The sequence below is a fragment of the Geotrypetes seraphini genome, chromosome 4, assembly GCF_902459505.1.
Source record: "Geotrypetes seraphini chromosome 4, aGeoSer1.1, whole genome shotgun sequence".
NCBI lineage: Eukaryota > Metazoa > Chordata > Amphibia > Gymnophiona > Dermophiidae > Geotrypetes > Geotrypetes seraphini.
In genome coordinates this window covers 305,905,555-306,049,733 of record NC_047087.1, presented here as the reverse complement: position 1 = coordinate 306,049,733, position 144,179 = coordinate 305,905,555, and the positions used below count along the sequence as shown (strand labels likewise).

General features: G+C 44.2%; 2 protein-coding genes across 2 annotated transcripts in view; both read right to left on the bottom strand.

The window, feature by feature from the left end:
* ADRA2A (adrenoceptor alpha 2A) overlaps window positions 1–477 on the bottom strand; it is a 2,259-nt gene extending 1,782 nt beyond the window's left edge. Inside the window, exon 1 of the mRNA XM_033940188.1 lies at window positions 1–477. This exon is cut by the window's left edge and continues 1,782 nt beyond it. The gene's annotated coding sequence lies outside the window, so the exon portion shown is untranslated.
* A 76,308-nt stretch (window positions 478–76,785) lies between these two features.
* On the bottom strand, window positions 76,786–134,444 carry LOC117359634 (leucine-rich repeat protein SHOC-2). The gene is made up of 8 exons (XM_033942799.1): window positions 133,520–134,444; window positions 122,398–122,535; window positions 114,115–114,245; window positions 102,220–102,408; window positions 95,187–95,309; window positions 93,359–93,496; window positions 81,289–81,406; window positions 76,786–80,818 (listed from the first exon to the last, which is right to left on the bottom strand). The coding sequence occupies exons 1-8, from the start codon at window positions 134,322–134,324 to the stop codon at window positions 80,610–80,612; spliced, it is 1,851 nt and encodes a 616-aa protein (XP_033798690.1). The 5' UTR covers window positions 134,325–134,444; the 3' UTR covers window positions 76,786–80,609.
* Between the last annotated feature and the right edge of the window lie 9,735 nt (window positions 134,445–144,179).

The following is a 144,179-nucleotide window of genomic DNA, read 5'->3' as shown; positions in this document are numbered from 1 at the left end:
TGCCACAAGCCGCTGTGGGCCAGGAAGGTCAGATCAGTTGCCACCAGGTGGACAAAGGAGCCCTGCAAGGGGCATGGGAAGAAGTCCCTTTGAGCCTGCTTGCTTGAGGTTTTTCCAACTAGAATGAAAAGTTCATCCTCTTACCTTTGAAGATGATCAAAAAGCAACATCCCAAAGCTGTCCATGTTTATCCCCCTAAGGTGCCCGTATGATGGAGGGGGGGGAGGGGTTGGGACTCCTTTTTGCTCTTGGCCACCAACAAATCCGACAGGTCGCCCCTTGCAGCAGCCGGAGTGAAAACGCAACGAGCAGTCTCTGCAAACCTTTCCAGCGGTCTCTTTCCCTCCTACGAGACTCTCAGCCCCAGGTAAGTTGGGGGGGGGGGGGTGGAGGAGGGGCGCTTCTGTTGGGTTTTTGGGGCGAGTTGCAAAGCAGCGGCGCTCGCCCGGGGAAGAGCCTCCTCCGCTCGGCGCCGGAGCCGCAGCCACTGGCCGGGCTCCGTGCTGTGGTCTCGGCTTTTATAGCCCCGGGATCGAAGCCGACGTCGCAGCGTCAGCCCCCACGTGGGAAAGTGTCACACCCACCCCCCCACCCCCTTCCAAGGCGGGCTGCACATCTCCTCCCCCCCCCCCCCCCGGGAGATCGGGAAGAAAAAGCGCCCCCCACACCCCCCTTTTCCGTGCACTCCTGGGGACCCGAGAGCCCACCTGCCCAAAGTCCGGCTTTTACTAGCCACCTCGAGTCCCTGCGGTGACGAAAGGCGGATCCGGCGGATCTCCGCCGCGCGTCCTTAAAACAGCTGCTCACCTCGGGACCCCCCGCCGCGGCCGCTCGCTTTTTTTTTTTTTTAAGGTCGTGCGCTTTAGTTCCGCGGGATCCGTGACGCCCCCTCCAAGCGGAAGGCATTTGGGGCCCCGGGGTGTAGAGAAGCCGGGGGGGGGGGGGAGACGGCGGGTAACGAATGCAGAGAAGAAACAAGTCCAAAACGCGGACCCCCTTTTAAAAAAAAAAGCCCAAAGAAAGCGGCCGTGGGATCCTCGTGTTTTTTGAACTTCCGTGGACCTCTCTTGATCTCGCTCACTCCACGGATCCTGCTTTTTTTTTTTTTTTTCGGGGGGGGGCTGTACATATGATACGTGGGATGAGCGAGATCCGTGAGGCCCACGGGAGTTCAAGAAAACGAGGATCCCTGGGGACCCCACGGCACGGCCGCTCGCTTTTTTTGTAAGACCCTGAAGAGATCCACGAAATCCTGTGATTCACTATTTATTTATTTATTTATATACCACTATAGCCTAAGTCGGGGGTCTCAAAGTCCCTCCTCGAGGGCCGCAATCCAGTTGGGTTTTCAGGATTTCTCCAATGAATATGTATGAAATCTATTTGCATGCACTGCTTTCATTGTATGCTAATAGATCTCAAGCATATTCATTGGGGAAATCCTGAAAACCCGACTGGATTGCGGCCCTCGAGGAGGGACTTTGACACCCCTGGCCTAAGTGGTTTATATTCAGGTACTTAAGTATTTTTTCCTGTCTGTCCCAGTCAGCTCATATCTCAGGGGTAGGGAACTCCAGTCCTCTAGAGCCGTATTCCAGTCGGGTTTTCAGGATTTCCCCAATGAATCTGCATGAGATCTATTTGCATGCACTGCTTTCAATGCATAGTCATTGGGGAAATCCTGAAAACCTGACTGGAATAGGGCTCTGAGGACTGGAGTTCCCTACCCCTGATTTCTTCTAATGTACCTGGGGCAATGACTTTGCCTAGAGCAGGGGTAGGGAACTCCGATCTTCGAGAGCCGTATTCCAGTCAGGTTTTCAGGATTTCCCCAATGAATCTGCATGAGATCTATTTGCATGCACTGCTTTCAATGCATAGTCATTGAAATCCTGAAAACCCGACTGGAATAGGGCTCTCGAGGACTGGAGTTCCCTACCCCTGATTTCTATCTAATGTACCTGGGGCAATGACTTTGCCTAGAGCAGGGGTAGGGAACTCCGGTCCTCTAGAGCCCTATTCCAGTCGGGTTTTCAGGATTTTGCCAATGAATATGCATTGAAAGCAGTGCATGCAAATAGATCTTATGTATATTCTTTGGGGAAATCCTGAAAACCTGACTGGAATGTGGCTCTCGGGGACTGGAGTTCCCTACCCCTGGCCTAGAGTCACCAGGAGCCGTGTGGGAGTTGAACCCACAACCTTAGGGTAGCTCCAACCTCTGCACCACACGCTCCCCGGCATTGGGGCATAACAACTGCACCGAGAGAAGCCTGGCATGGAGGAAGATGGCACCTAATGCAAGCGAGTGCATGTTGGGGGAATGAAGGTGATCAGAAGGGAACCGAGGAGCCTTTTTTTTTTTTGGTAGGGGGGTGCTAGACCAAACGAAAAAAAATGGCATCTCCTTGAATGCAGTCAAGGAGTCTGCTAGATATTTGGAATTGGGGGGGGGGTGTTCAAGCACCCACAGAGCTGGGTGACCCTAAAACCAAGCAGGGTCAGCCACAGAGCCTTGTTTGCTGCCCCGAGAATAGAAGAGCAAAGTCCGACACCTTTCTTTTTCCCCTCCCCAGGAGGGGCTGATCAGGGTGGACGTTTTCCACCAAGTAAACTGTTCCTTCGACTGTTAGGTGTTGGGAGGAATTTAGCCTGATAGAAACCGCTGCAGAGTGTGAAAACCAGAAGCTGATATTAACCAGGTAAGCCTTGGAAAGTGCTTTTGTGTAAAGCCTAAATCCAGGCTTAGGGGACAGAAGACGGGATGAATTGTTAAACTTAGGCTGAGTAATGATCTCTCAACATCACACCTGCTCTGACTTCGGGTTTTTTTTTTTTTTTGGGGGGGGGCGCAGATCGCTTTCCTTGGGGCTCGGGAGATGCGGGGGAAGGGAGGGAGCGGGCAATAATTCGACTCCTTTGGAGCCTAAAACTTCGTTCTGGAAAAGACTCGTCTGAAAGCGGCCTCTAGTAGCGCCGAGGACAGAGCGAGGCCGCAGCGACACCTACTGGCCGCAGGGGAACACGGCACCTCCAACTCGCCCGAGCAACCGGGCTGGCAAGGAGCGGATATGTTTGCTGAAGACACTGATTTCCATTTCTTGTTACTCCCGGCCTCAGATTTTGATGTCTTTAATGCCATTAAAAAAAAAAAAAAAAAAAAAGTATATCAGCCTCAGTTATTAATTGTTTCCGTCAATGCTTGAATAAAAAGAAAGTTGGAAGACCTGCCAAACCCTTGGTGTGGATCAACCACAGGTAGTCTTCAGGCGTCCAGCTAGGCCAGCTGTGCCCGGTCGAGTTTTTTCCCCACTTACTATAATAATCAACAAAGCAGAATCAAAAGACTCACAGAGGGCTCGATTTTATAACAGGAGAGTAAAAAAAAAAAAAAAACCCACCTACCCCCGGCTCTGTTTTCTACTGCTGTAGGAATTGTTTGCCTGCTCTGAACTTTTTTTTTAATTTTTATTGATTTTTACCCATTTTGCATTTCCTTTTTGCTTCATATTTAAGAAGTAAAAATAAAGGAAACTGCCGATTAAATAAAGCAATTTTCTTTTAGCATATTTACCTGTCAATATTCAGCCTGCAGAGGTCAGGGTTTATTTTATATGCTGGCCAATGCAGGCTGACATAGACCCAGATGGGCCATGCCAGGCCTTATTCAGCCATCAGCACTGCATATCTGAGTCTTCATCAGCTGTCTCCAGTACAGCTGATATTCAGAGCCAGTGACCCAGACTGCTACCTGGGCAAGCTGGGGCTGTAGCTTTATAGGAGCTAGCCTGCCCAGAGAATTATGCAGGCAATGACTGATCCCTTTAAGCCAGTGGTCTCCAACTCAGACCCTTTGCAGGGTCACATTTTGGATTTGTAGGTACTTGGAGGACCGCAGAAAAAATAGTTAATGTCTTATTAACGAAATGACAATTTTGCATGAGGTAAAACTGTTGTAGTTTATAAATCGTGTCCCCCCCCCCTTCTTTGCAGCGTCCTCCGGCTTCCCCCCCTGGCCTCCCGCTCTTACCTTCAGATAATTACCGCAGCCTACAGCGAGGATCACCGGTGTTGTAGCATTCCTTGCAGGCTGCCATTGGCCTCTGCAGCACGTTCCATCTGCCGCTGTCCCGCCCCTCCTCTGACGTAAGGGGCAGGATCGTGGCAGAGGGAACGTGCTGCTGAGGACGATGACAGCCTGCATGGATTGCTACAGCACCGGCAATCCTCTCTGCAGGCTGCGGTAATTATCTGAAGGTAAGAGCGGGAGGCCAGGGGGGGGAAGCCAGAGGACGCTGCAAAGAGCGGACAGTACTAGTACAGACCGCGGGCTGCAAAATAGTACCTGGCGGGCCGCATGTGGACCCCGGGTCGCGACTTTGAAACCACTGCTTTAAGCTGAGCTGAGTCCTCCACTTACAATATTGCCGGCAGGGGGGCGCTGTTTCGCATTTTCTAATCTAATCTGATTCTTAGTCTTATTACAGAATCATCTCCTAAAAATAGGAGCCCGGTTCGGTTTACATAATTAGATCACAAAGAAAGACCCATTAACATTCATTGGAGCTACAGTATAGCCTAAAAAGCAATAAAACATAATGGTTTTTAAGGTTTTGTGAAAGATCTGAAGAGATAAACAGGATCTAATAGAAAAGGCCAGACAAGCTCTACAGCAGTATTTCTCAACCTGTGGTACGTGTACCCTAGGGCAGTGGTTCCCAACCCTGTCCTGGAGGAACACCAGGCCAATTGGGTTTTCAGGCTAGCCCTAATGAATATACATGAAGCAAATTTGCATGCCTATCACTTCCATCATATGCAAATCTCTCTCATGCATATTCATTAGGGCTAGCCTGAAAACCCGATTGGCCTGGTGTTCCTCCAGGACAGGGTTGGGAATCACTGCCCTAGGGAATACGCGGATCAGGGGTGCGCGGGATGATTGCCGATTCCTCCCTGCCCGCCGCCACCACTGCCTGCACCGCCACCCGCCAGCTCCATTTAATTATCCCCCGCCGCAACTCTGGGAAGGGAAGGGCCAGGCATGTGCAGGGATTGCATGCCACCAGCCCACAAGCCTTCCCCCTGATGTCAATTCTGAGGTCAGAGAGAAGGTTCCAGGCCAGCCAGGGACCGGTAGGGGGGGAGGGGAGGATTTGGGGTGGGTTCGTAGGGCAGTTTTATACACAATATACAAGTTATAATATAATAGAAATTATACAACTTACCCTAATGCAGAATCAGTGTGAGCCCTGAGCTTGCAGAACCCCGATGACTCCGCCAACCCATCCCCCCTGTGCAGCACCTTTCCATCTCTCCCTCCCGTCCCCCACATGCAGCAGAACCCTTCCGACCCTCCCACCACGAGACTGACATGCCTCCGTTCGAAACAGTGGTGGCGGCAGCAGCATTGAACAGGCTGCTTCGCTGCCTTTCCCCGCCGGGGCCTTCCCTCTGCCGCTGTGTCATTGATGATGTCATCAGTGATGCAGTGGCAGAGGGAAAACCCTGTCGGGGAAGGCAGCAAAGGAGCCTGTTCAGTGCTGCTGCCGCTGCTGTTTCGAACGGAGGCATGTCAGCCTGACAGTGGGAGGGTCGGCGGGGTTCTGTTGAGTTAGAATACACGTGTGTAACCAGCTCATCGGGCCACGGACCAGCGGCAAATTTTTGCAGACTGGCAGTTACTTATTCTTTTTAAAAAAAAAATTCTTTATTGATTTTCAAACTACAAATGCGCAATAAATGATTCAGTGGGCAGACTTGATGGGCTATAGCCCTTTTCTGCCATCATCTTTCTATGTTTCTATGTTTCTATTCACATTTTTGTACATTATATAATAAGCGCAACAAACTTACAAATATTACTGCACAAAGAAATTTCCTGGATCATAAAATCCCCGGATCAATTCCAATTCCACTCCCCCCCCCCCCCTCCCCAGGTTTGACTTATTCTTGCTGTACATAGCCTTGAATGAATTCCTTCAGAAAGGCAGTAACTAAAAAATCCTAATCCATAAATAAAATGAGAATAAACCAATGTGCATTTTATCCATCCCTATACAAAGTCTAATTACACGGTGGGCTAGACCCTAGAGCAGGGGTAGGGAACTCCGGTCCTCGAGAGCCGTAATCCAGTTGGGTTTTCAGGATTTCCCCAATGAATATGCATTGAAAGCAGGGCATGCAAATAGATCTCATGCAGATTCATTGGGGAAATCCTGAAAACCCGATCAAGGACCGGAGTTCCCTACCCCTGCCCTAGAGTCACAAAGTTGCAATAACTGAAAGCTATTAACTTTTAGGTAGATTCTAATCCAGAATTAAGTTATAGATGCAAACAGACCATCTGCATTTACAGTATAACTCTATTCATTTCACCCAGGCTATCATTGAAACATTAGTCTCATAACTGAGCTAATTACCCAGTTCTTCAACTGACCACCTCCTCTGTTCTATCCAAGTGCAGAGGTTGTAAAATCCTCACTGGAGCTGACTAATCCACCAGCAAATCATACAATGTTGATGAGTGTGGATTAGCTCATATTTCAGGCCAGAGCAGTATCTGCGGCTCCATGCAGCTTACTCTTTAAAGTGTCAAGATCATTTAATTTTGCTTTTCTGGGTAGGGATCCTGTGTTTATCTCACGCATGTTTTAATTCAGTCACTGCTCTTGTTCCCACCCATCTGGTAGGGATTCCAGGCATTCACCATCTTCTCTGTAAAAGCTACTACCAGTATGGAAAGGCAGTGGGGACTTTTATACTTCCTTTTTGCTGCTTTGGCATTTCAAAGCAGTGGGCATTGGAGGATTAAGTGACTTGCCCAGGGTCACAAGGGGCAGCACCAGGATTTGATCTCACAACCTCTGGGTGCAGAGGCAGCAGCTCTACCAGTGAGCCACACCTTCAGTCTGTCTAGTATGGTAATTCTTATGTGAGCTGAGTATAGGACAACCAAGCCATTGTGACATCATTGTTGAGGCTGGCTCTTAGGCATTGGTGGACTGAGGCATTATGACATCACAATCTCAGCTCTGGAATGTTGTGCGCTTTGGGTTTCTACCAGGTACTTGTGACCTGGGTTGACTACTGTTGGAAAGAGGATACTGGGCTTGATGGACCTTCGGTCTGTCCCAGTATGCTCTTATGTTAGCCAAGTTTAGGACAATCAAGGTTGGCTCATAGGCATTGGTGGAATGAGGCATTATGACATCACAATCTCAGCTCTGGAATGTTGCTACTCTTTGGGTTTCTGCCTATTACTTGTGACCTGGGTTGGCCACTGTTGGAAACAGGATACTGGGCTTGATGGACCTTTTTGGTCTGTCCCAGTATGGCAACTCATATGTTCTTATGTGAGCCAAGTCTAGGACAGTCAAGCCATTGTGACATCACTGATGAGGTCGGCTCTTAGGCATTGGTGGAATGAGGCATTATGACATCACAATCTCAGCTCTGGAATGTTGCTGCTCTTTGGGTTTCTGCCAGGTACTTGGGACCTGGGTTGGCACTGGGCTTGATGAAAGGGAATGCTGCCTTTTTGTGGCTTTGGCATTTCAAGGTGGTGGGCACTGGAAGATTAAGTGACTTGTCCAGGGTCACAAGGAGCAGCACTGGGATTTAATCTCACAACCTCTGGGTGCAGAGACAGCAGCTCTTCCTTCTGTAGTGCTACCAGACGTACTGTAGAATCACAAAGACAGTCTGATGCATTTAAACGGAATTCATGCACATGCATTGGGGGGAGGGGTTCTCAGAACAGGTTTGGTAAGTTCTAATAATTTGCTGCTATCTTGTGGCCTAAAACAAGTTTATTTTAATTGCTCCAAAGATGGCATTAGATTGTACATAGATTTTCTTTTGTTGAAAAGCAAACATTTTCTATGCCAAGGATATTCAGAAACAGTTTGATGTGGAAAGTCGACAAAAATGCTTCAGTCCAGAGGCAAGTAACATTGTGATATCAGAGCCCACACAAGCAACACTGTGGTTTGGCAGGTGGCACATGTTTGCATCTGCCGTCCAATGAAACCAGCAAAGCATGACTGCTCTGTGTGCACAACATTTTGAGCCTAAAGAGACAAACAATATGATACAGCTTGAGGGCCACTGGCTTCTTTCCATGTGTCATGAAAGTGTTAGATCGAAAAGAGCTTGCTTTCTGCACTGCCACCGATAAAAGGCCTCCTGAGATCACCAAGCCTCGGTGGGCAAGTAAAAACTGCCAGAAGGCAACCTTTAAAATCACCCAGTGTGCGACATTCTAAGATTTCTCTTTAGATCTGATTCATTTGGAAACTTGTCTTCAAGGGAAATTCATTTAGAGCTGGTTAGTTTTGATTGATTTCATTGATTAATGCTTCTCGTTAGTATTTTGCAGATTGTGAGGGGTTATAAAAGTTTGTATTGGCTTCCAATAGAAGCGAGAGTGCACTTCAAATTCTACTGCTTACTTTACAAGGCTCTCAACGGAGAAAGCCCAACTTACTGGAGTAACCGACTAAATCAATCCTCCTCAATCAGACACAGAAGATCCCACTCACTATTCACTCACCCATCATCCAAAGATGTCAAACGAAAAAACTTTATGACAACCTAATAGCCTCCAAAGCAGCTAAGTTGGACAAACAACTCACCACTCTGTTATCTTCATCCACAGATTACGAAGCCTTCAAGAAAGAAATTAAAACCATACTCTTCAAAAAAACGTTCAACCTATCCAGCACAACATCCAACACTCTATAAACCCTGGTGTCAGGTCAAAAGCGCGCCGGGACAAAGGCGTGCCCAGATAATTGAGCGCAGCGCGGGGGCGCGCGCCGCACAAAATTACTGTTTTTAGGGCTCCGACGGGGGGTGTGTGGGGGGGGAACTCCCCAACTTTACTTAATAGAGATCGCGCCGCGTTGTGGGGGGTTTGGGGGGTTCTAACCCCCCACATTTTACTGAAAACTTCACTTTTTCCCTGTTTTTAGGGAAAAAGTTAAGTTTACAGTAAAATGTGGACGGTTACAACCCCCCAAACCCCCTATAACGCCGGCGCAATCTCTATTAAGTAAAGTTGGGGAGTTCCCCCCCCCACGGTCCCCCCGTCGGAGCCCTAAAAACAATAATTTGGGGGGCTCCCCAACAAACCACCCGTCGGATCCCCTAAAAACTGTAATTTTCATCGGTGCACGCCTCCGTCTTGCGCTCAGTTGTCGGCGCGCACCTTTGTCTTTCGCGGGGTTCTCTATGAACCATAAACCCTTAGTACTCTCTAATTTTTCTAGTTACCAAACATTATCTAAAACCCATAATTCTCCCTTAAAATTTTATCTCATCGTTTAATCTATTACTTCAAAGTTGAAATGTAATTCTTGTTTTAGTTTGGATGTAATCCGCCTTGAACCGCAAGGTAATGGCGGAATAGAAATCACTAATGTAATGTAACTAAAGACTGATTTTTATTTTTTTTTTACTTTCATTTTTGATCCTTGGGTCTAGTAATTGATGTTTATTAATTTCTTTTCTTTGGAATTTGGTTTTATAAAGTAAGATTTTTTAAAAAAAGATTTCCATAAAAACTAAAGGCACCCAGGCCCGGATTCGCAAGACTTCACGTTGCCTTTAACGCGGTCGCTGATCCGGTTCCAGCCGGTTTAGCGTGCATGTATGGTAGCGGAGGATTCTCAAAATGGCTTACCGTGGTCTTTTCCAAGCTTCCTAGCAAGTCTCCGATTCTGCCATGCTAATGGGCTCATCAATATTTAAATGAACACTCCGGAGTGATTCTCCAAGCGCGGCATCGGCTTTTGGTGAGCAAAAGTCAGCGACTGGTCCAGGGCTGCCGGTACTGTGCCAGCACTGTGAAAAGTGCATCTCTGGCGTGTGTTTTGACTGTGGCTAATGAAACATAATTAAAATTACATGATTTAATCGTCCTATTCCAAGAGGCCTAAAAGGCTTTCTTCAAAGAACAATCTTATCAGGTTTGAAAGTCATACTTTATCTTTTTAATGTGGAGAAATGTAAAGTTATGCACATAGGGAAAGGGAACCTGATGTACAACTACATGATGGGGGGGATGACATTGGGAAAAGGCAATCTAGAAAAGGACTTGGGGGTTTTGGTGGATAAAACAATGAAACCGGCAGCACAATGCGCAGCGGCCTCAAAAAAGGCGAACAGAATGTTGGGCATTATCAAAAAAGGTATCACTACCAGAACCAAGGAAGTTATCCTCCCGCTGTACAGGGCAATGGTGCGACCGCATCTGGAGTACTGCGTCCAGTACTGGTCGCCGTACCTAAAGAAAGATATGGCGATACTCGAGAGGGTCCAGAGAAGAGCGACAAAAATGATAAAGGGCATGGAAAACCTCTCGTATGCTGAGAGGCTGGAGAAGTTGGGGCTCTTTTCCCTGGAAAAGAGGAGACTTAGAGGGGATATGATAGAAACTTATAAGATCATGAAGGGTATAGTGAAGGTAGAGAGAGACAGATTCTTCAGACTGGCGGGGGCAACAAGAACTAGAGGACACTCAAAAAAATTGAAGGGAGATAGGTTTAGAACAAATGCTAGGAAGTTCTTCTTTACCCAGAGGGTGGTGGACACCTGGAATGCGCTTCCAGAGGGGGTGGTTGAGCAGAGTACGGTTTTGGGTTTCAAAAAGGGATTGGACGAATTCCTAAGGGGTAAGGGAATCCAGGGGTACAATTAGAGGGTTACTATACAAGACAAAATGCTCTTGAGTAATAGATCACTACAGGTCATTGACCTGGGGGGCCGCCGCGGGAGCGGACTGCTGGGCATGATGGACCTATGGTCTGACTCGGCAGAGGCCATGCTTATGTGCTTATGTGCTTTGGATTGGACCTTTAAGACCAACATATACTCATCGGCGTTCTAGAATGTTACACATTTTAACAATGGAAAATATGCAATTATCAGAATGGGAGGCTAGACAGGAAAGACAATTTTTTTTACTATTTGGCAACCTTATTTGGATACATTAACATCACATATTCGCAGCCGTATATTATTTAACTAGTGTTTAAGCCCATTACATTAACGGATGCTAGAATATATGCCTGTCTGTCTTTCTTTATTTATGTCTCATTCCCTGCTCCTGTCTCTTTCTTCCTTTCTTTCTGTCTCTCTCCCTCCTGCTATTTTTCTCTCTCTCTCTCCCTGGCACCCTTTGTCTGTCTGTCTGTCTCTCTGGTCCCCTGTCTGTCTTTATTTCTGTCTGTCTCTCTCCCTGGCCTCCTTTGTCTGTCTGTATTTCTTTCTGTCTCTCCTCCCCCCCCCCCCACTTTCCTTTGCAGAAGCAGCAGTGTATTTCCCTTCCCCTCCAGGTCCCTGTGAAGTAGTAGCAGCATTTCCCTCTCCCCCCACTCCCTTCTACTCCCCCCCCCCCACTTTCCTTTGCAGAAGCAGCAGCATAATTTCCCTTCCCCTCCAGGTCCCTGTGAAGCAATTCCCTTCTCTTACCGTGAGCTGTCCTGCTCCGTTCGGCCCCTCCCTTCTCTTAATGCGATCTGGCCTGCTCCGTTCGGCCCCTCCCCCTTCCCTTCCCGCGGGCTGGCCTGCTGCGGCCGAAGGTTTTTGTTTCAAGTTTTTTTGGGGGTTCAAAATATTTTTATTGATTTCATAGATATAAAATAGACAACAAAAGGCTTCTAAGAAAGCCCAACAAGAAAAACGAAGTGACAGCTCCTTTTCAGTACATCATATCATAATAAGATATTATATCGGTATTAAACATAGAAACAGCAAATAATAATAATACAGCAAATACTAATACAGTCTTCTGGCCAGAATACATTATGAGATAGATAGGGTGGCTGGGCCATGAATTATGTATAGTACCAAAATGTAGGCGAGTATATAAGCCATAGAGATACAAAAGCTTAGTAAAATCCGGTATTATAATTGTGGAGAGGGTCACATTGATTCCTAAGATTCATCAGATAAGAGACACCAATGAAAAGTGCCAAAGAGTAAAACAAATAGGTGAGTGATGTTATATCGATAAATAGTCTCATAAGTATTAGTTCAAAGGTCTTGAGTAAAACGGTCCATTAGAATCGACCATGTTTTATCATAAGTGGATAGTGATTTAGAGCGTTCTGCCATATGCCTCTCATATTTAGCATGGAGGCAGACAGAATTCCACCAATGAGTGAGGCTGAGGTTAGAAAAGTCTTTCCAATTTTGTAAAATTAATTGAAGAGCTATAAATAACAAAAGGGTCAGAAGGCGATCATGATACAAAGATAAAAGGTGAGGACAGTGCCGAGGATCCCAGAAGTAAGACATCTAATGTGAAGGGGTCATTAATACTAAAAAGTTTGGTAATCACATTCCAGATAGAGGACCATAAAAATCTGTATATGGGGACAATCGAATAACATATGTCGTAGGGAGCCTTCGGAGGATTTACAGGTCCAACAGGAGCCATCCGTGGATCTCTTAATTTTGGCTGTTTTGGACAGAGTCCAGAAGGCTCGATGATATAGAAAAATCGCAGATTGTCTATGGGAGGCCGAGTGGAGCGATTTAAAAATCCTGATCCACAGTTCCTTCCACATACGATCAGTTAATGGAGATTGTAATACCATATCCCACTTAGTCAGGGAAGCTGGGATTGCAGAGAAACATTTTGAATGTATATATTTATACCAGTTAGATGATTGACCTTGGGATGCAGAGAAGGAAAGAACCATAGAGTGTAGGTCTGAAGTGGTATGAAGAGATGTTGGAGAAGGATTCCTCGCAGAAAGGCAATGGTGGAGTTGGATCCAATTGAAATATTGAGAAGGAGGGATGTTAAATTTGGCCATGATATCCAAAAAAGTGATCCATTTGTCATTAGTCAAAAGATGAGAAATATGCCAAATTCCTCGCTGTTGCCAAGTTTTCCAAACTATCACCTCGTTGCCTATCCTGAGTTTGGGGTTATGCCAGATTGGTGCAGATACTGAATCAGTCAGTTTCTTGTTTGAAAGGGAGTCAATATGATTGAACGCCTGCCAAGTACTTAACAAAATCGGGTTTTGTTTTGCCATTTGGGAAAGAGGAATGGGAGGAGCATGATGCAATCTATAAGAATCAATCAAAGAGAACTCCAAAGGTAACCACATAGGAGTTACACGCATAGACTCAACATTTAGCCATAAGGAGCCCTGAGACATCAAAAATGCATAGTGATATTCGCGAAAGCTAGGAAAATTGACTCCTCCCTGCTCCTTAGAACATTTCAATTTACGGAGTGCAATCCGAGGCTGCTTATCTTGCCATAAAAAGGAAGTAAGTAAGTGTTCAATGCGAGAATAGATTGAGTGGGGGAAGAGAAAGGGGAGCATACTAAGGATGTAATTGATTTTCGGAGTGATCATCATTACATTACATTAGAGATTTCTATTCCGCCTGTGCCTTGCGGTTCTAAGCGGATTACAAAATTGGGTGAAAACTGGACATTTCCAGGGAGTTTGCATATCAGATATATAACATATACATAACAATTTTACATAACAATAGCAATACATACAACTTAGGAAGATTATTACATAACGTTGAGGGACGGAATATTCTGGTTACAGATGGAGGTTGTGGTTATGGACATGGTGATAAGGGAAGCAATATTCTGATCCCGGGTGGAGGTTGTATTTTTAGGTTTCTGAGTATGATTTTGGGGAAGGTTTGAAGAATTTGGCTAGGGGATACTATAGGGGTGGTGTTTATGAAGGGGTATGCGTGTGCGTGTAGGTTAGAATGATGGAAGGTGTTTTTTGAATAGAAGAGTTTTGATTTCTTTTCGGAAAAGTTTGATGTCTGTTGTTTTGGTCAGCAGTTTGGAGACGGTTGGGTCAATTTTCGCAGCCTGTGTCGCTAGAAGGTTGTCGTAAAGTTTCTTGCGTCGAGTACCATTGAGAGGTGGGTGTATGAATAGGCTTTGAGTTGTCCTTGTTCTGTGTGTGAGGTTGCGGTATAGACGGTTGTTAAGGTAACTTGGTGCATCTCCATGGGTTACTTTGAAAAGTAGACAGTAGAATTTGAATTGTGATCTTGCTTTTATTGGAAGCCAGTGAGAGTCTAAGTATGCATTAGTGATGTGGTCAAATTTACTAAGAGAGTAGATGAGTCTGAGGGCTGTGTTCTGAACGGCCTGAAGTTGTTTTATCATGCTGTTTGGGCATGATAAGTAGAGGCTGTTGCAGTAGTCTACAATGCTAAGCACCAGGGATTGGACGATGATTCTGTATTGATCTTTGTTGAAGAATTTTCTGATTTTTCTTAGGTTTCGCATGGTGAAGAAAGCTTTTTGGATGATTTTGTGGATTTGTGTCTGCATGGTGCAGCGTCTGTCTAGTTGTATTCCCAGAATTTTGAGGGTGCTCTGTACTGGATATTTGATTGCGTTAACTTCCAGTTCTGTAAAGGATGGTAATTTTTCCTTCTCTAATAGTAGGAATTTAGTTTTGTCCGCGTTTAGCTTCAACTTATGGTTAGTCATCCAGTTTTCTACTGTTACCAGTGTTGTTGTCAGGCGTTCTGTGGAGCTGGATCATGTGTATTGTAGATAGTCTACCCCACCAGGAGAGATTAAGGGGGGACCATCTGGAAATGCAATCCTCCCTCTCCTGCAAAGGACTCAAAATCTGTGACACAGGATGGCCCTGAGTTTCAAGTTTTAAAAGTGCCGGCAGCGGCTCCTCTCACACATTTCAAATACAAACAAAATAGTAAAAAAATCATTTAAAATACAAGAAGAAAAACAAAATTTACAGAGTTAAAATATAATAAACATTATCACTAAAAGCAAATATACCCAATTCCCTCCCCTTTTTTCCTCATTTTAGAACTGTAGTTACATATCCTATATAATAAAAGGTTAGCGGCGCATGCGCTTTTAAAAAAGCGTGAATACTGCCGCTGTGGTGTGTGATCCGTGGCCGTGTTCCATTTTAGAATCCGGCCAATGATCACTCTGGCCACTCCCCTCCTCCCGCCCTCACTCACCCTGGAAGCCAGGCAAGCTCTCTCCCTGCCCGCGTCCTCGGCAGGGAACACACCTCGGCCCTCACTCGCCGCTGCCGCTGCCGCCGCTACTGCTGATCCTCCTGTAAAGAGCAGCCTGCGATGGTGGCCAGCTTTAGCGTCCTTGCCGCCCCGATTGGTGCTGGTGGCGGCCAGGAGGGCTTCGTGGAGCGCTGCCGCACACTAACACCTTCACAGTCTCCCGAGCCGCGTCCTCGCCACCCCGATTGCCGGCGTTCAGTCTTCATGCTTCCGCGACGCAGGCGGGGATCAGAAAGGGTAAGGGAGCCGAGTCAGCGGGAGTTGGGCTGGTAGGGAAGAGAAGCGGTCTGCCTCGGGTTTTTCAAGGCCTGGCTTCTTCGGGCAGCAGCAGCGTTTACAATTCGCTGATGTTTCCGGCTTCAGGCCTTCCTCTCTGGCGGGTCCTGCCTACTTTCTGTTTCAGGAAGGCGACCTGACAGAGAGGAAGACCTGAAGCCGGCAACAGCAATGAATTATGAATGCTGCTGCTGCCCTATGAAGTTCAAGGAGGAAAGGGAGCAGAGGGGGAGAGAATGGCTTGGAGGGAAGAAGAGATGGCAGGGCATGGAGGGAAGGAGGAATGTATGCCAGACCAAGGGAAAAGGAAGAGGGAAAGGAAGGAGGAGATGCCATATGGAAAAGAGAGAGAGAGGGTGGACACTGGATAGAAAGAGAAGAGAGGGCAGTGAATGGAAGGGGCAAGACAGAGGGTGAACAGTAGATAGAAGGGGTAGAGAGAGGGAAACAGACACTGAATGGAAGTCTGAGGGACAGGGGGAGCAGACGTTGGAAGGAAGTGGGGAGGAGAAAGAAAAAAAGGGCACATGCAGGATTGAGGGAAGAGGATAGAGTTAGAAATAAAGATAGACAGACAGGGGGCCAGGGAGAGACAGACAGAAAGAATGACAGACAGACAGCATCCAAGGAGAGAGAGACAAATAAAAAAAACAAACCAGACAGACATGTACTCTAGCACCCGTTAATGTAACGGGCTTAAACACTAGTTATATATTAACTCTGTAAATTTTGTTTTTCTTCTTGTATTTTAAATGATTTTTTTACTATTTTGTTTGTATTTGAAATGTAATAAATATGATTTACATTAAAATTACATGATTTACAAAAATGATAATCTTTCTTTGGGGGGGGGGGGGCGCATGTATTGTAGGTGTGTCGTGTGTTTCCTGACGTGGTGCATGATAGAATCACAGTCTGGGGATATAACACAGCAATTACAAAAGAACAGAGGCTGATTTCTCAACGAGATTTAAACCACGAGATAGACTGGCTTATGCTGCAGGGGAGGAGGAGGGGCTTGCTGCTAGTGTAGTGGGATTGGATGATTTATCACCATAGATAAGACTGATGCCCCCATTGGTCAATTTGATTTATGACGGCATTCAGAGGTTAGCGCCATTTATGCGGCAGAAACTGAAGTGCTCGCCGGTGGTCTCCGCTTGGATTTTGCAAAAGTTGATCATTCTTTTTCAATGTATTACAGTATATAGAATTGTGTTTTATCTGTTTTACTTCATAAGTTTATTTCAGCCCTTAGTTTTGTGATGTGTTTTGTGCAGTATACAGAACCTTAGAGAAAATTCTCCCCATCCCCCCTCCTGATGAAGCCAAAGGGAAACTCGGCTGGAGTTGAGGAGCATCGGCCTTCTTACTTGAGAATTACTGTTTAGAATGATTATTTTCTCTGTTGAGGAAGATACATTTTTATTGATTATTTTATTTTACATTACATTACATAAGTGATTTCTATTCTGCCATTACCTTGTGGTTCAAGGTGGATTACATCCAAACTAAAACAAAATTACATTCAAAATTTGAAGGAATAGAATAAGCGATGACATAGAATTTTTAAGGTAATATATATTGGGTAAAGAATTACCAAAGGGAAGTGGAGGTCTTTAGGAGATAAGAATAGGGTGAAATTATGGGTTTTAGATAACGTTTGGTAGATAAAAGAGCATTAGAGAGATCTAAGGGTAAATAGAGTGTTGGATATTGGGTTGGGATTGGTTGTGCTGGATAGGTTTTATGTGTTTTTTGAAGAGTATGGTTTTAATGTCTCTCCTGAAGGCTTTGTAGTCTGTAGTTGAAGATAACAGAGTGGTGATATGTCTGTCCAGTTTGGCTGCTTTGGAGGCTATTAGGTTATCATAAAGTTTTTTTCGTTTGACATCTTTGGATGATGGGTGAGTGAATAGTGAGTGGGATCTTCTGTGTCTGGTTGAGGAGGATTAATTTAGTCGGTTATTCCAGTAGGTTGGGCTTTCTCCGTTGAGAGCTTTGTAAAGTAAGCAGTAGAATTTGAAGTGCACTCTCGCTTCTATTGGAAGCCAGTGCGAGTCATGGTATGCCTCTGTGATACGTTCATATTTTTTTAGGAAATAGACAAGTCTCAGGGCTGTATTCTGTATTGTCTGCAATTGCTTCATCATGGTCGCAGGACAAGGTAGGTATAGTATGTTGCAGTAGTCTGTTTTGTTTTGAATTTTGGACACAAGGGGTCTGGTTAGGCCGTGAAGGGTTGTCAGCCTGGTGGCATCAGGACTGACATATGTCGTTGGAGACGGTGGATTGCTCCAATTTGATGGAACAGCAGCTTGATCACCAAGGACAAATTCTTCAGCAAAAGATAAGTGCTACTTTATTGCCAGTCTAAATATTAATGGTAGAGGAAATTAGGGAGCAACTTTGCTGCAATACTGCAGCAGGCAGGTGGTGTAATTTGTTGCACGTGAAGGAACCTTGGTAATGCCGCGACAGTTCCCTGTCATAACAGTGTCTGTACTAGTTTAATCCTCTCATCGCCTATAGTTGTTTATGGGAAGAAGTTATATTAAATAAGAATCCTGAATTATTATTAGGAGTTTTATACAGGAGTGCAGATGCATAAGTTTTTATCCCTATATTTGAATCCGTCATAATAAAATTTGACATTAAAAACAAATTACAAGATGTACATGAATTATAGTAGTTTGGGGGGAGAAAAGGCATGTCTTGTGCGTGCTTGTTGAAAGCTGACATTACATTAGAGAATGACATGGGGAAAAAAATCTGTCCCCCATCCCCTTCACCGCCCCGTCACCGTCCCCGCAACATCCATACAAGCCTCAGTACTGTAATATTTAGCTTATTCCTTCCTTATAAATCAAAGTTCTGGCTGCTGAACTGGAGAAAGAGATGTTCAGCTGGCAGGGCTTTGTTTGTAAATTTTTATCAACACAACTAATATACTACTTTATCCTGAAGCAAAAAAAGAAAAGGAAATAGAAATTTTTTTTTCTACCTTTGTTGTCTGATTTCTGCTTTCCTCATCTTCTCATTCAATTCCTTCCATCCATTGTCTCTCTTCTCTCTGCGTCTTCCATTTGCTCTGTTGCTCTGCCTCTCCCTTTCTCCCCCCCCCCTACAAATTGGTCTGGCACCCATCTTCTTCCCTCTGCTCCCCCCATAGTCTGGTATCTCTGGCTTCTTCCCTGCCAGCATCTTCTCCCCACTCTCTCTTCCCCATTTTCCTTCAGCATCTTCTCTCCACTCTCTCTTCCCCATTTCCCTTCAGCATCTCCTGCCTCTCTGTTCCCCATGTCCTTTCAGCGTCTTCTCCCCACTCTGTTTTACCCATTTCCCTTCAGCGTCTGTTCCTCTCCAACCCACCTTTCTTCCCTGCCTCTTACCTTCATGGCACTTTCACACACACTCCCCCTCCCGCAGCGAGAACACCTCTTAGCCGTTTCCGCCATGCACCTGCACACCCCCCTCCCTTCCGGACAACAGGCCCAGTCCGACAACTGTGCCGACAAACCTCCCTGCCCTTTACCTTCGTGGCCGGCGATGTCTAAACTGCCTTCTTACAGCAACCAGAGTGTTGAAGTTGCATAAGGCTGCCGGAAAGGTCGTCTCTGATGCAACTTCCGGTTGTGTCAGAGATGACCTTTACAGCAGCCACACGCAGCTTCAACGCTCCGGCTGCTGTAACAAGGCAGTTTAGACATCGCCGGCCACGAAGGTAAAGGGCAGGGAGGGAGTAGGGAGATGTTTAAACTTGGCAGCGGCAGTAAGGAGGGAGGGAGGGAGCGCGATAGGTGACCGCGCGCTTTCCCTCCCTTAACTGCGGGGACAAGGCCATTCAACGCTCCATGGGGCGGTGAATGGCCTTGTCCCCGTAGCCACGGTGAACACAGATTTTTTTCCTCACCATTTTAACGGGTTAGGGTTAACAGACACCGTGTCATTGTCTACGTTATACCTCCCCTCCCTACCCTTCATCCAATATCTCTGGCACGTCTATGATTGACACACCACCCCTTATATCCACCCATACCATCCTTGGGCACAGCTATATGGCATCGTAGCATATTCTGCATGTGTGCCGATTGCTATCACCAGCGACTCATCTCCTGTAAAATTTAGCGAACCTTCATTACTCTCTGCTAACCTCATTTGCACACACGGTGCTTTGAGAATGACTCGCCTTTTTGAAATCGCTACAATAACATCTGCGACAGCGACCCGTCGTTTTTTTAGAATCTAGCCCCCAGTGTCCTATGGGAGTTTTATTAAGTCCTAAACTGTAACAGGGAATGCATAAGTGATCCATTGTTCTCCATCTCCAAAGGAGAAGGGCAGCAAAGGGGGAATTTAAGGCGAATATTAGAAAGAACTTTCTACCTATGAGCTCAATAAAACACTGGAACAAACTCCCTGGGGAGGTTTTCGAGAACAGCACAGGTGATTTTTGTCTGGTAAGATAAAAAGTAAATGGAAGCCGAAAGGGAGACGGGCCAGAGGTCTCTTCCAGCTTCAACTGTAATTACAAAACTCAGGGCTGTACAAAGCAAGCTTCAAGTGGGAAGGTGGCACTCGGAACGTAAAATGCCAATCATCACTGTTTAATGTCAGCACATTTTCCACATCCTTCATTACACGATTCAGTGTTTAGAAAAGAAGGAGAGATAAGATTGTGTGGGGCGGAAGCGATGTGGGGGATCACGGTGAAGGATGCCCTCGTGTAATAGTTGAGCAAGAAGCATCCGTGTGGTTGCCAGGCTCACCTAGGTAACATTTGCATGTCATCATGCAGCTGGCATTGCACACGGATCTGGTCAGATTGTGGCGTCTGTTGAAGCTGGTGGGATACCTTCTCAGCACTGTGCAATTTACTTAAGAACTAAGTGTTCTCAAAGCAAGAATCTTATCTACTGGAACAGCCTCTTGAGTAATGGTTATTAAGCAGAGCAATTACTAAGCACAATCGCAGTCACTTGCGGTGATACAGATTAGCTAGAGAGACATGTCAGGAAGACCTAGGTTGCCTTCGATTCTATTAGCAAACACCTCAGAATTCAATGAGTCTCCAATTTAAATATAATTTCCACTGGAATTACACAAATAATTGTGTTTGGATAATAGAGGCAGTCTATAGATCTTTCCTGAACAATGTGACGGCAATAAATGAAGGAGCCACGGCCAAAAGCGGTTTCAAAAGATTCAGAAATAAAGGAATGGTATAAATCAGCCGGTAGATGAACAAAGACTTATCACGCAGTCCAATGTTTAAATAACTGTTATTTGCCAAAAGCATCTTTGGGCTTGTGCCAGGACAAGCTTCAGGGGTGAGCCAGTGAGACACTGGCTAAGAGCAGCAAAGCCCCCGCCTCACCCTTCATAGCAGCAGGAGCTTGTACCTTCAGATCCATCACTCTACCCTTCTACAACCAGCTGCTGCTGGCAGCACCATGGATGTTTTGAGATGCAAGAACAGACACACAATTATTTCAAACAAAAGGAAGGCCCTTTTTTATATGTTTCAAAACTGCTGCAGGGCAGAGTACTGGGAGCAAAATAATAAGTTTCTTCCATTTTGTCCAGGATAAAACAAGAGGTGATGCTGGGGCTGGAAGATGACTGATGCTGAAACTGGAAGGTGGCTGACACTGGGAAAGGGAATAATAATAACTAGTGTTTAAGCCCTTTACAATAACGGGTGCTAGAATAGATGTTTAGACTTTTAGCACAATGGGGCGCTGAGGCATTGCTTTCTTTCTTTCTTTCTCTCTCCCTGCCCCATCTCTCCCTGGCCCCCTGTCTGTCTTTCTTTCTTTCTGTCTCCCTCCATGCCCCCTGTTTTTCTGTGTGTCTGTCTTTCTTTCTCTCTCTCTCTCTCCTTGGCCCCCTTTCTGTCTGTTTGTCTTTCTTTCTCTCTCCATGCCCCCCTGTCTTTCTGTTGTCTGTCTTTCTTTCTGTCTCTTTCCTTGGCCCCCTTTCTGTCTGTCTATCTTTCTTTCTCTCTCCCAGCCAGCTTTCTGTCTTTCTTTCTTTCTGTCTCTCTCCATGCCCCCCTGTCTTTCTGTGTGTCTGTCTTTTTCTCTCTCCTTTGCCCCCTTTCTGTCTTTCTTTCTTGTTCTCTCCCTGCCTGCTGTCTGTCTTTCTTTCTGTCTCTCTCTCCCTGCCCGCTGTCTGTCTTTCTTTCTCTCTGTCTCTCTCAGGCATGATGTCCGATTGTAGCACTCCTCCCTTTTACCTCCGGCTCCTTGGCTTCCCAGCGAACCCAGTCACAATGCCGAAGAGCCACAGTCATGTTCCCCCACGCCCAGCGGCTACCCTCGGGCTGGGGAAACCCCGCTAGTCCCTGTCTGTGTGACTGGCAGCAGTGCCTTGACCCCTGGACATTTGCCGTTCGTCGAGGCACAGGCTGGCTGGGGTGTGGGAAGGGGGAAGCCATTGCCGCATATGCGAATGACAGAGGATGGAGGCTGATGGAGAAACCGCTGCAGGCTCCTACTGTGCATGCGGCGGCACGGAGCACAGATGCACGGAGTTTCAACTGTGCATGTGTGCTAAGGGTCTTATTATAGCAGATAATAATAACTTTATTCTTTTATACCGCCATCACCAGCAGTTCTAGGCGGTTTACACAGAAGAGAAACTGGACAATCAGCGAGAGTACAATCACACAGTGAATACACTAATTACAATCTTAAAAGACTCCTAATTTAGGTAATGAATTTGTCAAACAAAGTGGTCTTAACTAATTTTCGAAAAGAACAATAAGACAAAGCTTGATGGATACATTCACCTAACCAAGATTGCAGTTTACCTGCTTGAAACGCCAATGTCCTGTCTAAAGAATTCTTATATCGGCAAGCTTTTACCTTGGGATAGGTAAATAAATGAAATCTTCTAGTTTCCCTCAAAGGTCTGTATAATTCAAGGGGGGGGGGGAGATAAATTGGTATGGGGTTAATATTGGGGCTTGCAATGGAAAAGGAGTGGGGTTGTAGATCAGAGAAAGGAGTTGATTCTGGTCGATGCTGCAGAGGCGGGGCTGATGCTGGTGATGTAGGGGAATGAGAAGGGAAAGGAGGACCGTTATAGGTGAAAGCAAGGGCACATATAGAAAAGCTAAAGAGGGAGAGTCAGAGGGGTGGATGCTGGGGTGAGGAAAAGGAAAGGCGTGGCCAGTAAGTACTGAAAAGCGAAAAAGATGGGTAGATGCTAGGAAGGGGGGGGAGGAAGGTATAGGGAGAAGGCAGGGACAGTGTCTGGTGAGGAAGTGGGAGAAAGAGCTAAGGTGGCAGGTACTGCACGAGCGGTTGCTAGTGAGTGGGCTTTCAGACTCAGGCAGACATTCTAGGATTGGGTGGAAATCAAGAAGAAGACACACTCTAAGATTGGCTGGGTTTTGGAGTATAAGGGGGGACTTAGGGCTTGGGTGGATATGTCATTGAGGATTTTGTGAATGGGTAGAGCAGAAGAGTTATGGCACAAGAATTAGGTGAAAAGATAGTGGGGACTAAGAAATTGAGCAGAAACTAGGAGGACAGCAGAGTCTAGGTGATTGGATGGGAATATAATCTAATCTTTTATTTGTGTGTCGCGCATACCTATCCAGGCTCAAGGTGACATCAAGAGAGGAAGGAATAGGAGGAGAGGGGAGGGGGAGGTAGGAGGGGTGAGAAGGGGAGAGGGAAGTAGAAGAAGGGAGAAATGGGGAGAGCGGAAGAGAGGGAGATTATGTATCGAAGAGATGGGTTTTCAGTTTCTTCCGGAAGATGGTGTAGCTAGGTTCTGTGGGTCTGTGAGGCATAGTACAGAAAGATAGGAAAGGAGAAGTTTGAAAAGCATGGAGAATTTGGGGATAGTTTGGGACACAGTTGAAAAAAAACCCCTAGAAGGCTATGGGGGAGGGTGAGAGATAAATGAAGGGATCAGGTCTTTGGAGGAAGTGAGAGAGAATGGAATGGGGAAGGTAAAAGGGGAAATGAGCCTTAAGAAAGGGATTGGAGGTGGAGAAGGAATGAGTGACAGAGCAGGAGCTTTGGTTGATGAAGGGATGAGAGGCAAAGGAAGGTAGATGAGGCTGGGGAGGGGCTGATTACAGAGATGGGGGTTGGGTTAAAAAAAAGTAAGAAATGGGAAGTTGGTAAGTAGATAAAAAAAGAAAAGAGGGTGACTGAGGACTGGAGGGGAGAAGGAGAAATAAAGTCTAGGGGAGGGAGAGAGTGAGGTACAGTGGTTAAAAGCTACAGCCTCAGCACCCTGAGGTTGTGGGTTCAAACCCACACTGCTCCTAGTGACCCTGGGCAAGTCACTTAATCCCCCTCCACCCATTGCCCTCGATATATTAGATAGACTGTGAGCCCACCAGAACAGACAGGGAAAATGCCTGAGTACCTGAATAAATTCATGTAAACCATTCTGAGCTTCCCTCGGAGAACAGTATACAAAATTGAATAAATAAATAGTGTGAAAAGTTTCAGCCTCTGTTAACCAGAGCTGCTATTGTGACATCATAATGCCTCATTCCACCAATGCCTAAGAGCCAACCTCATCAGTGATGTCACAATGGCTTTTGTCATATACTTGGCTCCCTTTTACTACATTTTGATTTCTAGAGTGGCGCAGTGGTTAAAGCTACAGCCTCAGCACCCTCAGGTTGTGGGTTCAAACCCTCGCTGCTCCTAGTGACCCTGGGGAAGTCACTTAATCCCCCCATTGCTCTTGGTACATTAAATAGATTGGGAGACCACTGGGACACAGAGGTTAAATGCTTGAATACCTGAATAAATTTGTGTAAACTATTCTGAGCACCCTTGGGAGAACAGCAGCCGCGCATGCGCACTCAGACCCGCGTGATCTGTAATCCCTAATCTGTGAGATGTAGGTCCGTGGCATTGCAGGAGTGCGCATGCGCGCTTAGGGTTCTTTCTTCTTCGTCGTCGTCTTCGCCCCTCCCCCCCAATCCCCGTTGAGCCTCCCCCCCCCCCCCCCCCCCGATTTTCTCTTCTCGCGGTCTGGCCGGCTCCCTTAGTCCCTTGCCGCCGCCGCCGCCACCACCACCACCACCACCACCCCCTTCCCTTCACTTCCCGCGGTCGACAAACCTCTTGGCTCCAGCAGCGGCCGCAGCACTGTAAACACGCTGCTTGGCGGCCTCTGCTGCCTTGATTTGCTCTTCCATGTCCCTGATGACATCATCAGTGACGCGGCAGAGCAAATCGGGGTAGTAGAGGCCGCGAAGCAGTGTGTTTACAGTGCTGCGGCCGCTGCTGGAGCCAAGAGGTTTGTCGACCGTGGGAAGGGGGTGGCGGCGGCAAGGGACTAGGGGAACTGGCCAGACCGCGGGGATGGCGCGCATCTTCAAAAAAGTGTAGGCGGGAGCCGACTGAAGGAGTTTCAGCTCAGGAACGGCTGGAGGGTGCTGCAGGTGGCCCATGCAGGTAAACATTCTCACAGGAGGGGAAAGGGGGCTGCTTCGGGGGGAGGGGTGTGCTGGGAGGCAGATCGTTTTGCTTGGGGGGGGAAGACAGAAGGGGGTCACGGAGAGACAGGGAGGAACTGGAGCGGGAGAGGGAAAGGGGCCTGCTTTGGGGGAGGGGTGTGCTTGGAGGCAGACAGCTTTGCTTGGGGGGAAGACAGAAGGGGGCCATGGAGAGACAGGGAGGAACTGGAGCGGGAGAGGGAAAGGGGCCTGCTTTGGGGGAGGGGTGTGCTGGGAGGTAGATAGCTTTGCTTGGGGGGGGGAAACAAAATGGGGGGCCACGGAGAGACAGTCAGGGAGGAATTGGAGGGGTAGAGGGACGACTCCGCCCACTTTCCACCACCGGTAGCATTGACTACAAATTTACCTGCTTTGCGGCGCACGCCATACTGTCTTGCACTCCGCTGCTTGTTGGCTTACCTCACCTCTTACTAACAGCCATTTTTAATCACTGTTCTAGTTTCAATTTTACTTTTAACTGTGTTTAATTTAATTTTAACTTTAGTTATCGTTTTACCTGTTTTAATCAGTAAGTATTATTTTATCTATCTTATTAGTCAATATTTCATATGCTACGTCTGTTATATTTGTTCATTCTTTCTACCCCTCTTATCATTTATCTAATCTTTAGTTTGCTTTTCTCCTAATGTATGTCCATTTTGATTTTGACAGGCTCTCCTTCTCCCCAAAGGGATTGCCGCCGCACAGCAGCGGCGCCGACGACTCCGCCCACTTTCCACCACCGGTAGCGTTGACTACAAATTTACCTGCTTTGCGGCACACGCCATCCTGCTCCTTTATGCGCTCCTTCATGCAGCTACTTCAAACTCTTGTTCATACTTTTGTTCCTTTTTTCCCATTACACAGTATTCCTTCCATCAAAACCTCTCATATCTCATTATTTCAAGTCAGAATCTCTCTCTTTATATACATCCTCCTCACTCTCTTTTCTGTACCTCAAACATCTATCCACTCTAATTCATTAACACCCCGATATTCCTACCCTAAAATAATGGCCTCCATTCCCACTATATGGGGCCGTAGACCTCTAAAACCTCCCCCTAGCTCGACTGAAATCCAGACAAGAAACTATATCACTGTTCCAATTTCCCCTTCCCCCAGCTTTCATTCCACTTCACATTACTTCCCCTCCAAATTAAATATAGGTCTGGTAAACGTACGATCCATCAAAAATAAACACCACCTAATACATGACACCATTATTCAATACAATTTTCATATCCTATGGCCTCACAGAAATTTGGCTGACTCAGGGAAAGGAGGCCTATCTAACCCAAGCCTGTCCTACTAACTTCAAGGCAATTTTCCAACCCCGTCCGAACAAAAAGGGAGGAGGAATTGCTGTTATTTTTCACACCTCTATTCCTCTCCAGCCCAACACCTCCAACTCCCATTCAGACGCTCCAGTAGAATCCCTTCAATTCACCATAAAACACTCCCCCTCTCTCAATTTCCTTCTTATTTATCTTCCCCCACCAGTAACCAAAACCTCGCTTTCTACCCTTATCTCCACTATTTCAGACTTTAATATTTCTTATCCTGACTCTATCATCCTTGGCGATTTTAATATCCACTTCAACATCCCCGACCACCCAAACACCTCAGAACTCCTTATCATTATCCCCTCTCATCTCAATGCCTACCCATTCTGCTGGTAACACCATTGACATGATTTTCTGCCCAACTTCTGTCTGCCACCTCTTTCAAAACTTTCAATCTCATTCTCTGCCTTGGACAGATCACACTTTAATTAACTGGCAATTGGACCTCCCTGATCTCTCTCACTATACCCAACAAAAAAAAAAATCACTATATCACTCGGAACATTAATAAAATAACTCTTCCCTCTATCCAAAACTCCTTCAATTTAAACCTCAACGACTTTTCCTCACTTCCTATTGACAAACAGTTCTCTCTCTGGGAAACCTCTACAAAATCTCTAATGGACTCCCTGGCACCTCAACAAGAAATAAAAACTCATCTCAAATCAGACTCAAAAAAACAACAACCCTGGTATAACAATAAACTTGCCCTTCTTCGTCGACAACTTCGATCTGTCGAACATAAATGGGTCAAAACACGCCACAATAACTTTCTCATTCTATTCAAGGAAAAAGCCTCTCATTATAAAACTGCCATACAACAAACCAAGAAAGAATACTATTCTAAACTTATCTCCTCCACCCGTAATTCTTCAGCTCTTTTCAATTTAGTTCAATCTCTCTCTAAATACTATAAAAAAAAATCCACACTCTTAACTACACAACCATCTGCCAATGAGCTGGCACTTTTCTTTGATACAAAAATCAAAAACATTAGATCATATCTAGGACCTTCCTCTTCTGCTTCTCTTTCCCACACATCCGATGAATCTTCCCATCTCTCATTCAGCACCTGTTCAAATTTCAAAATGCCCTCTCTAGCTAATCTTCTCATTATTTTACAATCCTTAAATACCTCCAACAATCTCATGGAGAGTATTCCCCCTCCACTCCTTAAAAAATGATTTTCCTTTTTCGGCCCATTCATTTGGGAAATGGTTTCTAAGTCTCTTTCTGACCACCTAGTACCTACTGCTTGGAAAACAGCACTCGTTATCCCAAAATTGAAACAGCACAACTTAGACCCTTCTCAGCCAGCAAATTACCGCCCTATTGCTAACCTACCCTTAATCTCTAAACTAACGGAAAAAAATCATTCACACTCAACTTACAGAATTTATTGAAAACACCCATGCCCTTCATCCATGCCAAACAGGTTTTCGTTCTTCACATTCTACTGAACTGTCACTGCTAGGCCTTACTTCAACTATTCATTACTATCATGAACACCAAAAATCGGTTCTTCTTATTTCCCTTGACCTGTCCGCAGCCTTCGACACTATTGACCACTCTCTTCTTATTAATCGACTTAAAGACTGCGGTATTACAGGTCCGGCTCTTCAATGGTTCATTTCATACTTTAATGAACGTAGCTTTAAAGTTCAGGTAAAGAATGAAACCTCTCAATCTATAGCACCAACTTATGGTGTTCCACAAGGATCTATTCTCTCTCCACTACTTTTCAACATCTTTCTGTCTCCTCTTCTTACGCTAGCACAATCTATTGGTTTCACAATCTTCGCCTATGCTGATGACATACAACTACTCCACCCAATTAACATCTCAAATTCTTCAGATATAACAGACATAAACAATAAACTGGATACTGTAAATGACTGGCTCTATACAAATAAACTCTCTCTTAACATTGATAAATCTTGTGCTCTTCTACTCCCAATCCAAAACAGTGAATCTTTATCTGGCAAAATTTCTATCAAATCCACTCCTCTACAAATGGAATCAAAAATAAAATTATTAGGAATCATCATCGATGAGGATGTTACATTCCATGAACAAATCAGTTCAGTAGTAAGAATCTGATTTTTCAAACTTCGTCTTATCCGTTCATTAACTTCAATCCTAGGGATAGAGGCAATCACAATTCTGGTTCACTCTCTTGTTATCTCTCACTTAGACTACTGCAATTCTCTTTATAACGGCCTCCCACAAAAAGAAACCCGCCGTTTACAATTAATACAAAATACAGCAATAAAACTCATTTACAAAATAGGCAAATATGATCATGTTACCCCGCTTCCGAAAGAGGCACATTGGTTGCCCATCATACATCGTATAACCTATAAAATCATTTTGCTCACCTTCAAAATAAAACTCTCACACCAGCCTCTATATCTTGATAAGGTCATCATCCCCCAATGTTCTTCACGTACTTTGAGGTCAACAGACCAAAAACTTCTACGAATTCCTTCGTAAAAGAGTTCTATTATACCCGGAAAATAAATTTTACAGTAGTCGCCTCAACGTTATGGAATGCCCTACCACAACAACTTAGAGAAGAACATCATCTAGATAAATTTAAGACTAACTTGAAGACGTTCTTATTTCGTGACGCTTTCGCCTGTCCTTAAAGCTACCTTCCTTTTCTTTTCTTCTTTTTCTCTACTTCCATTCTCAGGTTTTTTGTTTTTTTGTTTTCTTTCTTTCTTTCTTTCTTTTTTTATTTATTTTTTTTTTTTTCTGCTTTTCTTTTTCTTCTCTCCTTCACTCCGCTGGTTCCAATTTATTTAACCAACCGCTTTAAAAAAGCGACCCTATCCAATATGTTTTTCCCCATTCCCACTTTCTCCCTCTCTCCTCCAAAACATGTAACTTTCCCCCTCCTTTCCCTCTTATCCTCACTTTCATGTTAGTCAAGTTGTGTTTTTGATGTTCACCCATCTGCTTTTTATATTTATGATTCTTTTCTCTTTCTATAATTTTATTGTAAACCGGCCAGATACCTGTTGATGGTCGGTATATTAAAAAGTTAATAAACTTGAAACTTGAAACTTGTCTGCTCTGGGGGAGGGGTGTGCTGGGAGGCAGACAGCTTTGCTTGGGGGGGAGACAAAATGGGGAGCCACGGAGAGACAGTCAGGGAGGAATTGAAGGGGTAGAGGGAAAGGGGTCTGCTTTGGGGGAGGGGTGTGCTGGGAGGCAGACAGCTTTGCTTGGGAGGGGAGATAGAAGGGGGGCCACGGAGACACTGTCAGGGAGGAATTGGAGGGGTAGAGGGAAAGGAGGCTGCTTCGGGGGGAGGGGTGTGCTGGGAGGCAGATCGTTTTGCTTAGAGGGGGAAGACAGAAGGGGAGCCACGGAGAGACAGTTAGGGAGGAACTATAGGGGGAGAAGGAAAGGGGGCTGCTTTCTAGCACCCATTAATGTAACGGGCTTAAACACTAGTGAATAAATAAAAACACAGGAGAAATGAAGAAAAAGATGAAACAGAGGGATTTGTGAGAGACAAATGTAGGGAATGAACATAAATAGGTAGGGGAGCATGAAGAAACAGAAAATGGAACTAAGATCCTGGAAGAGGACATGAGAAACCCAGGAAAAGGAAGCGGTAAAGAGAGACCAGGACCAATCCATTGGGAGAAATGAAATATTCAAACAGCAACATTATTCTCCGTTTTTAAAGAGTGAAATATGTCAACTTTGAAGTGTGCATTTATTGGTATTCTGTTTAGTATAGGAGGAAATTAATTTCGCTCTTTCTTTCGTCAGTGCATTTAAGCTACTTAAATATTTAAACATCGCCATCATATCTCCCCTCTCCCACCTTTCCTACAAAGTATGCATATAGAGATCTTGAAGTCTGTCCAGTCATTTTTGTAGCCTTCCTCTAGACCTACTTCATCCTGTGGATATCTTTTTGAAGGTGGGTCTCCAGAATTGTACACAATATTCTAAATGAGGTCTTGCCGGAGTCTTATACAGGGGCATCAATAGCTCCTCCTTCCTACCGGCCATTCCTCTCTCCCTATACACCCAAGCATCTTTCTAGTTTTCATAGTTGCCTTTTCTACCTGTTTGGCCACCTGCAGATCAGCACATACAATCGCACAAAAGTTCTTTATTTATTTATTCAATTTTCAGTCTCCCGAAGAGGCTCAGAACAGTTTGTGTGACTTCATTCAGGTACTGAAGCTTTTTTTCCCTGTCTGTCCTGGCAGGCTCACAATCTGCCTAATGTACCTGGGGCAATAGGGGGATTTAAGGGCTAGATTCACTAAGCAAACCAATCGTATACTGATCGGTTTGCGAGCCCTTTGCGACCCGATTTCCCTCCAACCCGATTCACTAACCTGTGTACCGATCCGATTCCGATCCGTGCATGCAAATGAGGGAAATGGCATGCAAAGGAGGCAGGGACGTGATTCACAAGGCAAAAATCTTGAACACCGACTGGGATGGCTGATCAAACAGAAGCGACTATTGGGGACCAGTCGCTCACCTCCTTTCCAACTGTCCTGCCAGCCCTGAAATAAACCCGCTTTCTGCCTCTGCTCTCTGCCTCCCCCCGACTCTCCTGCTCTCAGCCCCCGACTTTCCAGCTGATCTCCTGCCCTGTTTAGCCCCCGACTCGCCTGCCCTTTCCCGCAGTGTGAGCTTGTGGTTTTAACTCACGGGTTTAAAGCGATTTAAAACCACAGGCTTGCAAAGTAGAAAAAAAACCGTTAAAAAGTTAAAAAAAAAAAAAAAAAAAAAAAGCTCCGCCGGGCACGAAGGGCTTGCAAAAAACGCTGAGAGCATGCGCAGACTATCTACAGGCAAGGAAGATGGTCTGCGCATGCGTCAGGATTGCACATTAGCGATCCGTGCAGTCAGAGGGGGGGGGGGGGTGTTCCTCCGATTGCTCGCATTTTCATTTTTTGGTTTGGTGAACTGGTCGGGCCTGCACGGATTGGCCATGGAGAGTCAGGTGTGTGAATCTAGCCCAAAGTGACTTGGCCAGGGTCACACTGAGCAGTATGGGTTTGAACCCACAACCTCAGGGTGCTGAGGCTGTAGCTTTAACCACTGCACCACTCTAGAAATCAATATGTAGCAAAAGGGAGCCAAGTCTAGGACAATCAAGCCATTGTGACATCACTGATGAGGTTGGCTCTTATTGGTGGAATGAGGCATTATGATGTCACAATACCAGCTCTGGTTATCAGAAGCTGAAACTTTTCCCACTACTGTATTTATTTATTAAATTTTCTATAACGTTCTCTCAGGGGAGCTGAGAACACTTTACATGAATTTTATTCAGGTACTCAAGCATTTTTCCCTGTCTGTCCCAGTGGGTTCGCAATCTATCTAATGTACCTGGGGCACTGGGGGGATTAAGTGTCTTGCCCAAGGTCCCAAGGAGCAGTGTGAGTTTGAACTCACAACCTCAGTTGAGACTGTAGCTTTAACCACTGCGCCACACTCCCCTTTCTGGTGTGGAACAATCCTTAAGAGTATGAGTCCATGACATATGTTCTGCTCCTACCTCAAACTGGCCCCAAGATAGAGATGCAAATGCAAAACATTGCCTCAGGGTGTCATAACCTTTAGAGTCAACCCTGCCTTGTGCAAAAAGATAAAAATAAAAATCTCCATGTCTGATATATCTAAAAGCCCCAACTCAGCCTGTGTTTTATAATCAGGGAAGCTCTGGTAAGGACACTCTTCCCTATCCTCTGCCCAGTTTTACCAAAAAATGTAAGTCACCCAGGACAAATGAGAGGTCAAGGGCAAATATTTTGGGAACAGATCCCACTGCCTAAAGAACTAGAACTTCTAAAAAGTGAAATTTATAATAGAATTTTTTTAAAAATTGTAACTTTGATTGTATTAAACTTTTTATTTTTCTCTCAATGGCCCCTTGAAAAGCAGAAACAAAAAATCCCAGAGGGCTTGAACCTCTGGGAAACATCTGGACCCAACCCGGTCCGTGTTTCGACAGTGTAGTCTTCCGCAGGAGCAGGGCTGTGGAGTCGGAGTCGAGGAGTCGGAGTTGGAGGAAATTTCGGGTACCTGGAGTCGGAGTCGGAGGAAATTTCGGGTACCTGGAGTCGGAGGAAATTTCGGGTACCTGGAGTCGGAGGAAATTTCGGGTACCTGGAGTCGGAGTCGGAGGAAATTTCGGGTACCTGGAGTCGGAGTCGGAGTCAGAGGAAATTTCGGGTACCTGGAGTCGGAGTCGGAGGAAATTTCGGGTACCTGGAGTTGGAGGAAATTTCGGGTACCTGGAGTCGGAGGAAATTTCGGGTACCTGGAGTCGGAGTCGGAGGAAATTTCGGGTACCTGGAGTTGGAGGAAATTTCGGGTACCTGGAGTCGGAGGAAATTTCGGGTACCTGGAGTCGGAGTCGGAGGAAATTTCGGGTACCTGGAGTCGGAGTCGGAGGAAATTTCGGGTACCTGGAGTCGGAGTCGGAGGAAATTTCGGGTACCTGGAGTCGGAGGAAATTTCGGGTACCTGGAGTCGGAGTCGGAGGAAATTTCGGGTACCTGGAGTCGGAGTCGGAACATTTATCTACCGACTCCACAGCCCTGCGCAGGAGTCCTATGAATAACATATATACATTTTTTTAATGTGTAATTAGGGAAGGAGAAATAGTAAATAAAATAATAAAGATTGTATGGAACTTTGTACCGAATGGTGATTGGTGCCATATGTAAAATGAAAAGAAAGTGAGAATGATGCCATAGGTTATGATACCAGAGACAATAAGAACATAAGAATTGCCGCTGCTGGGTCAGACCAGTGGTCCATCGTGCCCAGGAGTCCGCTCACGCGGCGGCTCTTAGGTCAAGGACCAGTGCTCTAAATGAGTCCAGCCTCACCTGCGTACGTTCCAGTTTAGCAGGAACTTGTCCAACTTTGTCTTGAATCCCTGGAGGGTGTTTTCTCCTATGACAGCCTCCGGAAGAGCGTTCCAGTTTTCCACCACTCTCTGGGTGAAGAAGAACTTCCTTATGTTTGTACGGAATCTATCCCCTTTTAACTTTAGAGAGTATCCTCTCATTCTCTCTACCTTGGAGAGGGTGAACAACCTGTCTTTACCAACTAACTCTATTCCCTTCAGTACCTTGAATGTTTCGATCATGTCCCCTTTCAGTCTCATCTTTTCAAGGGAGAAGAGGCCCAGCTTCTCCAATCTCTCACTGTATGGCAACTCCTCCATCCCTTTAACCATTTTAGTCGCTCTTTTCTGGACCCTTTCGAGTAGTACTATGTTCTTTTTCATGTACGGCGACCAGTGCTGGATGCAGTGTTCCAGGTGAGGGCATACATACCATAAGAAAAAATCCTCCCCCCAAATTTTTTTTAAAGAAAAATATATTTTCAAAAGAAGAATATATATGTATGCAAACTCCAACAAATAAATCGATCGCCTATACAGGAGCTAAATGTGAGTTTAGAACATGCACAGGGTACGCATGAAAATAGTACAGACAGAAGGATGAAAAAGAAAATTTAGGAACTCCTCACAGGATGACAGGAAGATCTGGGAAACTAATTACATACCCTATGTAGTCCTAAATGCAGGCATGTGGATTAAATGATGAACTATAAAAAACATGAAAAAGGAGATGGTCCCCATGTTGTAAGAATATGCGTATAAATTAAGAGCAATAAGAAAATTGACCGTGGCCCCTCCACAAAGGGTAATATCGAAGAAACAAAAAATCATGGAGAGTCGATGTCCAAGATGATGGCTTTATTCAAACAAACAAATAAATAAACAATCCACATAAAAAACGAACATTTCCAGCCCCTCCTGGCCAGGCTAAATGCTTCTTTTTCTAATCCTAATGACAATGAGCGTCTGATTCTTGTTTTTAATAAATTTCTTGTCTGTCCCCCTTCTTTTACTGCTGCTTCCGGCGCTAAAACCCTCGCTGTGCGTTAGTAAATGAGTGGGGATGGGGGGAGGGAGTGTTGCTGCCATCATTCTGACATTTTGACTTTATCGACTTGCCAAATACGTCTGTGGAGTAGGTTTCCGAAGAGGTTTGTCCACAGGCGAAAAGAAACCTCTAGAAAATGCCCTTTTGTTCCACTTCTGCAAGGACAAATTCTAAGATTGTTGCCAGTAGGCATGTCCCCCTGCCCCCCCCCCCCCCAAGTACTTGAACCATGCTCCATTGACTTTTCTGTTTCCCCCCCTAATTCTTTCACTGGTTATGCAAATTCATTTTAACAAAATGATTTTTAGGGGAGCCTACTGAGACCCCAAAAAGATGGGCAGATGGTTTTATACCAGTAAGTAGAGAGAAAAAGTACGTACATCACAAATGTGAAAATAGAATCTGATTATATGGCTATATTTACATACCAAAACGGGGCAATTTTGCGCCAGTAGTAGTATAAGTGGCTCGTAAGCTGATTCTGGCCTTGAGCTGAAGTAACCTGGATGCTTTCGTATATTCAGAGATTTACAAAGGTGTTAAAAATGGCTTTATTTGTAGAGGCCTTTTCTTGAAAGCTGCTCACTTTAATAATCCTGTTGGAGAGGTGTTTTTTTTTTAAAGAAAATATTCATTGTATTGTTTATAAAAACTGTGTATGTATCTTGTGAACTGCTTAGGTTTAAGCAGGGTATACGTTTTTATAAATAATCAAACATTTAAGCCCGGATTCTCTACACGGTACCGTGATCGTCAGCTGCCCTCAAAGGCGGCGCCAATCGCGCGTTAAATCGCATGACAGTGCCGTTTATGGCATCGCAGCCATGTCACAGAAAGACGCTGACAATATAGACCAGGGCTTTCGAGGCCCGCATTTCCGGCGCCTATCTGTGATGAGAATCGTGACTAAAGAACATAAGAAGTTGCCTCCACCGGGATCAGACCAGAGGTCCATCGCACCCAGCGGTCCGCACCCGCAGCGGCCCATCAGGTCCATGACCTGTCAAGTGTTCCCTGCCCTAAAAAAACCTATCCTTACTTCTATCTGTATCCCTCAATCCCCTTTTCCTTCAAGAATTTATCCAAACCTTCTTTGAATCCCTGTAGTGTCTTCTGCCCCACCACTACCTCCGGGAGTGCGTTCCATGTGTCCACCACTCTCAGAGGAGCCTATCGACGCCGAAGGGTACTTCCGGTGTTAACCACGGCTATTTTACCCTTAGACGCTGGTAGGTACCTCCGAAGCGGCGGTTCCAGCACCATTTGTGGAGGCACCATCTTTTTTTAATGGCATTTTAATGGCTTCCTCTATAATATTGCCTAAATCCAACCTCTCCTCTCTGAGCAGACTCACAAAACCCTTATCCACGCTCTCATCGCCTCTCACTTAGACTAAAGCAACGTACTTCTCTCAGGTCTTCTGCTCAACCCCTTCAATTCGTTCAAAATTCTGCTGCCCGACTCATTTTCCGCGAGAGCCGCCATACTCACATTACCCCTCACCTAAAATTGCGCCATTGGCTCCCTATTCATTTCCGAAGACAGTCAAAACGCCTCTTACAAATCTGCTGTCCCTCAATATCTCTCCTCACTTATCTCCCCCTATGCTTCCCCCCCCCTTCCCCGTGAACTCTGTTCATCGGGTAAGTCCCTCTTATCTGTATCCTTCTCCACCACCAACTCCAGACTCCGTCCCTTCTTTCTTGCCACGCCGTATGCCTAGAACAGGCTGCCAGAGTCAATATGTCATGCTCCGTCTCTAGCAGCATTCAAATCCAAGCTAAAAGGCCATTTTTTTTTAATGCTGTTTTCAACTCTTAACTCCCACCCACCATCAGATATCTATACTCATTGCATCATTCCTCCTACCTAAAACTCCCCAACCCCGAGATGTTCTGTCTGTCTGTCCAAATTAGATTGTAAGCTCTTCTGAGCAGGGACCGTCTATTGAATGTTAAGTGTACAGTGCTGCGTATGCCTTTCAGTGCTATAGAAATGATAAATAGTTGTGGTAGCAGTAGAGGGGGTAATCTGGTTAACCATGCAAAAGTGATTTAAACAGCCAGCAGCCACCCCTGGACATTTAAATCACCTCTGTTTTTGCACCAATCTTCCACGTTTTGGCAGTTTAGGAAAGGGGTGAAAACTGTGTTGTTTGAGTGCTTTTTTGGGTGTGAGCTCTGTGACAGCTTGAGCGACGGTATTTTGTTTTGTTGGGGTTTTTTTTTAATGCTGTTTTTGTTTTGCTGTATTAGAATTGTATGTATTATTTATTGCTACGTTGTATGTGATTTTTGTTCCCTGCTTAGATTTCTGGAGAGGCGGGTTATAAATAATTTTAAATAAAATAAATAAACACCACAAGTGTGTGTAAAATACGTCTCCGGAGGCTGAAAGTTTGGCTAGGATTTTGATGCCTAAATGGCACGGCAATTTGCTCAGGAAAGGGCGGAGGAAGAGAACACGGATTAGGGCTACTATGCTCATCATTGAATTATACCAACACGAAACTAGAGAATGACACGGTGACATAATTCATCACCGTCCCCGTCCCCGCGGATAACCGCGGGAAACAATATTATGTCATTCTTACGTGTCTATCTCAACCTCAGTCCTTCTACACCAACATTCTTCAATGCAAGGCTTAAGGGTCTGTGGTTCAGCCCATTCATACTCTTGATTCTTCCCTCTCTCCTTGAATAATGACATCGAGATAGTTTCCAGCGGTTATCCATGGGGACGGGAACGGTGATGAATTTTGTCACCGTGTCATTTTCTACCGAAACGAAGGAGAGAAAACTGAGGAGCTTTACCAGTGGTCCCACGTACTTGGCCCTCCTGACTTGCAGCTTAATTCAGTGCCCTATCTGCTCCTGGGCAAACTGACTACTTACCTTTTGCCTGGCTGGGTCTAACGCTCCCTCCCTATCCCAGTGCCTACAGAGCCCAAAATTCACTTTCATGGCTTCTCAAATAAACCCTTCTCTGAAAAGATAACAAATACCAACCCTAACCCCAGCCAGGTTTCAGCTTTTCAACCCTCGCAATGTGTACCTAGAATTAAAGGTCAACAAACAAGTGAGAGGTAAGACCTTTTTATTGGATTAAAGCCGCTTGTGACAAGCTTTTGAGAGTTACGCACTTCGCCTAATAAAAAGGGTCTCAGCATCAGCTGGATCGCTGACCTTTGTATCTAGGTATCTGGCGCAACAATCAACCGCTTTACTGAACAACCTGGAAGCAGACACCGTTTTGCTCTACTCCTCTGGTTAATTGAAATGTAGCATCCTACAAGACGATTATCACAGCTTCCCCCACGTCTTTAAGAGCCACCAGGGTGCTCAAAGCTGCACACGCACACACAGCAGATGAAGACTGAATGGTCTGCCCTAGAAAGCTTGCTAAACCTATGAAGAGGATAGCAAAGAGGGGAAAAAAAAGATTCGCAGGGAAGCTGACTTACTGAATGCAAAAGTACGATCAGTGGCTAGCGGGGCCGGTGCAAGGATATTAGGCATCCTCATTCAATCATACAAAGAAGGGTAAATATGATCAATTACTGATATTCAATTCATTAAAATGCTACACCAAGAATTCCATGACATAAAATGAATTAAATGTTGAATTTATTGATTTCTTTAATTCAATTCGTATCCTAAAAACTAACAAAACTTATTTCATCTACATTTAAAATCTACAATAACATATAACGCAAAGTGCTACTAATATCAAAATCATAGGCTGGGAAAAGCTACAGGTACTATCTGAAGCAGGGGTCTCAAAGTCCATTCCTTGAGGGCCGCAATCCAGTCGGGTTTTCAGGATTTCCCCAATGAATATGCATGAGATCTGTGTGCAGGCACTGCTTTCAATGCATAGTCATTGGGGAAATCCTGAAAACCCGACTGGATTGCGGCCCTCAAGGAATGGACTTTGAGATCCCTGATCTAAAGCTTTTAAATAGAATCCATCAATTAATCTTCAGGGTTAGGCGAACCTCGAACCTCCCAACTCTCAAATAAAAATAAGCAATGTAATTGATTCCTCCAATGCCAAAAACTTGGAGATTCTTTCTGCAACCCAAATTGCATAATACATTTATGCCCAATCATACAGGCTTTCTGAAATAAAAGACATTTTAGTTGGCCAAAAACCCCACAAGCTGATGCTTTACCAAAAATTATTCCCTTAGGACAACCCACTATCGAATTACCCCATAAAAAACCCCAAAATATGGAGGTTTGGGATCCTTATATTCAGAATCTTTCACCAAAAATACGAAGTTTGGTTATCAATGATTTATTATGAAAATTAGGTTTAATAATTACATTCCAGTTATTTATTTTAATTCGTTATTTTTGTCAACTTTCATCCAGGGTGAAGGATTTCATTTAGGGGAAGATAGTGGGTAGGGGATGGAATTAAGGGGGGTGTAGATAAGATTGAATTAATTCATATGGAAATTAAATTTGAAAGAATGATTTAAATTTGTATGAAATATTATTGTAATTCTTATTGTATTGAATGTATTTTTGTATTATCCTATTGTACTGATTATTTGATTCTTTCAATAAAAATTGTTATACATAATCTTCAGGGTTCTTAATGGTGTTAAGTTTTGAAGCCATTCAGGCTCAATAAAGCTCACTTAACTTTGCACTTTGAATTATATGTTATTGTAGATTTAAATGTAGATGAAATAAATCTTGTTAGGTTTTAGGATATGAGTTGAATTAAAGAAATCAATAAATTAAACATTTAATTAATTTTATGTCATGGTATTCTTGGTATAGCATCCTCATTTAATCCTCAGTCTTAGCTGCCCCTCCATCCCCCCCCCCCCCCCAACACTACCCTTCCTTTAATAATCTGGGTATATAAACTATTTAACAATTGCATATCCTCCTGGAAAAGTAAAAGCACCTGATAGGGTTTCTGTGGCTGGTTCTCAGCCTACTGCTTTGGTCACTAGGTTACTCTTGCACTCTGCATCACTTTGATAACTCTTCTATGGTTAGGGTTACCATATCGGAAGAAAAAAAAAAAAAGCCCTGGCTGCATGGCCCTGCCCTGTTCTGCCCCAGCCCCACCGAGTACCACCCAAACCCCGCCCTGATCTGATCCCTGCCCCATCCCCATACAGCCTCATCTCTTCTTTCCCACAGGCTCTGGAGAAGGTGGGAAGAATACTAGGATCCAAGTTACATACGAACGGTTTATTAAACAGAACCCGTTCTTAACCCGGGCACCGACTGTAAAATCTTGAGGTCTTTGCAGCGCTTCTCTCCATATATATTGGTAATCGCTGCTCTGTCAGTAACTTTTAAGCATCTATAGCAGTTCTTAGGGTTGTTGCTTTTGTTATAGAATACTTGCACAGGTCCCATTTATACCTCTGGCTTTAGGCAGGAGCATGTGCTCTTCAAATGGTTTCTGCACTTTCTTATTTTCATGGGAAATGATTGGGGTGGGGAGAAGAGGTAAAAGGCGTGTCTTCGAATGTCATGTGACTAGTCTGTCAGGCAAGCCGGCTCACCTTGCAGGAAGTGATGTAGTTTGCTTTTGAGATATTTATTAAAGAGTGGTTAAAAAAAAATAAAAGTGCGGTTTCACCAGAAGAAAGCTCGGACGTAGGTTCTTAAATCCACATACTCCAGAAGAGACCACACTGGGCCCCCTGAAGAAGACTATTAGGTGGTAACATGGACCGTGATGTGTCCTCTTCACAAGTTTAAGTTGTGGATGTCTTTTGTTTCTTTGGATACCAATAAAGTCTACGTCAGTAACATCGGTTTTTCTTTTGTTTTGGATTCTTCGTTCTCCCCAGGGAAGATATAATTTCCAGATGAGATTAAGATCTGCTATTGGATCAAACTTCCCAAAACAAGCGCTGTGAGAGGCACGTCCTGTAGGCAGTCAGCCGGCACCTCTCCTCCTCCCTGGCATCCCGCAGCACACCTGAAATCTCAGGACGCACACAGTTTGCAAAACACTGCCTTAGACTTTACAGCATATTCAAGATGGTCTAACAGGACACAGAGTGACTACCAGTTCAGCAGGTAGTGTAGATTAGAGGATGACATGATGGCTAGCTGCTGGAAGCCGCGGGTAACCCGCCAAAATGGGGGGGGGGAAAAGAAAGTGCTCACTGCGGGTACGGGGATAAGGCCATCCACCGCCCCGTGGAGCGGTGAATGACCTTGGTCTCTGCAGTTAAGGGAGGGAATGCGAGCGGTCACCGATCACATGCAGCCCCCTCCCTCCTTCCTACCTACCGATCGCCGCCGCATCTATTTCTCTCCCTTTCCCTTACCTTCGTGGCGCATTTTAATTTAGTTTGTTTAAGCAGCCCAAGCCTGAAGTTGCATGTGTCTGCGGAAGCTTCTCCTCTGATGCAACTTCCGGTTCCGTCAGAGGAGAAGCTTTCGCAGACGCACACAACTTCAGGTTTGGGCTGCTTGAACAAATAAAATTAAAACGTGCCACGAAGGTAAGGGGTAGGGAGGGAGATGCACAGACCGCGAGAGGGGTGTTGAGGGGGGAGGTGGAGAGAGGGAAGGGGGTGGAAAAGAACAGATGCTGAAGAGGGGAGGAGGGGGAGTGGAAAGGAACAGACGCTGAAGGAAATGGGGAACAGAGAGGGGGAGAAGATGCTGAAAGAAAATGGGGAACAGATAGTGGGTAGAAGACGCTGAAGGGAAATGGAGAACAGAGTGGGGAGAAGACATTGAAGGGAAATGGGGAACAGATAGTGGGTAGAAGATGCTGGAAAGGAAGAAGACAGAGATGCCAGACTATGGGAGGAGTGGAGGGAAGAAGAGGATGCCATACCAATGAGAGGGGGGAGAGGCACAGTAACAGAGCAAATGGAAGAGGCAGAGAGAAGGCAGACAGGGGATGGAAGGAATTGAATGAGGAGAAGATGAGGAAAGCAGAAGGGAAGAAGACAGAGAAGCCAGACTATGGAGGGAGTGGAGGGAAGAAGATGGGTGTCAGACCAATGGGGGGGGGGGAGGCACAATAACAGAGCAAATGGAAGAGGCAGAGAGAAGGCAGACAGTGGATGGAAGGAATTGAATGAGAAGATGAGGAAAGCAGAAACCAGACATCAAAGGTAGAAAAAAAAATTATATTTATTTTCTTTTTCTTTAGGATAAAGTAGTATATTAGTTGTGTTGATAAAATTTATAATCAAAGCCCTGCCAGCTGAACTTCTCTTTCTCTAGTTCAGCAGCCAGAACTTTGATTTATAAAATGACAATTGTACATAATGTTGTTTCTTTTTATACTTTAAGAAAATAAGTTCAGTATAAAACTATTCAAGGCTTGTGTAAATGGATGGGGACTGAGCTCGCGGGGACGGGGACAAATTTTTTCCCCCTGTCATTCTCTAGTGTAGATCAAAGGAGAATTATGATTGAATACTGTCAAAGGGAGTATTAGGGCTGTAAATATTTAAGGAGAACCCTGGTGATGGATGTGGTTACTGATTAACTTACTGTCCTTTAGCTCAATAAGGCACAGAGCTTATAATCCTGGTCTGAATGAAAAGCAGGTCATTTCTAAAGGCTTTCTCCAGTTATCATGACTAACCAACACCAAGGGGCAGTGGCGTACCGCGGGGGGGGCGGGGGGGGCGGGCCGCCCCGGGTACCAGCCCTAAGGGGGTGTTCCCGGCCTTGCCGTTCAGTCCCCCGCCACCCCCGAAGGACCGCTCGCCCCCCTGGCCTCCCCGCACCACCTATGAACAGCCGCAGCAGGATCGCGAAGTCGGCGTCAGCATCCCTGCGCTGCGATCCCGCCCCTCCTCTGACGTCAGACGTCGGAGGCTGGGGCTGGCGGGCTCGGAGTGGCGCGCGGAGTTACGGTGCAACCCGGCTCCCACTGTCCTCGAGCTCTCCTCTGCCCGCGTTTTGCCGCTGCCGTTCCGTTCCCCGTCCCTCCTCCCCTCCCCCGCCCCACTCCGACTCTCAGCCATGGTCATGGCGGATGGTCAGAGGCACTTGCAACAGGGGCCCGTGCGGGTGGGCTTCTACGACATCGAGCGCACCCTGGGAAAGGGCAACTTCGCCGTAGTGAAACTGGCCAGGCATCGCATCACCAAGACCGAGGCAAGTAGAAGCGGCGAGCCCCGGCGGTAGGGGGCGGAGGGCGGAAGCAGGTCGCCCCTGCAAAATGCGTTTGGGGGTCAGGAAGTTGGGGCGGGCGGGCAGGCAAGCAGGCTTTCAAGGGGGAGGGGGTGACAGGCAGGCAGGCCGGCCTTCAAGGGGGGACAGGCCTTCGGGGGGGGGGGGTGTAGGCCTTTGGGGGGGTGCAGACCTTCAAGGGGGTGCAGGCCTTCAAGGGGGGAAAGGCAGGCAGGCCTTCAAGGGGGGGATAGGCCTACAAGGGGGGGGGACAGGCCTACAAGGGGGGGGACAGGCCTTCAAGGGGGGGTGCAGGCCTTCAAGGGGGGGACAGGCCTACAAGGGGAAGGGACAGGCGTTATGTTATGTTTGGAATAATGGTTACATATATGAGGTTCAATAAAAGAAAATTTTCACTGCCTGTTTCTATTCTGACCATTTATTCCATTTCATGGTTATTGCAAAAAAAAAAATTTTTTTTACATGGGGGGGGGGGGGTGTCAAAAAATGATGGGCCCCGGGTGCCACATACCCTAGGTACGCCACTGCCAAGGGGTTTGAGAAACAAAAAGTGTTTTATTACTTCAGTTGTAAAACAGAACGAAGACATTAATCAAGTGGGATTAATTGAAGGCCTGTAATGACTTAAGCCATTGGGACTATAATGGCTTTCTTTTCCACCCTTTGCTGTCTGAGGTATTGCATTTACTTCAAAGAAAATAATGGGGAGGGGGAGAGCACTTAGGCTTTAATTATTGTTTGAAAAGAAATCAAAATGCTCCCCTAGAGAATCATAATTTCCAGAACTACACATCAACTTCAGCACGAGGACCTCACGTTCAATGAAATGTAAGTATGAAGCAGAGAGGAAGTGATGAAAGAGGAGAGTGAAAGCTGACGATGAGAGGGGGAGATGAATATGGGGGGGGGGGGGCGGGGGAAGCATCACAAATAAAACACGAACTGAGGAGAATCCAGCCCACCAGACCCAGATGAGTCTGCAAAAATCCTACAACCCCAGAGGGTTTTCAGTGGAAGATAGGATGGGATTAAAGCATAAACAAAGCAGGCATGTTCCTAAAGCCCAAGTGAAGAGAAGCCTTCTCAGCTGTGCTTGCTTATCATTGGCTCAGCTGTGCTTGCTTATCATTGGCTCAGCTGTGCTTGCTTATCATTGGCTCAGCTGTGCTTGCTTATCATTGGCTGCCAGGCAGATTTTTTTACCCTGGAAAGATAGCTGCTGACATAAAGAAGAGTGGGAGGGGTTCTGGAAGAGCAAAGCCACCTTGAGACCAACAGATACGAACACACCCGGATTTCTCTTGACACGAACCCCAAATACTTGTCTCTACACTGGTTTAGTATTACAATTTTTTTTTTGCCATGTGTGCACCTTTGGAATATACAGTACATACATATATGGGAGTCTTGGTTAGGGCTAGAGAATGGCACAGGGCCAAATTTTTCCCCATCCCTGCAGGAACTCAATTTACCCGTCCCCGCGAGTTTTGTCGCTGCCCCATTCCTGTAAGCTCTGCCTTAACCACACAAGCCGCAAACAATTATGATTTTAAAATGTTTGAGGCTTGTGCAGATGAGGACGGAGCTTGCAGGAATGGGGGCAGGGACAGGAATAGAACTCACTGGGATGGGATGGGAAAATGAGTTCAAGGTTTCAAGGTTCAAGGTTTATTCAATATTTGATTAATCGCCTATCGTAACTACTAAGCGATTTACATTTACAGAAAATACATAATAAAAAATTAACAATAATATAATAAAATATTAAAATCAATTTAAAACAAACCAGACAAATCTGGACAGGAAACATTAGGAAAGAGGGGGAAGAAATACAATTTATAATAGGAAAGGAGGGGTAAATAAGGGTAAATACACAGAATGGATGGGAAAACAAAATAAATATATAAATATATAGCTGACTGAAGTAAAAGGGAGTTGTACAGAGTAAATAGCAATTCAATTAAGGATTAAAAGCGTCTATAAAAAGAAAACTCTTAAGTTGGCTTTTGAATTTGTCGAGGTTTTTCTCCTCCCTTAAATAAAGTGGGAGAGAGTTCCATGTTTGTGGTGCTGTAACTGAGAAAATATACTGTCTTCTGGTATTTATGATTTTGAGAGAGGGAACAACTAATAAAAGTTGCTGATTGGATCGTAAGGTTTTTTGAGAAGTGTATGGGATTAGAACTTTATAAATGAATGATGGAGTTTTGGATGATAAAGATTTAAAGGTGAGTAAAGATAACTTGTATAAAATTCGATGTCCCACTGGTAGCCAATGTGCTTTTTGTAATAATGGGGTTACATGGTCAAATTTTTTGGCCCCAGTAATTAATTTAATTGAAGTATTTTGTATGATCTGTAATCTTCTGACTTCTTTTTGGGCCATTCCTTTGAATAAAGCATTACAATAATCGATTTTTGCAATAATTAATGAATTAATTAATGTATTTAAAGATTTTGCACAGAGAAATTTTGAAATAGAACGGATTTGACGTAGTCTGTAAAAAGAGGCTTTGACCACATAACTGATGTGGTCATGATATGTTAAGTTTTCATCAAGGATGACGCCTAAGATCCGAATTTTATTAATTTGTTTGAGCGTTACTCCTTGGATTTTAATAGGAACAGATATTTTATGATTTTCTTTCCAAGGGAAGAGTAACGTGTTGGTTTTATTAATGTTTAGAGAGAGTCTATTGTTGTCCAACCATAAATGAATCTGTTCAAGTTTGTTATTGATATTAATGATATCAAATTGATTATTGGGGTCGATAGGATGTAAAAGTTGAACGTCGTCAGCATATGCGAATACTGTAAAACCGATAGATTGACAAAGAGTCAAAAGGGGTGAAAGAAAAATATTGAAGAGAAGAGGGGATAAAATAGAACCTTGGGGAATACCGTAAGTATTAGAAAAACTTGCAGAAACAGTATCGTTGAAGGAAACTATAGAAGTTCGATTGTCCAAGTATGACCTAAACCATTGAAGAACTTGTTCGGAGATACCAATAGATTCTAATCTATTTAATAATAGGTTATGATCGATTGTATCAAATGCTGCCGAAAGGTCTAATGAGATCAAAAGTACAGAAGAGTGGTGGTCCAAATGATAGAGTATTGAAGATGTCATACCTATCAGGGAATGTTCGGTGGAATGATTTTGCCTGAAACCAGTTTGATTGGGGTGTAAGATGTTTGTTTGCTCTATATAATTTGATATCTGAGTAAAAACAATTTTCTCAATTATTTTTGCGAGAAATGGAATATCTGTGGGGACGGGGAAAAGTTTGTCCCCATATCATTCTCTACTTAGGGTACCATTGGTCAACTGAGCAATACATAGAAACATGATGGCAGATAGAGGGCAAATGGCCCATCCAGTCTGCCCATCCACTGCAGCCACTATATCCTCCTCTCCCTATTGGCTAAGGCTCTTTACACCTGCATTGTGATGTCATAGAACTTTAGTAACATAGAAACATGGTGGCAGATAAAGGCCAAATGGCCCATCCAGTCTGCCCATCCGCAGTAACCATTATCTCTTCCACTCTCTAAAAGATTCCACGTGCCTATCCCACACTTTCTTGAATTCAGACACAGTCTCTGTCTCCACCACCTCTTCAGGGTCACTATTCCACACATCTCCCACCCTTTCCATAAAAAAGTATTTCCTCAGATTACTCCGGAGTCTATCACCTCTTAACTTCATCCAATACCCTCTCATTTCAGAGCTTCTTTTCAATGACTCATGCGCATTTACATCACGTAGGTATTTAAACATCCCCTCTCCCGCCTTTCCTCCAAAGTATACAGAATGAGATCTTCAAGTCTGTCCCCATATGCCTTATGACGAAGACCACGCACCATTTTAGTAGCCTTCCTCTGGACCGATTCCATCCTTTTTATATCTTTCTGAAGGTGCGGTCTCCCGATCTACTACCCATTGTTGAGGCCCTCTATTTCAGCGAACATGATTGAGCATGGGTATGATTCTTTACCAATGGTATTATACCCCGGCTTGAATACAAAAATGTTTCAAATCAGGCTCAGGGTTGTGCCAGAAGGGATGTGGACAGGTGGTGACTTTAGCTCATGACTGGTAGGATTGTCCTAAACCAATTATATACTGGAAAATGGTACTTCAACTTTTAATGGACATTTTGAATATTAAGAAAACAACGGATGCTTCTGTGCTGTGATTAAAAGGGGGGCCTATTGGAAGATGACCCTGAAGTTCGGAGTCATATAGCCACATCAGCACATATGTGCTTAGCCTCATTTTGTACTCAATGACTTGAGTTAACTGCTCTACAGAAGAACACGATGGGAACCTTTTTTCAGATTTGGCAATCCTACTCTGGAAAGATCACTCTTAATATACAGAAGAGGGAAGGGAGGGATACGAGTATCCACCTCTTCAGGGCAGAGTACCACGAGCTTGTTATTGAGATACAGTATTGGGTTCAATTGTTTCATCTTGTGGCTGTGAGAGGGACATGTCAAAATACCCTTGTGATGTTATTCTGTAAGTGTTCTATACGATTTGGGGGTTTTCTACTGATTCTTACTAAACAGTTAAATTATAAAAATAAGAAAACTTTGTTTGCCACATTCTTTAGCTCTCCACAAACTTCTAGCTCATTCCTCTGTATTATTCCACTGTTCTATACCCTTGTTTTGGGAAGTTTGATCCAATAGCAGATCTTATGCTCGTCTGTTAATCATATCTTCCCTACCAATCCCACAATATTATATCCAACAAAGGTGCCCAGAATCCCGATATGTATTGTCCTCCAGTCAGCAGGGGGCAGTGAGCAGCACTTCTAACCAGTTGCTTCCTTTCTTGCAGAGTTTCCTTTGAAATTAGGGCTTCATGGATTCCCGTCTATGGGCGTTTTCAAATGTATGATGGTGAGACCCAATGCATTTGTCTGTCTAGAACCTGCCAAAAGGATTAATCCTGCTATGCTCCAAGCTATATAGTTTTTTTGGACTGAATTGAAATCTTGACTATTATTGATCGTTGTCATCTTAATTGGTGGATGAGTTAAGTTAGACGTTTGGCATGGTAAATTTCGCACATAATACTATACTGATTTAGCACTTATTGTGGGCAAGATTTTTATTGAACCCTTTTCTTGTACCTAGGATGGTCTCACTTAATTACACCCCAAAAAGGAAAATCCATCCAGAAATTCATGCAGCTGGGGTTTTTATTTTGCTTTGATTTCAACAAAACTGTTATTTCACTCACCAAAAGTCTAACACTCCTAGAAAGAGAGGACCTCTAGTGGTGGTGGAGAGGAGTGACACTCTTCCATAAACAGTGGTTTCTGCATGCACAGTGTGTTGAGACAAAACTTACAATGGATCAAGGCATCATTCCTGGTACATACCACTTCAGGATAGAGAGTTGTGCGGGGACAGAAATCCCACCCATCCCCTCCAAGATCCTCCCCGTCCCCGCCAGGATCCTCTCCGTCCCCACCCGTCCCCGTCAGGATCCTCTCCATCCCCGCAAGGAATTACCTCCATCCCTGCCTGCCCCATAAAAAGCAGCAATTACTTCTGACAGGATCATCAATTCTAGTTTCTTTTGTGTTTGCGCTGCTGTTTTCCTTGTGGAATCTCTTTGGTGGAACCCTTTTTTGTTTTCTGTTCAGGTAATTAACTTATAAACCCCCCTCTTTTACTAAGGCTGATGTGTCCATTATATTATATGGACGAACCCTGCTTCCAAAGCCTTCCATCCCCGTGGAAGTCCCGTTGGCTAGAGGGGGGGTCCCCGTGGGAGTCCCGTGGGCCAGAGGGGAGGTCCTCGTGGGAGTCCCGTGGGTTAGGGAGGGATTCCCGCGCTCCCTGTTCCCGTGCAGACCTCTACTTCAGGAGCCTAATGGGTAGTACAGCTGACTGAGACCTGGGAAACTGGGTTCAATTCCCACTGCACCCAGAGATTGTGAGATAAAATCTCAGCGCTGCTCCTCATGCTCACCACTCAATGTGAGCATGAGGGAACTGGCTGATGCAATTACAAGAAAGGGGAGTTAAAGAGAAGGAGATGGAAACTGCTAGAAGGGTAATCATTAGCATCTGTGATAAATGAGGTCCCAGTCCAGAGTATGATGAAGTGTAAGTGTGGGAATGCTACAAGAGATGGAAGGTAGAAGGGTGTGGCAGGGAGGAGAAGATATTTAGAAGAAAAAGCACAGTTACTTACCATGACAGGTGTTATCCGGGGACAGTAGGCAGATATTCTCAAATGTGGATGATGTCATCCATAGAGTCTGGTACAGACAATGCTAAAGTGTACTGTCATTTTAAGCTTTAGCGAAGCTTCGAGATTGCCTGCACTGCACACGCACTAGTCTCTTCCCACACATTGGCTCACAGTTCCTCAGTTCCTAAGCAAGCTAAGAAGCCAACCAGGGGAGGAGGGAGGATGAGAGAATATCTGCCTGCTGTACCCGGATAAACACCTGTTACGGTAAGTAGCTGTGCTTTAGCCTAAGACAAGCAGGCAGCATATGCTCACATGTGGGACTCCCTAGCTTAACTGGAAGAGGATGGAGGGAGAGTTGGCCTTCAGGAAGAAAATAAAATTCTGTAGCACTGCTTGGCCGAACTGACCGTCTCATCTGGACAAGGTTTCCAGACAGTAGTGAGATGTCAATGTGCGAATTGAGGACAAAGTAGCCTCAATGGAAGTAGCATGCAAAAAGGCCACCGATGCTGCCATACCTCGGCCTTTGTGTGCTGTAACACGCCCCACGAGCGGCAGTCCAGCCTGAGCACAGCAAAAGAAGATGCAGACCACTAACCATGTAGAAATAGTTTGTTTGATTACAGGCACTCCTAACCTGGTAGGGTTGAAAGAGATGAACAGTTGAGGTGAAGACCTGTGTGGCTTAGTCCTTTGTAGACAGTAAGCCAAGGCACGTTGACAGTCCAAAGTGTTAAAAGCTGTTTCCCCAGGCTGAGGAGGCTTTGGAAAGAAAACAGGTAGCACAATGGATTATGGTGAAATTCGGTGACTACTTTTGGCAGGAATCTAGGATGAGTTCTAAGGACCACCTTGTCATGATGAAATACTGTATAAGGTGGATCACAAACCAGTGCTTAATGTTTACTCACTCATCGAGCTGAGGTGACAGATCAAGAAGACTACTTTCCAAGTAAGATGAGTAGTTGCAAGAGGCTCAAATGGAGGCTTCATCAGAATGGTGAGAACTACATTCAGATCCCAAACAACTGGAGGCGGTTCGAGGGGAGGTTTTAAGTTCAAGAGTCCTTTCATAAACCAGGAAATCAGTGGATGAGTAAAAAGCAGCAGCCACAGAGTTTAATACAGATTGAGTTGGACAAGTGACGGGCTCCAGCTGGGGGCTCGACATCTGGCTCTTGCTGAGGAGGAAATTAATTGGGCGACTTACTGTTGTCAGTGATACTGTTATATGATTACAGGGAATGGTTTGGATGGATATAGGTTGCCCAATTAAAAGAAACAAGATGTTAACAGAATTGAAAATATGGAAAATCCACCCGACTCATTTACAGAGACACAGTTGGATGAGTCTGAACATAGAAAATTGCAATGAGATTGGGTGTGACATTACAGCAGCTTCCTCTGGAGAGAGGTGGGCAGGAGTCTCCATCCTAATTGGTAAAGCTATGCAGTTCAAGGTGGAAAAGTGTAGTGGATCTCAGGGGGAAGGTATTTCCTGGTGTTCTTTTCTTGGCAGGACTTGGACAGCGTATTGGCGGCACTAGGTAATATTAGATTATTCCTTTTTCGAGACTATAGTAAAGATCATGGACCCTGCCATAGACAAACTGCTGGTATTAATGGAAAGGATAAATCTTAATAAAAGGTTGCCCCATCTGTGTACTAGTCTGGATGTATGAGATATAAGCTACCATCTCTGGGAAAAGATGACTAAAGTCACCAGGAATAAAAAAAAAAAAAAAAAGGTACAACCTACTTCGTTGCGACCGAGAGGGTAAATTGGGAGGAGGAGTAGCGCTATACACTAAGGAAAGCATCAAAACCACCAGAATCACAGATGTTAGATACATCGGGGAATCCCTCTGGGTGAACCTGGCCAGAGGGAATGAAAAATGCCTATACCTTGGGGTGATATATAGACCTCCCAGGCAACAGGAGGACAAAGACATGGAATTAATCGAGGACATAGAGAACATCACACTGCGCGGGGACACAGTAATGCTAGGAGACTTCAACATGTCAGATGCAGATTGGAACACACTCTCCGCGACTACGGGTAGCAGCAAAAGAATATTAACCTCCATAAAGGGTGCACGTCTCAAGCAATTGGTATTGGAGCCCACCAGGGACCAGGCGTTACTAGACCTAGTTCTCACCAACGGAGATAGCGTCACGGAAGTCTCAGTAGGAGACACACTGGCCTCCAGCGACCATAATATGGTATGGCTCAACCTCAAGAAAGGTTTCCCTAAGACAAACACAGCAACAAGGGTTCTCAACTTTAGAGGCACAGACTTCAACCGCATGGGAGATTTTGTCCATCAGAAGCTACATAAACAAGCAATATCTGACAATGTGGAGGATATGTGGTCGTCTCTGAAGTCCATCCTACACGAAGCAACAGACCGATACATAAAGACAGTAAGTAAACGCAGGAGAAACAAAAGACCCCAATGGTTCAGTAAAGAAATTTCAGACCTAGTTAAACAGAAAAAAGACGCATTTATCACCTACAAACATTTAGGCAGAGATGGGGCGAAAGAGGACTATCTAGACAGATCTAAAGCTGTCAAAACAGCAGTCAGAGAAGCCAAACTCCGAATGGAGGAAGAGCTAGCACGGAAAATTAAGAAAGGGGATAAATCTTTCTTCAGCTATATTAGTGACAGGAAAAGAAACAAAGATGGGATAGTACGCCTGAAGCAATCGGACGGTAACTTTGCGGAATCAGATTCTGAGAAGGCAGAACTACTAAACAAATACTTCTGTTCAGTGTTCACCCGCGAAGCGCCGGGAGCTGGTCCACAGCTGCAGACGGGACATAACCAGAAAGACCCGTTTCAAGATTTTGAATTTACGCCCAGTAGCGTCTATGACGAACTATCAAGACTCAAGGTAAACAAAGCTATGGGACCGGATAACCTACACCCCAGAATGCTCAGGGAGTTAAGGGAAGTCCTGGCAGAACCATTATCTGTTCTTTTCAATCTTTCCCTAAGCACAGGAAGGGTCCCCTTGGACTGGAAAACCGCCAACGTAATCCCACTCCACAAAAAGGGCTGCAGGACAGAGACAGCAAACTACAGACCAGTGAGTCTCATGTCTATAGTGTGTAAACTCATGGAAACACTGATCAAACAGAATCTTGACACAATCCTAGACGAAGAAAAACTGCGTGATCCACACCAACACGGGTTCACCCAGGGCAGATCCTGCCAATCTAATCTGATTAGCTTTTTTGACTGGGTTACTAGACAACTGGACGCCGGAGAGTCACTGGACGTGGTATATTTGGACTTCAGTAAAGCATTTGATAGCGTCCCTCATCGAAGATTACTGAACAAGCTGAAATCGATAGGATTAGGAGACACTCTAACTACATGGGTTGGGGATTGGCTGAGCGGTAGACTTCAGAAGGTGGTGGTGAACGGTACCCCATCCGAAGCATCGGACGTGATCAGTGGAGTGCCGCAGGGCTCGGTCCTGGGCCCGATTCTATTTAACTTATTCATAAGAGATATGACGCAAGGACTTAGAGGAAGGGTATCACTTTTTGCCAACGACGCCAAACTTTGCAACATAGTAGGCAAAAGTTTATTACCTGATAATATGACACACGACCTACTGTTGCTGGAACAATGGTCAACTACTTGGCAGCTAGGCTTCAATGCTAAAAAATGCAAGATAATGCATCTGGGTAAGAGAAACCCGCGTAGAACTTATGTACTAAATGGTGAGACCTTGGTTAGGACCACGGCGGAACGCGACCTAGGGGTGATCATTAGTGAGGACATGAAGGTTGCCAATCAAGTGGAGAAGGCTTCCTCCAGGGCAAGACAAATGATGGGGTGTATCCGCAGAGGTTTCGTCAGCAGGAGACCTGAAGTTATGATGCCGTTGTACAGAGCCATGGTGAGGCCTCACTTGGAGTACTGTGTTCAGTTTTGGAGACCACACTACCGAAAGGACGTGCTGAGGATCGAGTCGGTTCAGCGAACGGCCACCAGGATGGTCTTGGGGCTCAAGGATCTCACGTATGAAGAAAGATTTAAAAAATTGCAGCTGTACTCACTTGAGGAAAGAAGAGAACGGGGAGATATGATTGAAACATATAAGTACATCACGGGACGCATCGAGTCAGAAGATGATATCTTCTGGCTCATGGGACCCTCGACCAACAGAGGGCATCCGCTGAAGATCAGGGGAGGGAAGTTTCATGGCGACTCCAGGAAGTACTTCTTCACCGAAAGAGTAGTGGATCATTGGAACAGACTCCCACTCCAGGTGATAAAGGCCAGCAGCGTGACGGATTTTAAGAGAAAATGGGATACTCACGTGGGATCTTTAAGGGAGTAAATTCAGGGGAGGGGATACTTGGAATGGGCAGACTTGGTGGGCTATAGCCCTTTTCTGCTGCTTTTTTCTATGTTTCTATGTTTCTATCTTAATGAATTCTGATAGAGCAAATAATTCTAAATACAAACAGTCCAAAATGAAAATAAATAAATAAAAAAGTTACAGAAATGTAAACATGTAATTTTTTCAGATTTGTCAAGTCATAGGGTTCATACACATAAACCATCAGCCATTCTCAAAATTTTAGATCCGCTACTTTAGTCAACTTTTCCCAGAGATGGTAACATATGGCAGACTTTACGTCCTACGGAAAAAAAAGATTATACACACATTGCTAGAGAACATGAAGCTGCTTCCCGGTTAGATTATATTCATGTCTTGCATCTGGTTTAATATGAACATAAGACTTGCCGCTGCTGGGTCAGACCAGTAGTCCATCCTGCCCAGCAATCCGCTCACGCGGCAGCCCTCTGGTCAAAGACCAGCACCCTGAGACTAGCCCTACCAGCGTACGTCCTTGTTCAGCAGGAACTTGCCTAACTTTATCTTGAATCCCTGGAGGGTGTTTTCCGCTACTATTTGGGTTTTTGCCACGCACTAGTGACCTGGATTGGCCACCATGAAGACGGGCTACTTGGCTAGATGGACCATTGGTCTGACCCACTAAGGCTATTTTTATGTTCTTAAATTTAGTGATGAGGAACTTGAACAATTGAACGCCCCAGTCACAAAAGAGGAAATTCAAATTATTAAGTCATTAAAGCTCTGTAAGACAGCAGGACCAGATGGCTTTACAGGTCCTTGAGACTTTTAGGAGAGCCCCTGGAAACATAATTGGCTCAGGTTACTAGGTATGGGAAATTTCCAGAAGAGGCATACCAGGGTTTAATAATGTATTACATATGTTCTAAAAAGTGTAAGATTATAGAGGCTACCTGTTGGAAAAGAAGTTGTCAACGGCCTTACTCAAACCTGACACCAATTTTGGGTACAGGTACACAATTAAAATGTCCTCATCCACAATATTCTAAACAGAGTAGAGGAACAATGGAAGCTAAAACATTTTAAAATCAAAAAACCAACCCAATGTTGAGTTGGTTAATCAATTTATTCCTCCCCCCCCCCCCCCCCAAAGATACATGTATTTATTTTTTATATACTACATAGTTTAAGTGGTTTTACATTCAGGTACTCAAGCATTTTTTCCTCTCTGTCCCGGTGGGCTCACCCTCTATCTAATGTACATGGGGCAATGGGGGGATTAAGTGACTTGCCAGAGGTCACAAGTAGCGTGACTAAAATATTGTCAAAGTTCATTCAACATATTCAATGATAAATTGTTTAAAATCATCCTTTATATAGTTAGATGTTTGACTTTGGAACAGATAGAATTCAGCGATTTTCTACTTTTTTTTTCATTCAATATTTTTTCAACGGAGTGAAAAAAGTAGGAAAAATCACTGGACTAAGGCCCTCTTCTATCAAAGTGCGATAGCAGTTTTAAGCGCGGGGAGCTGCGCTGAATGGCCCACGCTGCTCCTGAGGCTCATAGGAACTCAATGAGCGTCTGGTTCAGCACGGGCCATTCAGTGCAGCTCCCCACGCTAAAAACTGCTATCACAGTTTGATAGAAGAGGGCCAAAATGTATAGCCCATGATGGAGACTGATCCAACTTTGTTGGTTGGGCTAATTTTCAAGCAGCCCCTGGTACAGCTCATCTTCAGGTAAGTGCCTATTTGGGATTTTTTTTTTTTTTTCCCTGCTGCAAACCTTTTCTGGAATGAAGGAGCATGGGATGAAGATGAAAGGAGATAGGCTCCGGAGTAATATAAGGAAATACAGTCAAACCTCAGTTTACGAGTACCGCGGTTTACGAGTGTTTTGCAAGATGAGCAAAACATTTGTAAAATTTGTGACTCGTAAATCGAGCTTCACTCGCTATACGAGCATGTCCCAAAGTAAAACATCCTGCATCCCCCTCTCCATACCTTGCAATGCACGCTTTCTGATGCTCTTTCACTTCAGTTTTGCCTTTTAGGGTGTCCAACCTGTTGCCCCGTGCGGCCCGCTCGAGGGCAATACGTTTGTGCCGTCTGCCGCCCCTGGATGATTGCCTTCTTGCCGGCTCTCTCCTCCTTGCTGTGTTCGCTCTGGGCCGCGGCGGCAGCTCCTGCATGCCTCCTGCAGCTGGCCCTGAGACGTTCCCTCTGACGTTGCGACATCAAAGGGAGGGATTCCGGGTCGGCTGCGGGGGGGGGCACGTGGGAACTGCTGCCCGCCGCTTTGAACGAGCACTGCGGCAAGAAGGAGAAAGCCAGCATGAAGGTAGGCACCGCAGCACAGGGAGGGCTTCCGGGTCGGCTGTGGGGGGAACATGGGAACTGTTGCCCGCAGCTTGGAACGAGCACTGCGGCATGGAGGAGAAAGCCGGCATGAATGTAAGCACTGATTGAAAAAGAAGTTAAAGATGCAAGGCCCCAGTGAGGTTGGTTGGCTGTGGAAAGAGCCCCAGTGCCCCAGTTCTGTTATGTTTATGTCGGTTGCTGGCAGCAGTAGCAACGAATTGTCCGAGTCTCCATTATATCCTATGGGGAACTCTGCTTTGATAAATGGATTATGCTCGTAAACCAAGGTACCATTGTACCTCTTTACTGAAAAGGAGGGGCTGTGTGGAACAGCCTTCTAGCAGAGGTGGTGGTGAAGGACTATCTGAATTCAGGAAATCAAGGGAGAAACACAAAGGACCTCTGAAAGAGACTCTGGAGCAGTGTTCTTCAATGATGGACCCTGGAGTCCTCTGGGATGGACCTCCTCATCATTCTGGCTGTTTTTTGTTTTGTTTTTTGCTACTGTTTGCCTCTCTATCCAAGCTCATACCACAAAGAGGAAAAGCCACATGCTCGGAAGAGAAAACCTCTCTCAGTAGATGAAGAGAATGCATTTGGAAATGCCTACCTCCTTCAGGATACACACAATAAAAGTGTTAACATGTACATCGCTTAGAATTTAGATTAAGCGATTAATCAAATTATTATTAAACTTGAACTTTGAAGAGAGGCTGGTGGCACATACTGGTCAGTAATGTCACAGTCTCAAATGTGACAATATTAGGCAGCTCTCTTTCAATTCATTTGGATCTAAAGTGGTTCCAGCTTAAAAATGAATGAAGACCACTGCTCTAGAGCTTAATACTTGGCAGGGATACGAAGACCATATGATCGTAATCTTTGTTTCTATGCCTGATACACCAGCTGGGACAGATGGTAGGTGTGTTCTTTCATACAGTAAAAGCCTCAGAAAATGTTTATATTTTAATATCCAGGTTTAATGAGTTAAAATGAAAGGTTTCAAAGTAAACAAGGAGAAAACCAGTACTTCAGGTTCAGGCAGACAGCTTCTCTCTCAGCCACTTTATTATGCAATAGAAGGCCACGTTATTAAGAGCTGAATATTTCTAAGGATGGGATCTGCAAATCCTCTGTGCACATTTGCCGTGTCTTTTCCTGCATGTGGTCATTCATATATACTTGCATCTCAGTCAGTTTCTGCATTTGGTACCACTGGTGAAAATAAGAACCAATCTCTGGTGCGTTGCTCTATTGCACCCCTACATCAGCTGCCACTGGTGCCACTGTGTCTTAGCCCAGTATGAAAAGGAGACTTGTGTGAAGGCAAAGGATGGCAAGAACGACACAGGCCCAGATTGTCTTTGCTGATACAAGGCTCTTGGATAATTTATCATTATAATAAATAAACACACCATTCGGTTGCTTGAGACGTTGTTGTAAAGCAATTATCCCACACATAATGTTGCTAAACAGCTGGAGGGGAGCCATAAGTAAACACAGGCCTCTTGCTGTGGAATAGTTCAGCTATAGCAACATCAGAGAGCTCGACTGCATTGATATTTATTTCTCCATTTAGTCTCAGTGGCCAAAGAGACTAAGGATTACCCACTTTTAGGAAAAGGGCATTTTGTTTTATTTATACTAGGGCAGGGATTGGTAACCTGTGGCTCTTCTCCCATGTATAGATAGGACCCCACCCTACTGAAGTATCTGGGGAGGGGGGGTGTCCAGTGGGAGTCTTTGTGGCCCTCTCACTCCTGCCTCCAAATAGCTGTCTTTTAAAATGGCAGCCAAGACCTCTAGTGCAGTGTTTTTCGACCTTTCTACACCTCTGGACCGGCAGAAATAAAAGAATTATTCTGTGGACCGGCATCGGTCCGTGGACCAGCGGTTGAAGAACACTGGGCTAAGTCGTGGGCCAGACCCCGCCCATCTCTACCCAATGCCCACCCCAGACCCCGCCCCCATAATAGTACTAATTATAACACTATTTTTTCCATTTATTTTTCAGATACACAATATAACCACACAATTAAACTACACAAAGCACACTGACAGCAGATGTATATTCTCAAAATTTACATAGTTCAATCACTAAATTCAAAAATCAAAGCATTCCCCCCATACCTTTGTTGTCTCCCTCCCTCCATGCTGTGCTTTACCTTCTGGCCTGCTCCTGCCTGGCTGTTTTATGCCGCCCCTGGTGTTATCTTCAGGCCGGCTCCCTCTTCCTCACTGACGCAGTGCACAAAGCTGTGGGCAGCGGCTCCTTGCGCGTCCCATGCTTCATCTGGAAGCCAAGGCTTCCGGCCCAGGCGCAGGACACGCGTAGGAGCCACTGCCCGTGGCTTTGTGCACTGAATCAGTGAGGAAGAGGGAGCTGGCTCGAAGATAATGCCGCATCGATTGCACCATGGACCAGCGGTTGAAGAACACTGTTTTGGGCCTGATGCATGTGCTGGTCCTGTGGACCGGCCGCAAATTTCTGTGGACCGGTGGTTGAAGAACACTGCTCTAGTGGCAGCTCGCAGTACTACAGGAAATGCTGCGAGCAGCTGTGAAAGGTCACAGCAGCCATTTTAGAAGGCAGCAGGGAAAGGGCCACGTTTCTGCCATAGAGACCCCCAGATACCTTGGTAGGCTCAGGGGTTACCTTTACATGGTGAGGTGGAGGGGGTATGGTGGGGTTGAGCTGCCACAAAGGCCATGATCCTGCCCCAAAGACCCGCTCCTGCACCAGATATCTAGGTAGGTCCTTGGGGGGAGGGGGAATCATGAGGTAGATCAAAGGGTTGGTTCCTCTCTGCTTCATGTCAAGGTCGGACAATCTCATACAAGATTTTGGCATACTTCAAGGATTCATACTCTCTCCTCCTTTCTTCAACATCTTCACCTCTCCTTACTATCACACAATCACTTGAATTCACAGTATACTCTTATGCTGATTTCCAACTACTATATCCAATTAATCTAGCCAATCGACAAGAAATTCAAGATATCAATCTCAAACTGGAAACAATCAACCATTGGCTACTTAGTAGCATGTTATTCCTAAACCCACTAAAATCAACAAGGATGATCTTCCTGTCTCTCCAATCTTCCTTAAATCTACTCCATTACAATTCACAAATTCTGTTAAAATATTAGGTGTTGTACTTGATAAACTAACTTTCCACTCACAAATCAGCTCCATGGTCAAAAAATGTTTCTATAAATTAAGAATAAGATTTATTTCAAAATCTACTACACCCTTTTTCTCTTAACATCCTTCCACATTCATTGGTTATTTCACAATTGGATTACTGTAACTCCTTAAACAACGGACTCCCTCATAAAGAACTTTGTAGACTACAAATTATCCAAAATACTGCCAAATTAATACACAAAGGGAAAAAATTTGACCATATTACACCATTTCTAATAAAATCACACTGGCTTCCTATAACATACAGAATTACCTATAAAATTCTACTATTAATATTCAAAACAAAAAAAATCTACATATACCCGGATTCATGGACCTATTACTTGTCCCATACTGCTCATCAAGAACTCTAAGGTCTAGTAATCAATTCCTTCTATAAGACATCTTTTTTTATGATACTACCCATAAACATATTTTTTCAGGAACTGAACCTGTACATTGGAACTCATTACCTCTCTATTTAAGAGAAGAAAACATTGACAAATTTAAAATAAACTTAAAAACTTTTTTTAAGGACACATATAACATCCTTTCGTCCTAGACTTATGATTACTCAAAAAAATAAACAATTAAATAAATAAGGAAGAGCATAGCTCCCCTCCCCCTTTGTATTTTCCCTTTCTCTCTTTCCTATAAATGATTGTAGTTCTACTTCTCTTTCCTTTATGTTTCACTTTGACTTGGATTTATCTTAATTATTAATTATATTTTCCCAATTTTTTATACTTTTTTATGTAATGTACACTGCTTTGACAATTTTTAGCAGTATATCAAACTTTAATAAACTTGGAAATGAATATGCCTTCTTCCGGGGACACTTAATTCAGCCAAAGTGCATGATACTAAGATAGTCGAATCATATCGCGCTTTTGTCCCTTCACCTCCCAAATATACTGCAAGGGTGGCCTGGCCACCAAGGCTAAGTTTAATTGTTGGCACTAAGTGAGCGCTCTTCGGCTTTTGTAACGTTGGCGTGCACCACTGATTTTGTGATTGTATTCTCACTGGTGCACGCTGTTACAAAAGCATTTTTGCAAAAGTAACGCCGAAGAACGCTTAGTTGGGACAAAAAAAAATCTTACAGAATAAAAGTTTTTATTTGGTTGATTGGACATCTTTCTTGTCTTTTTTTGGTCATTGTTCCTTTGGTTTTACAATAAGGCAAGTTTTTCCTCACTTTGTCTGGTGGCGTTGTCCTAAATCATATCCACCATGATGATATGTTTACTTTCTAGCAGAGAACTGTACCGGGTTTTCAAGTCAGAAACATGGGCTGTAAACCAGGTGCAGCTCACAGGCCCCACATCAACTGTGATCACTTCCATCCTCTGCTAGCCAGAGGCAGGTCTAAGACAATTCATCACAGAACATAAGAACATAAGAATTGCCATCTCCGGATCAGACCCATGGTCCATCGAGTCCGGCGATCCGCACACGCGGAGGCCCAGTCAGGTATACACCTGATTGTTCTAATCACCCATATCCCTCTATGCCTCTCATAAGGAGATGTGCATCTAATTTGCCTTTGAATCCTAGCACAGTGGATTCCTTAATAACCTCCTGTGGAAGAGCATTCCATGCGTCCACCACTCGCTGCGTAAAGCAGAACTTCCTGACATTTGTCCTGGACTTGTCACCCCTTAGCTTCAAACCATGTCCTCTTGTCCGTGTCACATTGGACAATGTAAATAATTTGTTTTTCTGCTCTATTTTATCGATGTCTTTCAGTATTTTGAACGTCTCTATCATGTCCCCTCGCAGCCTCCTCTTCTCAAGGGAGAACAATCCTAGTTTCTTGAGTCGTTCCTCATATTCCAATTTCTCCATACCTCTTATTAGTTTCGTTGCTCGTCTCTGCACCCTCTCCAGCAGTTTTATATCCTTCTTTAGGTTGGGAGACCAATGTTGTACACAGTATTCCAAGTGTGGTCTGACCATTGCTCTATAAAGCGGCATTATGACTTTCTCCGATCTACTCGTGATTCCTTTCTTTATCATGCCCAACATTCTGTTTGCTTTCTTTGCCGCTGCCGCACATTGTGCCGACGGCTTCAGGGTCCTATCTATCAGTACACCCAGGTCCTTTTCTTGTTCGCTCTTACCCAGAGTTGCTCCTGACATTCTATACTCGTGTTCCTTATTCTTACTACCTAAATGCATTACTTTGCATTTCTCCACGTTGAACTTCATCTGCCATTGCTCTGCCCATTTCTCTAGCTGATACAAGTCGCTCTGGAGTTCCTCGCTATCTTCCTGCGATCTGATTTCCCGGCATAGCTTTGTGTCGTCTGCAAACTTAATGATCTCACTGGATATTCCGCCTTCCAGGTCATTGATATATATATTAAATAGAATCGGCCCAAGTACCGAGCCCTGGGGCACACCACTAGTCACTTTCTCCCAGTCTGAGAACTTCCCATTTATGCCCACTCTCTGCTTCCTGTTTTCCAGCCATTTGCCTATCCACCTTTGTATATCTCCCTCTATTCCATGGCTTTGTAGTTTCCTGAGAAGTCTTTCATGCGGAACTTTGTCGAATGCTTTCTGGAAGTCCAAATAAATTATGTCCACCGGCATTCCACTATCAATTTGCTTGTTCACGGTCTCAAAAAATTGAAGCAAATTCGTTAAACATGATTTCCCTTTCCTGAACCCATGTTGACTGGGTTTCAGCAAGTCGTGTGTATCTAAGTGCCGGACTATGCTATCCTTGATCAGTGCTTCAACCATCTTTCCAGGGACAGACGTAAGGCTCACTGGTCTGTAGTTGCCCGGTTCTCCTCTCGATCCTTTTTTGAAAATTGGCGTGACATTCGCTATCTTCCAGTCATCTGGTATCTGTCCAGTTCTGATTGTCAGATTGGTGAGTTTTTGCAATAACTCTCCGATTTCAATCTTCAATTCTTTTAAGACTCTCGGATGAATTCCATCCGGTCCAGGGGATTTGTCACTTTTAAGTTTGTCGATCTGGTAGTATATCTGGTCCAACTCCACTTCAACTGTGGTGAGGCTGTCTTCTATTACTCCATTAAACACTTTCATTGCCTCTGGTATTTTTGCAGTATCCTCCTCCGTAAAGACAGACGCAAAGAAGGAATTTAGTTTGTCCGCAATTTGTTTATCTTCCTTAATGTACCCTTTTCTTCCCTGGTCGTCCAGGGGTCCCACCGCCTCTTTTGCGGGTTTTTTCCCTTTCACGTATCTAAAGAAGGGCTTGAAGTTCTTGGCCTCTTGCGCTATTTTTTCTTCATAGTCCTTTTTGGCATCCCTCACCGCCTTGTGACATTTCTTCTGTTCGTCTTTATGTTTTTTCCATGCTTCGGTCGTTTTGATGTGTTTCCATTTTTTGAAAGAGTCCTTCTTTTCTTTTATGGCTTCCTTCACCTGTCTGGTAAGCCATGCCGGTTCTCCCTTACCTTTTGTTCTCCCTTCCTTGGAGATCCTCGGAATGTGTAGGTTTTGTGCTTCTGTGATAGTACTTTTCAGTAGGGACCATGCCTGGTCTACTGTTTCAATTTTATCCACCTTTTTCTTGAGTCGTTGTTTCACCATGGCTCTCATGCGATCGTATTTGCCCTTTTTAAAGTTAAAGGTTTTGGTTAAGGTTTTGGCACTTTTTCTATTCCCGATGTCAAGCTTAAAGATGATCACATTGTGATCGCTCGTCCCCAGCGGTACCGTAACTTCTACTTCTTTTGTCGGTCCCGTGAGGCCATTTAGCACCAAGTCCAGGGTGACGTTGCCTCTTGTCGGCTCTTTCACCATTTGTTCCAGGAAGCAATCCCCTAGCGCCTCCAGGAACTTGGCCTCCTTGCCGCAGTTGGAGGTTCCTAGTTTCCAGTCTATCCTCGGGAAATTGAAGTCTCCCAATATTATTACATTGCCCGTCTTGCATTCTCGTTTGATTTCCTCTATCATTTCTAAGTCAGTTTCATCCGCCTGTCCCGGGGGATGATAAAAAAGGCCAATTTTCGTGGCTGCACTGTTTTGTCCAGGAATCTTGACCCAGAGGGACTCTAGCTTCTCTTTCGTTTCCATCGTAGCCACTTCAACAGATTGTACTCCTTCCTGCACATATAGGGCAATACCTCCACCTTTCTGCCCTACTCGATCTCTTCTATATAGTTTGTATCCCTGAAGTACTGTGTCCCATTTGTTTTCTTCATTCCACCATGTTTCTGTTATGCCAATGATTTCCAACTTATCATTTCTTGCTATTGTCTCTAGTTCCCCCATTTTGTTTCCTAGACTTCTAGCATTCGTATACATACATTTGAGTTCTCTTCGAGTTACTTTTATGGACTTTCTACTCTTTGCTGTCCTTACTGTTACTTTCACGGTATCCTTAACCGCTCCAGTGTTGTTTCCCTTGTTTGTTGTGCGGTCTTCCTCTCCTATGTCTGAGTTGTCCCTTTCTGCCTTGTCTTCCTTATTTGCTGTGAGATCGTCCTCTCCTGTGTATGAGTAGTAGCCCATTGTTCCTACATCGGGGCATCCTGTCGTCCGTGCCATCGACTGGTGGTCGACTGTCGGCTTTCCCCTATTTATTAGTTTAAAGCCTTCTCGATGGCCCTCTTCAAGTTGCCTGCCAATACTCTCGCTCCTTCCTTGTTGAGGTGTAGTCCGTCCTTTCTATAGTACTTGCTTTTCCCCCAGAACGCCGTCCAGTTGCGCACGAAGTCGAAGCCTTCTTCTTCACACCATCGTCTCATCCAGGCGTTAATAGCTTGCAATTCCCCTTGTCTCTTTCCATCCGCTCTTGGTACTGGGAGGATCTCGGAGAAGGCCACCTTCACCTCCCTGGTCTTCAGCTGTCTTCCAAGTGAGCGGAGCTGGCCCTTCATCTCTTCCCTGTCATACTTCCGTCCGCTTACATCATTTGTTCCCACGTCCCACAGCTATTTCAGCGCCAAACCGTCCCATGAAAGATCCCACAATGAAACAAACAACGCCCCTACCAAATAGGCTGCCTTCTCCCTCTCCTCCTGGGAGGCCTCCCCAAATTCTTTCCTCCCCCCCCTCCAGATCATGGCAATCTCTACTGGTTTATTGAAACTACGAGAAGGGGGTGAGAGATTTTTGGGCTGAGGTCTTTCAACATGTTTCTCAGATTCTTGGCAGGCCGATCCAGGCAGACTGGAGACATGCTCTCTTATTTTGGCATCAATTGGATCTGGATAGGGGAGCTGTACTGTTTTGCAAGTTGGTGTTTACTGCTGCCAGATTGGTCTTAGCCTCCTCTTGGAATCAGGTTCAGCCTCTCACATGGCACATGGTGGAGCGGCGCCTGTTGACCTGGCAGCTTCTCTACAAACTTACGGCTTTACACCATGGGCAACGACATGGCTATGCATCTATCTGGCGCCACTTCAGGGCGTCTGTATTGTAGGGCTCCCTGGTGGGGGTTCAGCTGGGAGTTGGGTCCGAGCTCGGGGTTGTGGCCCTTATTGATGATGGTTTGTATGGTGTAACTCTGCGGTTTTCTATTTTGCGCTTTCTGTCCTTTCTTTCAGTTTGAGGTATGGGCTGTGGGATTTGTTGATAGGGGAGGGGGGTCATTTCTGCTGCTGTGGGGTGTGGTCGTTTTTTGCATTGGGGGTTTTAGGGTGGTCTCATTGCATTCTATTGGGCGTGTTTTCTGCTGTGTTGTATATGTCATTGCTGGCATTTGTTGTTTGCCTCTTTTCTTCATAACTCTAATAAAGCTTTATTAAAAAAAAAAAAAAAAAAAAGAAACTAGGAGAGTAACTGGGCAGTAGTTCCATCATAGTGGGAGAGAAAAGGACCTAAAAAAATTAAATAAAGATACCCTGGGAAAGGTACAAATCTGGCATGCTTTCAGCAAGGGGTACTGTGGGGTGACATCTGCTGCCACATCATTTTCTCACGTCAGACCAGCTTTGCTGATTGGAGGATTTACATGCTCACCTCCCTTCACAGCAAATCCTTTCTTGAACATATGGTGAACCGCGGATCACTGTGGCGGACCTCAGGTGGGTCTAGGACAATTCATTGCCGCGTTTCATCACGGTTGTAATTAAACGTCCCATGATGAAGCAGCCGCAGTAAATTGTCCCATTTCAGCCAGAGGCAGCTTCTTTCCTACTTCTGGAGAGATGAGGCATGAGGAATAGGAAAAAGGACAACATAGGAAGGGAACAAGATGAGAAAAATGCAGAAGACTGCAGGAAGCCCATGGAGACTTGTGCAGGGAAGGGAGGAGCAAATGTGTATGATTACTGGCTAGGTCTATGTTGGATAAGGAGGAGGGAGGGAGGTTGAGAGCTGGCAGCTCTGTCTGGGAGTCAACACAAAAAAAAAAAACAGCTTTAAAACGACTCTCCATTTCACATAATTGCCCAGCTCTGGCTTAAATTCACTGATGCTCTTAGAAGATACTCAGTGAGAACTGACCTCTATAAAAATCTGGCAAGTGACGCTTCTTATTCTAATAATATTTTGAAGTACATTGGGTCTGAGCCCTCTTCCCAGTAGACCTGAAACTTGTCAAAGAGATAATCGTGAGGGCGGCAGCACTAAAGACTTCACTATTATTTCCTCGATAAATGCGTCCACAATTAATACAACTTGGACCTGTTAAGTAGAAATTATTTTATGAAATCACAGTACATCAGCGATTTTTTCAGTAGGGCAAATATCACCGAAGATGGAATTTTTCAGCCTCATTTAGAATGCAGATTAGCTTTAATTCCACATAAATTGCAACAGTTTTAAGGTGTGACTGTGGTAAACCGGGTATTCAATTTTCCAGGACAAAACCACTTTTCTATAACTTAAAAATTTTCAAATGACTCGGTGGTATATTTACAAATATACTATTTATAATGAATGCATTAATACAGAATGACATATATAAAAAAGACAAGGCAATTTTTTTTATACAGACTGAACAATTAACATTACAATAATTCATATTAAAAGTACAATTTTTGTTAAGATTGTTTCCTTTTTAAAACTTTTGATCCACAACTCAAAGCATGGCAGAATAATTCCACAAACCCAGTTAGATCCCAAAACACAAGAACTAGAAAACGTGATTTTCTCATCTTGGCTAGAATTTTCAAATCAAAAAACCCACCCAAACAATGCTAAACCCCCCCACTCCCACCCCAAAACAAAAGAGATACCGTGTATGGTAACCATTACAGTTTGCAATTATCTCGTGCTTCAAAAAAAGTTATGTTCTGTAAATTACTGTCAACTGTACATCCAATTAAAAGCATGGCATCGGACATGCAGGTTTAAACTACAACCGTGGAACAATATTGACTGTACAAAAGCAGGCGGCTGCATTCACACACTTACAATCATACAGGAGATAGCTGCTCACCTTGCTTTGCCGAGAATTTAACGTCAGTCCTTAAAGAGCAAAATAGGAAATGACAAGCAAAGGCAGCTATGAAGAGAAGCAAGTCTAAGAACTGTGCACGGTAATCTGTATGTGATATTCACTGGCTGGGTTTTAAGGGGGTACAGCTGCTTTTTGTATTAAACAGCTGGCCTACAATTTGGCAACTAATATTTTAACATTTAAAAAAATGCAAGGTCATTTATTTAGGGCCTGATAGTCAAAGGATTGGAGGTCTGCACGGGAACGGGGATCGCGGGAATCCCGCGGGAAACCCCCCTAACCCAAGGGGACCCCCCTCTGGCCCACGGGACTCCCACAGGGACCCCCCTCTGGCCCACGGGACTCCCATGGGGACCCCCTCTGGCCCACGGGACTCCCACGGGGACCCCCTCTGGCCCACAGGACTCCCATGGGGACCCCCCTCTGGCCCACGGGACTCACACGGGGATGGAAGGCTTTGGAAGCAGGGTTCGTCCATATAATATAATGGACACATCAGCCTTAGTAAAAGAGGGGGTTTATAAATTAATTACCTGAACAGAAAACAAGAGATTCCACAAGGAAAACAGCAGCGCAAACACAAAAGAAATTGTGGAATTGATGATCCTGTCAGAAGCAATTGCTGCTTTTTATGGGGACGGGTGGGGACGGATAGGATCCTGACGGGGATGGGTGGGATTTCTGTCCCCGTGCAACTCTCTACAAAGGATTTATGCTCCTTACTTTGAGAGATATGCTTATAAATTGGTCTCTTTGAGAAGGTGCCAGCGCTGAATGCATAGCATGCTCAAACTTTCACCAAACTCCTAACTTTAAATGCATAGTGGGTGGTAACAAGGGTGGATTTACGGTGGAGCTTTGCCCCGATTTTCAGCACTAGGCTAATAAATCCCGGCAAATGAATGGCAGGCCTAAACCTATAAGATATTATATAGAAAGGCCTTAACCATGTATCAACCCTATAAATATAAACAAAATAGATGGAGGGAAGATAATCTATGTATTATCTTATACATTTAATAGGCCTAAACCTATAAGCATGATTTTTGAAGTATTAAATTAAGATGAATTTTCAGGTGTAAACTTAGGCTTCTAAGTTTGGTTGAAAATAAAGCACCAATGTAGGAACCTAATTTAGGAGTATAAATTTAATATCTGAATATCAAGCCCCTGGATTCTAAAATCCCAAGGGGCCAGTCTAGTACATGGGTTGAAGATATATATATATATTTTTTTTAATTATTTATGGAATTTCAAAATAACATTCAATATACATAATAGTATTTGAATAATAAAAAACAACAACACAGAAATCAATCCTCAACAGGTACAAATTAAAAGGTAAACTTTATAGCTCACAATAATTAGATCCAAGATATTAAAGAAATTGAATCAAAGGAATCATTAGGGATAATTCCCAATGGTTGCCAGAATCAGTGAGGCAGATGACAATCATTAACCAACAATAGTAGAGGAACTTTCCTTACTTGTAATACAGTCCACAAACAGAAAATTAGCTCATAAAACAGAAAATTAGCAGAACCACAAAACAGCGGCAAGCAAAATATAAGGAAAAAGTCCCCTTGAGTGCTAAGATTCTAGACTATAAGGCTCTTTCTGCCTCTTTTGGGTACCACTTGACAAATCAGGATATATCCCAGTCTTAGAGCCCAAAAATGAAACAGACAGGTTCCTAAAGTAAGAATGTAATACAAAAGTCTTATCATGCCCCAAAGCAAAGGATACCATCCAAGTGAGCTCTCTAAGAAAGCTGTTGATTCCATAGTTCCAGCAGACTGAAATCCTACAATCCTCCTCCTAGAATCCAATACCAGAGAGTAAGTCTTGGTTATCGGTGGTTAAGTTATTGCTTGAAAATTCTAGAACATCTATCAGGTACTTTTGAACCAGCGCTATAGGATCAATCATTGGAAAGAAGGGAAACTAAAAATCATTGGTTCAGAGCCCTACTTTGATTTTCCATTTCTTCTTAAAACCAAAATTTTAAAGGCCCCCTTGAATCTCAACTAGGGACTGAAGATTTTTAGAGTCCTTTTCCATTTTATCTATCCATTGAGACAGCTGACTGAACCACCAAATTTGCTCATGAGCAAGATCACTCAATTTTATTAAATCCTCCATTATTTTAACAGAAAAGTTATTAAAAGGAAATTCCAAACCCTGAATAGTTGCCTTCAAATTCTTGAGGCTTCCTGTAGCAATATCCCTCAGATCAAGGTCAGCAGCAGTAACCCCTCCAAACCTCCTCAGATCTCCTATCCGACAACAGGGGGATAAAGAATGCTGTCAGAGAACCCTCCGCCCCAACACTCAATATCCCAGCAGTGATTGTGCCAGGTGGCAAGCTTCACTGCATGGCAGATGTGCTTCTAGGTCGAAGTGATGCTACATGTTATTAAGGGCTCAGCAAGACCTCTTTGGCACTTGTTTCCAGTGACACGGGAGAGGCCGTGGATTGAACTTCTCTCCACGGAGTAACTCCAAAAACCTCAAGGGCGGACTTGAACCAAGGGATGCACTTGTGCTGTGGTGGAGGGGAATTCCACAGGATTTGCCCCTTTCTCTTCTTCCCCATAACAGGAAAAGTCAGCAAACACACAGTGAGGTAAGACAGACACACGCTGTGCCGTCTTTGATTCAGCCGAAGTTCTAATGCACACAAAGTCAAAGGGATCTAGAAAGATCATAGTGGACTATTTTAAGGTAGTCAAATAAACTGATATGGGAGCAGCAAAAGCCAGGAGAATGGTGTTACATAGGCAGAAGAAAAACCAGCAGGAAAATAATATTACTGTAAAATTCACTAGCAAGACCTATTTTAGCATACAGCATGCAAATCTGGAGTCTCCATCCTCAAAAAGATATAGACTGTATAGAGACATCCAGAGGACAGCTACTAAAATACTGTGATATTGTCACCGTAAAGGCATGGAAACAGAATTAAAAACCCAACCATGAAACCCTTTGAGGATATGAGAGATAGGGGATATATGACAGAGATGCTCAAGCATCTCCAAGGAATAAATGCACATGGGGCAGACTTAAGGAAGCTCCTGAAGGAGTTTGTCATTAGAATGAGGAAGATTCAAGAGCAATCTAAAGAAATATCACAGGGAGAGTGGTAAATTCATGAACAGCTCCTGATGGAGGTGGTAAAGAAGGATGGCTGGTCATTCAGTACCTGCTAAGTTGTAAAGAAATATAACAGCTTCTATAGCTTGACCAACAGGAGGGACTTCCAACTGGCCAACTAGTAAAGCTGATGCTTCTAAACTAGAAGGTTGCTTGCTTTATTCCTAGTTGAGATATTTGCTCACATAGCAAGACTTAGGTGTTTCAGGTATGCTCCAAATTACAGATGCAGCAGTAGAAAGAGTCAGACTCACGACGGTTGCTTCCTCCCCATTAAACTAGGACCTGTATTCTACCTTGCAGTGGCTCAAGGCTCACAAGAGAAATGAAGAAGAGTGGTCAGAGGAGGCAAAGCCAGCATTCCTACCTCTCTTCCCATTATGTTGAACCCTGGCACAGAAATTGCAACTGCTGCCACCACAGATGGATGTATAAGAACATAAAGAGTAGCCATCCTGGGACAGACTGAAGATCCATCAAGCCCAGTATCCTGTTTCTAACCCAGGTCACAAGTACCTGGCAAGATCCCAAAGAATAAAGCATATTACAGTATATGCTTTTTAATCCTAGGAATAAGCAGTGGATTCCCCCAAGTCCATCTTACTAATGGTGTATGGACCTTTGCTTTAGAAAATTATCCAAACCTTTTTTAAACCCTAATAAGCTAACTGCTTTCACCACATTCTCTGGCAACAAATTTCACAGTTTAATTACACCTTGACTGAAGAAATATTTTCTCCGGTTTGTTTTAAATCTACTACTACTACTATTAATTATTTCTATAGCGCTACCAGACGCACACAGCGCTGCACAGAGTCACAAAGAATAAGAAAACAGTCCCTGCTCGAAAGAGCTTACAATCTAAACAGGCAAGACAGACAAACAGGATGTCATGGATACAGTTAAGGGGAGCGGTTAATCAGCGGGCTGGGTTGGAAGGTAGAGGAGTAGGGGTAAGGATTGAAAGCTATATCAAAAAAGGTGTTCCTTGAATAGCAGCTCATGGGCTCATTTTACAGGAAGGAGGTGCGAGATGGAGGTGGAAGGAAGGAGTCAGGTGCATAAAATACAAAGAATGAGACCCAGTGGCAGCAAGAGGCTGAATGTGAATATGGGAGGTTTTTTTTAAAGACCAATGACAGTGGGTTTATTGTGAGACTATGTTTATGCCTTCTTTTGAAGACAAAGTGACTATAGGGTTCTTTTCCTCCAAATATACGATGTATTACTGTAAGGTGCAGAATTAGACTTGCGGTCTTTAATCGATTGTTCACATCATTTTTAATGTCACTATCAATATTAAATGTGGTTTATTGATTAAATGATGCCTTCTAATTCTTGGCGCACTGTGTATAGCTTTTCAGCCAAGAACTTACCATGTTTGCACCACAAGACTTGACTATTCCCTCATCAAATTTATCATCCCTGGTGTCCAAATTAATATATATTACTAGACTTGAAATAATAATAAAAATAACTTTATTCTTTTATACCGCCATAACCAAAAGTTCTAGGCGGTTTATACTAAAAAGAGCTGGACAATCAGCGAAATACAATAATATAGTAAAAAATACAAATATTTGTAAAATAGAATTTCAGTAATAAAACTCACTAAGTAATAAACTTATCGAACAAAGTGGTCTTAATTAATTTCTGAAAACTTCAACAGAATAACATAGCTTGCTGAATACATTTACCTAATCAAGATTGTTGCCTACCAGCTTGAAATGCTAGGGTCCTATCTAAGAAGGTCTTCTATCTACACCCATTAATTTTTGGATAAGCAAATAAGTAGAAGTTTCTAGTTTCTCTTGATGGTCTATGCAACACAAATGAGGAAAAAGGTAAGCTGGAGACAATCCCCATATCAGCTTAAAGCAGATACAGGAAAATTTGAATAATACTCTTGCATCCAAAGGAAGCCAATGAAGTAAACGATAATATGGACTAATATGGTCGTTCTTTTTTAAACCAAAAAGCAATCGAACAGCTGTATTCTGAATTATCCTTAATTTCCTTAGAAGTTTTTTGGGTGCTCCTAAATAGACGATGTTACAATAGTCTAAAATAAAAATGAATAACTCAACTTTTATTGACTATTTTAAGTTGGAGTAGAACCCTAGAGGTCTTAGAATGAATAAGGGCTCACAAATGTTTCCTGAAGAGGAAGAGTTTGTTGTCAAATAGAATAAGATCCTAAACCACTGCTACGAGTAATGTTGTTAATTACTGATAAAAGTAGACGAATGTAATCAGCTGAAAAAAACAGCTTTAGAAGAAGAGACATTCAGGCTGAAGCTGTCCCTTGAGTGGAACGGTTTGATGAGCAATATAAAGACGTGGAGATCACCGTGGATAAATACAGGGCAGCGTTAAGATGTCAGAAATCTTAAGAAATTTATTTGGGATGAGAATGATTATCTAAACAATTGGACACCCGCTTTAAGCTGAGTACACTTTAGAAGTTATAAATTTGCAATTTGGGGATTTATTCAACCAACTTAAGTGTTTATAAGTGCTATGATTGAATGTGAAAGGCACAGTTAATGGGGTAACCGCCCCACTAGTGATCTTTCTACACTGAAAAGGAAAATTTTATGTTTAAGAATTTAAATAGTGGGTGGTCCCATTGAATTTGTGTGTTTTCCATGTATCACTCATGTGGTATTACTTCAATCTCCCAAGTTTTTTGTTTTGGGCATATAAATGGATATGACCAAAAACAAAACTCTGACCCTAGGAGATCCAGAGAAGAAAAACCAGAAGAAACCAAAAAACACTGTGGAGTGACAATGTTCCTGAAATGGACTTTATTGAAAATTTCAAAGTTCCAAAAATATAATTGAGCAATCCACACAAGAAATAAAATAATCCACATAAAAACCTGGATTATTTTATTTCTTATGTGGATTGCTCAATTATACTTTTGGAACTTTGAAATTTTCAATAAAGTCCATTTCAGGAACATCGTCACTCCACAGTGTTTTTTGGTTTCATATAGATCAGTGGTCTCAAACTCATGGCCCGGGGGGGGGCACATGCGGCCCGCCAGGTACTATTTTGAGGCCCTCGGTATGTTTATCATAATCACAAAAGTAAAATAAAACAGTTTCTTGATCATAATGTCTCTTTAGCTCTAAATTACAATATTATTATTAAGACTTAGCCAAAAAGAAAGATTTATAAACTATGAAGAGTTTTACCTCATGCCAAATTGTCATTTCTTTAATAAGACATTAACTATTTTTTCTGAGGCCCTCCAAGTACCTACAAATCCAAAATGTGGCCCTGCAAAGGGTTTGAGTTGGAGACCACTGGCTAAACTGTAACCATGACATCCTGTTTGTCTTTGGGAAGCAGAGCTGAGATTGTGATGTCATAATGCCTCATTCCACCAATAAGAGCCAACCTTATCAGTGATGTCACAATGGCTTGATTGTCCTGTTCTCCCCTCTGCCCTCCAACCCAGCCAGCAGATTAACTGTTCCCCTTAACTCAGTGGTCTCAAACTCACGGCCCGCCAGGTCCTATTTTGAGGCCCTCGGTATGTTTATCATAATCGCAAAAGTAAAATAAAACAGTTTCTTTGGCTATAAATGACAATATTATTATTAAGACTTAGCCAAAAGGAAAGATTTATAAACTATAAAGAGTTTTACCTCATGCAAAATTGTCATTTCTTTAATAAGACATTAACTATTTTTTCTGAGGCCCTCCAAGTATCTACAAATCCAAAATGTGGCCCTGCAAAGGGTTTGAGTTTGAGACCACTGATATAGATGGATGTACCAGGATAATACTAATTGGAAGCCATCTTTTTCTAAACTAGCTCCACCCTGAATTCTGACAAGCTCACCTAATGTGATAGGTTTCAAGTCTTGGACCACATTTAATATTCATTTTTCTATACAGTTTATGAAACTACCATATTAGCTACAATTAATAAGGCTCCCTCAGTATTAGATCCCTTTCCACCAGAATGGCTGAGAGCACCAAACCTGGAGCTTCTCCCTTCTGCATATCAATCACACACAGTTTAACTGAAGGATCCATCTAACTGTTTATCATCAAACACCGTGGCATTTTCAACAAGTCATTGTAAATTAAAAACCAGGCAGATCTTTACGATCTGAAAATAAAAACCTATTAACCTCAAGAAAGCAAGGTTACCATGCAGACACCAGAGCAATGACATTCTGTATAGCTGGTGTTAAGATGTGGAATGCTTTGTTGGGTCAGTTACGACAATGTTTTGATCAGTTTCAATTCAGTCTCAGGTTGTCATTGCATTCTGATGACTTAACAGTTCTTTGGAAAAGAAAAGATAGTTCCTCCCTGTTGATTTTAAGATTTTAGTTTGTCATAATAATCATGTGAACCATTTAGTTCTTAAGCGGTATAGAAAAATTTTAAATAAATAAATAAAATCTAGCAATCTGCAGCAACCCATCCTTATAAAAAAAAAAAAAAAAATCCTTATCTTGATTTGTTGATCCCTAGATATTATAGACCAATTTCTACTCTACCTTTTCTTGCACATACAGCTGCAGTGTAGACTCTGCATCCACAATTGGGCTTTAGTAGATCAGGGCATGGTAACGAAACAATTCTTACCTTCTTACTAAGTGAACTTCACAATAAATTAGATAAGGGACAGAATGTGCTCTTGGTCTCCTGCTTTTTTCAAATTACATCTCAGAATCTAACAAACGTTTCCTAGGAATAAATGTAAAAAACAGGATTCCCAGGCAGAAAAAAAAAAAATGCAGTAACCACAATGCCAAAAAGAAAGATTTTTTTTTTGTAGGGGCCTTTTCAATGAGTCTCTAGAATTGGGAGTGGTACTGGACGACTGGAGAAGGGCAGATGTGGTCCCTCTTCACAAAAGTTGAAGTAAGAAAGTAGTAGGAAATTACAGGCTGGTAAATCTGACTTCTGTGGTAAGCAAATTAATGGAAATGCTTTTAAAACAGAGAATGGTCAAGTTTCTGGAATCCTGTGGATTACAGGACTGGAGGCAACATAGAGGTAGGTCTTGTCAGAAAAATCTGATCAAATTCTTTGACTGGGTGACCAGAGAATTAGATAGAGGGAGTGTAATAGATGTGGTATATTTAGATTTTAGCAAAGCCTTTGACAGTGATCAACACAGTTGTATAATAAATAAACTGAGTGCCCTCGGGATGGGTCCCAAATTGATGGGCTGGGTCAGAAAGTGGTTGAGTGGAAGGCGACAGAGGGTAGTGTCAATGGAGATCGCTCTGAGGAAAGGGATGTTACCAGGCCTGTTTTTTTAACATTTTTATAAACGATATTTCTGAAGGGCTGCTGGGTAAGATTTGTCCCTTTGCGGATGATACCAAAATCTGCAATAGAGTAGACATGCTGGACGGTGTGAATAACATGAAGAAAGCCCTTAGCAAAGCTTGAAGAATGGTCTGAAATTTGACAGCTAAAATTAAATGTTAAGAAACGCAAGGTCATGCATTTGGGCTGGAAAAACCCGAAGAAATGGTACAGTTTAGGGGTTGAAGAACTTATGTGTAAGACAGAAGAGCAGGACTTAGGTGTGACTGTATGTGATGATCTTAAGATGGCCAAATAGGTTGAAAAGGTGATGGCGAAAGCTAGAAGGATGCATAGAGAGAGGTATGGCCAGTAGGAAAAAGGAGGTTTTGATGCCCTGTATAAGACTTTGGCGAGACCTTATTTAGAATATTGTCTACAATTCTGGAGGCCGCACCTTCAAAAAGATATAAAAAGGATGGAGTCAGTCCAGAGGAAGGCTACTAAAACGGTGCGTGGTCTTCGTTATAAGGCATATGGGGACAGACTTAAAGATCTCAATCTGCATACTTTGGAGGAAAGGCGAGAGAGGGGAGATACAATAGAGACTTTTAAATACTTATGTGGCGTAATTGCGCTTGAGTTGACTCTCTTTCATTTGAAAGGAAGCTCTGGAATGAGAGGGCATAGGATGAAGTTAAGAGGTGATAGGCCCAGGGGTAATCTAAGGAAATACTTTTTTTTACAGAAAGGGTGGTAGATGCGTGGAACAGCCTCCCAGAAGAGGTGGTGGACACAGAGACTGTGTCTGAATTCAAGAAAGCCTGGGATAGGCACGTGGGCTCCCTCCTCCTCACTGCCACAGTGTGCACAAAGCCGCGGGCGGCGGCTCCTCGCGTATCCCGCGCCTCATCCGGAAGCATTCCCTCTGATGTTGCGACGTCAGAGAGAAGGCTTCCAGTTCAGGCACAGGACGCGCATAGGTGCCGCAGCTCGGGGCTTTCTGCATACTACGGCAGTGAGGAGGAAGAAGCCAGCCAAAAGATAACACCGGGGGCAGCAATGAAAACGCCGCATCACAGGCCTCGAGTTTTGACACCCGTGTCTTAGAGAGAGGAAGAGATAATGGTTACTTCAGATGGGCAGACTGGCCTTTATTTGCCATCATGTTACTATGTTTCTAAATATTCTTACTTGTAACGTCTTAGCTGTAGTCAATTTCTTCTAACACTGTACAGATTTTTAATAGTGATTTCAGGGATGACACATTCCTTGTATTATGCTCTACCACATAGAGGGAGCCATTTTTTTAAAGTGTGGTAGAAAATTGAAGTTACTTAACATTAGCAAAAATTAGAGACAAATGTGTGTATTTACCTTTCTGTCCACTAAGATGTGGAATCACACGCTCTGTGAGCTTCTCTGTCTCTAATAAGACCTCTTAGGTGCCTTCCTGTCAGAAAGTTCCATCAGTCACCTTGACAGCTACAGACTGCACACAATTTCCTAAAGTGAAACCTGTTAACCCTAGCGAATGACATGGGGACAAATTTGTCCCCGCCCCATCCCCACAAGTTTTGTCTCTCCCATTCCTGTAAGCTCTGCCTTAACTGCACAAGCCTCGAACACTTATGATTTTAAAGTGTCTGAGGCTTGTGCAGATGAGGACGGAGCTTAGGCATTGGTGGAATGAGGCATTATGACATCACAATCTGAGCTCTAGAATGTTGCTGCTTATGATTTTAAAGTGTTAAGAGGCTTGTGCAGATGAGGATGGAGCTTAGTCATTGGTGGAATGAGGCATTATGACATCACAATCTGAGCTCTAGAATGTTGCTGCTTATGATTTTAAAGTGTTTGAGGCTTGTGTAGATGAGGATGGAGCTTAGGCATTGGTGGAATGAGGCATTATGACATCACAATCTGAGCTCTAGAATGTTGCTACTTAGGATTTTAAAGTATCTGAGGCTTGTGCAGATGAGGACGGAGCTTAGGCATTGGTGGAATGAGGCATTATGACATCACAATCTGAGCTCTAGAATGTTGCCACTTAGGATTTTACAGGGTTCGAGGCTCGTGCAGATGAGGACGGAGCTTAGACATTGGTGGAATGGGGCATTATGACATCACAATCTGAGCTCTAGAATGTTGCTGCTTATGATTTTAAAGTGTTTGAGGCTTGTGCAGATGAGGACAGAGATTGCAGGAATGGGGCAGGGACAGAAAAGGAGCTCAATGGGATGGGAGAATGAGTTCCCATGGAGACGGGGAGAAATTTGTTCCCATGTCATTCTCTAGTTAACCCTACATTCAGTGCAACAGCCACACGTTCAGAGCACATTTAACACAATTACTGCTGTGGAAAACACTGAAAGGTCAATCAAATCATTTCTGCTAAATAAAACTATAGGCCAAGATTGCTTTCGCCCACTACTTATGGGGAATTTAGGAAACGTCTAAAAACACACTTGTTCCTAAAGCATCTAGACAACTGATCCTCTCTTCTCTCTCCCCTCTATAGCGATTAACTTGTCCTTTTGATCTCTCTCTCCTCAACAATGAATTTCATGTCCTATTAATTCTCTTTCTTTCTCCCCTCTTAAAGTCAATTCAATTTGTTACCCTTGCTTAATCTTCTGTAAACCGCATAGAACTTCACGGTATTGCGGTATATAAGCTGTTATTATTATTATTATATAAACATACAAGAATAAAAATCAAGCACATGTAGAACATTCTACCCCTTTGTTATGTAAATTAAGATTTTTACAGACATGTCTGGGAGTTACTTATTCTCACTTGACTTGAAAGAGCCTCAAAGTTCTAGAGGAGGTCAAAATACCAATCTCACGAAAAAATAGACTCACTCCTAGTTTTCAAATTAACACACAGTACCGTAAACGCTGTATAATCCAGCTTAAAGTTCACATAATGTTTTGTATAAGGTGAATAATCAATTTTTTTTGGGGGGACAACCTTTTCACATAGTAAATATGTCTCCACCCGGGTTATCCCACAGAATATGTGCACCTTAGAGCGTACTGTGGGTATTACCCAAAAACATCATTTATATTCACCCAAATTTTTATTACCTCTATAAGGTACTGTGTGAATAGGAAACTTCAAAAGTTAAAAATCAATGTCACTTGTTGCCATGATTGTGTTTAAAAAAATTCTCAGTAAAATACAAAAGCAAAAAGTAACCAATGAACTTATCTAGAGATGTCCGCAGCTGTCCGTATCTCATCAAAGGGGTTCCTTCGCCGACTGCCCTACAGAGTACCCCATTTTGTGACCTTCTTCAGGGGCAAACTCAGGAGCACAACTCATTGCTCGTGAATCATCACATCTCCAAGTTGTGTAATATTATTTTCAATTGAGACAGGAGTGAAAACCAATTAACCTTACAAAGTAAATCTGAACAAAGACCAAGAATCTATTAATTCAACTGGCTTCCGCTGTCTGCCACTTTCTCTTCATCTTCATGTGCTTCTCTCTACACACAAACATTGCTTCCCAGGTTTCTCAAGCATCCCAAGTCTGGAACACAACTGCCTTTTGCTTTAAAATATCATTATCCTGGCACTGAAAAATCCCAAATGCAAGTGAAGAAGGAAAAAGAGCCAAAGAAATGCTATGACAGCATCCAAATTAATCAATACACTCTCTTCAATGCGCACTCAAAAGCATGAGGCTAAGAACGATTGTGATGTTCAAGTGAAAGTCATCTCCAAATCTGAGAAACAAAAGTGTGATCAGTCCAGGAGCAACACAACACGTGGTAGAAAGACGACAACACATGGTAGAAAGAAGTGAATCAACACATGGTAGAAAGACGACAACACATGGTAGAAAGAAGTGAATCAACACATGGTAGAAAGAAGACAACACATGGTAGAAAGAAGTGAATCAACACATGGTAGAAAGACGACAACACATGGTAGAAAGAAGTGAATCAACACATGGTAGAAAGACGACAACACATGGTAGAAAGAAGTGAATCAACACATGGTAGAAAGAACACATGGTAGAAAGACGACAACACATGGTAGAAAGAAGTGAATCAACACATGGTAGAAAGAACACATGATAGAAAGACGACAACACATGGTAGAAAGAAGTGAATCAACACATGGTAGAAAGAATACATGGTAGAAAGACGACAACACATGGTAGAAAGAAGTGAATCAGCACATGGTAAAAAGAACACATAGTAGAAAGAAGACAACACATGGTAGAAAGAAGTGAATCAGCACATGGTAGAAAGAACACATGGTAGAAAGAAGTGAATCAGCACATGGTAGAAAGAAGACAACACATGGTAGAAAGAAGTGAATCAACACATGGTAGAAAGAACACATGGTAGAAAGAAGTGAATTAGCACATGGTAGAAAGAACACATGGTAGAAAGAAGTGAATTAGCACATGGTAGAAAGAACACATAGTAGAAAGAAGTGAATCAACACATGGTAGAAAGACGACAACACATGGTAGAAAGAAGTGAATCAACACATGGTAGAAAGAACACATGGTAGAAAGACGACAACACATGGTAGAAAGAAGTGAATCAACACATGGTAGAAAGAACACATGGTAGAAAGACGACAACACATGGTAGAAAGAAGTGAATCAACACATGGTAGAAAGAACACATGGTAGAAAGAAGTGAATCAACACATGGTAGAAAGAACACATGGTAGAAAGACAACACATGGTAGAAAGAAGTGAATCAACACATGGTAGAAAGAACACATGATAGAAAGAAGACAACATGGTAGAAAGAAGTGAATCAGCACATGGTAGAAAGAACACATAGTAGAAAGAAGACAACACATGGTAGAAAGAAGTGAATCAAAGCAAAAGAAATCAAATCATGCCATTAGAATCAACTGTAAGATGGACTTTAAAAATTAACTACAACATCCATTTGTAGTAGAAAAGAATTAGGGGCAATTATTTACTAACAAAAAAGTATTATTTCCGCCAGACCTCCTGGAAAAGCAACTTTACATAAAGCTTTCAGCTGAAAAACTTAGTTCACGCCAGCAAAGGATCTCAGCCCTCAGGATCAGTTCGGAAAGAAATCACATTTTCCCACTAGAGTCTTCCATAACTACCAACTGCTTAAGAACCGAAAATAAAATCTGTTTGTGTGCATGTGGGTAGAGCCATAATCTTCACATCTGCAGACACACACATTGTACAACTCAACTTGGACGTTTCATGTACTCTGAAAATATTGATAATGGCATCGCTCAGATATGCAGAAAAGGATTTGCAACAATAGCAGGGGAGATCTAATAATGGCTCATATCGCCACAACTAGTCATTCTTCCCAAAAATCCAGCTTATGTTAAGACTGACATTTGGATTAATCAATTATTTTACACAAAAACAAATCTCATGACAAATATTCAAAGGAATTTTAAAATAAGTAAGTTGTATAAGTCAAATTATGAGATATATTTAAGGGATACATGTGAATGAGTGCTTGGGGTGTAACATATCACAAATGGTACAGAACAAGGGAATCGGGCATAAATGCAGTGGCTAGCTTTGAATTTCTGTTTCTTCCTTGCTTTTCCTGCAGATAAGGGTAATATTATGCACATTGTAGACAAATCTCGGTTTTTACCACAAGAAAAGCTCCCAGGATGGCACTTGAGTATATCCTCTTTACTCATTGGCCACAGCCTTTACCCAAACACTTGTGGCAAAGCCATTCAAGATATCATAAAGGCTATAATTTATAAATACAGTTATTGCAATTTAGCGAGAAAATATATACATAGGCTTGATCAGTGGTGATTTCTCACCAAACGCACATAAATCCTATATATATAGTTACTTAAAACAGAGCAAATCATAACCCACTTTACAAAAAAATCCAGTGATTTACTCTAACTGTAAACAATATAAAAACATCAACTGTTTAAAATTATAAAAAAATAAGTTAAAAGAAAATCCAACATTCGGGTCCTGGATACTGACAAGTTTGAGGAAGGACTGTGCACAGGTGACAAGATGCCTCAAATACAGGAGCTGAAGTACGGAGCATTTCCTCTACAGACACAAAAGGGGAGAAAATCTTTAGTACATCTGGCCCAAAGTCCTCTATAACGTGATGAGACAGAAGTGTTGATCAAACAGTGTTAAATATCAATTCCTTCCTTTAACTGTGATTACCGTTGAGTTTGTTGGCAATTGATTTCAAAATAATTGGCATTCCGGATTATTCACTGAACACCCATCATCAAATTCAGCAAAGGAAACTTAGGCAAGCATTTTCTTTACAGAAGAAAAGAAATCTAAATGGCTACGATTCCTCTATCAGCGGAAACACACAACACAGTCTTAATAAACGCAGTTCCTGTTTTGTACAGTGTATGGGACATCAGGCTTGGGTTTAGACCATGGCACGATAAGGGCCCTGCATTTTTAAAAACTGAATGATGAAGGAGGGGCCCCCGGCAACAATCTGAGGCGGGAGGTGGCTGAGCGGACAGTTCTCAATACTCATGATTGACAGTTTGCTGCAGAGCGCCAACTCAAAGGGCAGACTGTGCAGGTTGGGGTTGTCATTCAGGTAAAGCTCTTCTAGATGCTCCAGTGTACCTAGATAAAATTGTATGAAGAAAATACATGATCACAAAAGCTGGTGTAAACATTTATAATTTTGATAATGTACTATTGCATCAAGGAGAATATGGAAAAGCTTATTTTTTGGCAAGGTGAGTCCTAGTACTTACTCCCTTCTTTACTGGCTGAGGGCTCAAAAGCAAGTCTCTCAGGCTAATCCTTTCAGAGCCTCTTGAAAATCAAGCCTCATTCTTTCCTTGCTACATGGTGCAAATTGAATCACCTTCATGATGTGCTGGCAATCCAGGACAAGCAGCTTAAAACCAGGCTTCCATTTTTCACACTATGTTTGAACTCCATGGTCAGCCAAGTTAATTTTTAGTCCCAGGATCAGCCCCATCCAATCAGTTCTTGAGCTTGAGGGTTAGCACCAATCCATCAGCTCAAGCCCCAAGGTAAATCAGAACCCTAAGTAATCTAAGGAGAATAGGTTAAGGGACTCTTACCAATTTCTTCAGGCAGGTGTGTGAGGAGATTCTCTCCAAGACCAAGATGTGTCAGGTTGGTAAGGTGTCCAATCCCTCTTGGTAGGATGGTCAACTGGTTATTAGTCAGGACTAATTTCTGGTTAATGAAAAGTAAAAAAAAAAAAATGAAATATGTTTTTCTATTCACAGATTGCCAGATTCTATAAAGGATGCCCAGTGGTGTACCAAGGGAGGGGAGAGCGATCTGCCCCGGATGCACGCTCCAAGGGGGTGCACACCCGGCCGGATCCGGTACCTCCCGCGCTGCTCCAAACGGCACCTCAGCGCGGCTGCCGTACTTAGAGCAGAGTCGGCAGCCGTGCTGAAGTGAACGAAGGTCCGTGATGACCGCGCCATCTACCGCCTCTGTTCTGGAAGAGGTAAGTGACGTCTGGGGGGGGGGGGTGGACCGGCAGCCACAGTCTTCGTGGAATCTTGCTGCAACTAACTGCGTCTGCCGGCCCAGCCCCCTCTGACATCACTTACCTCTTCCATCTGGAGCAGACGCAGTCATCGCGAAACCTTTGGGATGGAGAAAGAAAGGAGCATAGTAGGGTGGTGAAAGGAGGTCAGGGTGGCATGGAATCATGGTGAAGGGTGACAAAGGGGGGTCAGGATGGTATGCAATCATGGTGGAGGGTGAGAAAGGGAGTCACGGTGGTATGGAAGGGTGTGGAGGGTGAGAAAGGGAATCAGGGTGAGAAAGGGAATCAGGGTGGTATGGAATCATGCTGAAAGGTGACAAAGAGGGGTCAGGATGGTATGGAATCATGGTGAAGGGAAAGAAAGGGGCAGATGCTGATGGAATTGCAAGAAAAGAGACATAAGGGGGAAGGATACTGCATGGAATTGGGTTGGAGGGAGAGAAAGGGGGCAGATGCTGATGGAAGTGGGGGGAAGGGAGAGGAGAGAGTGAAATGCCAGACCATTGGAGGAGGAAAGGGAGGAAGATGGATGCCAGACTAATGGGGGTGAAGGGAGAAATGGAAGGGGGATGTATAAAGTTTCTAGAACAGGAATAGAAAGAGAGAAGATGCCGTTTAGAAGGGGTAGAGAGTGTGTAGACAGTGGATGAAAGGAAGAGACAAAAGGATGAGGAAAGCAGAAACCAGAGAAGACAAGGTAGCAGCATTTCCCTAGGGTCCCCCTTTCCTATGTAGCAGAAGCATTTCTCTTTCCCCATCCCTTCCGTTCTCTTCCTTGTGGAGCAGCAGCATGTCTGGCCGGCTCGTTCCGTTCAAAGCCGCGAGTTGGCGGCTCCTCGCGCTATCCGCTCCTGCATCAGAAGCCTCTCTGACATCACAACATCAGAGAGGCTTCAGACCTCGCAAGGAGACGCCACCCGCAGCTTTGAACGGAACGAGCCGGCCAGACATGCTGCTGCTCCACAAGGAAGAGAATGGAAGGGGAGGTGAAAGAGAAATGCTTCTGCTACATAGGAAAGGGGGACCCTAGGGAAATGCTGCTGCTGTACAGGGAAAGGGAGAGGGAGGGAAAGGGGAAGAGAAATGCCTCTCCTGCACAGGAAAGGGGGAATGGAAATGCTGCTTCTGTTGCTTCTGCACCCAACTGGGGAAAGAAAGGGAAGGAAGGAGAAGGGAGAGGAAAGGAACAAGAGAGGAAGCCAAGTTCATGGGAGGGAGGGAAGGAAAGGAGATATCAGACCATGGAGGGGGGAGGGAGAGATGCCAGGGCATGGGGGAAGGGAAGGAGACAGATGCCAGACCAGGGGAAAGGAAGGAAGGAGGGAGGGAGAGAGAGAAAGGAAGGAAAGATGCCAGACCATGGAAATAGGACGGAAAAAGAGAGAGATAGGAAAGGAAGGTAAGACATGGAAACGTAGATTTTGAAAAGAAAGCAGAAAAATTGAACATTAAGTTAATACCAAAGATGGATGCAAGGCAGAAAGTGAAGACGGAGAGAAAAAACAGTCAAAGGACAAGAAGGGCCTGGAAACATAGTTGAAAGCACAGAAAAATAAAGTCACCAGACAACAAAGGTAGGGAAAATTATTTTATTTTCAATATAGTGATTGAAATGTGCCAGTTTTGAGAAAGAAAAGATATTAAACTTTAAATGTGAGGGATGCAGAAAAAATAGAGTACTTGGAGGGCCGCAGAAAAAATAGTTAATGTCTTATTAAAGAAATGGCAATTTTGCATGAGGTAAAACTCTTTATAGTTTATATATCTTTCCTTTTAATTGTTAAAGGAAAGTTTTATAAAGAGTTTTACCTCATGCAAAATTGTCATTTCTTTAATAATACATTAACTAGTTTTTCTGCGGCCCTCCAAGTATCTACAAATCCAAAATGTGGCCCCGCAAAGGGTTTGAGTTTGAGACCACTGACTTAGCTGAATGTTCTTCTATGCCAGGGATCTCAAAGTCCCTTCTTGAGGGCCGCAATCCAGTCAGATTTTCAGGATTTCCCCAATGAATATGCATGAGATCTATGTGCATGCACTGCTTTCAATGCATATTCATTGGGGAAATCCTGAAAACCCGACTGGATTGCGGCCCTCAAGGAGGGACTTTGAGATCTCTGTTCCACGCTGTTTAATATGGAATCATTTGTATTGTACTGACAATTTCATATGCTTGTTCTACAGTGCTGTTACATAAAAACATAAGAATAGCTGTACTGGGTCCATCAAACCCAGTAGCCCGTTCTCACGGTGGCCAATCCAGGTCCCTAGTACCTAGCCAAAACCCAAGCTGTAGCAATATTCCATGCTATCAATACAGGGCAAGCAGTGGCTTCCTCCGTGTCTTTCTCAACAACAGACTATGGACTTTTCCTCCAGGAACTTGTCCAAACCTTTCTTAAAACCAGCTACGCTTTTACCACAACCTCTGGGAACACGTTCCAGGGCTTAACTATTCTCTGAGTGAAAATTTTTTTCCTCCAATTGGTTTTAAAAGTATTTCCCTGCAGTTTCATCGAGTGTCCCCCTAGTCTTTGTAATTTTTGACAGAGTGAAAAATCGATCCACTTGTGTATGTTTCCGATACTGTTTTATATTAGTCTGATTACTTGAACACTCTTCTATCAAACTGCGCTAGCAGTTTTTAGCGCGGGGAGCCGCGCTGAATGGCCGCACTGCTCCTGACGCTCATAGGAACTCAATGAGCGTCAGGAGCAGCGCGGCTCCCGGCTTTAAAAACTGCTAGCGCAGTTTAATCAAAGGGGGCCTAAGTTTTAATCTAAAATTTCCAAATTTGATTTATTATTCTTTTATTTGACTATTTTACTACTATAATGCTGTTAACAAAATTGTAAGTTTCATGTTAAATTGCACCTGCTATACATGGCCTTGGGCGAATCTCTTCATAAGGGCGGTTAATAAATCCCAATACATAAATACAAAAAATAAATCCTTGCCATACTTTACACGGTATTATAAGCCATCTGCAGCCAAACCCATCTACTGTACATACCTTAGCTGAAACTCCCTTCACAGGTTTGGAAATGCACAAATTTAGTACAAATTTGTTCTCTATGTGTGGAATATTATCCAAGAGCTAAAGAAAGAGATCACATTGACACCATCTTGCAGTTTGCATATCATGTGAAAGAAGATTTTTGTTTCCGAGGTTTCCATTAATGTCTCTGAATTACTAGCATTTTATGATCCCCGGGTTTAAGTAAATCTCAACTTCAAAATGATTGTTTGATAAAAATTTCTTCAGCAAATGCAAGAGTAGTTTGTTTTTATTAATTCATACAAGAATTCAAGGTTCACTGCTTAGTTTTTCACAATTGCAAAATAAATTTGGCTTAAATAAATCACAATATTTTAAATGGATGCAATTGAAGCAGGCCATTCAGGTAGGGTTCCCTGAATGGAAAAATCTTAATACTCAATATAGTCTGCAGGTTTTATGTTTCCAGGCGGATTTCTTGGGTCACCAAGCCGCAAAATGGTACAAATTGATATATGGATTTTTAAATAAAAAAAAGAAAACTGGTCTTAGGGATATTTGGAGTATTGAGATTGGACAGACAATTTCTGCGTCTCAATGGCCACGATTTTGGTCCTGGAGATTAAGATCTACAAAGTCAGCATCTATGAGTCAAACATGGATGTTTTTATTACATAGAGTGTTATGGACCCCTACGCGCTTGCAAAAGATAGATAATACTAGATCCAATAGATGCTGGCATTGTAAAATAGAAATAGGGACGTTAGATCATCTAATTTTTTTTTGTCCCTGTGTAAATGCCTTTTGGAATATGATTTGGCCCCAAATTAATAAATTACTAGAAAATCATGTAGGACTCTCATATGACACTGTATTATTTGGAACTGCAATGAGAACTCAGAGTCCGATCTCAGTAAACAATAATAAACTACTATTAATATTGACAGGAGTCGCCTTGCAACAAATAACTCAGAATTGGAAAGACTATACCAAATTAAATTATACGTTCTGGTGGAACTCTGTCTGTCATATATACAAAATGGAAAAAGTAATAGCATTACAACACGGGAACATTCATAATTTCAATAAAATTTGGCAACCATTGACTAATTATTCTAATGATTAGATTTCTTAGCACAATTATAATACTTATATAGAAAAAGGGTGGGACATGTATAATTTTTAGAATCATTAATTGGAAAAAGGGGAGGGATGTATAACTTTTGATTATATATAATATATACTGTTTATAAATTAAGTTGTATTAATGATAGATACAATGATATATAGTAATTAATTATATCACTTGAATTTCAACTATTGTAAAAATTGAAAAATTCAATAAATAAAATTAAAAAAAAAAAAAAAATTCATACAAGAATTTCAAAACCTTTTCTTGTGCATTAGAATAGATTTATATTGTTCCCACTGATGCACACATAAGGTGTTTGCTTATGAGAAAGTTCCAGAATAAAAAGCCCTCCAAAGCATAAATCAGGTTATTTAACATTGGAAACAGGCGAGAAAAACTTGCTTAAAAAGAAAGTCTGAATAAAGACCAAAAATCTGCTAATTAAACTGGTTTCCACTGTCTACCACTTTCTCTTCATCTTCATGTGCAAGATTGCGCTGGAAGCAAAATCGCATAGTAAAAACATTTTTTAAGTATATTAAAAGCAAGAAGCCGGGAAGAGAATCGGTTGGGCCGCTAGACGTCCAAGAGATAAAAGGGACTCTCAGGGAAACAAGGCCATAGCAGAGAGATTAAATTAATTCTTTGCTTCAGTCTTCACAGAGGAGGAGTTACTGGTACCAGAAATGGTATCCAATTCTGATAAATGGTGCCAGAAATGGTATCCAATTCTGATAAATCAGAGAAACTCATACAAATCTCTGTAACACTGGATGATGTAATGGGTCAATTTGACAAACTGAACAGTAGCAAATCACCTGGACCAAATGGTATACATCCTAGAGTGCTGATAGAATTGAAAAATAAACTTGCAGAGCCTATCGTTAGTAATTTGTAATTTTTCTTTAAAATCCAGCATAGTACCGGAAGACTGGAGGGTGGCCGTGACAACGATTTTTAAAAAGGGTTTCAGATGTGATCCAGAAAATTATAGACCAGTGAGACTGATGTCGGTGCCAGGCAAAATGATAGAGACTATTATAAAGAACAAAATGACAGAACATATACATAAGCATGGATTTAGTCAAGGGAAATCTTGCCTCACCAATCTATTGCATTTTCTTTTGAAGGAGGTGAATAAACATGTGGATAAAGGTGAACCAGTTGATACTGTGTATTTGGATTTCAAAAAGCATTTTGACAAAGTACCTCATGAAAGACTTCTGAGGAAATTAGAAAGTCATGGGATAAGAGGTAATGAATGTCCTTTTATGGATTAAGAATTGGTTGAAAGACTGTGTTGCGTCACTGATGATATCATCAGTGATGCGGCAGAGGGAAGGCCTTGAAGCAGCCTGTTCAGTGCTGCCGTCGTTGCTGTTTGGAACGGAGGTATGTCGGCCTCGCGGTGGGAGGGTTGGCAGGGTTCTGCTACGCAGGATGGGAAAGAGGGATGGAAAGATGATGCGCAAGAAGATGGGTGAGAGGGGAGGAAAGATGCTGCACATGGAGGGGGGGGGGGTAGAAAGTGCTGCCGCCGGAGAATCAGGGAGTATTGGGGATATTCGGGAGGGACTTCGGGGGTTGATCCAACTAGGGCTTATTTTTGGGGTAGGACCTATATTAGGACCTATCCTAAAAATCATACTAGGGTTTATTTTTGGGGTAGGGCTTATTTTCGGGGAAACACAGTAGGTACTTTTAATTTAAAGTTAATATTACATTGTGGTGTTGTCGTATCTCTCCTATCTCACCTGCATTTATGTTTGTTTTCAGGCTTCTGACCAAGTCCTTTGCTTGATAAAATCTCAAACAGCAACAGCAACTTAGTGATGGTGGTCTAACTAACACCGTATGAAACATTACAATCCTCTGAAGCAACCCGCTCTACTCCTAACACCTCTGGACATGTCCAGAAATCCTCTTCTGTAATCCGCCTTGAACTGCAAGGTAATGGCGGAATAAAAATCACTAATATAATGTAATATATTGGGCTCTGGTCTGAAGCCTGAAGATATACATCTGCTATCCTTCTCCTTATACTCTAACTCTTGTTTCTGCAGATGTTTTTTTATTGTAAACAGCTATGATGGTACTTCCCCCTTAGTGGTATATCAAATGTAAATGTAATTGTAATTGGAAATGTAATTGGAAAAATTGGGATCGCCTTAGTTATACTTTTTGGTGGGAGAACTTATGTTTATGTTACAAGTATGAGAAGATGAATGCTGACATGCTGGGTCATAATAAGTTATTCAAATTAGTTTGGGGTCCATTAACGTCTTTTGTGGCTTCATTATAGTTGTGTTTTTTATTTTTCGGTGTTTTAGTACTCACACATCCAGGGGAGGGGAGGGAGGATGGGAGTATTTTCTTTTGTCTGGTTTTATTCCTTGATGAATGTGTTAGATGGGAGAGGTGTTTTTATTTTTTCTGTATTACTTTTTTTCCAATATTCTTTATTCATTTTTTTCATCTTACAACAAGTGCAACAGAAAATAACAGTAATACTTATACAATATCACTTGAATATCTATTCTTATTAATATCACAATTAAAAATAAATATAAATCCCTCCTTCCCCACCCTGTTATTACACATGTGATTACATATAGAAATTATTCTCTATTATTCCAACACATCAATATATAAATAGACTTCCTCCCACTGCCCCCACCCCTGTACAATTATATTAGCTGAGGAAAAATGATAATTTATTCATTACAATACTCTATTAATGGTCTCCAAACCTCCTGAAAATTATTAAAATTTCCTTTGTGCAACGCTAACATTCTTTCCATCTTATACATATGACATAGTGAATTCCACCAAAAACTGTAATGTAATCTATTCCAGTTTTTCCAATTGAATATAATCTGCTGAATGGCAACTCCTGTCATAATAAGTAATAATTTATTATTATTTGCAGAAATTTGACTTTTTTTCTGCATTGACATTCCAAATAAAATAGTATCATAGGATAGAGCCACAGGATTTTCTAACAAACAATTTATTTGGCCCCATAACGATCTCCAAAAAGCCAAAATGAATGGACAGTAGAATAATAAATGGTCTAAAGTTCCTGCTTCGAGATGACAATGCCAACATTTATTTATTTGACTTAGAGCTATCTAACTTTTGTAATCGAACAGGGGTCCAGAAAACTCGGCACAACAGAAAAACCAAGTTTGTCTCATAGATGCTGACATTGTACAACTCATTCTCCAAGACCAAATTCGTGGCCATTGAGACGCAGTAATTTGATGCTTAATCTCAATGCTCCAAATGTCCCTAAGACCATTTTTTGGTTTTTTTATTTATAAATCCAGATATCAATTTATACCACTGTGCTGCCTGGTGTCCCAGGAAGTCCACCTGAAAGCACAAGAACTCTAAACTATATTGGTTGTTAAGATTTTTCCATTCAGGGAACCCTGCCTGAATGGCCTGCTTCAGCTGCAACCATCTAAAATTTTGTGATTTATTAAGACCAAATTTGTGTTGCAGCTGTGAAACGTCAAGCAGTTTACCATTAGATATAACATCGTCCAGAGTTCTAATACCTGCCATTACCCAATACTTCCAGATGACCTTAAATCCGCCTATTTGAATCTTGGAGTAACCTCGGTTTGCGAGTGTTTTGCAAGACGAGCAAAACATTCTCGCGAAACGTGTCTCGCAAACCGAGTGTTGACTCGATTTGCGAGCACCCCCCACCGATAACTGGCATCGCTCCCCCCCGCTCGAACCGGCACCCCCTATCCGAACAACTTAAACTTACCCCCCCCCCAGTCTGATACTGGCATGCAGCCCACAGGAAGTGCCGGTGCCGCTAGAAGATCTTCCTGCTTCTGCCGGCCTTGAGCATGCATCAGCGCATGCTCAAGGACTTCTAATTCTCCCTCTCGCCGAGATTCTCGGAGTCACATATAGATAAAGTGGGGGTTTATTGAAAATGGAATATGTTTATTTTATTATGTATATTATTTTTTTATATTTGATGCATTATTCTTGTAATCAGTGCCTTGATGTTATATTTGTTGCATTTGATGAAGTTTGCATCAATAAAACCGTTTGAATTTAAGTTGTTCGGGCGGGGGGTGCCAGTTTGCACGATGGGGGTCTTTGCGAGTTGGGGGGGGGGACGAATCAAAGCGAGTTTCCATTATTTCCTATGGGGAAACTCGCTTTGATATACGAGTATTTTGGTTTACGAGCATGCTTCTGGAACGAATTATGCTCGTAAACCAAGGTTCCACTGAAGTTTGATTTGTTAATATATGTATAGGAATAGGTGTTAAATTATTTACAAACCTCAGTTTTCCATGTATCAACTAACACTTTGTTTTCTTTATATATCCTAGCATTTTGATACTAAGAACATGATTTAATCGCAGAGGAAAAATGAGTTGCCATTCCAACCATAACCAGTCTGGAATATTTACTCTTGATTGTTTATGTGCTAATTATGATTATTAATATATGTATGTATATTGTTGTGCACTTTTGTTAGTTTTAAAAAACTTAATAAAGATTTACATAAAAAAGTTAAAAAAAACTTGAAATTTGAAACATCGGAGTGCCACAAGGATCTGTACCGGGACCAGTGCTTTTTAACATATACATAAATGATCCGGAAGCGGGAATGATGAATGTGATGATCAAATTTGCAGATGATATGAAAACAATTCCAAGTTGTTAAATTTCATACAGAATGCATGAAATTGCAGGAGGATCTTGGGAAGTTGGAAGACTAGGCATTCAGATGGCAGATGAATTTGAATGGGGACAAGTGCAAATCAATGCACTTTGAGGAGAGGGATTTAGGGATCGCTGTGGACAATACATTGAAATCTTCTCAATATGCAGTAGTAGAAGCCAAAAAAGCATGTTGAATGTTAGGAATTATTAGGAAAGGAATGAAGAACAAAACAGAGAATGTCATAATGCCTCTGTATTGCTCCATGGTGAGACCACATCCTGAATACTGTGTGTAATTCTGGTCACTGAAGTTCAAAAAAGAGGGTAGTGCATTAGAAAACATATAAAGGGCAACTAAAATGATTAAGGGGATGGAATGACTCTTGGATGAGGAAAAGGCTGAAGGAGTTAGGGATCTTCAGCTTGGAGAAGAGGCAGCTGAGGGGAGATATAGAAGTCAAAAAAATCCTGAATGCAAAGGGTACATGCAAATTTACTATTTACAAAGACTAGTGGACACTCCATGAAGTTACATTTAAATAAATAGGATAAAATATTTTTTCACTTAGGGGGAATTCTATAATTGGTGCCAGTATTGGTGACCACCTATGAAGCGTAGCAGGTCAATTATGAACTGGCGCCGATTATATAATTTTTCTTTTTTTTAATTTTTACACCTATGCTAGCATTTTAAAAAATTTACATTTAAGGCGCTGGTGTTGCACTTATGGGAGCCCCTAAGGGCACTTCTGGCACAAGCCACGACGTCCTTACGTGCCCTTAAGTGCTTCTGTAAGCACGACACTGGTGCTGTAAATGAAGGTGCCATTTGCACCTCTATTTTTTTTAGAAAACGTGCTTCCGGATTGGTTGGTTAGCCGGCAGTAGGGCGCCCTGTCGGCCAACCTTCAGCACATCTTCGAGAATTTTCCCCCTAGTGTATAGTTAAAGCTCTGGAACTCATTGCCAGAGCCAAGTGGTAAAACCAATTAATATTGCCGAGTTTAAAAAAAAGGTTTGGACAAATTCCTGGAGGAAAGGTTCTTAAATTGTTATCAAGGTCGACCTGAGGAAAGTCACTGTTTATTCGGTATCTTGCTACTTTGGGGGGCTCTTGTCACATACACCACCACCTTTCAAGTTATTGGTTCAGAATTATGAAATTTGCTACCTTTAGATTTACACAAAATTAATTCCCTTCTGCTATTTAGGAAATATCTTAAGATCTATTTGTTCAGAAAGAATACTCATGGCAGCCTGTCTAATTTAGCCAGGATGGACCTTGGTTGTGCAGTCTGGTTAAAGCTCTCATGTTTTCTGTGGCATTTTATGCTGTTCTGCTTAATTGTGTATGTTTTATTGTAATCTACTGTGACTAATGGGATGAGCAGAATAAGGAGAAAGGAAATGGGATGGGACTCGATATATTGCCTTTCAGTGGTTACAATCAAAGCAGTATAAATATTATATACAAGTACTTATCGTATTTTTCGCTCCATAAGATGCACTCTCCCCCCCCCAAAAAAAAAGTGAGTGGAAATGTCTGCGTCTTATGGAGCGAATACAACAATTTTTACCCCCCCGTCGTACCTTTTTAAATCCCTCTCCCAGTACCTTTTTTAAATCCCCCCCCTGTCGTATCTGGTGCATTGGCAGTGCGAGCTTTTGTTGCTCCTGCCCCTCCCTCGCTAGACGGCTGCCTAATTATCTCGGGGCCAGCGGCACACAAGGCAGGAGCTTTTCACACTCCAGCCTGGGCCCATGCCGATCCCTGAATGACTGCCATCAGTTCTCGCAGAAAGCTTGCTCCTGCCAATACACCACCGGACCACCAAGATTTAAAGGGGATTTAAAAAGGTACAGGGAAGGGTTTAAAAAGGTACGGGGGTGTAAAAAATTGTTAGTCAGCTGAGACGGGTCCCTCCTGTCCTGGCCTACCACTAGACCACCAGAGGGGGGACAGGGCAGGTGGTGGGACAGAGTACAGATCCTGGCAGGGAGGGAGTGCAGAGCCTGGCATATTTTATTAAATACATTTGGCTCAGAATTTTTTTTTCTTGTTTTCCTCATCTAAACCTAGGTGCGTCTTATGGTCAGGTGTGTCTTTTAGTGCAAAATATACGGTATTTAGTGCCTGGGACAATGGAGGATTAAGTGACTTGTGCCCAGAGTCAAAAGGAGCTGCAGTGGGAATATTGGTTCTCAGGCCACTGAGCTAACCATTAGGCGTAGAAAGAAAGAAATATTTGTGACCAAGAATGGCCACTGCTGGAAACAGGATACTGGGCTAGAGAGACCCTTAATCTAATAACCCAGTAGGGTAACTTCTATGTTGTTATGTGTAATTCTAATACATAATATTTAGTCGAATATGACTAAAAACCACACAACTCAAATTGGCTATTTACTAATTATTGCTTCAAAAAGACTTCAAGTGCTCAAAGAAACAAGGTTTAGATTGTTCTTGCCTTGTTTCACTCTTTCGGCAATAAAATTTAAAAAGAGGGTTTTTTTTTAAAGACGAATGATAGCTCTGAAAAAGTGAAACAAGGCAGGCAAGAACAATCTAAACCTTGTTTCTTTGAGCACTTGAAGTCTTTTCCTCTTTCAATGATTGTTTGAATCAATAATTAGTGAACAGCCAATCTGCATTGTAAGTTCATTCATGATACAGCTGCTTTCTTCACTTCAGGTATGTCATTAAAAATCAGATTTTCTGTCACTCGTTTTACTGGATTTTTAGTCTGAATATTTGAGTGCAGACCCCAAAAGGTTAACAATGAGAAGTCTTACCTGTAAGTCCTTAAGATATGCAATTTCATTAGGGAGAGACTCAAGTTTATTTTCTTCCAGATCCAACTCTCTCAGCTTCCTTAGGTTTCCAATGCCATGAGGAAGTTTCCTCAGTAGATTGTTTGACAAGATAAGAACCTTGAGGAAAAACAACAACACAAACGACACTTCAGTCTAATGCAGCAAAACCAGATTCTACACCAAAGATATTCACACAGCACTTCTAGGGCCTCACAGTAGGGAAGCAAATTAACCTATATTCTTAGGCTAAACAGAAAGAAGATTCAATGGGCGTATCCTTACATTCAGACCTGTGCAGCCCTTGAGAACTGGAATTGCATCTCCTGCTTTAAGACCGACAGTTTTAAGAAAGGTTTGGACAAGTTCCTGGAGGAAAAGTCCAGAGTCTGTTATTGAGAAAGACATGGGGGAAGCTATTCCTTGGGTTTTGGCCAGGTACTAGTGACCTGGATTGGCCACCGTGAGAATAGGCTACTGGGCTTGATGGACCATTGGTCTGACCCAGTAAGGCTGTTCTTATGGGTACATGATAAACACACAGCTGTCTTGCTATCGTATTATAGCTGAAATTCTTGCTTTACCTTCCATTGCTTTCTCATAGTTTATGCAAGACGAGCCTAGTCATGCATTGCTAGGAGGGTTATTTTCTCTAGACCTGTCAGATTGAAAAGAAAGGTATGTAAATATGTTCTTACCGATAAAGGGGAAACTGGGAACACTTCTCTACTCTAATTGAAAAATCAACAATTTTAAAAGTTTGATCTAGGAAGGTTGTTGAGAGGAGAGGACGTCTATGCTATTTCAACTACGGTCCCTATTGAAAGCATCCACCGAACCTAGGTTTCACAGTAACTTTGGATTGACTGGCCTTGCTTGTGCTGCAAAAAAGTTACCAGGCGTTGTTCTCTGTCATCTTCTTCCAGCTGGTACAATATCCTGCAATGTCTGAGTGAATCATTTCAAGCTAGAGGTCAGCAAGAGTGCTAAGCAATGCCATTAAATAAAAGATGTGGAAGGATAAATAAGGCTGTTCATGTAAGTCCTGAACCCTCACTGTCTACATTTACTCAGCACATATTTGTTAAAAAGCACAATACAGTGGTACCTCGGTTTACGAGTGCACCGGTTTGCGAGTGTTTTGCAAGACGAGCAAAACATTTGCAAAAATCGGTGCCTCGGAAACCGAGCATGGCTCGATTTACGAGCGCCCCCCCCCCGCAATCCGGCACCTTCCCCCCCGCGATCCGGCACCCCCCCCCGATGCGATTGGGCACCCCCCCCCGACGCGATAGGGCACCCCCCGACAATTCTTACCCTCATCTGGGCACTGGCATGTCCTGTGCTTGGTGCCCGAAGATCGGCCTCCTCTTCTGCTAGGCCTTGAGCATCTGAGCATGCTCAAGGCCTGTGAGTTCACGTTCAAGGCCTAGCAGAAGAGGAGGCCGATCTTCGGGCACCGGTACCAAGCACAGGACATGCCGGTGCCGGTGCCCAGATGAGGGTAAGAAGCGTCAGGGGGGATGCCGGATCGTGGCGGGGGGTGCCCAATCACGTCGAAGGGGGGGGTTGCCGGATCGTGGCGGGGGGGGCTGATTCTCGTGGGGGATGGGGGGAATGCATCAAAGCGAGTTTCCATTATTTCCTATGGGGAAACTTGCTTTGATAAATGAGCATTTTGGATTACGAGCATGCTCCTGGAATGGATTATGCTTGTAATCCTTTACCTTTTTTTTTTCTCTGCCAAGATGCTGGCTTAACATACATCAGTGGCTAGGGACGTCACTTGGACGTCTTCCATTTTACTCACCTCAAGAGAAATCAGTCCCGACACATCCTCTGGAATTTTGCTGAGCTGATTAGTAGCCAAGTTCAGTTCCACCATACTAAGCCAAGTCCCAAAATCGAGAGGAAGTGATGTTAGCTGATTGTCCTGTTATCACAAAACAAAACGACATTTTGCTTATCAAGATCGCAAAAATACAAGATGTTGCAGGTGAAGTAACTCCACAGTCGCAACATTTCATCCTGTGGGTTGGTGCCTCGCAAACTATTTCCAGCCGCGGCACACTAAACAGGTGGCCGCGGCTGGAGGGCACCCGGGAGTGGGCACGCGTGACATCATCACAGCAACGTCTGCGCAAAGACGCTGCAGGCGATGCCTTCAGGCGGCAGTGTGCGTGTGTGTGTGTGGGGGGGGGGTGTTATCAACAGGAGAGGCACGGAGATTGGTAGAGGTGCCAGCTATCTGCAGGACATGCCTCTTCTCTGCAAGGCACGTCCTGTAGGCAGTCAGCCGGCACCAGCACATCTCCTCCTCCCTAGTGTGTCGCAGCACACCTGATATCTCAGGCGATTCACTGCTGTAGGTAAACAATGACGGGGGGGGGGGGGGGGGAAGAAGGCATCAACCACGGTGTTAGTGCCAATTATATTATAACAAAAGGGAGTGAAATTAGCACCAAGACAAAATTAAGACTGTTAGGTGTGTGTAATATACACCTCTGGAGGCATCGTTAGGCAATATATACATAGAAGGCAGTCAGTGCTGGTAATGTGAGAGACCACTGCACTACCTCTTAACGATCAGCCACTGGAACAAACCTCACAACACACCTAAAAAACGCAGGCAGCAGACTGCACATGGTTTTCACTTAGTGTACATTTAGCCAAATGATATACAGCTAAACTTTATTAGATCATACCAGTTTACAACAAAAATAAAACTAAGGAAATATCATCCACAACCACATTTTATTCCGCAAAACCCCAAGACACATGAACCCGCCCTACTCCACCTCCTGCCCCGCCCTGTTCTGTCCCAGCCCCACCCCACACAGCCCCCCCCCCACTCTTACCCCACGAGCTCCAGCCATGTCTGAAGGGCCTGGAGTATGCACGGATGTGTGTGGCGTCATCCCAGATGCTGCTGGAGCTCGTCGGGGCTTTCCAAAAACCAGACAAATGCCGGGTTTTGGAAGTCCAACGGGGAGCCCGGACAGTCTTCTATAAAGAGGACATGCCCGGGTTTTCCCAGACGTCTGGTAACCCTATCTTTCAGTAATGCTAATACACTTCCACTGGATATCGAAGCCTTGCTCGAAGAAATAGGTTTTTAATAGAACCCTACATTTTTTTAAAGTTTGGCTCTGTACAGATCAGTTTTAGGAGATGATTCCAAAGAGTTGGGGGCTGACCAAAAAAAAAAACCCCAAAAGCTCCCCCCCTCAGGTTGTTTCTGAATGGGGCAAGGTGTGAAACAGTTGAACATGACAACATTCCTGGAATTTCCCCTGGAAATTGTTAGCACTAGAAAACTATGTTGGTAACCTTTGCTCTGGAATTAGATAGGAAAATAGTTGTGAAACTTTTCTTCAGGCCTGCTCAGGAGCAATTCCTAGGTTCTTCTGTATGCATTTTTCTGATTTATCTCAGATAACCCAAAAGCGCCATAAATACTTTCTGTTACCAAATCCACTGAAGCTTGATACCTTCAACATTAAGGGCTCCTTTTTACGAAGCCGCGTTAGCGGCTTTATCGCACGTGACTTTTAATTGCGCGCTAACCCCGGCGCTAGCCGAAAAACTACCGCCTGCTCAAGAGGAGGCGGTAGCGGCTAGCGCGGCAGGCAGTTTAGCACACGCTATTACGCGCATTAAACCGCTAACGCGGCTTCGTAAAAGGAGCCCTAAATCAATACTCACTAGTTAGTACTCTCTCTCTTATCATATACTTTTACATCTACCGTATTTTCACGAATATACCGTGCACCCGTGTAAAACACGCACACGGGTATAGCGCGCGGGAAACCGAAATTTGTGTAAAGAAATTAATATATAGCGCGCACGCGCGTATAATGCGCATGCTGCTCCATGAATTAAAACCTCCTTGAAGTCCTGTCCCTACCCTGAGAGCCTGATGCCCCACCCCGAAGGACTGCTGGCCCCCCAACCTGAAGGACCGCTGGCCCCCGCACCCCGAAGGACCACTCGCACCCCTCCCGACGTCCGATTCATCGCCCAGCCCCCCCCCCGCACGGAGAAGCAGCCTACCGTTGGTTCCCGATGCCAGTGAGCCCTGCTGCTTCCTCTGCCGGCGGTCCCGCCCTTTCTCTGACGTCAGAGAAGGGGCGGGACCGCAGCAGAGGAAGAAGCGCAGGGCTCAGAGAAGGGGCGGGACTGCCGGCAGAGGAAGCAGCAGGGCTCACTGGCATCGGGAACCAACGGTAGGCTGCTTCTCCGTGCGGGGCTGGGGGATGAATCTGACGTCGGGGGGGGTGTGCAAGCGGTCCTTTGGGGTGGGGCATCAGGTTTTCAGGGCTGGGGGATGAATTGGACGTCGGGGGGGGAAACTATGTAAAAAAAAAAAAATTGTACAACGCGCTCAGGCATGGTTATGCTCGGTTTGTAAAATCGTGTATAACACGCACGTTATATGCGTGAAAATACGGTATATACTATAAAATGTATGTATGTTGAGCTGTAACCCACTGATAGGCAAAATAAATATTCTATATGTCTACATTTTTCAGTTTGTGATCTTATATGTTATGGACAAATATTGAAATGTTGGTAAAGATGATTGCTGTCACTGGACATACACTGCAAATAACATACAGCCAGATCTGACTGCATTTACATAGTGTCCTTATTCCAACATTAGTTTATAATTTCTCTCAATATATTTAACTTATCTCGTCAACTTAAAAAAAAAAAAAAATCCAAAAGCTGAAACCTAGGACAAACGGTGAAAATTTCACAGGGAGTACACTCAGGGCTCCTTTTACTAAGGTGCACTAGCGTTTTTAGCGCACGCAGGAAATTACCGCGTGCTACGCTTCTAGAACTAACACCAGCTCAATGCTGATGTTAAGGTCTAGCACGCGGGGGGGGGGGCCATGTAGCGCGCTATTCCGCGCAGTACAGCCCTAGCGCACCTTAGTAAAAGAAACCCTCAATGTCTAATTACCACTAAGAACATAAGAATTGCCGCTGCTGGGTCAGACCAGTGGTCCATCGCGCCCAGCAGTCCGCCAACGCGGCGGCTCTCTGGTCAAAGACCAGCGCCCCTAACCGAGACTAGCCCTACCAGCGTATGCTTTGTTCAGCAGGAACTTGTCTAACTTTGTCTTGAATCCCTGGAGGGTGTCTTCCCCTACGACAGACTCCGGAAGTGTGTTATATTTATATATAACTTGAATTTTATATTAGCGATGGGGGTTCAACTGAGCTCAGTTTCGGGGAAAACTTCCCCTTCGTCATTGTCTTTTCAATCAGTCATTTTTATTTTTTCCTCGTCACTAGAGCTGGCAGCTATTGGTGAAAACCATGCTTCACTCTTGTAGTGCTGCCCCATCGCTAATGAGTTTCAAGTTTATTAAAATATTTTTTAAACCGCTTAATCAGGTTTCTAAGCGGTGTACAATATAAAAATTACATAAAAACATATTAAAACTGGGGATTCTGGATAAAATCCAAGTGTTATAATAAAGCTCTGATAAGACGTATAGGAAAAAGGGGAAGAACTATAATCGTAATAGAAAAGTGCAACAAAAAAGGGAAAATACAATAGGTTAGGGTAAAAAGTAATAATTTTAATTTAATTTTTTTTTTGTCCTTAAGAGGACAGTTGTTGTCCAAAGGCATCCTGGAACAAGAATGTTTTTAATTTTGCTTTAAATTGTTTTATATCGGATTCACTGCACAGATGGTTAGGCAGCGAATTCCAGAGAGTATGGGCAGTGACGGCAAAATTATTGGAGCATAACGTATTGATTAATTTTAAAGAAGGTATGATAAGAAAACTTTGCCAACTTCTCAGTTGAATCCAACAATTAGGCAAAAAATGGTCAAAAGTTCCGTGAGTGATTGCAGAACAGCAAAACCACCAACATACAAAGGAATATGTATACTAAAATAATAATAAGAGTGTGACAATGTAAGGTACCCTCAGTGCGCAGGAAAAACTCCAACGCTTCAAGCGAAGAGGTAGAGGCTAGAAAGCCCCCCACCTACACACCATCATGGGGTACCTATAGTGTGTTTTGAAATTAAATAGCACAATCCCAAACAAGTGCACAATGAACACAAATAAAAAAATGGATTCACAAACTGCAATCACTCAGGGAATTGCTTTTTTGATTTTTTTGCTGGGAGTTGGCTGGGGGGGTTCCCTGAGTGATTACAGTTTGTGAATCCATTTTTTTATTTGTATTCATTGTGCACTTGTTTGGGATTGTGCTATTTAATTTCAAAACACACTATAGGTACCCCATGATGGTGTGTAGGTGGGGGCTTTCTAGCCTCTACCACTTCGCTTGAAGCGTTGGAGTTTTTTTCCCCGTCGCTTATCCTGCGCACTGAGGGTACCTTACATTGTCACACTCTTATTATTATTTTAGTATACATATTCCTTTGTATGTTGGTGGTTTTGCTGTTCTGCAATCACTCACGGAACCTTTTGACCATTTTTTGCCTCATTGTTGGAAACTTCTCAGTTGAAGCAATCAAACTTCTCAGATGCCACTTGCAGTGTTTCAGCTGCCATATAACTGGAATCACCTGAACGATAAGTGCCAAGTCACATTGCTGCTGTTATTACTATTAATGTTATTTCACAGGGATTACACACCACTAATTTGATTGAATGTGGTTACTCACAGTTTGATTTTCATATGTCACACACAAGCGTGCACCTATGATGGTGTGTAACCAGGAAACTCACTGTTGACCCACAAATGTTCTAAGCGTCCTAAGTTATTGGGCATTGCCCATCACGGGTATTTTGTCCTTATAGCGTAAGATCACACACCGAGGGCATGCTACACAATATATAATATAACACACTTAATTTAGTGGTGATTATACATTGAGTGTACTCCCTGTGAAATTTTCACTGTTTGTCCTAGGTTTCAGTTTTTGAATATTTTGAGCTACCATAGGACAGGGTCTTTTTTAAATATATATATATTGATTATTCAATCTTAAAAAAAAAAAAAAAATGGCAACATGGCCTGGTTTTAAATCACCCCATTCTGGGTCATTTCTGTTATTTATTTCACCAGCATAATACTCACTTGGTGCTCACATGGGAGACTGGCTAACAGATCAAGAATCTAGACCACTGTCTCTCAAACTTTCTCGAGCCGGGGCGCACTAAAGGTAGTGGCCACGGCTTGAGGCACCCAGAAATGCACGGACGTCACCGTGATGACATCGCACATATGTGTAACATCATCATGTCGACGTCCGCGCATGTGCAGAGGCCAGTGGGGGCCAGCAGGGAAGAAGGCCGAAGAGGAGAGGCACTGGCACCAGCTGATTGCCTACAGCAGTGTTTCTCAACTATTTCAAGCGAAGTACCCCCTAAGTCTAACAAATCAACTGAGTATCCCAACCACAGACCTCCCTAGGCCCACTCAAGCTCTTCCCCAGATCCCAATCCCTTTACTAATTGTAATGCAATTTTTTCAATTCATTTATCACATTCGCACAATATACACAGCAGATATAAATTCTCAAAACTGACACATTTCAATCCCTATATTGAAAATAAAATAATTTTACCTACTGGCAATCCTCTGCAGGCTGCTATAATTAGCTTGAAAGGTGAGACCGGGAGGCCAGGGGGGAAGCCGGAGGATGCTAGAGAGAAGGGGGGAAACATACAGGCCTTCGGCGAATCAGGCAACGCTGGCCCTGTACCGCGTAGGGAAGTCAGCTGGCAGGCGCCTCTCTGCCTCCTCAGTGTGCCATGGCACACTTGGAATCTCAGGAGGCACACTAGTGTGCCTTGGCACATAGTTTGAGATACACTGATCTAGATGATAAATTAAAACCTCTACCATCTTGAGATTGGGGTGAGTGGAGGGGGGGGGGGGAGGAATATTGATTTTGAAGCTGAAGCACATAAAAATTAACCAGAAAAATCTGAGTATAGGCAATCATTTACTTAGATTCATAAAAGTGGGAACAGCTTCACTGGAAGAGACTCTCAAAAGGTCATCATCATCTCCTTAGAAATTAATAAGAATTCAGAACTCAAAAGGGGAAACAGTTTGGTTGCAATTCTGAAACTTTTTTTTCCACTTGCCTTTTCCAACCCAAGTCTGAACATTTCTCAACCTGGTTCACTGCTGTTTCTGACAATGAAGGCAGAGGCCCATGTGTTTTTTGGGTTTGTTTGTTTTTTTACTCAGGGGACAGATTCAGAACCAATGCTAGGAAGTTCTTCTTCACCCAAAGGGTGGTGGACACTTGGAATTCGCTTCCAGAGGGTGTGATAGGACAGAGTACGGTATTGGGGTTCAAGAAGAGATTGGATGATTTCCTGAAGGAAAAGGAGATAGAGGGGTATAGATAGAGGATTACTATACAGGCCCTGGACCTGATGGGCTGCCGTGTGAGCGGACTGCTGGGCATGATGTACCTCTGGTCTGACCCAGCAGAGGCACTGCTTATGTTCTTCTTTATACATTGTAGTTCTTTCATCTTCCCTATTGTCTCTATCATGTAGCTGTATTATTATAATTTTTTTTTGACATTGTTATGTTTTACCTTTGTAAACCGCCTTGAAATTTGATTAGACGGTATAACAAATTTTAATAAAACTTGAACTTGAATTTGCCTCAATCTGGTTCGCTCTTGTTTTATGATGACGAAGGCAGAGGCCCACGTGGTTTGTTTTTTGGGGTTTTTTTTTTACTCATGCCTACCAAAGGATTTATTCCTCCTCTGTAGAGTGCTACAGCATGGGAATATTTCTTCACTTATTACCAGAAATAATAATTTGAAACGATAAGTTTAAGCCAACAAAACAAAAACCTAGTATAGCTTTCTCTTACCTTCATATTCAGCTTACTTAACGCTTTGGCTCTGGAGAAAATGCCAAAAGGGATTTTATTGATTCGGTTGTGCTCCATGTTGAGAGAGTAGATGGTGGAAAACTGTGATGGTCCACCCACAGGATAGGACTGGAAGCAGTTCCTTGCCAGTGTTAAACTGGTCAGGTTCACGAGGCTGGATAATAATCCCTGCAGAGATAACAAGCGTTTTAGGGGGAAGAAGAAACCTAAGCATGACCTCCTTCAACACTCTCTTTCAGTCAATTTCAATTATGACTCATTTTCCCCCCCATCTATCACTTATCTCTAGGTGCTGCATGCCATATGGTACAGATTAGTGGATACAAACCAGAACGCACGGTTCTTATGGTAATCAAGACTAAACTTCAAGAAAATGACTTGTACGATCCCCGTCTCCCTTTGGTTTGGGAACCTGGATTCATTCCCACTGCAGCTTTGTGAGCTTGGACAAGTCATTTAACCCTTTGTTGCCTCAAGTACAAAACTAAGATTGTAAGCCCACCAGGGACAAAGAAAGTATCTGTATAGAACAGCTTTTGTTGTGCCACAGAAAAGCAGCGTTATCAAATTCATGACCCTGACCTCCTTTTCTTTCCATCCTGCCTACACCATTTAAAAAATGCTCGAAGGTCAAGGCAAATGACAAAGAGTAAAAGGAATGAGGTGCTATCCTTAATAAAACAAAGACAGTCAAACCTAATAAACAGAACAAGCAGCGCTTTTCAATGTTTCACTGCTCAGGTTCTCGTGAATTTCAAGAGTTAATCTCAGGTTGACTTTCACAAAAACCCGCCTGTGGGTTGTTGTAGTGCCCGTAAATTTTATGATTTGAACAAGTGATGCTGCAAAAACTTTGCATGCAAATGAGCTTCACGAAGGTTCATGAAAACTCCACTCCATCAGTCGCTGGAGAAACTGACTGACACATGCACAGAACAGTCCACAGAAAGAGGCACAAATGTGCGAATGCTCCATGAAATGCTATGTCGTAGTTGTAAGGCACTTGTGTTGCAAAAGCGAAATAACAAGCCTGACGCTTTAACAGCATTTTCTCTTTTCGGTGGCGTTGCATTAGTTGCAAAAGCGATTTGAATCGGCATTTTCACTTTTCGCTTAGTAGTAGTTGCAAAACTATTTAAAAGTCCGGGAGAGGGAATAGACTAGAGAATGACACGGTGACAAAATTCATCACCGTTCCCGTCCCCGCAGATAATAATCCCATGTCATTTTCTAGTGTCTATTTCAACCTCGGTCCTTCTACACCAGCATTCTTCAAAGCAAAGCTTGCGGGTCATTGGTTGAGGCCATTCATACTCTGATTCTTATGTGAGCCAAGGATAATGGAGCCATTGTGACATCACTGATGTGATTGGTTCTTAGGCACTGGTGGAATGAGGCATTATGACATCACAAGATCTGCTCTGGATACCAGAGACTGTCATTCTGTAGTGTCTGTTTCAACCTCAGTCCTTCTACACCAGCATTCTTCAAAGCAAAGCTTGCGGGTCAGTGGTTGTGGCCATTCATACTCTGATTCTTATGGGAGCCAAGGATAATGGAGCCATTGTGACATCACTGATGTGATTGGCTCTTAGGCACTGGTGGAATGAGGCATTATGACATCACAATATCTGCTCTGGATACCAGAGACTGTCATTCTGTAGTGTCTGTTTCAACCTCAGTCCTTCTACACCAGCATTCTTCAAAGCAAAGCTTGCGGGTCAGTGGTTGTGCCCAATTATACTCTGATTTTTCCCTTTCTCCTTAAAGAATGACATGAAGATGGTTTCCCGCGGTTATCCGCGGGGACGGGAACGGTGATGAATTTTGTCACCGTGTCATTCTCTAGAATAGACCAAAAGCTGCTACCATACTAATTTAACAGTCGCGCATGAGATATACTGTACTTTTAACAGACACATCCATATTGTGTTCAATTGCACAAGCATCTATAGACCTCCAGAGAAATGGACCGCAAAGAAAGATGAAGGGAAAGCCTAGAAATCAAAAGATGACAGACCATGCCCCCCACCCCTGAAAGAAGCAGACTTACCTTCACAGGAAGGAGGTATGCTCATAGTGGAGGGTCAGCCAATGGCAAAAACATTTCTCCTTTCCCAAGCGGGAGAAGGGGCACCTCTCATTTGGAGAAAAGAGCTCCGTCAGCCAGAGCACGTCCCTCTCTGAGAAACTGGGTTTGCGCCCACAGGGCCTAAAGTCCTTCTCCATCTTCTCAGAGAGGATGAGATAAGCAGGGATAGGCACAGTTTATATACCGCCACATGTTTGGGGGAGGAACAAAGACAGAACAGAAAAGAGCAAGAGTCAATCCCTTTCCTGAAAACAGATGCCCACAGCCCCCCCTCCTCCCACCCCCATAGAGAAACAGACAGGAGAACTACAAAGAAAGTTCCTGGCATAGACCCTCTCCCCGAGCTAGAGAGAAAACAGGTGCCCATAGTCCCCCTACCAATCCCAAAGAGGGAAAATGTATATTTCACGCTGCTACTAAAGGCATCCAATACGACGGGCACCCCCACACCTGCCGCCATACAGAGAACACAGGCGCACACTTTAAACATGGCACTTGGATGTCTTACAAATCAAAATATCCAAGTGGGCATTACTTTCTAAGTGTCTTTCTGTCTCCAGTGTGTCTAAAGGGGGTTATGTTTTGGGTGGGCTTAGCACTTGGATGTTTTACAGTGAGTGAAACATTTTGGCTAGACCAAACTGATCAAAGATGACCACTGGAGGGTCGAAAATATGTCTCCCCTCCTCCACCGAACCCCCTCTCCCACCCTCAAATACCTGCATGAAAAAGTACATATCTGACTGTATTACAGCTGCAAAATGTACTGCGCTGCGTACACCTTTCAGCACTATACAAGTGATAAGTATTAGTAGTAAGATGCTACGAATCATGGAAAAGACCGTACAGGGCCATTATCTGCACTGGAACGTAAAACACTTTGACGCTAAACTGGTTAGAACAGGTTTAGCATTGATGGTTAAAGGCACAGTAAGTTCAGGACATTGGGGCCTACTAAGTTAGAACTGGATCTGTCCACTTTAGTAAAAATGGATTCCATCTCCAGACAGGCCCTTTAAAAGATGCTGCGAAGGTTGCACATAGATCTCTCGATATGCAAAACATCTGGCTTCCCCTGCTGAGTTCCTAAATTTAGGTGCCTGAATTCACATTAAAACTCAGTCGCTGCCCTAATTATTTTTATGCCCCCTAAACATAAAATTCGGTACCTAAATCAGCTAAAAAGTCATGACAAAATCTCAGTGCTGAATCGTCTCTAATAATTGGGCCTAGAGTGCTTACTATTTTTTATTTTTTCAGTTTTCTATACCGTTCTCCCAGGGGAGCTCAGAATGGTACATGAATTTATTCAGGTACACAAGCATTTTTCCATGTCTGTCCCAGTGGGCTCACAATCTATCTAACGTACCTGGGGCAATGGGGGGATTAAGTGACTTGCCTAGGGTCACAAGGAGCAGCGTGGGCTTGAATCCACAACCCCAGGGTGCTGAGGCTGTAGCTTTAGCCACTGCACCACTCTAGAAATCAACGTATAGCAAAAGTGAGCCAATCAAGCCATTGTGACATCACTGATGAGGTTGGCTCTTATTGGTGGAATGAGGCATTATGATGTCACAATACCAGCTCTGGTTATCAGAGGCTGAAACTTTTCACACTATTTATTTGTTCATTTTTCCTATGCTTTTCTCCCGGAAGAGCTCAGAACGTTTTACATGAATTTATTGAGGTAAGCAAGCATTTTCCCCTGTCTGTCCAGGCAGGCTCAGAGTCTATCTAATGTACCTGGGGCAATTAAAGTGACTTGCCCAGGGTCACAAGGAGCAGCGTAGGTTTGAACCCACAATGTCAGGGTGCTGAGGCTGTAGCTTTAACCACTGCGCCACACTCTCCCCCCCCCCCTTTCATTTGCCCTACCAGGGCCATCCTCTGTTCTAATTTTTCAGACCCAGATTTTATCTGTCATCTCAGTTCTACACATTGGCATTAATACATTGGCTGAGAAAGAGGTCAAGGTCACCCCTGAACTATCATTCATATCACTGGGATCTCTCTCTCATTTAATCCCAAATCTCACTCCCCCGAATGACAGACTCAAAAAACTGTTACCTTAAATAACCCCCAGCAACAGACACAGCAACTTCTCATGCTCCAGTGAGCCAGTTAGGAAATACTACCAGGGCAATGTTCTGTCTTCTGGGGACTGTGAGAATTACCTCTGTCTCAGGCTAAAGAGCAGGTTTGAAATCCGAATTCCTGCATGGCATTCTGTACTGAACCAACAAAAGCCTTTGTTTCAACCATTTTAATTTAGGTATTCAAACAGCAAAAGCTCTGAAACAGTGTTCACACTATCTCCCCCTTTTACTAAACTGCGATAGCGGTTATTAGTGCAGGGAGCAGTGGCGTACCTAGGGTATATGGCACCCGGGGTCCATCATTTTTTGACACACACCCCCATGTAAAAAAATATTTTTTGTAATAACCATGAAACGGAATAAATGGTCAGAATAGAAACAGGCAGTGAAAATTTTCTTTTATTGAACCTCATATATGTAACCATTATTCCAAACATAACATAACATAAATTATGTCTGAATTGTTATGACATCAGAAGTACATATGGAGTAGTTGCAGGTGATGCTTGGGACAGTTCTGATTGTGTTAGTTCGGTTTTATGTGTTTTTTTAATAGAAGGGTTTTTATTTCTTTTTTTGAAGGTTTTGTAGTCTGTGGTCGAGGTCAACAGGTTGTAGAGTTGGGGGTCGAGTGTTGCAGCTCGAATGGCTAGGAGGTTGTCGAACAGTTTTTTTCTTTTTTTCTTTTCAGTTTTTGGTTGGAGGGTGTATGAATGGTGCATGAGTTCTCCTATGTCTGTTTGAAGTGGATTGAATTATTTAGCTGAAGAAATTAGTTACCCCCCCATTCCACACACATTAATTCTCTTCCATTTTTGTTCCCAGAAAAAAAATACATTAAAATAAGAAGTGAAAACAAAGGCCCCTACAGATGAGAACATAACATAAGAATAGCCTAACTGGGTCAGACCAATGGTCAGTAGCCCATTCTCATGGAAGCAAATCCAGGTCACTAGTACCTGGTCAAAACCCAAAGAGTAGCAACATTCCATGCTACCGATCCAGGGTAAGCAGATGCTTCCCCCATGTCTTAATAACAGACTATGGACTTTTCCTCCAGGAATTTATCCAAACCTTTCTTAAAACCAGCTACGCTATCTGCTTTTACCATAACTTCTGGTCACTTCATTTTTAAGCTTAGATCTTTCCTTCCAAACAGAGACCTTGCTAGATATCAAATACAGAACAAGGTAACTTCACACGGACTTAGCTGTGCAGGAAATGTGAATCTCCTCATACACCCACCATATAGTGCAAAAATGTGCAAAGGTCTGTTTTTTTTCTTTCGATCACTACATAGCCTAATGCCACACAAGCAGCACTGTTACAAACATATTCTGAAGGTCAATGCTAAGGTTAACAAAGTTTCCTTCCTTGGACCACAAGGAGATACTGACAAACCACTGGAAGAGATCCCAAAACAACTACCCAGGCACAACACCCAAAGACCCACTCAGTGTGTGAACCAGTTGAATGGAGTGGACTAACTGGGGGGTGGAAATGGGCCCGGAGTTTGCTCAGCAGAATTTCCCAGACTACCTCTTCCTCTCAACACATTGACATGCTGCCGCCACCACCACCACCATTAGGAACACCTCACAGGGTAGGCCAGCAATGCTTATAAACTTTATAAAACACATCATTATATTTTCTTATAAAGCACATATTTTAACTGAACTCTCTGACATCCTCAGCCTTGCCATTCACAAAAATAGAAGGAAGAAAAGTTCCCGTTTCCTGCTGTCTCATGTCCCCGGACTATACAATATTTTTCTTCTGCAGACCCTTCTAAAGTCTGACCAAATCCTCGTTTCACTTGCATTATAAAGTACTGAGGATGCCATCTCTCTCCAATCCCAGATCCTAAAGTCTAAGACAGTAGCGCAAACTAGTGCCATCCGATTCAAGAAGAAAAAAAAAAATTTTCGATTCAATTCAGCCTATTGAATTGGTTTTTCAATTCGATTTTCCTGCCCAATTGGGTGTTGTTGTTTTTTTTCAAACATCCTGGTGGGTTTATTTTATAGCTTTTTCACCCCCCTTAGGCTTCTCCTAACCACACTGGCGCTGTGGTGTAAATAAAATAAAGAAACAAAAAGGACTTTTCCTCCCTCTGTTAAATCCTAGCTCACGTTTGCGGTCTAACACCAGCTCTGGCAGGATACACATTTCAAATCTGACATATTGTAATCACAAAACAGAAAATAAATTAGTTTTTCTACTTTTTGTTGTCTGGTTATTTTTCAAGTCTAGTTGGTCCAAGGCTCTGGTTGTCTTCTGATAACTTGCTTGCCAGGGTCTCCTTCTTTCTTCTTTCTGCAAGCTAACCATCCATCTGCCATCTCTGTCCTCCCCTTCCGTTTCCCTTCCCTACCACCCCAGGGTCCACCATCTCTCCCTTTCTTTTCCCAACTACCCTCCTATCCAGTATCTCTATCCCCCGCCCCCTCCACACCATCCCTTGTGTCCAACTTCTCTCTCTTTCTGTTTCTTCCCTCCCTAAAACCCATGGTCCATCATCTCTCTCCCTCTCCTCTATTTTCAGACCCATTATTTCTTCCCACCCAAAGTCTGGCATGTGCGCATCTCTTTGAACCCCCCCTTCCCTCCGTGTACTTCTACACTAGGGTCCCCCTCCCCTGAAGGCCTGTCCCCTCCTTGAAGGCCTGCACTCCCCCCCCCGAAGGCCTGCACCCCTCCCGAAGGCCTGTTCCCCCCTTTGAAGGCCTGTCCTCCCCTTGAAGGCCTGCCTGCCTGTCCCCCTTGAAGGCCTGTTCCCCCCCTTGAAGGTCTGTCCCCCCCTTGAAGGCCTGTCCCCCCCCCTTGAAGGCCTGTCACCCCCCTTGAAGGCCTGTCCCCTCCCTTGAAGGCCTGCCTGCCTGTCCCCCTTGAAGGCCTGTCCCTCCCTTGAAGACCTGTTCCCCCCTTGAAGGCCTGCCTGCCTGTCCCCCTTTACGGCCTGTTCCGCCCCTTTGAAGGCCTGTTCCCCCCTTGAAGGCCTGCCTGCCTGTCCCCCTTGAAGGCCTGTTCCCCCCTTGAAGGCCTGCCTGCCTGCCCCCACCCTGAAGGCCTGATACCCCGCCCCACCCCGAAGGACTGCTCATACCCCTGGCCTCCCCGCACTACCTACGGTAAAGAAACAGCCCGCAGCAAGATCGCGATGCCAGCGATCGCTGCGCTGCTTCCTCTGCTGCGGTCCCGCCCCTCCTCTGACATCAGAGGAGGGGCGGGACCGTGGCGGAGGAAGCAGCACCGAAGCAGCGCAGGGATCGCTGGCATCGCGATCCCGCTGTAGGTGCTTCTCCACCGCAAACAGTGCGGTGGGCAGAGGGGAATCCGAACGCCAGGGGGGAGAACCGGACGTCGGGGTGTGGGGAGAACCGGACGCCAATGGCTTCAAGGCCGGGAGCACCCCCTCAGGGCTTGCACCCAGGGCGGACCACTCCCCCGTCCCCCTCTTGGTACGCTATCGTGGTTTAATTAAAAAAAAAAAAAAGGGGAGGTATGTTAGAGTATAGCATCATTCATCTGAAGACCTCTTAACTGACAATTCTTTTTTTTAATTTCCATTTGATTGTATGTCTCATCCCAGTGAACTTCAAGTGACTATCCAGGAAAAATCTTGGTCCTTGTACAGTACACTGATCTGAGCATTCTTCTACTATCTGAAAAACAGTCGACTTCAAATGATCCACAATGCACATAGGTATAGATTTTGACCTAATCTACAAAGGCAACATATTTGTCTATGCACTTTTCTAAAATTATCCTAGGGAAGTAGGTACGGCAGGTGTTCCGAGGACAGTATGACACTATTCTCACATATGGGCGACGTGGAAACTGTTCTGAGCTCCCTTGGGAGAATGGTATAGAAAATTGAATGAATAAATAAAAAGTCTTGTGCGGACACTAACAGCGCTCTGTTACTTTAAGAAGCCTTTGGCAGTATTGCACCAAGCATGCGCAACAGCCTCCCTGTTCAGCGTGAACGTGTAGGGCCAGCAGTGCAGTATCAAAGCTAAAAGAATACAACTTCTAGGGAAGTGGAGATGTGAGAATACACGTCCTGCTGTCCTCAAAGGTCACCTGCTACAAATGAGCAACTTCACTTTCTCAGAAAACAAGCAGGATATATTTTGAATCCCTGGCTACCAGGCTCACCAAAAACAACAAACTAAGGATAATAAGTTCAACTAGAAACCAATCAACCTTAAATTATATACAGTTTTGTTGTAAGGGTACAGCCTGGCATAGAAAAAAAATAGGTTCAGGAAGATTCTAACCAAACCAACTGTTGCAAAAAGTATTCTGCTCAAGGCAGTAATGAGATGTGAACGTGTAGACTGAAGGCCATTTTGCAGCTTTGCAAATCTTTCACTGGAAGCTGATCTCAAGTGGGCTCCATGGCAACCATGGCTCAGATAATGTGAAACTTGACATGACCCTCCAGAGTCAGCCCAGCCTGGGCATAAGTTCTAGCCAAATGGACAAAGTGCATTTACAATAGCTGCTTCAGTCCTGTTTGGGTCAAAACAAACAAAAAGCTTGGTGAACAGTCTATGAATCTTCTCCAGATAACAGGCTAAAGCTTGCTTGCAGTCCAAGGTGTGCAATTCCATTTTGCTAGAATAAGCATGAAGTTTTGGGGGGAAAAAAGTTGGAAGGACAACTGACTGGTTAAAACTGAACTCCACCAACACCCTAGGAAGGAACTTAAGATGCATGAAGAGAACAACTTTGTTATGGTGAAACTCTGAAAGGTGGACCAGCTACAAGGGCCTGCACCACACTCACTCGGCAAACTGAAGTGACTGCCACCAAAAACAAGAAGTTCCAGGTCAGGTACTTCAGATGACAAGAATCAAGTGGCTCAAAAGGAGCTTTCATCAGCTGAAGATGACGTTAGGGTCCCATAACACAGTCAGAGTTTTGAAAAGGGACTTGGTGAACAGCAAACCTCTCATGAAGCAAACTAGAGGCTATACAGAGAAGGGCTTACCTCCTACAGTGTTGGTAAGCACTTATTCCACTGAGGTAAATCCTTAAAGAACTGGTTTTTAAAGCAGACTCAGAGAAGTGAAGGAGGTATTCAGGTGGTGGTTGTATGCGGCAAGAGAGGATCTAGGACCTTACCCTCACACTAGATGGCAAATTTCTTCCATTTAAAAGAATAACACCTCTTGGTGGAATCTTTCCTAGAAGCCAGCAGATCTTGAAGACATCCTCAGGCACTTGAAGAGATGCAACATCCATGAGGGCAAGGGAATGATGTTTGGGATGAAGAAGAGACCACCTTGTTCTGCATGAGGAGGGTTAGAAATTAGTCCAACCTCCAAAGTTCTTCAGAGGACAACTCCAGAAGGAGGGGGAACCAAATCAGGTTTGGCCAGTAAGGTGCAAAGAAAATCATGATTCCCTGGATATGCTTAAGTTTCTGTAAAGTTTTCCCTATCAAAGGGATTGGAGAATATACATACAGAAGACCTTCCCCCCCAAAAGGAAGTCATCCAACACTAGTTTCCCATGTGATCTGTGCATGGAGTTGTATTGAGGGACCTTATTATTGAGACGAGTGGCAAAAAGATCCACCAATGGAGTGTCCCACTCTCAGAAGATCTTGTGGACAACACTCATGCTGAGAGACAACTTGTGCTGTTGCAACACTTTGCTCAGTCTGTTTTCCAGACTGTTGCCTTTTCCGACCAGGTATATGGCTCGGAGCATCATGCCATGGCTAGCGACTCCACTATCACATCCTAACTGCTTCCTGACTCAAGGGCTCATACCCCTTGCTTGTTGACACCGTATATGGCAACCTGATTGTACTTTGGATGAAAACAAGTTGGTTCATCAGCCAAGCTCTGAAAGCCTTTAGAGCAGAGGTGTCCAACCTTCTGGCTTTCCTGGGCCGCATTGGCCGAAAAAAATTTTTTCTGGGGCTGCACAAACGTGCAAACGCTGCAGCAAAACAGAGGAGAGAGCCGACAAGATGGTAAACACCCGGGGGCAGCAGAGGAAAACACTGCATCGCCCTTGACCGGGGCTGCAGGTTGGACACCCCTGCTTTAGAGAGTTCCAAATTGCTCTCTAGGATTCACATAATCAAGGACGCCCAAAATAGCAGCCCTCAGCTCGTCTTCGATCTCCAAATGAAAGTGACAATATTCATCACTTAAAAGAAGCCACTCACCAGCACTGGCTTGTATATCTACCCTTTATTTATCAAACAAGAATATATGTGCTGATTCTTATTGGCACATACGTGCATAAAATTAATCCACCTCTTCACAAGTGTAAATGTGTTTCTCTGAGGACAAGCAGGACATTATTTCTCACATATGGGTGACATCATCTGACACAACCCCATGCTGACGCTATCCAGCATTCTATAACTTTAAAAAGCCTTTGGTAGCATCACATGTATATGTGCGAGAGCCTTCCCACCCTGTCATCTTTTTCCCATGGAGCAGAGAGGTCGCATTTAGTGACCTGTTCTCATCTCATTGTTCATTTGTATATTTTCAGAGTGCCTTCCTCATGCCCTGTGTCTAGATATCAGTCTAGTTCCTGAGGCTGACACAGCCTTCTCAGGAAGAGTACTATTCTGAATCTGACTCTGACCATTCCTAGGTGTCTAATGTAGAACTACAGAAGGTCTTGGAAGAAGACTCCCTTGCTGTGCCTTCGGACTCATCCCTCCATCAGGAAAGGAGAAAGCCCCCTCCAGAGGAACTCTCTTTTGTTAACTTTTTGAGGGAAATAGCTAGGGCCAAAGTACTGATATCTAGACTGATATCTAGACACAGGGCATGAGGAAGGCACTCTGAAAATATACAAATGAACAATGAGATAAGAACAGGTCACTAAATGCGACCTCTCTGCTCCATGGGAAAAAGATGACAGCTGGATCCACATGCTCACGCAGGGTGGGAAGGCTCTCGCACATATACATGTGATGCTATCAAAGGCTTTTTAAAGTTATAGAATGCTGGATAGCGTCAGCATGGGGTTGTGTCAGATGATGTCACCCATATGTGAGAAATAATGTCCTGCTTGTCCTCAGAGAAACACATTTACACTTGTGAAGAGGTGGATTAATTTTATGCACGTATGTGCCAATAAGAATCAGCACATATATTCTTGTTTGATAAATAAAGGGTAGATATACAGCCAGTGCTGGTGAGTGGCTTCTTTTAAGTGATGAATATTGTCACATAACCGCATAAGTGCCTCGGAACACCCACAAAATAGCTGGCCCTCAGTGCAGAAGTCTGTGGTGATATTCAATAGCACTAACCGATCAAGTGCTACTGAATACCAGTGGATAACCCCACACAAGCAATTTAACCAGCCAGGAGCCATTTCTGGCCGTTAGATTGCTTTGAATATTGACCCTTATGTGTATAAGTGCTAATCTCACCTCTTGTCCCACCTCCAACCCTGAGAAACAGTACTTGTATAATGTACAAAAGTAGGGTTTTCGCAGTGCTTATACTAGGGCAACATTGCAAGCACCTATTATAGTACGTAAAACACTGTTCTACACATTCAAGCTGCTTCTAAAATGATTCCCAAGTGACCACACTGAGTTCACATTTGTGATAGTCAATGATGAAGGACCTGAAGACTTGAAAGACAGAAGGAGCCTATTCCGTCAGTACCATTTGTCCTTTTTTAATCTCTCACCTCTGGTAGCGTGGAAATGTTGTTGTTCTCCAGATTCAGCTCATCCAGCTCATTGCATTTGGCTAAGGATTTGGGTATCGCTGAGAGCCTGTTGTACCTCAGACCAAGACGACTCAGACTAGATAAGCTTCCTTCAAAGGAAAAAAATATATAGATTGTAAGGACCACATTGCTATTTTGACCTTCGCACGAAAGGGAACTAGTTATAAAACAAAATCATCCTGGTTCATGTTTATCCTTGCCATAAAACTGAAGATTGGATCTTTGAAAACGGCATTAAAATTTTCCCCCCTTTTGAATCAATGCTAGTCGGATGCTCAAGACACTTTCAGACCCCTATTACTTCTACTTATCATGTCTATCACACTACTAGACATACACAGCACTGTACACAAAAACATATAAGAGACAATCGCTGCTCGGCCAAGTTTACAATCTATTCAGGATAACCACGACATAAGAGATTAGGGAGTGTCGTTTATTATGAAAATGACTAAAACAACATGGATATTAAACTGGCAAATAATGGGTTAAGACAGTGGTTCCCAATCTTTTTAAGTTCAAGGCATTCTTAATGTGTCAGTGATTTTTTTTCCAGGTGCCCCTAAGTAAAAAGAAATACCCACCAATTCCCACCCCCTCTCCCCATGGTCTGGCATCCCCCCCCCCAACACACACACAATCTGGCATCTCCTCTTCTTCCCTTTCTTCCCCATGGTCTACCATTTCCTATGTCCTCTCTTTCCCTTTGCTTGTCTTCCCTTCCCTGGTCTGGCATCTCTCTCCTTCCTTCTCACCCTCCTCCCCCAGATTTGGTGGTTTTCTCACTTACCCTTCCCAATCAGGTGCGGCATTTCTGTCCCCGCAGGATCCAGTACCTCTTTCTCCCTTCCTGACACTTGTGATTTTTGAGCCACCAGAAGCTTAAACACACTGCGCCTTTAGCAGCCCTGGATGCTTTCTCCTCTGCTTCAACTTCCTGTCCCCGCAGCAAAGTGAAAGATTCCAGGTTAAAGGCAGCACTTTTAAGCTGCGGCAGTAGAAGATTGTAAGCTTTAGCATGGGGAAGGGAGAAGGGTTTCCTACTACTGGAAGGAAGTGGGGTGCTGCACTGGCAGCTATTTGTGTCTTCCCTGCAGCACCCCAGTTTGCTGTGGTGCCTCAGCACATAGTATGGGAAACACTGGGTTAAGATATAATGGACTATGCTAGCCACAGCACAGTGGATTACTTCCACTTCAGCACAAAATTTCTGGGGCATTAAAATAACTTCTGAATACTGCGTTCAATTCTGGTCTCCTTATCTCAAGAAAGATATAGTGGTGCTAGAAAAGGTTCAACGAAGAGCGACCAAGATGATAAAGAGGATGGAACTCCTCTCATATGACTAAAGACTAAAACGATTAGAGCTCTTCAGCTTGGAAAAGTGACGGCCGAGGGGAGATATGATTGAAGTCTTCAAAATCCTGAGTAGAGTAGAACGGGTACAAAGGAAAAATTATGTTCTTACCTGTTAATTTTCTTTCCTTTAGACGCAGCAGATGAATCCATAGACCAATGGAATAGCACACATCTACCAGCAGGCGGAGATAGAGAAACTGATTAACAGGTGGTCCTATTTGCTGGCACTCCTCCTGTATCTTCATTATAGCTCCTTGCCCAAGCATCCGTAACCATCAAAAGGCATAGCATGTAAAAAACTTCTTTCCCATAACAAATCTCAAAAGGCAATAATACAGAATACAACCATCAATAAAAACAAACTTCGAAAGTTGCAAAAGAAAAACCGACAGACAATATCCAGAAAGGGTGGGGCTCTGGATTCATCTGCTGCGTCTAAAGGAAAGAAAATTAACAGGTGAGAACATAAATTTTTCCTTCCTTAGCAACAGCAGCAGATGAATCCAGAAACCAATGGGATGTAGCAAAGCAATCCTCAATCTGGGTGGGAAGCAAACGCCACCTCCGCAACAACCGAAGCACTAAATGTATCCACCGCATGCGTCCCCACATCCAACCGGTAATGCTGAGATAAAGCACTCTTGGAAGTCCAAGTAGCCGCGAGACAAAACTCCTCCAAGGGAAAAAACCTCTGGACTGAGTCCAAGAAGTAGCCATCGCTCTGGCGGAATGGTCATGAAGTTCTTTCGCCAACCGCTTCCCTTCCATCAAGCAAGTGTAAAGAATGTCCTCCTGGACCCATCGAGCGATGGAAGCTTTGGATGCTGCCATACGTTTGAGGCGTCCCTTGAAGAATACAAAAAGGTGATCTAAACAACTAAAAGTCCTTAGAAACCTAGCTCGCTGAGAACGCTACGCACTTTCAAAAAAATGCACTGAATAAAAGCATATCTCCGCATTTCTCCTCCAAGGAAGAAGGAAGGAAAAGTGAAAGTGTCATAAAAGAAAGGATGACACCTCCTTAGAAAGAAATTGTGGTACCGTCCGAACTGACACCCCCAGATTTTGTAAATCAGAAATAGGAATCCCTGCCGAACAAGGCCTGTAACTCAGAAAACCGCCGAACTGAAGCCATGGCCACAAGAAACTCCGTGTTCAACGGCACAGCCTTTTAGAGTCTCAAAAGACAAGGATGAAATGAAGCCTTCGGTAAACTTCAAAGTACCTTAAGACTGTACCTTAGGACAGGGCTATCCTAAGAGGTGTACAAATATACCGTACTCCGTTTAGGAACTGAACTACATGAAGCTGAGAAGTAAGCAAAGAGCAAGATACCTAGCCCTTGTAACAAGCTAAGAATGGCACTTGACGCTGAAGGAAATTGAACGCTAAGCCCTTGGCAATACATTTGTGCCAAAAAAGAACTCTGGAAATGTTGAGAAGTACCCAAGAAAGGAAAAACCTCCAAAAGGAAGCAGAAGCCACAGGTAAAGACGTCTGTATCGCCTGGATAAGAGAAGAAACAACCTGCTTCGCATAACCCTTACACGTCAACCATGACTTTTCAAAAGCTAGGTCGTAATACCAAAGTAGTACGAATATCCATGTTGATCGAACCCTAGGTGAGAAAATCTGGAGATACCAGGAAACTCAACAGTCCAGCTGTCGAAAGACTCATCAGATCCGCATAACAAGGATGGCGCAGCCAATCCAGAGATTCTACAAATACTGTGCCTTGAAAGTGAGCTTGAGATGGCAAATCCAAGCCATCATCAGCCAGAGGAAAATACTGAAAAAAGAGAAAACAGAGGCGAGAAAGAAGCCATACTGCTACCCCCTCTGACTCCCACTCCCTGTGCCCGCCGAAGAAGCTAGGAAGCTTAGAATTTCGAGATGAGGTCATGAGGTCTAGTTCCAGGAGATCTCACTTCCATACAAAGAGCTAGAACGCCTGAGCCAAAATTCTCAATATCCAGGATGTAGAAGATTTCACTATTACTAACATTTACACTTTCTAGAGCGTACACAGTGTTGTACACTGTAACATACAATAAATGGGCCATGCTCAGATTTCACGGAGAGAAAGTCTATCCAAACTCTGTTCCTGACCTGTAAAATGATCTGCCAACAGAAGAGGATGATGAGGGTCCACCCATTGAAGTAGAATCACAACTTTACCCGCCAACTGAGTACATCACCTACTGCCCAGGCTGTAGAGAAATACCCCCATCATAATACTAACTGAAAAGACCTTCAGCGTCATTCCGGAAGAATGGTCTGAAGCTCCAGAAACGGTAGCCTAACCATGCTCCAGAGTAGAAGAATGAACAAGTACTGAGTCGCCTCTTAAGACCAGACTCCTGGAGCTGAGGATGGAAGGCACCGAGCCCCCCAACCCGACAGCCCGGTATGTTTGATGACCATGAGCTAGTCCAGCAAAGAACGAGGCATGCCTTTGAAAAGAGAAATCTCGCCGAGCCACCAAATCATACAGAGCGATGCTTGAGGAGCCTATCAAATAATTGGAGCCCTGAGATACCGGGAACCACTGGAACAAAAGCGACCGCTGTAGCGTTATAATGGGAAAGCAAGCAGAAGTTCCCAGTGGAGTCAGCAACATGGATCCTAGAACCTGTACAGAATCCCATACTCTTGGTCATGGTGACCGAAGAATGCAAACTTGAGACTGTGACCCATTGCCCTAGTCTCTAGGAAGAAACACATTTCTCTCCTATATGAATAAAAACATCTTCCTGATATACCTATAAATAGTATAGGAGAAATGAGCTCTGTGTAAATTTAAAGATTCACGCCCAAAGAACTGAGGAAAAGAAACCACCCTTTTCGTGTCAGTCAAATGGCCTGACTGGAAGACGTCCGAATCAGTCAGTCCAGAAGACTGCCCACATTTTCTAAAAAGTTCATGAAGCCTTGGGTAGGCGAAATGGCATGTGCCAAAACTGAAAGCGCTGCTCCAAGAGAGGCAAGCAAACCTAGTGCCGATTTGGAGTCCATAGTGAAAATATAAATATTCTCCCAGTTTTTCTGCAGAAATGTGTAACCCTGAGAAACTAATTCAGCAGAATGGGATCCAGCCTGCCCAATGCCCCCGTCTTGGGCACCATGCAGTAAGTGGAACAACGTCCCTTAGTTCCTGAAGAACTACAAGAAGTGCCCTGAGGACCAGTAACACTTAAAAGGGAAACACAAAACAGAGACTCCAAGAACGAACCGGAAACCTGAGGAGGATGCAAAGTTGCAAGCATCCTGAAAAATGTTCACAGCTCCCTGACCTGACATTATAGCGTCTTTCCCCTCATGAGAAAGCCTGAAGAGCCATTGGAAGAAGTCAAGATCCCCTCAGAATGAAGTGCAGAAGGTCAGGGAACAGCAGGATGAGAACTGTAGGATCTGTAAGAAGAAAGAAACTCTCCTAGGAAAAATCAAGGTTCACAATGTAAAGAGGAGTATACTGGAACCATGAAAACTACTAACTCCATGCAATGTGAGCAAAAAGCACAGTTACTTACCGTAACAGGTGTTATCCAGGGACAGCAGGCAGATATTCTTGACGCATGTTTTCAACGGCCGTTGAAAAACTATTTTTTGCCTTCCCGCTCGCGTATTGAGGGGGCATGAAGGGAAACACGGCCTCCGCAAAATCGAAGCCGGAGGCCTGTATGGTGGCAGTAGGCCCCGCCGGGGCCGGGCCGAAAAAATAAGAAAACTGGACGAGTTTTTTTTTTAAAGCAAAGGAATCCAAAAGGAAAAATAGAATCAAAGAACAAGAAAAAATACGCGAGCGGGAAGGCAAAAAATAGTTTTTCAACGGCCGTTGAAAACACATGCGTCTTCTTCGCTCCGCGGAAACGAAGAAACATGCGTTAAGAATATGCTGCCTGCTTGTCCTGGGATAATACGTATGTCCTTTAAAGTGAATATGTACTAGACGCAATCAAGGTGCTGCATCTACCGCCCCGTGGAAAACAACAGCATCCTGACAGGTAGCAGACAAAGCTCACATCACTATTGAGAGCTTCAGGGATGAGGCTAACAGCCACATAGTGCGCGCTCCTCCACGGGTTTGATAGAATAGGTAACTGGCTCCTGGTTAGAAGGAGCTGAACAGCCCTTCCTGTCTGGTCGGGGGGTCCGTCTAGCATGTGCCATGAGAAGATGGCGACAGGAGAAACCAGCGTGATAAGCATGGAAATCTGAAGTCCAGGCCCTCTCAGAAATAGAGAAAGAGTCCTGGCTGCAGGAAGATGCGAAGTGTCATGCCCATAGAGACAGCCTGAACTTGGAAACTGTTAGTACTACCTTTAGGCATATATATATCCTATGCCACTACTAGACACATGCAGCGCAGCACAGAGGCCCAAATAAGAAGGACAGTTACCAACAGACAAAGGCTCAATCTGCAGGGACTTCAAGAGAGACAATGAGATACCTGTGTGAAATACAGGGCACTAACTTACAGCTGATCTCACTGTGCCACGATTTGCCGTATGTCGACCCAGTCCAGAGACAAACCAAGACTGGGTGACCTAGCACAGGTCAGAGTCTCTCTGGTAATCCCCTTGAGTGCTAACCCCAGAGTCCGATTAAACTAGCAGCTTCCTTCAAGTGAATACAGCAGGAACACAGACATATAAACCTGCCCAAGCTTGTCCCAAAGCTGGTGAAACACGTACAACTTGTCTGAACCGGAAAGGAGAGAAGCTGCGGCATACCCTGACCAAAGTCAGCTGGAAATAAACTACCGGAACACTGCAGCTCTCCCGCCATTGCCGGAGACCCAAGTGCACACCTGATTCTCACCGACACGTGGCCGCTGCATCAACACTCCTAGAAACAAAGTCAGATTCAAGCCCCACAAAATTTATCCTGCCGCGGCCTGCATAGAAATAAAATCATACTCGGGGAATAACCAGAAGAACGGTGCGGTGCTTCCCACAGCGCCAGAAATGTCCCATCTCATGCGTGCTGCTATAAACCAGCACCTGCACAATCAGCTGCACATGGCCGCGACAAACACCAACGAAAGAGAGCCTCGGAATAAACAGGACTACTACTGCTGCACTGAAACCCAACAAGGAGAACAAGTGTGAGAATGAAATCGCACCGCTACTGCCGCGCTGTAACCAACAAGGAAACCAAGCGCGTGCATGCTAAGGGCGGGAAAGTCCCAGCTCCCTCAACGGATTTCTAGTCATAAAACCTTAGCCTCAATAAAATATCCATTCCTTAAACGTACCCACAGTACTAAGACTCCCACAGTACTAAGACTCCCAAACAGAACCTGAAGTTCAAACAACAGTAAAAAACACATACACACTTACAAGCTTGTTGTTAGGGCCGGTTGAAGCCAGTAAGAGCTGGTTGTGCAGCACTAACAGGGCAGAATGTAGCAACTGTGGTCTCCCTTTTTTTTTTTTTAAACAGAGAAGAGAAAGAAGAAAAAAACCGAAACCCAGTCAGACCCTCTAGCAATGGAGGGAGGGTGAGGCAGGGACCTGGGGGGGGCCCAGGTGTAACCCCTAAAGCCAGCACTGTTCAGCCAGACACCCCTGTCTCACTGAAGAGAAACCTCAACAGGATAAATAAAATTGCCATCTCACTAAAGAGAAACCTCAACAGGAGAAAATAATTTTCCAGTCACAGCCAGAATTCAGGAGCTAGTTGAATAGCGACCATCACCTGCTGGGAGATAGAGCATACTGGAGATACAGGAGTAGTGCCAGCCAATAGGACCACCTGTTAATCAGTTTCTCTATCTCTGCCTGCCCATTGGTCTCTGGATTCATCTGCTGCTGTTGCTAAGGAATGGATCAATTTTTCACTCCATGAAAAATTACAAAGACTGGGGACACTCGGTGAAATTACATGGAAATACTTTTAAAACCAATAGGAGGAAATATTTTTTCACTTAGAGAATAGTTAAGCTCTGGAACACAATGCCAGTGGTTGTGGTAAGAGCAGATAGCGTAGCTGGTTTTAAGAAAGGTTTGGACAATTTCCTGGAGGAAATGTCCATACTTTGTTATTGAGAAAGACATGGGGGAAGCAAGTGCTTGCCCTGGATCAGTAGCATGGAATGTTGCTACTCCTTGGATTTTGGCCAGGTACTTGGCCACCATGAGAACGGGCTACTGGGCTTGATGGACTATTGGTCTGACCCAGTAAGGCTATTCTTATGTTCTTATGGCCATTGGTCTGATTCACTAAGGCTAGTCTTATGTTCTTATAAAACTTTTCTCTCCTCTCTTGAAGGACGTGTCATTCTACCAAAAATGCACACTGTGCAACTGGATACAGACTAAATCCATTTCATAGTACTCTGCATCAAAGACAGAGATTGCAGGTAAACAATGGAAAGTCTTCTTCCACTGCTGGCCCCATTGGATTAAAGAAACAGACTATGCATTTGCAGTCAGTTAAATTCCCTAGTGTATTAACACCATAGAGCAGGGGTGTCAAAGTCCCTCCTCGAGGGCCGTAATCCAGTCGGGTTTTCAGGATTTCCCCAATGAATATGCATTGAAAGCAGTGCATGCACATAGATCTCATGCATATTCATTGGGGAAATCCTGAAAACCCGACTGGATTCCGGCCCTCGAGGACCGACTTTGACACCTGTGCCATAGAGTATGCTCAGCATTCACAGCTAGTGTGGAGGAAACTGTGAAGCCTTGAAAAGCTCAGCATACAAGTTTCACAGTATGAACTCAGTCTCTATTACAACTTTCACTTTCAGCGCCAGTGAACAAAGAGAGACAGTGACACTTTTCTAAGATCTTCTTAACCCCTGTTGAAGATCTCACACCTGATGTACTGTGGCATTTCTACTCAACAGTTAATGATTTAAATCATGTTCCTTACCTATGGTTTCTGGGAGGTCCAGAAGCTCATTATGTTGCAGGTCCAGGTTGGTGATCTGTGTACAATTTCCAATCTCTTTTGGAAGGTGTTCAAGCTGATTGTGAGCCACGTCCAGCGTTATCAGGTTGCACAAGTCACCTGGCAGGGTAAAGAAGAAAAAAATTGGTATTTGTAAAGTACTATTGCTACATATATCTATATTTATAGACTTATGTATCTATCTATGTTATACACCTGTACTCACTCTCATATATTGAGGCGGGCATTTTTATAACATGTTGTCTATGCAGAAAGTCTACAAAGGTGAAATTGTGTCTCACCTGATAATTTTCTTTTCTTTAGTCAGTGTCACTGTTCTAAACCAGTGGGTATTATCCCTTCCCACCAGATGAAGAAGATAGAGAAAACTGAATTCTACTAGTGGCATCACCGTATCTGTGGTGCTCTCTGGAACAATCCTGTCTGCATCTGCCCAAGCAGAAGAAGGTCCCTTTTTAGCAATACACCCAACCCTTTATTCAAGGTGATTTAAAAGTAAAGAGGCCAATATAGTGTTATGGGGAATTACAATGACAGTGACATTTTGATTATAATTTTTTTGAAGTTTTACAATAATGAATAGGGAAGGTCTGACATGTAAATTGCAATTTTTAAAGGTTTTTCTTGGTGTATATCCTATATAATAAAACCCTAAGCGCGCATGCGCACTTAGGGTTTCATGTTCCCTGCCACCATGTTTTCTGATTCGTGGCCGGATTCTATTTTAGAACCCGGCAGCAGGGAACACTGGCCACTCCCCTCCTCCCGCCCTCACTCACCAACCGCTGCTTCTGGAGGAAGCGCAGGAAAGCTCTCTCCCAGCGGCACCAGAGCCGCATCATCGCCGCCCGATTACCGGCCGCGGTGACCGCTGCTGCTGTGAAACTGCTCAGTACCGCTGCCGACGCCGCTCTTCAAAGGAGCCTGGTGAGGATAGCGGCCGGCTGTAGCAAACTTCTCAGGCCGCTCAGCACCTCAGTAGCATGTTTCCTCTGATGTACGCGATCGCGTCAGAGGGAACTTGCTACTGAGGTACATAGTGGCCTGCGAGGTTCGCTACAGCTGGCCGCTATCCTCACCAGGCAGCAAACGAACATGCTGGACAGGGGGAGCAGGTAAGGGGTGCTGATGGGCCAGGGAGCAGGGAAGAGGGACAGGGGGAGCACGAAAGAGGTGCTGATGGACCGGGGAGCAGGGAAGAGGGACAGGGGGAGCACAGAAGAGGTGCTGATGGACGGGGGAGCAAGGAAGAGGGACAGGGGGAGCAGGGAAGGGGTGCTGCTGGACAAGGGGGACATAAAAGGAAGGGAGAAGGGCTACTACTGGACAGGGGAGCTGGCAAGGGGTGGTGGTGGACAGCGGAGGAAGAGACAGAAAGAAAGACAGACAGACAGAAAGCAGCCAAGGAGAGAAAGACAGACATCTATTCTAGCACCCGTTAATGTAACGGGCTTAAAGACTAGTATATATCTAATATAATAAAACGCTAGGCCCCTCCTCTTCAACATATTCATTGGGGATCTGACTCAAGGGCTTCAAGGTAAGGTAACCTTATTCGCTGATGACGCCAAACTATGCAATATAGTAAGCGACAGCAATCTTCAGGATACGATGGCGCATGACCTGCGTATATTAGAAAGATGGTCCTCAACCTGGCAACTGGGCTTCAACGCCAAAAAATGTAAGGTCATGCACCTCGGAAGCGGAAATCCATGCAAAGCTTACACCTTGAATGGAGAAACTTTAACCAGGACTACAGCAGAATGAGACTTAGGAGTGATCATCAGTGCAGACATGAAATCTGCCACTCAAGTGGAGAAGGCTTCATCTAAGGCACGGCAGATGATAGGTTGTATCAAGAGAAGCTTCGTCAACAGGAAGCCTGAAGTCATAATGCCATTGTACAGAGCCATGGTCAGACCTCATCTGGAATACTGTGTGCAATTCTGGAGACACATTACCGTAAAGATGTGCTCAGAATGGAATCAGTTCAGTGGAGGGCCACCAGGATGGTCTCAGGGCTCGGGGGTTTCTCATACGAGGAAAGACTGAACAAATTGCGGCTCTACACTCTCGAAGAACATAGGGAGAGGGCAGACATGATTGAGACATTTAAGTACATCACAGGACGCGTCGAGGTGGAAGATGACATCTTTCTTCTCAAAGGACCCTCGACCACAAGAGGGCATCCGCTCAAACTCAGGGGAGGGAAGTTTCGTGGAGACGCCAGGAAATACTTCTTCACAGAAAGAGTGATTGAGCAGTGGAACAAGCTTCCAGTACAGGTGATCAAGGCCAGCAGCATCCTGGACTTTAAGAATAAATGGGATACCTATGTGGGATCCCTACGGGGGTCAAGTCCAGGAATAGGGTCACTAGGGTATAGACTTCAAGGAGCGGGTCAGTAAAGTGGCTGTATTATTAAAGGGGTCAGTTGACTCAAAGGGATGGGTCAAGGGAGTGGGCAGACTTGATGGGCTATAGCCCTTATCTGCCGTCATCTTTCTATGTTTCCCATTGCATGCGTCCGTTTTCCGTGAGCTGTAGCGACCCTCAGATAGGAGTGCGCATGCGCTGCTTAGGGTTCCATTTTTCCGTCTGGCCTGCTCCCTGCCAGTTGGCCGCCTCCCTTGCCAGAGTTATTTTTTATGTTTAAAGGTGCCGTCGCGGCTCCTGTCACCAGCCACACCTGGCTAAACACTAACACGCTGCGACTCACCCCCCCCCACCCCCGCTGACCCTACCCGGCACAACTGAAACCCCCGTTGACCCTCCCACTGCTACAAGGCTGACAAACCCGGCAGGAGCAGCAGCGTCCCAGGCACACTAAACGCTGCTTCGGGTCTTCTAATGGCCTAATTTCCTCTGCCGCGTCCCTGATGACATCATCAGAGACGCGGCAGAGGAAATTAGGCCAGTAGAAGATCCGAAGCAGCGTTTAGTGTGCCTGGGACGCTGCTGCTCCTGCCGGGTTTGTCAGCCCTGTAGCGGTGGGAGGGTCAACGGGGGTTTCAGTTGTGCCGGGTAGGGTCAGCGGAGGAGGGGGGTGGGGAAGTCAGGCAGGCATCGGGGTGGGGAGGGGGGAGTTTCAATGGAAGGGGAATGGGAGGCAGGCAGGCTGGCATCGGAGGAGGGGTGGGGGGTTCAATGGAAGGCAGACAGCCAGGATGGCATGGGGGGGTTCCATGGAAACATGCTACTCAGTGGGATGGGAGGCAGGCAGGCAGACTGGCATGGGGGGTTTCGGTGGAAGGGGGATGGGAGGCAGGCAGGCTGGCATGGGGGGTTTCAATGGAAGGGGGATGGGAGGCAACGGAGGGGGTGGGGGGTTTTCAATGGAAGGCAGGCTGGCATCGGAGGGGGGGAGGAAGGAGGCACTGGGGGCACTAAGGACATAGAAAGGGGCACTATGGACAAAGGAAGGGGCACTAAGGACATAGGAAGGAGGCACAAGGAGATTCACAGACAGAAAAAATGACAGACAGGCAGCATGCAAGGAGAGAGAGACAAAGAAAAAAAATACCCAGACAGACAGACATGAAGGGAAGGGGGGGCCGACAAAGAAGAGGACTCGAGCCGCAAGGAAGAAGCTGGGCCTGCCTGCCTGTGGGGAACGCTATAAGGGAAGTGGGGGCCATGGAGCAGGCTAGACCACGGGAAGGGAAGTGAGAGGAGCCGAACGGAGCAGCCAGATCGCAGCAGGCCACAACGCAGGGGAGGGGCCTAACGGAGCAGGCCAGATCGCGGTAAGAGAAGGGAAGGGGTGGGGGAAATGCTGCAACTGCTGCACAGGGACCTGGAGGGGAAGGCAAATACCGCTGCTGCTGCACAGGGAAGTCGGGGGGGGGGGGGGGGAAATGCTGTTGCTGTTCCACAGGGAAGTGGGGTGGAAATGCTGCTGCACAGGGAAATGGAGGCAAAGAATGACAGACAGACAGCAGGAGGGAGGGAGACAGACAGAAAAAGGGAGCCAAGGAGAGAGAGAGACAGCGGGAGAGAGAGAGAGACAGAAAGAAAGAAAGAAAGACAGACAGACATATATTCTAGCACCCGTTAATGTAACGGGCTTAAAGACTAGTGTGTATATATATATATATATATATATATATATATATATATATATATATATATATAGTAATAGTAATGGTCTTCTTGAGATAGCAGCGGTAAATAAGTTACAGCTTGTCAAGGTCTGCCATACAGGTATAGAAACATAGAAACATAGAAATTGACAGCAGATAAGGGCCACGGCCCATCCAGTCTGCCCACCCTAATGACCCTCCCCTGCCTTTACCCTGCGAATAGATCCCATGTGTCGATCCCATTTGGCCTTAAAATCAGGCACGCTGCTAGCCTCAATCACCTGAAGTGGAAGACCATTCCAGCGATCAATCACCCTTTCCTGGTGTCACCGCGCAGTTTCCCGCCTCTGATTTTCCACGGATGTCCTCTTGTTGCCATAGGACCCTTGAAAAAGAAGATATCCTCCTCTGCATCAATGCGGCCCGTGAGATACTTGAACGTCTCGATCATGTCTCCCCTCTCTCTGCGCTCCTCGAGCGAGTATAGCTGTAATTTATCTAACCGTTCTTCGTACGGGAGATCTTTCAGTCCCGAGACCATCCGGGTGGCCACCAGTGCTCCCTCTAAGCGGGCGGGTGTTGTGAGCAAACGTTTTTCACTGTGAGCTAAAAATATCGGGCGCCAGCAGGTTATGAGCCAACTCGCCCGATTCTCCTGCCAGCTCGCCTGCCTGCAAGCACGTGTGTGCGCTGTGACGAGAAACTTGTGCGCTGCGATGTAATATTTTGTGCGCCAGCGCACGCCAGCGCAGCTTAGTGGGAACACTGGTGGCCACTCTCTGGACCGATTCCAGCCTCAGCACATCCTTACGGTAATGCGGCCTCCAGAATTGCACACAGTATTCCAGGTGGGGTCTCACCATGGATCTATACAAAGGCATAATGACTTCAGGCTTACGGATGACGAAACCCCTGCGTATGCAACCTATGATTTGTCTTGCCTTGGAAGAAGCTTGCTCCACTTGCTTGGCAGCCTTCATGTCCTCACTGACGATCACCCCTAAGTCTCGTTCTGCAACCGTTTTTGTTAGGATCTCGCCATTAAGGGTATAAGTCCTGCATGGATTTTGGGTACCCAGGTGCATAACTTTGCATTTTTTGGCATTGAAGCTGAGCTGCCATGTCTTAGACCAGTTCTCTAGTAAGAATAGATCGTGAATCATATTGTCGGGCATTGAATTTTTATCTATTGTGCTTTTGCCCACTACATTGCTTAGTTTGGCGTCATCGGCAAATAATGTTATCTTACTTCGGAGCCCTTCTGTCAAGTCCCTTATAAAGATATTGAATAGTATCGGGCCCAAGACAGAGCCCTGGGGCACTCCGCTGATCACCTCCGTCATTTCAGAGGGGGTGCCGTTCACCATTACCCTTTGAACCCTACCTTTAAGCCAGTTCCCAACCCATTTCGTCAATGGGTCGCCCAATCCCATGGAACTGTGAACCAAGTGTGTGTAAGATTTTGGTTGAAAGGGACCAAATGATGATTGTGAGAGACTAGGCTTGCATTTGTCAGAGACTGGGTGGGAGGCACTTAGAGCTTCCCGAGATTCATCAAGCCTAATGACTATTATTCTATGTTGCTCATCCATGTTGGCACTAATGATACTGCTAGGTACGTCTCTGAACATATCAAAAGTGACTTTGTGACTCTGGGAGAGAAGGTAAAGGAGTCAGGTGTGCAGGTGGATGGTGTCATCGAGCATTTCGGCTTCCTGGACCATGGGATGATTTTCCAAAGGCTGCTGAGCAGGGACGGTGTGCATATATCAAAGAAGGGAACAAGTGTCTTCAGCAGCAGATCAGCTAACTTACTGAAGACACGTTTAAACTAGAATAGAAACATAGAAGCATAGAAATAGACGGCAGATAAGGGCCACAGCCCATCTAGTCTGCCCACCCCAATGACCCTCCCCTACCTTTCTCTGTGAATAGATCCCACATGTCTATCCCATTTGGCCTTAAAATCAGGCACGCTGCTGGCCTCAATCACCTGAAGTGGAAGACTATTCCAGCGATCAACCACCCTTTCAGTGAAAAAGAATTTCCTGGTGTCCCCGTGCAGTTGCCCGCCCCTGATTTTCCAAGTATGCCCCCTTGTTGCCGCGAGACCCTTGAAAAAGAAGATATCTTCTTCCACCTCGATGCGGCCCGTGAGATACTTGAATGTCTCGATCATGTCACCCCTCTCTCTGCGTTCCTCAAGTGAGTACAGCTGCAACTTATCCAGCCGTTCCTCGTACGGGAGATCCTTGAGTCCCGAGACAATCCGGGTGGCCATTCTCTGGACCGACTCCAGTCTCAGCACATCCTTACGGTAATGCGGCCTCCAGAATTGCACACAGTATTCCAGGTGGGGCCTCACCATGGATCTATACAATGGCATAATGACTTCAGGCTTACGGCTGACGAAACCCCTGCGTATGCATCCTATGATTTGCCTTGCCTTGGATGAAGCTTGCTCCACTTGATTGGCAATCTTCATGTTCTCACTGATGATCACCCCTAAGTCTCGTTCTGCTTCAATTCTTGTTAGGATCTCGCCATTAAGGGTGTAAGTCTTGCATGGATTTTGGCTGCCCAGGTGCATGACTTTGCATTTTTTGGCGTTGAAGCTGAGTTGCCATTACCTAGACCAGCGCTCCAGTAGGAGTAGGTCGTGCATCATGTTGTCGGACATTGAATTTATGTCTGTTGTGCTTTTGCCCACTACATTGCTTAGTTTGGCGTCATCGGCGAATAATGTTATTTTACCTCGCAGCCCTTCTGCCAAGTCTCTTATAAAGATGTTGAATAGGATCGGGCCCAGGACCGAGCCCTGCGGCACTCCACTGATTACCTCCGTCATTTCGGAGGGGGTGCCATTCACCACTACCCTCTGAAGCCTACCTCCAAGCCAGTTCCCAACCCATTTCGTCAATGTGTCGCCCAATCCTATAGAACTCATCTTGCTCAGCAACCTGCGGTGTGGTACGCTATCGAATGCTTTACTGAAGTCCAGGTATACGATGTCCATGGACTCCCCAACATCCAGCTTCCTCGTCACCCAGTCGTTAGGGCAGGGTGATCAAAGCCCTCAGGTGAGTATAAGGCCTTTGGTAAGTGAATCACTTAATACTGCTAAACAAATGGGCAAAGGGGTGTCTGGTAAGCTATATATAATAATGCTTGAAGTATGGGAAACAAGGTTCTGGATCTAGAGGCTGAGTTGGATTTAGTGGCGATCACAGAGATGTGGGTCACGGAGAAACATGATTAAGATATACAGTAGTTATACTGGGCTATAATCTGTGCAGGAAAAACAGGGTAAGAAGAAAAGGAGGGAGAGTGGCGTTATATGTTAAAGCTCATATTAAAGCCACACAATTGCAGGATCTGCAGGGTAAGGAAGAGGCACTGTGGGTCAATCTGAAAAAAGGGAATAGAAAATGTATTTACAGGCCTCCCTCTGCCTTTCGGGTTAGACGGGGTGGCCCCAAGGTCCGGGCAACACCAAGCTAACTGCAGCGATGAAGAGCCCTTCATCTTCAGCCACCCTCCCACTGCCTGTCAGGGAGTCCGGAGTCTATACAAGGCTTGGCAATGGCGCTAGCTTAACTGACGCAGAACCTTTGAGTCTATCCGCTCATGAGGCTCTGTTGTTACTGCCCCTCTGATGCAAATGTGTCAAAGTGGGTGGAGCCGACAGGGCATTCCTGAGTGCATGGACATGAAAGCACTTCGTTGAAGTTAGCGCCGGTGCCAGGCTCTATGTGGAATCCAGATTCCGGGTCAGATAGTGATAGGGTGGTAGAAGGTTACAGGAGAAATACTTGACTTGCTGGGGGGAAGAGAGAGAGAGCGATGTTGGACTGAGGGATGTGGGGAAATGGAGAGAGTTGGTAAGGCTGGTTGGATGGATACGTGTGGAGAAATGCTGCACATGAATGGAGAAGAAGGGGAGAAGGGATATGCTTCTTATGAGATGAAGAGGAAGGAAAGAAAGAGGAGGGAAATGCACATGATACAGGAGAGGGAAGGGGAACTGAAGAGAAAGGGAAGATGTGCACACGGATAAAGAGGAAAAGAAGAGAGGAAGAAAGTGCACATGGATAAAGTGGAATGGAAAGAAATAGAGAGAGAAGATGCACATGGCTGGAAGGGAAAAGGAAGAGGGGAAAAGATGCATATGGATAGAGGAATGGGAGGGGGCATTAACTTGAGACATAGGAGAGAGGGAGGGAATAGAAAGGGAGAATTGTTATCCATGAGTGTATGAGTGATAGGGAAAGAGATGGTGCACATGAGGAAAGGAAGAAAGAGGAAAATTGTTGGGTATATAGAGAGAAGAGTGAGGTAGAGATGCATGGGGAAGAGAAGGATGAGAAGGAGAAATGTTGGACAATAGTGGTGAAGGGAATGGAGGGAGAGATGTGGCATGTGCTGCAGAGGGGTGACAGAAGGAGAAATGTTGGGCATGGGGCTGGTGGGCAGTGGTGAAAGATGATGCACATGATGAGAGAGGGAGAAATGTTGGATGTGGCAGTAGAGGGGATGGGAGAGATGCAACATGGATCTCTCTCTCTCTTTCCCTACTCCCTTTGCAGCAAGGGAGGGGATGAGAGAAAGACAGATGGACAGTGAGAGCGAGAGGGAGACAAGTTGCCAATGGGGGAGGAGGAGAGAGGAAGAAAGTTGGACTCATGGAAGGACAGAGAGAGATGTTAGTTGGGGAAGAGAATGAGGTCCAGAGAAGAGGAAGTGTGCAGGAGGCAGAAAGAAAGAAATGTTGGATGCACAGTCAAAAGGAAGTGCAGCCAGAGACTAATAAAATAATCAGACAACAAAGGAAGGGAAAATGATTTTATTTTCAATTTAGTGATTGAAATGCGTCAGTTTAGAGAATTTATATCTGCTGTCTATATTTTGCTCTATATTTGTCTTTTTTTTGTAGCTATTCCTGAGGTGACATTGCATATTTTAAAGTCGATCTACCTTGACCTCTTTGAAAAAAAATGAATATAAATGATCATAAAATCTAATACAGAACATGAATATGTACATCAAAAACAAAATAACTAAATTATCAAAAGCCAGGGCAAACAGCTTAACAGCATCTCAGAATTTCAAGCAACTTATGATAGGACCTAATCTCAAAAAGCCAGATATTTCCAAGGAGAAAGAATACAGGTAAAAACCCTTTCATGTGTTGATTTCAGTCAGACAAACTTCAGGTAAGAAATATCGAACAGGAAACTTTGAAGATCAGAGTAGCTGTCTTGCCTGGTACAAGGAAATACCGAGTGTAGGTAACTTGCAAAACTTCCCTGATGACCTTTGTAAAGCAAACAAAAAAACAGATCTATATATATTCCCATTATTCCCTTTTCCCCCCTTCTCATCTTTCTCACATTACACTGCTGAAACACTTTGGTGCAAATTAAACTAGGCAATAGGAGAAAACTTTTTTCATTAGGGCACTGAGTCCAATAACTTGCAAGAGACAATTACAGTGGGCAAGTAGGGGTAGGAGGGAAAATTACTGGCTTGAGAATGGATATGCAAATTACTACAGGATGGGTACATAGGCTACTACATCCAGAGTGATAAAAGTCTAAAAGAAGAGGACGATCCAATGCTAACATAGCAGCTGATTACTGTATTTCCCCCATGTATAGGTCGTGGCCTATACATCAATTTTGCAAACCGGCCTAGTGGGCATAGCTTGCTTAAATGGGGCGGCCTATACATGGAGCAATACATCATCCCCCCCTTAAATACCTCCTGGACAGCTGCCTCCTCCAAACACGCTGTGCAAAGCAGGAGCGATGTCTGCGATCTCAAGCCTCGCTCTGTGTCCTTCCTGACGGAAGTCAATCAGGAAAGGGTGCGGGGCGAAGCTTGAGATTGCAAACATTGCTCCTGCCCTGCACAGCGTTTTTGGAGGAGGCAACTGTGGCCGTTCAGGAGGTATTTAAGGGGGGGAGGGATGATGTATAAGGCCGCCCCATTGTATAGGCCAATGTAGGTTTTAAAACTCTTTAGATAAGCAGTGGCTAGTAACATGGGACGGCTTATCTAAGAGTTTTAAAACCTACATCGGCATTTCCTGCGGCCTACACATAGGTAAACATGAAATATAAACAAAGGCAAAAACTGCAGTGATGATACAAGATGCCAAGTCTTTAATGACCAATCATAAAAAATAAATATGAATATAGTCATAAAACAGTTTGCATCCAAAAGGACTGATGAACCCGGACCCAGTGCTGAAGATTTTCTCCTGAGCTTTGGTACTTAGGACTGATGTTTTATCTTCAGTTCATAAACATGTCTTATTTCAGGTCTATATGCTGACTCATTCAATACTCCAGTTGCTCCTAAATGTTTATCTAATTTCCATTATCAGACAGTAGCTAAAATGTTCTCTCAGTAATTCTCCCAAACTCACTCTTCAACTAGCCATAATATATTTATACCTTGCATACTGTAATGAGATCCTGTGAAGAACTAGCCCAGAAGCACCCGATTATACTGTAATTCTCAATGGTGGAAGTCAAAGAATTTTAAAAATTAGTATCTGGGCATAAAACACAAACAAATACGTAACAGACTGAGAAGGGGAATGTCAATTCTATTAAAGCTGAAGCCAATATTAATTTTAAAAAAAAGCAAAAAAAAACCAACTATAGGGAAATCTCACTCTTCCACTACATCAAGTTCGTTGTAAATCGCTAAGGGCTGAAAAACAGTCCAAAAAAGGCAAACAATCTATAAAATGTAGAACATTAACCAAGAAGTGTAAGCCAATCATTTGATTGATTGATTCAGTAAAATGTGATCATAAAACTAGAAATACAAGCAAACATTACCAGCACCTTTAGTTCATGTGCGTCACTGTAATAAAACTGAAAGATGTAACGAGGGAGTGTTCAACAGGGAAAACTGCAGTTACCAACGAGGATTTAATAATAACATTTTTTTTCTTGGATAGAAAGGGCGGAATAAATAAATAATCTTACCAATTTCAGCAGGTAGTTGCTTGATTTTGTTCTCCCGAATGCTAAGCATGGTGAGCGTCGGCAAGTTTTTGATGTCCTTCTCAACGGCAGTTATGCGATTAAAACGTAGATAGAGGGTGGTGAGAGAACTTAGCCTGTACACCACCGAAGGAATTTCTCGAAGCTTGTTATGCCGTAGGTCCAGCATCCGCAGTTTCTTTAAGCTGTCCAGAGAGTCCGGTAAACTGGTGAGTGAATTCTCACTTAGAGCCAGTGTCATCAGGTTCACCAGACATCCCACCTCTGCCGGTAGGGACTGAAGCTTGTTACTGTACAAATAAAGCTCAGTTAGCTGGGTCAGTTCTTTGACAGATGCTGGAAGCAAGTGTATAGACCTCTTGGACAAGTCCAGACGCATTGAATTCTCTTCTCGACATTTGTTAAGCTCTTTGACCACCTCGGCGTTACTAGATTTTTTGCGAGCTCCCGGTGCTGGATTAGGACGTTTAATTGTGTTATCCACGGAAAAAGCCACCCCTGGCTGTGCACTGCCAGAGTCTTTCTTTCCTTCTTTGGCATCTTTCCCTTTGGTCTTAGGCTCTTTTTCTTTTCCCTCTTTCCCAAATCCTCCAGAGGCTTTTGCCTCCTTTTCTCTTTCCTTCACAGATGGGACTTTCGGTTCTTTTTCCTTAGAGTCCTTCTCTTTTCCTACATTACTACTCATGGTGATTTTTGGCTTTGGAATAACTTCATGAACTCCTTTTTCCTTTCCAACAAAAAAACAATTTGTGGCGTTTATAATGTATATTGTAAACCTCCAACACATGGGTTGGAAAGAACATGAGTGGAATGAAACCCATCTGCTACATATTGCATCTGAAGGTATAATACATCCAGTCAAGAGTACAAAATCCAACAAAAGCTCCTGCAATCAGTTTTTTTTTTTCTGTTAACAGAGATTAAAAAAAAATCAATGTTAGAATATTGGTGTAATAAGTCTACAGTGCAACACAAATTAAAGCACAGCTGTGAACTTTGAGACACTGGTTCATTTTTCCTACCCAATACTTTCTGGGCAACTTTGAGCAAATTTAGACTATAAAATCCTTAAACCAGCTATTTTGTAATCAGATTAGTTATCCTGTACAATAGAAGATGAAAACCTAGGAAGTTTCAAAAATATATGGAGTTCTCCTAATATATCCCCCTCTTTTACGAACGCATAGCGAGGGTTTCAGCGTCGCCAGCGGCGGTAACTGCTCCGATGCTCATAGAATTCCTATAAGCGTCGGAGCAGTTACCGCCGCTGCTAAAACCCGCGCTATGCATTCGTAAAAGAGGGAGATGATAATGGACATCAAGCTGTTAAGCATAATGCAGAAAATAACTGGGTGATATTACCCAATGAAGCCTCTACAGCTTAGAAAAACTTTCTGGAAATATTTGAGAGACATTCTAGTGCAGGGGTGTCAAAGTCCCTCCTCAAGGGCCGCAATCCAGTTGGATTTTCATGATTTCCTCAATGAATATGCATGAGATCTATTAGCCAACAATGAAAGCAGTGCATGCAAATAGATCTCATGTATATTCATTGGGGAAATCCTGAAAACCCGACTGGATTGCGGCCCTCGAGGAGGGACTTTGACACCTGTGTTCTAGTGCAACAGGAATATCAGTCTTGACCTCCTTTACTGCAAAGTCTATAGATTGATAACTAGAACATCGGGATATGAGCATATTACTCAATATCTTCGACAATTGCATTGGCTGCCAGTTGTGTATAGAATTCAATACAAAGCAATTATGTTATGTCATCAATTTCTATATGGTACGATGCCTGAAATTTTTTAGAGTATGGCATCTAGTTATCAACCCCCAAGATCACTGCGTTCGGAAAGTACAGCATTGTTGAAAACAAAGGCTTACCCTAAATATGTGGAAACGAATGCCATGACTTTTACATGTGCAGGAGTCAAGCTACGGAATGGCCTTGTTGGCCAGATTCGAAAACGTGGAGAAAGGAACTCATTTAGGAAAATGGTAAAGACTCAACTCTTTGTAGATGCATTTCTTTGAGCGATTGATTGAATCTGTCTGTTTTGTTTTTATTTTGTATAGACTTTTAATATTTTATGTATGTAACTCCCTGTAAACCGTTTTGGAAAAAACAGTATAGAAATCTTAAAAATACATAAATAACTAGACAGCTTAATTTACATATTCTTCAGCTCCTCCTCCTCCTCTCACTCGGGGCTGTGCTAGATTTCCTCAGTCTTACTCTCTACGGTGAAATTGTAGGAGCTTCTCTATTCTGGTTGTGTTTACACTTCTCCCTCCGTATTTGCGGTTTCAGCCATCGCGGTTTCGATTATTCACGTTTTTTAGCTTGCTGGCTCCTCGCCCCAAATTATGTCAGCTTGCATAGAGAAATCGCTGATTCCCATCATGTTATTCACGGTTTCACCATATTCACAATGGTTTTTAATAGAAAACAGTGAATAACATATGAAAAAGTTATTTGCGGTTTTTCTGTATTCACGGGTTTGTTAATCCCCTATCACAGCGAATACGAAGGGAGAAGTGTATTTTCTTTATTTTTCAGATTTTTCTCCCGTAATTGAGGCTTTTGGTGCTGCAGAGACTCTCAGTTCTCCCCCCCCCCCCTGAGACATCTCTGGCTGTGAGAAGATACAGATTCTCAGGGCAGAGGTCTGTAGCCCACAGGTATATGCTTTGCACAATTCCTGTGTGGCCAGCCTGCATTAACAGTCCGGAGGCTCAAGGACCATTCCCTTGGGAGCTGGTTTGCCCCAGGTTTCATTCACAATGGGCCTGAGCGCAAGCTGTGCAGTTTCCTTAGTGGTTTTGTAACACGATCAGGGCTGACTGCATGCCTCACCCCACAATGTTGTGCGGGCTCTGGTAGGGATCCCTTGGGGAGACTGGACAACAGTCCGAAAGAACAAGCCAGTTTTCCTTTGTCAGGCTTGTCTAAGGCATATATCGTCTCATACCTTTGACTAGAGGTTCTCTGTTAGCACCTCCCAGCATAGTCAGCGATCGTCTGCTAACTGACCCGATTCATAAAACGGCCCACCACGTGTTTTTCTCCTCGATCGCCCATTTTCCAATCTGGCCATGCAAATTTGTAAAACCCCATGCAAAATAGACAAGCGATTGATTCACTAACATTTGCTTGGCTATTTTACAATCCTAAACCCTGACTGCTGTAAACCTGTCAGTAACTGTTACCAACAGGTCTGCCTGGTTTTTTATTTATTTATTTTTTCCATGGCACAGATATTTTGCATGTATTACACATGCAAAATATCTGCCCCATACAAACAAATGAAAAAAATCCCCCAACGCTCACAATGGTCCTCCCCCAATGACCCCCAACAATCGCGCCCCCCCTCGCCTGACACGCAGTGACCCACAAATGGCAGAAGGGATGCCCACTCCCTCCGGCCCACCCACTTCCCTGAAAAAAACAGCAGGAGGGATGGCCACTCCCTCCTGCCAACTGAAGCTCTCCCCCATTAAATATGGCAGGAGGAATGGCAACTCCCTCCTATCATCGGCTCAGCTCCCCCCTTTCTTGAACTGATATGACAGGAGAGATGACCACTCCCTCCTGCTGTCAGGCCCCCCCGCTGCTGGGTTGGCCACATCCCCCCCATACCTTTAAGACGGGAGTAGGAGGGATGCCCCATCAAACCCTCCTGTTCCTCCGGCCTGCTCCCACTGCAATGCCTGGTGCATCATGTGAGGTAGGCACCTGAGCCAATCAGGGACTTCTTTAGGAAGAAGCCTAAGGAAATCCCTGATTGGCCAAAACAATGGCCAATCAGTGGGACTATGCACTATGGGAGATCCTGTTTGGGCAACCTGGGCAGTGCTTCATTCCCAAATTCATACATATGATGTATGAAACTTTCTAAAGCTACAGAAGCCGGATTTGCCCCTGGGGGTCTTGGTGTGAGTGACACCTTGGCTTCTTCCCATGAAGAGTGTGGGGTTCCCTAATCTAAGCCATGCTCAAGTGTCAGGAACCCAGGCAGTGCAGAATTTGGATAAAGATGGTTCTAAATCCTTGCCTCTGCTTTCTCAGTGTAGGTCCTCCTTGCTTGGAGATTCAGCATCTCAGCTTAGTGGGCTAGACCATGATCAGATGGCAGCCTTGGAGAGGACCTACGGTGCACAGGCTGTTCAAGACATCCCCTTTACAGGGAATCATTACAGGATCCCTTCAAGAATTAAAGCTGGACCCATCCCAGACCTCTGCCACGCAATGTTCACTCATGAGCAGCACAAAGGCAAAGGTGACATGCTTTCCCTGGCATCCAGACATTAACAGGATGCTTATTGACCACTGGGAGGTCCCTGAGGGTAGCCAAGTCTATGACAAAGCTCTACTCAATGGATGGCAAGTTCCAGAAGCTGTTTAATACGTCAAAGGTTACTAAACGTACCTCCTTTCCCAGTGAAGGTGGAGTGGTTTTGAAGGACTGCAAGGACCGCAGACTGGACTTTTGTCATTAAGACACAATTTGAGGTTGTGGCGCTAGGCCTAAACGCAGCAGCATCAGCATCATTTGTCACCCAAGCATACCATTCAAAATTCAGCTGGGCGGGATACCCAGACAACAGCCAGTTCTTTCTGGCAGAGGTTGCTTACGTAGCGGATTCGCTGTATGACCTTTTTAGGGTCTTGAGTAAGGTCTCAACATATGCCATCTTCCTGCAGAATGCTCTGGATCAGGCAATGGACAGAAGATTCAGCTTCTAAGGCAATGTTGAGCAAACTCCCCTTTAAAGGGCAATTGCTCTTTTACAAGGGTCTTGATGATCTGATGACCAGTGTGGCAGATCGTAAGCGAAGGTTCTTACCAGATAGCAGACCACAAGAGTCCAGTCAGGGAAATTTTCATGGCTCAAGGCATTTTCGACAGTACTTGGGAGCACTGGCTTCCCAGAGACCAATGCATGATTCGAGACAGATATTCGGGAGTGCCAGCCTCCCCCAGGCGTCCGGCTCCCACTCCACTGCAGCCCCCCAAAAGCAGCAAAGATGCCAAGCCTGTAGCTCCCCTCCTCAGGTAGGGGGAAGACTGGCAGATTTTCATATGGGTGGATGCAGATCTTTTCAGACCGCTGGGTGCTGGACGTTCATTTAGGAGGGGTACAAGCTAGAATTCGTTCAACCCCTTCTAGTTCTCTTCGTAAAAAGCTGGGCAAAGCACAATTCTGACAATGGTACAGAGATTCAGAGATCTAGGAGTCAGAGACCATACTGGAAGGTGAATGGGGCTTTGGCAAATACTCAATATACCTTATTGTGCCCAAAGAGATTCAGATGACTGGATCTAAAGTCAGTCAATGCCACTCTTAAGATCCCTCACTTCCACATGAAAATGGTCTGGTCAATCATCTGTGGCGGCAAAGGAATTCCTTGCTTCCTTGGATTTGAAGGAAGCTAGAATATTATCTCCAGTTCTCTGCTCTTCTGTTGGACTAGCTACAGCACCATGCACCTTCACCAAGATAATGGTCATGGTAGCAGCACACCTCTGTAAGGCAGGGATAAAGGTGCACTCTTACCTGGACAACTGGCTAATAAGAACACCATCTGAGGCAGAGGGAAAAGCAGTGGTGGTCCAAGTGGTCCAACTTCTTCAGAAAGAGTCACATGGCTCTGACACAGTCCTTGGAAAACCTAGGAATTCTGCTCGATATAGATCAGAACAAGGTCTTTCTTCCAGAAGAACGCAGAGCAAAGCTCAGGTGTCAGATTCTGACAATAAAGGACAGGCCAGATATGACAGCATGGCATTATCTTCAGTTGCTGAGGTCCATAGTGGCAACGATAGATGTAGTACTGTGGTTCCCTGAAAATAAGATAGTGTCTTATAATAATGTTTAGGCCCAAAAACACACTAGGTCTCCTTCACTTCACTTCTTCCTCTTTCCTTTTCCTTCCCCACATGTACAGCATCTTTTTTCCCCTCCCTCCCATTCCTTGTGCAGCAGGACCCTTGCCCACGCTTCTATCCTTCCCTCCCTCTCATCCCTTGTGCAGCAGCACCCTTGCCCAGCTTCCCTTCCCTCCCTCCTATCCTTTGTGTAGCAGAACCCTTGAGTGAGCACCCCCCCCACACAGCCGAACCCCCATCCTTCCCTCCCTCCCATTCAAACCCCGCCAACCGTGAGCGAGCCCTACATACCTCCCTAAGCAGCGTCGGGGTGGCAGCATTCTAAACAGGCTGCTTTGGCCTTCTCCACCCATGAATTCACTCTGCCTTCTCGGACAATGCCACAGCAGTAGCCTATGTCAACAGGCAGGGAGACACCAGGAGTGCAACCACTGAGATGGAGGCTCAAATGCTTTTCCAATGGGCCTAGGTCCATCTATTCACTCTTTCAACAGCACAAGTAGCAGGAGTGGAAAATGTGCAAGTGGATTTCCTGAGTCGTCAAGCACTTAATCAAGAAGAGTGGTCTCTATCTCAGGAGGCCTTTGACAACATTGTACAGCACTAGAGATGAACGATGTTCGATCTCATGGCATCAGCCAGCAACAAGAAGGCTGCTTGGTTCTTCAGTCAAAAATATGAGCCAGGAAGTGATGGCCTGGATGTTCTGGTCCTGCCCTGGCCTCCAGCAGAGTTCTGTATGTGTTTCCCTAGTGGCTAATGATAGGAAAAGTCCTCCAAATGATAAGGGCCCACAAGGGGTGAGTCAAGAGGGAAGCATCTCAAACAGGCTCAAAAGGAGCTTTCGTAAGGCTAGACGGCACCAGGTTAAGGTCTCGGGAAGGGAAAGGCTGCTTAACCGGTGGTCTGACATGAAGAGTCCCATTCAGAAAATCAGCGACATCAGGATGAGACGTCCACGAGGACCGACGCTCATAGGATCTAAAAACAAGAGAGAGAGCCTGGTCACCTGGACCCAAAGATAAGCCACAGAGAAGCCTTTATTCAGACCGGCCTGAAGGCAGGCGAGAATCAGCGAGGTCAGAGCACTACCTGGTCCTGGACGCACCAACATTGGAAGGCCTTCCACGCCTTAGTGTAAGCCAAACACATGGATGACTTCTTAGCTTTGAGAAGAGCATCTTGAGGCTGCACACTCAAGAGCCATGCCATAAGAGCAAAGGGACCCGGAACCTTCATGGACAATTAACTCAGCGGGAGGAGGTCCAGATGGTCGCTCAGCTGAAGGCTGCAACTCCTGCACAGAATAACACGGCCCAAAGGGGCCGAGATCCGTCAATTAATTCGGTCAAACATCTGCCAAGGAGGAAAGACATACAGGAGAATCTCCGGAATCCACAGCTGCTCCAGAGCATCGAGCCCCTTTCTTCCGGGCTCAGATCTGTGACTGAATTAGTGATCCGGTGTCTTGATTTTTGGCAAGTGGGCTCGATCCCAGCTCATCACAAATACTCAACATGCTGCTGCAGACAGGGCTCAGTTGCCCAGATCTAGAATCTATCTGCTGAAGAAGTCTGCTCGAACATTGTCTATTCACACCACATACACTGCCATCAGCGCTAGGAGGCGATGTTCTGCCTAAAGAACAAAAAGGTAGGCTTCCTGAGCCAAAGGAGTGCTCTCAATCCCTCCCTAGCAATTGATGTAGGCTACTACCATCGCATTGCCACAGAAGATGCTGATCGCCTGGTCCTCCAGAGTCTTCTGCAGTCTCACCAGAACTAGCTGAATGGCTCCAAACTTCTGAACATTTCTGCCAAAAAAGGTGGCCAACTCCTCTGAACAAGAAAATGATTGCAAAGGGCTCCCCAGCCCCGAAGGCTGGCATCTGACATCACCACAATCCAGAAAGCAATGTGTAGCATTATGCTCCCACGGAGCGATTACAGAAGTCACCAATCCATGCTTGCTCATGCTTCCAGAGTCCAAGGAAGATAGGCCTGCAAGGCATTCCTGTGCGGGATCCGGAAGGTTCGCCCCCCACATTTCGCCCCCAGCAATTCGCCCCTCACATTTCGCCCCCCACATTTCGCCCCCAGGTATGTTTCGCCCCCGGAAGTTTCGCCCCCACACATTTCGCCCCCCGGATGTTTTGCCCCCACACATTTCGCCCCCGCACATTTCGCCCCTGAGCGTTGGATTATGACCCCCATCTTCAAGGTTTGTCTCAAGCGCCTCTTATTTGCTCTCCGCTCACCTCTCTTCCGTTGACTCCGAGAGGGCCGCAGTGTGACCGTGTGGAAGGAGGGTGGGGGGAGCGAATGGTACGATCGGATGGGAAGGGAAGCAATGGTAACTGCACCAGGATCGAGAAAGGAACTGCAGCGCCGGCTTTCAACTTAAAACAAAAACATAAAAAATCCAACTGCAGATCGCTGCTCTCACCCGACTCCCACTGCATGGTACCGGCTCCTCTCTCGAACTGCACCAGGATCGAGAGAGGAACTGCAGCGCCGGCTTTCAACTTAAAACTCCTGCCTCAATCTTGACAATGATACTAGGGGAAAAACCCAGCCATGTTATAAAACACCATTTACTTTGAATTTGTAGCCTGCCGTCGTGTCGGCAAAGAAATCGCCTGCGAGAGGAATAGTCTGACACTTATCAGCGCGCTCCAGCGGGACCCAGGAGTGATTTCAGCGCTTCTCTGCTTTCCCCCGGTGCTCCAGCGGGACCCAGGAGTGATGTCAGCGCTTCTCTGCTTTCCCCCGGCGCTCCAGCGGGACCCAGGAGTGATGTCAGCGCTTCTCTGTTTTCCCCCGGCTTAGACAACTGATCTCCTGACAAATGGAGTACTAGGGGAAAAACGCTCAGGGGCGAAATGTGCGGGGGCGAAATGTGTGGGGGCGAAACATCCGGAGGGCGAAATGTGTGGGGGCGAAACTTCCGGGGGCGAAACATACCTGGGGGCGAAATGTGGGGGGCGAAATGTGAGGGGCGAATTGCTGGGGGCGAAATGTTGGGGGCGAAACTTCCGCAAACCTTCCTGTGCACAGCCCAGCAAGAGAGTAAGCATGCAGAAGAGGACGTCTGTGCGTCCTTGCTCAAGGAACCACATCCAGTGTGGCAACCAAATATCCCAGAAATTGAAGATAATCCCATGCCGACAGAGTCGGCTGCTGATGAAGGGGAGAAAGCTGGGCACACAGATTCCACCAACAGGCATCTGGCAGATAGCCGCAGCCAAGTTGAAAAGAAATCCCAGGTATCCCAGCCAACTGCGTGATCATCAGATGGCTCTTTCTGAAGTTAACAATCCAGCCCAGGTCCTCCAGCACGTCATGGATGATCCGGGGACCCTTTTTTTTTTGTTTGCATATAGGTCGCCATGACAATCATCACCATGATGAAGGTCCAGTGTGCTGTCACCAGCCCAAAAGGCACAGCCGAGAAGTGGTAACACTGATCCACAAAATTAAATCGCAAAAAACTGCGGTGGGCTGGAATAAAGGAAATGTGCAAATATGCATCCGTGAGATCCAAAGGGGCAAGAAATTCTCTTGGGGCCATTGCTGCAATGACTGAATACATAGCCTCCATTCGAAAGCGTGGAACCTTGAAAGCTGAATCCACAAAATCTTGGATCCTATTATGAGGACTTGAGCAGGATTTAAGTTATGAATTGGGTTTTTTTTAATGATATTATAAGATTGTTGGAATGATTTTTCTTTATTTTCTTGAATCTTGCTTTCTGTACAAGTTAATCTTGAATATGTATATTTGAAAATTCTATAAATAAAAAATAATAATAATAAAATTAAGAAATGCACACTATAATGCTTGGAAATCAAATCCTACAATGTGCAACTCAAAGGGGGCTTGGCCAAGGGTGTCTCAGCTGGGCATTCTGAAAAGCTGCGTGCGTTGTTACAAAAAAATGAGTCAGCGTGCCCAACTTGGGGACCAGCATTCACGCTAAATTTCAGCAGGCTTAAGTCTGATGCCCAAAGTTAAGAGCATGGGAATTAGTACAATTCTATAAAGATCAGGCACCCTTAGCACCATTCTTTTCCAGTAACCATTTCTGAGCACCATTTATAGAATCCAGTCCAAACTGTATACCAAAAGGCCAAGCATTTTTAGTGTTTGTTAAAAAAAAAAAAAAAAAAAAAGTAGGAAGAGAATAGTTAAGCAATTCTAAAACTGAATGAAGTCTGCACGTACACACAACTTTCACCTACCAGCTCAATCCATTTTACAACTCTGGCACTTCATACCTTCACTGGAAATGATGAAAGGAAAGAGTAGACTGTATTTATATTTTTAGACTTCACACCTTCAGCCATGACCAAGTTCTACAACCCTATAAACGGCAAAAACTTCAGAGGAGAGGAAAACCAGTGTACAGGTCCATCTGATTTAGCAAAACATCAGCTACTTTGATTAAAAGATTGCATCCCACCACCATGTACCCACTTGTACTAGACCTGACCTGGCAATGAGCAGAGGAATTTCTGTAATCAGAAAATGTTTTGCTCTTAAATCAGTATTTGTCTAATTTATTTAATCAGCTTAATCCACAACTTCTCTTAAAAAGAAAGAGGAGGAAAATATGAGGAGCATGGTTGAAGGAATTCCTTCCAATCTCACGGAGCATCACTGTGCGAATATATCTGACCTGAAGGACAGAGGAGAGGGGAGGATATTCTGAATGGAACAGTTCCCAAATATTACATTGGCTTAGAAAG

What these genes read in the sequence shown, in the direction of transcription:
- LOC117359634 (XM_033942799.1), bottom strand. Translation starts at nt 134,324, where the DNA reads ATGTGTTGGAGGTTTACAATATACATTATAAACGCCACAAATTGTTTT. An exon ending in GCAACTACCTGCTGAAATTG is followed by an intron (nt 122,536 to 133,519) that starts GTAAGATTATTT and finishes TTACCCTGCCAG; the next exon opens with GTGACTTGTGCAACCTGATA. An exon ending in CATATCTTAAGGACTTACAG is followed by an intron (nt 81,407 to 93,358) that starts GTAAGACTTCTC and finishes TTCATTAACCAG; the next exon opens with AAATTAGTCCTGACTAATAA.